A 144,179-nucleotide genomic window follows, 5' to 3' on the forward strand; every position below is an offset into this window, starting at 1 on the left:
CACCTCCCTCAAATCCATTTTAATATTATCTTCCCATCTACGTCTCGGCCTTCCTAAAGGTCTTTTTCCCTTCGGCCTCCTAACTAACACTCTATATGCATTTCTGGATTCGCACATACGTGCTCCATGCCCTGCCCATCTCAAACGTCCTAATTATTTCAGGTGAAGAATACAATGCGTGCAGTAATAATAATAACAATAATAATAATAATAATGTTAATAATAATAATGTTAATAATAATAATAATTCATTTATTTTATTGTTCGTTGATGTTAAATCCCCTATAGCGTCATTTATTTGTTTATATATTTTCACACCCAAATCTTGCTGTGTTTGCTTAGCGTTTCGTGCTGACCGCTAATACTGTAACTTCGATATAAGAGGAATGGGCCTAGAAATCTCTTTGAACATAGAATAAAATACTCTCAAATTAGGTTGTACGTTTTTCCCATATTCTTACGTTTTCCGGTTGCTTATGTGGTCTTACGTTTTTATTCAACCGTACAACACTTTCTTCCTTTATTTCGAATTTGGCGCTGGGTAATAGTAAAATACTGTAAAACAGTTTCTATTATTTTTTGTTATTTTATCGTTGTAATTTAGATTTTGAAAATATTTTAACGTTGGTACTATTTCAGAGATCACTCCATTGCTCAGGTGCAATCGATAGTAGCAGAGGTCACTCATTGCTACAATCGATATTGCTATCTATGTAGTACCGGTAGTTGATTACCGACTGTATTGCTAAAGATGGTGATGCTGTGTCTAAGTGGGTCAAATTCTTCACTTTGGTGCCTCAGCAGAAAGTGTCAAATATTTCCCGACTCATATGTTTCATACTGAGCATACCTGGATCGAATACGTTTGTGGAACGAGTGTTTTCAATGATTAAGAACAAATGGATTTATGTGCGGAATAGATGCTCATCAGAACTGATAAATTCAGAGCTTAAATTTGTTATACATTTTGACATGCCCTGTAAAGAGTTCTTAATGTATTTAAAAATGGCAGTAAGTTACTAAATGAAGCTAAATCAGTTTCAAAATATGGAAGTGTCGTTAAAATTAGATAATAAGACACAAAAATGTGAGTGTGTGTACAATGGTAGTATGTATAATCCTTCAATATGTAATTTTTAATAGAAATTAAGAAAGCGTGATGCACTAAAAAAAAAGTCAATAATTGTTTTTTTTAAGTTGGCAACCCTAGCTCAAATATTAGTTTTCAACACCATGATTTTGACTGTCAATTTAGTATATGGTCAGTTGAGCATTAAATAAGCTTCTTCATTGGCTAACGTTCAAGTGTAATTATCACAGTAGTGTGGTTGAAACGTATTAAAAGCATCAGATTATTATTATTAAATCATTGTCATATAATATCAAAATGAAATTCAAAATAGGAAGGAGGAATTCGAGATTGTAATAAATAAATGATTGTGTTCTCACTTATGCTGTTACACGTGTTTCGTATGATCAAAAACAAGATATTGACTGACAAAGCATTTACACTAGTTAGGAAAATAAAATTCTCGATAAAGAGCTAACGTAATTTTAATTTAAATACATGAAATATAAGTTTTCGATAATAAATATGAAAAAGGATTGTTCTTTGTTTTCAATTCACACGTGACCAGCATGAGTGACAACGTAATGTTAACTTGAAGATTTCTCAGCTTTTTCATATTATATTGTATTTTACTATACACATTTCGTGCTTGCTGTACACTTTAACATTACATACGTTACAATCACTTTACCAACCACATACACAATTGTTTAGCTACTGTCTAGTCTAACATACAAGTACTATAATCTCACTAATAATTATAAATTAAAAAAAGATTTTACACATTTTGTTTTAAAAAATACCAATAAATTATACATCGCAGAAGAAATCAAATTAACAATATGTTTTTATTTTCAGATAACATGAATATTTTACATATGTTATATAGTGCAATGTTGATATTGATCAGGAGTTATTTTGATCAAGTCTCTCGTCTTTTACACCCTCACTTCGAAATCAGGAACTGAGGGTTTTGAATTGAATTATTAATCCCAGTATCTCGCAGTGGGATAAAATGTTAACTGATTTAATTAACGATAAAACGCCATTATTCATAGCATACGTTCATTGTATGCAATTGTACGAGAGTTGCTTTCTGTTATGGTCTTGAAATTATGAATGTGGAAACAAATTTTGACTGTGATTTATATACATTTGAACCTCCATGTCTGTACCCCACAAGTTTTATTTTTCTATATCGGATAGTATAATTTCAGCAAATAAAGTGGTGGATCACATCGATGAGTGATAGAGTCCCTGAAAGATGACATAATTATTCTGTCCTTGAATTTTGTTCAGAGTTTAAGGGACACTAGAACTGAATTTTTGGCCAAAATGGTAAATATATATATATATATATATATACAGTATATTAATAAATAATTATCTTCTAGGCCCTAAATTTAACATTCTGACCTAAATTTATTTCCCGCTTACTACTTTCAAAGGTCTGGCGACCATATTTAAAATTAGGTTTTCTCAAAACTACGTTTTTGTCAAAAATAAAATTTCTAGCGGCTTCCATTTCCTCCGATTTACATTAAACTTTGCAAGAATACTCAGCATATTGCAATACACAAAGCTGTTCATGGAATAATTTCCTCATTGAGAACTTTTCATGATATGAATGTTTAACTTCTAAAAATTAAAGAAAATTATAAAGCAAAATTATGACTTGTAAGAAAATTTTTATCTCATGAACCATTTCTCAAATTTAAAAATCCATGCGCAGTTTTCTTTATGATGAAATGTACATAAGTCCTTCACAGAAGAGTTTTAAAAGCAGAAACAATGCTGAAGCCATCAGGGATGTTTTGAATTTACGCAGAATTTAATATCATTAAAATACGTGAATATTAATATCTAAGGAACTAATTAATGAAACTTGACTAAATTTGGTAGTACTGTTATTTAAACGTATATACACAACAAACCCGTCCAATTTGAAAGAAATTAATAAAAAACTTTAAAAAGTTTCAAAACTCAGTCCCAGTGTTCCTTAAAGAAATCTAATATGATAGGTAAAAAGAAACAGTATTTCAGAATGGTGGGCAAGCTGCAATATTATAGCCAGTGCCAGCATTTTTGGCGCGTGTCCTTGAGTAAAAAGCCAGTCGGTGAGCACTTGTTGCCAGTGCAGCTGACAACGGCTACGCCCAACACGTCACGTCAGCAATCTGTCCATTGCGTCAAAGGCAAGACGTATTTCGCGATTTTGGCGCGTGTCCTTGAGTAGGCTACACTGTCCAGTCAGTGACCTGTTGCCACTTCGGTTGAGAATGATACGACCTCCTAAATAGATGTGACGTCAGCAATCTGCCAATCACAGATATCAGCTTTCTCGCCCACATTTTGTGACAAAGAAAAGATACTCGCTCTCAACGTTCCCACTACTTATTTCACACGCCAGAAACGGTGGCACTGGCTGTAATACAGAAAGAGGTTTGACAGGACAAACTCGCGGCGCCTTAACATCGCGATGATCGATACAGGTAAAACCCTTATAAATCCACAGCTACATCCTGAAACAAGGTCCACTAATAAATGAAGCTCACTACATCCAGTCATTGTAGAAGATAGCCTCAAATTGCTCGGAATTCTACCATAGAGAAATTAATGTTTTTACTTCAGCATGATAAAGCAAAATCCCTCAAATCATCTTAATTGAATTGAATGCAAAAATTCGACGGACTATTCTGCCACACCGATCATACAGTTGCTGTCTTGTTCCATTAAACTTTTACTAGGTCCAATAAAATGTCGATTCTGAAGAAAGAGCTTTTCCGACATTGGTGTTGCTATTAAGAAATGTTGAGAGAACTCACTCAAACAGAAGGCGACTTTCACAGGACAGAAATACATAGATATGTTGATAACCGGATAAAGTGTATAGAACATGGAGGTGTACTTGTAAAAATTATGATAAATTAATAAAGGCGAACTTAAGCCTTCGTAAATTTGATTATCCTAACTCCTTTATTTTATGACAGAAATGGGGATTTTTTTTCCGGAGCGACTCTCTTACATCATTTGTTTGTCCTTTGAGATAATTGTTTTAATTTGTTGTAATATGTTTCTATTGATATACAAATGACTTTCTTTCATAATTCTTCTGTGGATGGCGTCGTCATAGTTACTGTACTTATCTACACAAATTAATTATTAGCTACATCTAATTTTCGTAATCATTCAGCTAGAATTAGTCTCTGTGGAAATTTATATAAATGTTTATATTATAGTATTTTATTAGATTCGCACTCTACAGTGGTTCCCGCGGTACCATTCACTTCTAAAATTGCAGGATTTGTTTTTATTCTTCACATTACGCAATGGAAGTCACATTGCTTATCTAAGAGACTTTTGATTTTCTGGTTTCGTCGGCGAAAATAAAAACTAGATTTATTAATTTGAGTATGAAACCAATGAAAGTAACTTAAACAGGTATATAAGAATATCAATTGTATCTTCAAATTGAAAATAATAATCAACACTTTTCGTTTATACTTTACAAAATTATTGCACCAATAACATCGATTGTATGTGTCGATGAAAATACATAGTGACCATTTAACTCCATACCCTGTCAAGTTCAGGTCGTTAGAATTTCTCTTTACTGCGATCTACTGCTTCCAATATAGTAACGACATGAACTTAAAGTGAATATAGAATTACATGCACAACTCCGCATTACAGGTACTACTATTTCAATAGAATTCAAATTTGCATCATACCTGACAAAAATTATACATTACAGACGTGGACAAATTATTAGACTAAAACGTTTTCTTGGAAAATATTATGTTTTTATTTAACGACGCTCGCAACTGCAGAGGTTATATCAGCGTCGCCGGATGTGCCGGAATTTTGTCCCGCAGGAGTTCTTTTACATGCCAGTAAATCTACTGACATGAACCTGTCGCATTTAAGCACACTTAAATGCCATCGACCTGGCCCGGGATCGAACCCGCAACCTTGGGCATAGAAGGCCAGCGCTATACCACCTCGCCAACCAGGTCGACGTTTTCTTGGAAACATAATATAATTCGTCATAACTACTATCAGTATAATTCACAGAATCTCATATTGTTGTAAATATGATTGTTTGCATCCTCTGGTATATTTTTCCAATGGTTGAGTATATTTTTTTGGCTATGTTGTTATTACTGGTGTTTTAATTATATACTGCAGAGGATATTCTCCCATGGCCTGCAAGAGGTCCGGACATGAACGAAATTGAAAATCTGTGAACTATACTGAAGAAGAAAGTGAACAAAGAGAGGCTTACAACAAAACTTGGACTTATTTAAGCACTGTCTCATATCTGGCTAAATGATGCTGATATTCTAAGAAAGTGTCAAACTTTGGTTTCCAGAATCCATGACAAAAGCAACGCGTTAATAAAGAATAAGAGAATGTTCACAAAATATTAGTAACCTCAAGACTCAATTTTCTGTTCATTATATCTGTGCAAAATACATTTTTGTTCATTGTTTCTACCGATAAATACAACTTCGTTGCACACATAATTAATTTAGTCTAATAATTTGTCCACGTCTATATTTTAAGTCGAGATCGAGACGAAGTTTTCCGAATTTCCATCACTGGAAACTATACACATGCATCCTAAAAAGATTTAAAAGTTATATAAAACTTGTCAAGTAAAAGAATCTTACCTTCGTCAAGGATTTCTTATTGTGTTTTTGATATCAAACAAGTAGGCCTACATTTTTATTTAGGCATACCTTTTGTCATCTCTGAAGTTCTAATTGTAGTGTATTCGATTACAGATCTAAAAAAAACAGGACTCGATTCCCGATAGTGTGAAGGAACAGTGTGTGTGTGTCCCGTGTCTAATCTTATTTTAAGCGGTGTTTTTGTGCCACGCTGGCCACATTATCATTGAGTCTCACCACTTTAAAATGTTTAGTACCGATTGAAAATTCTCACAAGAAGGAGAACAGAATAATTATCCCTGAAGTATATCGTCGTTGTTATTGCAATAACTCCTATGTGACATATTTATCGATTTTCATATTCTTGCTCTATTAAATAACTTAAATAGTGATACAGCAAATAATAAAATCTACTATATATAATTATATTTCTTTGTTTCGAAAATGTAAGAATTCACAGTCTCCTTTGTACGGCTGCTATAGGATGAATAAATGTTTTTTTCTTCCTACTGAAAAATTTTATATTTTGCACATAGGAATTATTGCAGGAACAACAACGATATGTCTTCATTTTGTAAGCGCAGTTTCTAAGGTCAATGTTGTGGTTCAAATCTCTGCAAGTAATACGCACAACGGATTTAATCAGAATACAGAAAGAAGTTTAACACTGTAGTAAATTGCAGGTAACAGCTAACACTTTTTAATATCTCAGTATGAGGAGTTAACTTTCAAAATGTGTTTTGTCACATTTTTTTTAATTTGAAATATTGGCACCAATGATTTCTCTGTCATCAGTTACATCTTGTTCAATATTATTTACTCAACAAAAAACATTTGTCCCATTTAAAAACAGTAAACAAAATCAGTGTTTCAAGCAAAAGCGGTTTTGTCCTCACCCTGTTTTTAGATCAAAGAGTGTTTTGTCCAACCGATCAATGAGAGAGTGCTGAGTATACGACCTAGTCAAGTGGCCTGATCAATGTTATCAGTATGTGATTGTTTGAGGTTACCTCCGCAATGGGAAGTGTTACTCAACAAGTTAATTAAATTTTAGTGATTAATAGTTAGTTGATCATTATGTTGTATTGTGATTTTGTGTCAAAATGGAGGAAACAAACGGTAGTGTGAATGTTAGTGAAAGTAGCAGTGGTAGTAGGAAAAGAAAAAGCCAAAGTTCTTTAAAGTCCAAAGCAAAAGTATTAAGATAGTCTCAGCCGAGGAAAGCTCTAGTTTTTATCCTATGCACATACAATACGAAAAGGTTTTCTTGTATTAAATTTAAACCCAAACATTTAAAACACTTCAGTGAACAGTATTATAAGAAACCTGATAAAACAAGACGAGATAACATTATCGGCAACTTGATGCACACTTATTCAGCAAAGAAACGTGGACCTAGGCCTCTTGGTTTGAGCAAAAGGAAAAAGCTAGGTGGTGAGCACTTTTTTAATCTTTCTTACTTTTTACCAGTGGAAAATAATCGTAAAGTTTCCCTTTGTAGTTTTTTCTTTCTCTCAGCAACTAACATCGGTAGATGAAAGATGTGAATTGCATATTTAAGTAAAGTTTATTTTGTAATATCTTTCTATGAAGACTGGTTTTCACTTAAAAACTTGGATATCCTTTCAAGTTTATAATTTTTCATGAAGATGCCATTCAAAATTTCAATATCAAACAATTTTGTGTTTGAGAAAAACATTTTACTCACAGCCTTTTTCATTCAAACTACGTTTTGTCCAAAACCTCTTCATTCAAATCGTTATTTGTCCATTCAGTTAATTCAAAACACGTTTTGTCCAAATTCTAAATCAAAATTTACAAGTTTTGTTTTGAAAAATATTTTTAAACTTGATGTTGAACATTTTATATGTGTTTTCATAATATGGTTTAGTAATATTTGTGAATATAGCTTGCAGAACAATGGAAATACACATTTTTTTGTCTACTCTTAAAAATAGCATTACTCTGACAAAACACGTTTCGAAAGTTACCTCCTCATATGTAATAGCAGTATTATTTAATTAACATAAGGCCTATGTACTGTAGTTTTATTTGGTTCTGAAGTTTTTAGCTTTCATCTTCTTCTTCTTCTTCTGTCAATTCTGTAACTTAAATATTCATTTACAACATTATTATTTAAATTAAGTGTTTTTTTAATAATATCACGACTCTCTGAGTGGCAGACGACGGTTGAAATGTTCCATTTTTAATTTCAGTTAATTTTTATACATCCCTTAATAATTACATTCATCCCTTAGGTCAGTGGTCAGAAAATATTACGACATATAAAATACAGCCCGCAGTACACAGCAAAGGAGAAGGTGGGAGGGGAGGATACTCAAACTATTTAACGTTGAATGAACAAGTGGTAGCTAAGGGATAGGAGATCATGCCTTATCCCTCCATCTTGCTTGTGTATTAAGGGGTTGATTCGCGAGTCAAGAAATGCCGTCCACTGCCTTTGGTTTTTTCCCTTGACTTAGCACTTAGCTCCTCATTCCGGAAGCTGTTGTTGAAAAATGTTATGTTTTGTATCAGTGTTCCTACTAAACATGAACCATACCATATAGCCTATAGATCTACAGAGTGACATAAATGTAGAAAAATTAAACCTAACATCCAAAGTAACAAAACTTGATGAACATATTGCAAGAAGAGTTTCTGTAGAACCAATATCTTTAGTGATATAACGTAGCAACAAATAAGAAGTTACAAGTTTCGAAAATCCAGCATAGAGTAACTTTAGTGGCATCATATTCTAAATGGTTGACATCAATTCACATTTGATTTGATGTTGATTCAGTTATTTTCTATTAAATTTGGTTTTTCTTATGTCATTTCTATTCAAATTTTTGTTGTTGTTTTAATAAAAATGACAATATTCTCCATTACGGGATTGATGTTTGGAGCAAGTGGAACGATACCTAACTTCTCTTCTCAATTCTGTAAGACCCTAAGACTGCACAAATCTTTTCTGAATGAACTGGCCCTCCTCATAATTAGTCAGTCAAAATTTTATGGAACCACCTATATGGACTCTAATTCAGTGTACTGAAAAAACTGACGCCCCGTTATAATTTTTCTTTCTTTTATTAGCTTTCATTGCTTCTTTACTTGTAACTTTTTTTTTTATTTTGTAAACTGCCATTGTTTGTTTGTTTGTGTACTTGTTTACTTTTTTCTTACTCTGTTATCTTTCATCATCTATATGTTCTTGTATTGTTTTGTATGCTTTGGCAGCCTCTAATTTGAGGAAGCTCAATAAAATAAAAATAATAACCCTTAAATTGGCAAAACTTCATTTCTCACACTTCACTTGAAGGAAGCTGAATAAAATTTAAAAATTCAGTAAACCTTGGCGGACTGTAAAGAAAACAACTATCGCAATGTCCATATTTTATATGTTGTTTAATATTTTAGTATTGTAAAATTTTAATTTTCCTACCAATTTTTTTTCTATTATATTAAAATTATAGCATATAGCCTATTAACCTGTTCTATCCTATTGGATACTTTGCCAATTTAAGGGTTAAGAGGTCTATAGAATTACACACGATTTGTAGTCAAATTTGCTTGAATTTTTATTTCCCTAGATTTTTTTTTTTTTACTTTCGACTCTTGATATATCCATACCAGTTACCTACATTACGTACACTATTTTTAGTCATTTTATTGACGTATAATCTATAGGCCTACTTTCTTCGTTCTGGTCACATTTTTATCCTATAATTGTTTATACTATCCTTTATTGATCATTTTAAGTAGTTTAAATATCGTTAATTTTCTTTTAGGCCTATAAAATCGAATTCTGTGTAGTTCTTTGATCTTAGAAAAGTCACTTCCAGAAATAAGATTTTATCGTGTGTAATGTTTCGCTTCCATGACAAGTAGAAGTACACACATTATTTTACAAAATGTCGTCCTCATTTCTGTATCGATTTTTTTAAAAGATAATTCAATTGCAATTTATTTCCAAATTTTACCAGTCTAAATGTTCCGTACCCTTCCGTAGATTTATTTCGCAATCTGGAAAAATAAAATTTATTATTTGTCCTAGAAGCTAATTTTCCAAATTCTGTTTCTGACTTTAATAGTGATTTTTCTAAGACTGCCATTATTTTAGTTTGTTTTGGCACTCTGAAATTATTGTGCATTTGGATAGACGATGCAAGAAATATTGTAAACCATGTGAATATTTTGATCATATTATAGCATATTCAGCGACAGTAAAAATTACTACTCTATCTTTTCATTAAATATTTATAGTTAATTTTTGTTTTCGGATAATGCTATTAATAAATATTTTTATAGGATTAATTTTTAATATTTCAACACAGATTTAAATCAACGAATGCCTAAAGTTCAATTAGCTATAAAGGTAAGGACATGTGAAAAAAATTCTTGCGATTATTAATAAAAGTATAGTCTAGTTCAGTTACAGCGCGTGTTTCAATCAAAGTCTAAGAATCTGTAATATTCAACATCAGAACACACTTTTGGTTTTTGTTATAAAGAAAGTTCTGCATTTGGTATCCTTGAGAAGACGCTATTGATTTTTATAGTTCTTTTCATATTTATTTTATTTTACATTCAGTTTTTATCTGTACCAATGTTCTAAACGATTCAATGAAGAACATGGATTCTGTACTTTTTGAAAACGTGTGTGAATTGCAATTTCATAATTTCAAACTTTTTGTAGCCTATAAATGAACTCGTAACTGTAGAACCTTGAAGTCCCAATGAAAAATGAGCAGAGGAACGCGTCCATCAATAACTAAACATGATTAAAAATTTTCTGTACTTAACGTTAATGTTGAAATAAATTTATAACACAGTACGTTTCTGATCAGCTGAGAGTGATTGATAAATACGGTTTGAGATCAAGCCTTTTTTTTAATTATTGTTTTTAATGTCTATAAATTCTTAATACATTATAATTCGATGATATGCTATAATAATGAACGGTTGATATTGTTTCATATACATTTCATAGTTAAATCGGGTATAATTTTCTTCCTTTGCCATTGTAATATACAGGGAGATCCGTTTTGGTATGGATAAAATAAAAACACTGTAAAACATTTACTACTGAACTTTATTTGTTGAAACTTTGTGCATACAACACTAAAAGATGGGAAATTCTTCAGAGCTCAACATGACCCCCATTGCGCACCCTGCACAACTCATAACGGTGATGCAATTCAGCCCATGTCCGTTGTAACATACGAGGGGTGATTTGTTGAAAAGCTTGAATAATTTTTACTCTCAGATCAACAATGTTATTGGGTTTCTGTGAATACACAATGTCTTTAAAAAAATCCCACACGAAGAAGTCAGGAGGGGTTAGATCTGAGGAGTTTGGGGGCAAAGCCAAGAGATAGCTGCTTCTCGTACTGGGTTTCACCTGCGACCTCCTGCTGTTTTTTTAAAACATAGAACCTGTTTCTAGAAATGTTCGTTACCACAACATTATGGAATGATATTTAGGTACATTACGCACACCATACTCACGTAGAAATTCCCTTTGAACTCTTTTAACACTCTCAAATTTAGCATACCAAAGAACACATTGTATCCGCTGTTGATTTGTAGTAGCCATTTTAATCATCTACGATTTTCATTTGTCCTTTCAGATTATGCATGGTTGATTATCATATATTGAAACTCCTATGTTTTAATCATAATACAACCAGAAGAAATTTTTCCTACTATTATAATAGCTTTATAATAATAAATTAATATTATCCATACCCAAACGGATCAGACTGTATTATACTACCTTCTTGTGTGATAACACGAGTATTTTAATAGTTTTATAGACAGAATATCATTCTGAATGGTTGACATTAATTGAAAGGAAAGTACTTTCAGTTACAATATCGATAAATTAGCTATTTTGAGCGAATGGTTACTAATTTTATTTCATCGTTGAACTTTAGTTAGAGTAGGATATTATTCTTCGTTTACTACATCTAGCTATAGAAATAGTTTTACGGCCTTGGCCTAGGTCAGGGATGTCAAAACGCCTGCACTGCGTGCTCTCAAGAACCCGCACAACATTTCCTTAAAAGTGATTATTGTACTTTATCTTGCTGATAAGTGAACCTTGTTGGATTTGTATTGCTTGTAGTATGAGCACGTAATTCAGGCGTTTTGATATACCTGGTCTAGATAATGGAATAGTCATAACAACACCGTACCTTACTCTCAGTAACTGTAATTATTTAAAAGTTTTCTTACTGTACTTCAGCTCCACATCTCAAGTTTTTTATTACATTTTTCTGTTTCTACAACTGTATAACCATTCTAGAACGTTCATGTTAATATTAAAGTAACCTTTTCAGTTCCGTATCCTATCAAACTATCATTATCGATAGACACGTATTATACAGTGTAATTCACTTGCTGCTCAATTTCAGAGTTTAAATTCCAATATACAATGTGAGATTTATATTGCAATAAAACGACTGCGAAAAGCCATTCTTCGAGCACTTCAGTTTCCCAGACATTTTAATCCCACAATTTCCCCACATTGCCATCTCAATGCCTTGTGGTTCTTGATGATGTAGTGATTACTCTGCTTGCCATCGGTTCTGAGGTTCGCAGGTTCCAATCCGACAGATATCAATGTATTCATAAGGATTACACAGAGTGTTTCAGAAATACTTTGACAAGTTCCTTATATCAAAACAATCAAAAGAGTTCATAAAAGTTTACGTTCAACGTGTTTCGAGGTACAATCCAACAACTTAAGTTTGTAACCAATAATAATATTCATTTTGTTAGATAATCAAATGATGTTATCGACACAAGTCTGCTGATGCTGATGTATACTAGATAGCTATATGTTTCCAAGGAGTGTATGCGTGTGTTGAAGCAAGAGGAGAACATTTTCTACGTTTGTTATGAGTTTCTGAATTGATTAAAGTTGCATCACTTGCTACTAAACTGACAATATCTAACAGATGTTTCATTATGTTCTTTCAGTAATAACTGAAAAACTAAGGATTTTCGGACATGTTTATATTAAATTTGTTTCTTATTTTTGTGTAAGGAACATGCCCCCAAGGTTTGTCTCAAAGAATTTCTGAAACACTCTGTATAATTTATTTGCATGCCTTCTTCGAAATGTCCACACCTGTGGCCGCGAAACCAGATGGCCCGGGTTCGAATCCCGGTCGGGACAAGTTACTTGGTTGAGGTTTTTTCCGGGGTTTTCCCTCAACCCAATACGAGCAAATGCTGGGTAACTTTCGGTGCAGGACCCCGGACTCATTTCACCGGAATTATCATCTTCATATCATTCAGACGCTAAATAGCCTAGATGTTGATACAGCGTCGTAAAATAACCCAAGAAAACAAATAAAAATGAAAATTCTTCGAAATGACTTAAAGCTGAAGATTTCATGTCGCGGAATTATGTCGAGTAAAAGAACCATGGTCATTTGTTTGCATTTATTTTCTGATTTCCGAATTAATATCTCTGCAGACTCTTTCAGACTGTAATTATCTTAACATTTGTTAACATTGTAGCGCAAGTTATGAGGGAATCTGTAAATTCAATGAAAAATTGTAGAAATTCGCGGATTAGCGGTTAACGGTGTTCAGTATCTGATGCTGCAGAGCAGTGGTTTCCAAAGTGGGGTCGTGTAAAGAACTGAGGGGATCGCGAGACGATTTACAAAATAAAACAAAAACGCCTTATTAACATGCATTTATTTTTCATTTAGAAACATAAACAACGTTGAACATAAAAAAATATATTTCAACAGTTATAAAGTAAAAAGTAATTGCTGCGATGAGTGTATCTGTTTTTCAGAACGTAGTCTCTCAAAGCTGGACTCCGCATTCGATACGCACACAGAAATATCATTTTCGAGTTCGAGATTTCTCGCTTTTATTTTGATGGTACGAGTAATCAAAGATGAGAAGTTTAATTTGCATCAATACGAGTTTGCAAATATTATTACCAAAAATGTAAGAGCTTGTTTTGCAACTGGTCAACGCTCTGCAAAAAAGCGTCTACTTTCAACATTTCATCATTAGGTACACATTTCAATGAGCTTTTCATTCATATTGTTTGGAATTTCAGCGGTTGAACGCAAGGGATTCAATTGTAATTGTAATTGTTTTAAGTTTTTTTTTCGGAAAATACTAAAAAAGCAGTCTTACGTAAAATCGTATTTTAGTAGTATGTCTATGCATTTAGTTTTGAATAAAATTATAGTTATTTACGATTTTACAGAGGTTTATATTTTTGGAATGAAGTCGAGAACCGGTACGGTAGTGTGGGAGGGTTGCAAAAGTAGGTCGCGCATTCAAAAAGTTTTGGAATCACTGCTATAGGGGTAGACACAATATGTTCATTCGAACTGAAGTGCTCAGTACTAACATAACCTGCCTGTAGTTACAATCTACAGAAATCTATCATCATGTCTCTGAAATTTTTTTTGTAGCTTTGTAAAGAGTGTTAGAGTTGTGCAGTGAGTAGATAACACTGCACTTATAGCTTAAATTACATTAGTGTTGTTTATTATTATTAATTTTTGGACTCTTCTCATACCACATGACTTTGTGACATGTTCGTTTTGTAATAATAAATTTTAGAAGTTTTATACTTCATTGAATGGCAGTCTAAATTGATTGGCATGCTACCGCAATAAGTATTCAAAGTACTTCATATTTATATACAAATTTCCACACACACATACACACAAATGTATTCGTTGTGCGGGCGTGTGACAGCAGGTAGTTGTCGCCTAGGTCTTCTTGGCGTTGGCCTCGGCAGCCGCCGCCTGCTCCTCCTCCTCGCGGGTCATCGGGATGGTGCTGTGGTTGTAGAGCCCCTGGGCCATGAGCTGCAGCGCCAACGGGTTCTTCTGGCCGCTGGCCTTCTTGATCTTGGCGCGCTTGTTCTGGAACCAGATCTTGATCTGCGCCTCGTTCAGTCCCAGCTCTCGCGCCAGCTCCGTGCGTCGCCGCTCTGTCAGGTAGCGGTTCTCCGTGAACTCGTGTTTCAGCCGCGCTAGCTGCTCCCCGCTGAACGCCGTTCTCGGTCTCTTCTCCTCCGGTTTCTTGTCTTTCCTCTTCATCCGTCGTGAGCGAGGGCCTGTAACGACAGAATGGAATCATGAGATTCGTTTCACTTATGCAAAGAAATTCCTTTTCAAATGATAGCTTTTTACCTCTTTCACAAAAGGGGAGATCTATAACTGAAACTAGATTAATATATTTCAGTATTATTTGTATTTATCCTGGTAATAATGAACAGTTTGACTCGTAGACATTTTGTTTTTTCAGCATTAACTTCCCATGATTGTACGAGAAGATTCGAAGAGAACGGCAATTGCGTAGACTTTCGGCTCCCCCCCTACTACCATTAATGCACAACACAATGTCAATACGGCGGTTGCTGTCGTCTGCGATGCAACAAACTTTTCTGTTGATTTTCGAGTTCATTTTTTCCGGTTATTATATGCTTATTTAAGTTGTGTTAACTCTCGCTAGTGGTTTTATATTACATTTTATCCGTCTTAGTATTTATTTTATTATTGTAAATATTTTTGTTTTATCACTATTATTATTATTATTATTATTATTATTAATGAATTATTTTGTATTACAATCTTCGTATCATTTATGTCACGAATATGCTATTATTATTATTATTATTATTATTATTATTATTATTATTACTACTACTATTACTTCTATCATCAGCATTATTATTTGATCCCTATAAAATTTATGTAGACTACTGGACTATACCCGAGCACGAGCATATGCTCATTTCGGGTATCCATACATATGTATTCATTTCAAATGTAAATTGTAAATAAATTTGAATTTGAAAAAAAAAACAACAACAAACAAACAAAACTAAACATTTAGGGGATTGGACTGAGATTCCGGGTAAATAATTTTTCTCCTCCATTGGGACTGGGCGCGTGTCACATTTAAAGACTGAGACAGCATAGGGAGAATATCGTCGTTCCTGCAATAACTCCTATGTGCAAAATATAATTTTTTTAGTAGGAAGAATAAACACATTTATTCATCCCATGGCAGCCGTACATAGGAGACTGTGAATTCTTACATTTTCGAAACAAAGAAATATAATTACATATAGGAGATTTTATTATTTTCTATATCACTATTTAAGTTATTTAATAGAGCAAAAATCTGAAAATCGATAAATATGTTACATAGGAGTTATTGCAGGAACAATGACGATATATTATATGCTGGTGGCAATGTTGAAAATAATGATAATAATATACTTAGTAATATCAGTATTTTTTGCAGTTGTGTGCTTATTAACCTATAAATTAACTATAGTCTATTCTATCTAACTAAAATAACAGAGAATATCCGCGAATGTCAAAATCAAGTATCAAAATGAAAGACGGTGATAAAGTACAAAACATGAGGCCAAGACCACATATTTAGATACGTTTCCCTCTTTCTGATAAAATACATTTTCATATTTCCTAATGACTTGCTGCTACCAAATTCTTCTATTGGAGCACTTGTTTCCAACCGCCTAGCTATGTTTTGCTTTTGTATCTTCACTGAACAGCAGACCTGAACTAAATAGCTTAAATGTCGCCGATCTATACTCCATACCTACACTGTTGCGGGTTGCTTGGAGACTTTAGGTAACCAAACGTAAGACTCTAGTTTATTTTATTTTAGTGGGTTATTTTACGACGCTTTATCAACAGCTTAGGTTATTTAGCGTCTGAATGAGATGAAGGTGATAATGCCGGTGAAATGAGTCCGGGGTCCAACACCGAAAGTTACCCAGCATTTGCTCATATTGGGTTGAGGGAAAACCGCGGAAATAACCTCAACTAGGTAACTTGCCCCGACCGGGAATCGAACCCGGGCCACCTGGTTTCGCGGCTAGACGCGCTAACCGTTACTCCACAAGACTCTAGTAATAACATATAAAATACGATAATGATCCAATATAACATTCAAATAATGTCGAAACCATTTTAGCTTGATTTTAATACGGGTTACCAGTCCTGATGTTGGATGAAGTGGAGAGACGAGTAAACTGTCCTTGATCAAGTTTAATTTACTATTCAGGTGAACGTTTGAGGACTTCAGACAAGTTCACATTATTGATCAGATGAACAGTTTTGAGGAATGAGAAAAGATTACTGTCTACATTAGAGAAAGACCCAAAATCGACGACTTGGAAAAAGCTGGTATTTAATTTTCCAAGAGACTGCTCCTATGCTTGTACGTCGGAGCAAAGTTAAGACGACTATGCATATTGTTGCACTATTGGAAATATTTTGAAAATATTGAGTAAAACACTCGGAAAAAATCACATTGGATTTTGTTAAATAATAAAAAAATGTATCTCCACAGGACTCGAACCCGAGTTCTTACACGAGCTGTGAGATATTGCATGGTATCGAATGTGGTAACCGGCTGGGCATGCGCGCTGTTTCAATCTTCGATTTAGAAATAGTATTCTACTCGTAGTTGGGCAGTCTTTTTGCTCACCACTGTAGGCCTACACTTCTGTTTGAGAAATTATTGGACTTACATGAAGAACTAAATAGCACCGGCGTAGCTCGGTCAGCTGAGGCGATTGCCTGCCTATCCGGAGATGCCCTCGGGCATGGATTCGGTTCCCACTTGGGCAGATTACCTGATTTGGGTTTTTCCGAGGTTTCTCCAACCGTAAGGCGAATGTCAGGTAATGTATGACGAATCCTCGGCCTCATCTCGCCAAATACCACCTCACTATCACCAATTTCATCGACGCTAAATAACCTAGTAGTTGATACATCATTGTTAAATAACGAACTAAAATAAAGAACTAAATATTTTAAATTAACAGACAATAGAACGAAATATAAAATTAAGTGGAAAGAACATATTTTCAAGAAAGACTAAAGTTCGTGCTCCAAAATTCTGTGTTTGGGTAAGGGGAGATAAGTCATAAAAATGAGTTTGGAGATAAATGAACCCTTATTGCAAATAATTTTCTACACAAATAAAACACATCAACTGCTAGTATTCTTTCGATTTGTGCACATTCACTTGTATAATTTAACTTGTGTGCTCAACTGAGGAACAAAATTCCATCTGCACAGAAAAAAAAATGACTTACCCTTTTTTACCCGAACACCACAGAATTAGCAATCAGTTTATTATGGGCCTGACAGAGAAATTAAATAAAATTAACTTAAATTTTGTTTTATTTAACGACGTTCATAACTGCCGAGATTATATCAGCTTCACCGATGGGCCGGAATTTTGTCCCGGAAGAGTTCTTTTACATGTCAGTAAATCTACTGACATGAGCCTGTCGCATTTAAGCACGCTTAAATGTCACCGATCTGTGCCGAGATCGAATCTTCTACCTGCTACTACAGAAGGCCAGCACTCTATCGCTTGCGGCATCCAGGCCGATCTGTCAGAGGAAGAAATATTGTCGCGCAAAGGAAGAGATGGATGGCTTGAACTTAACTACCAAAACACAATGAGATCGCAACACGCAGCAGGAATGAAAGTTCTAATCCTCTTGAACGGTGGTGAGGATTATAAAATGATAATGGCGATAACAAGATAATGGTGGCAAGAAAATTACATAGGAAAACAAAGTGAGAAAATGTACCCATAACCTTTATGTCCATCACGAATTTCGTATGATCTGTCTGGGGTCGAATTCTGTCTTGTTTGGTGAGAAACCTCAGCTTGTTTGAGCTACGGCTGGGTTGTTCAGTATAAAAGGAAACGATAGAATGCCTATACATGCTTCATTGCCAGAACTGCACAACATCATGACCGGGCGCTGAGATAAAGCCGTGTGTCTCTCTCAGTGCCAGGTATTAAACAGATTTCTGGGGTTGCTATGGATTTGTTTGGGCCATCCAGTCCCATCATTTCACGCTTCATGCTATAAACCCAAACACCGTCCCACTCTGCTTCCTCACCATTTCTCTTCGTTGCTGCTTTGATTTCAGCGAGGATTTTTCCACAATAACTGCGTTATGTTTGACTTATATTGTTGCCACCCACAAAGCCATAGGGACTCGAAAAATGTATATTATAATATATAAAGCATTGTGTCTCCACATTCAAGCGAACAGGAACCTTTCACTGCAGAAACGTTTCATTGCAGAACAGTCTGTCATTACTGTAGACAAGAATTAATTATAAATTACATCATTTTAGTGGGTCCCGCGCCGTGGCGTCGCGGTCTAAGGCATCCTGCCTAGGACTCGCGTTACGGAATGCGCGCTGGTTCGAGTCCTCATGGGGGAAGAAATTTTCTCATGAAATTTTGGCCAGTGTATGGGACCGGTGCTCACCCAGCATCGTGATGCACTTAGGGAGCTATGATAGGTAGCGAAATCTGGTTGCGAATACCAGCTATAACGGCTGAGGGGGGATCATCGTGTTAACCACACGATACCTCCATTCTGGTTGGATGATCGTCCGCCTCTGCTTCTGCATGTGGGCGTGAGGCCAGCAGCCGCCTGGTCGGTCTAGGCCCTTCACAGGCTGTAGCGCCACGGATTATTTATTCATTTTAGTGGAGAATCTTAGTTATCGATGTCAAACATTCCCTTATGGGGTTACTGAAGCTGTTAATAGGGTTTACTATGATACTATATTTTGGCTTTTTCGATCTGAAATAAGTCGGAAAAAAGTTGACTCTCGCTTGACTCGAGGTAAGTAGACATGGTCTCCATTTGACATCCAACTGACAACATATACATTTCATAACCGTGCTTTAGAAGGAATTGGAACTCATTTTCTATGACCTTCATGCAAAGTTAAATCCGCACATCTAGTCACTGCGTACACTGCGGCCAGCATAGCATGATAAGTATAAATGGGTACTTAAATCATTAAGAAATTATACACAAGTTATTTTACATTTTATATACTGTATAAAAATCAGCATCCAATATCTATAAATCTGATACTTGTCTATTAAGTTTATTTTAATTTACATAACGTTGAAAAAAGGCCCTCCCTTTCTGTGTTTCATTTCAATAACTTGAACGTAGAAATTTGGTGGAAATTTCTTATATACTGAGCAACATTTCTCAATAGTATTCCTTATTCTTGTGTTGGAATGTAGTTGAAAGCAAAAATTAGCCGTGGAAAGCCAGAATAACTTTGATTACCAATACTCTTGTAAGTCCAGAAACCTTAAACGCATTAAGATTCACTTTTTCAACTAACAGTGCACCTTACTTCATTTTCTTACCTCTAAGCTCCTCTACTACTCCTCTACCTCTAATCCTGAACCTGTGTTATAAGTTTCCCTTACATACTTCACACTGTGTACGCTGGTTAAAATCAAGGCCTGTGATAACAATAAAATTATGAAGGAGAAACATAAGACAATTGGACTTATACAATCCCTATGGAAGGGAGTTGAGTTCACTGCTGGATTGGCAGTCATCAGATTTCCTTTGTAGTGATCGTGTGTTTTGAATGGAAATTTCTCGGTTTACTATATAGCACAAGTTCTCATGTAGCCCTACTCTAACTCTAACCGAAAGGTGGAAGGAATACTTGCAAATAATTTTGTGCGAAATCGTGCGTATTTGCTTGCTTTCCGCACAAAACCAATACGCGGTAAGTGTGAAATACCACATTCAGTATTCCCAACGTAACACACATAACAATTTCTCTATTCTTACCGCTTAAGCGTCATATTCATTTTACTGCTTTAGGCTTTTAACATATTATTTTTAAAGACGTTCAATATAGTAATAATTATAAATTGGAAACTTACCACTGCAATTTCACCTAAATTGCACTGTTAATTATTGTTTTTAAATATTTGCAAAAATTAAGTAAACTCTACAACTCCACTAAAGTTACTGCATTCGTGATGCAAGTAACATTAAGGAAGCCGTGAAAAAATCAACAAGATTCCAGACTCATCATAGACTAGGGGAAAAAAAGACAGACGTATATCACGGCCTGCTGCAGTATAGCAAACACAGGAAATATTTTATAGGAACAATGTTGAAGATAGATATATTTGTTTTCCAAAATTGCCGTCATTTAGCAGAAACCAAGATGGAGATTTCATTGCAACTAATTAGAAATTCCTCTTTCAGGTATGTAATAAACGATCTTCGCACAAAATAATGTACGATACACGAGCGGTATGTTTGTTTTCATGTTCTCGGAAATTAAAAAAGCTCAAATACGTTTCGCTTTTTCAAACTTTTCCTCGAACATGAAAACGTCAACATACCGCTCTTGTAACGCATATTACTATTTCAGATGTCAAAGTTCGTATAGCTGACAATGTATAATCTTCTGGGAACAATTAAGAGAGATTGGAAGTGTACAAAACAAAAGAAGGAGGCGATATATTTCGACCTAGAAACGCCTGAATGATATGACACTTCATGCGGAATGTTTCATTTCAATGAAGATCAGTATTTAAATTTTATTTTAAATGTAACAATTAGCTCTGAAGATAAATTACTATCAAAAATATTCTTTTCAAATTATTTTGCGGACCGCATGACGGAAGCCGGTAGCGCAGCTGCGGACAATTAAATATGTAAAGAAAAAGGTATGTAAATACATAGTTTTACTGTATCTAAAATTAGTAGATATGCAAATCATGCTCAGAATACATGGAGTATTCGCCACTAAGTAGGCCTATATTGCTTTCGCTTATTTCCTTTTCTATCATGTTCTAATATTGTTGGGTTTATTCTGTTCTGTTCTTCGTATTCTGTTATGTTATATTCTAGTTTATTTATTATTATTGTGCGTCATTTTCATGTAATTTTGTTTTAGACTACTCTATTTTGATCTCTTCTTCTCTGGTATCACATTTGGGCCTATTCTATTCTTTTGGATTCTGTTTTAATCTATCCTACTTTACTTCCTTACTTACAAATGGCTTTTAAGGAACCCGGAGGTTCATTGGCGCCGACACAAGAGCCCGCCATCGGTCCCTATCTCAGCAAGATTAATCCAGTCTCTACCATCATATCCTACCTCATTCAAATTCATTTTTTTTATTATCCTCCCATCTAAGTCTCGGTCTTCTCAAAGGCCTTTTTTCCTCCGGCCTCCCAACTAACACTCTATATGCATTTCTGGATTCTCCCATACGTGCTACATGCCCTGCCCATCTCAAAAGTCTGGATTTAATATTCCTAATTATGTCAGGTGAAGAATACAATGCGTGCAGTTCTGCTTGTGTAATTTTCTCCATTCTCCTGTAACTTCATCCCTCTTAGTCCCAAATATTTTCCTAAGCACCTTATTCTCGAACACCCTTAGCCTCTCTTCCTCTCTCAAAGTGAGAGTCCAAGTTTCACAACCATGCAGAACAACCGGTAATATGACTGTTTTATAAATTCTAACTTCAGGTTTTTTTTGAGAGCAGACTAGATGACTAAAGCTTCTCAAACGAAAAATAACAGGCATTTCCCATATTTATTCTGCGTTTAATTTCCTCCCGAGAGTCATTTATATTTGTTACTGTTTCTCCAAGATATTTGAATTTCTTCACCTCTTCAAAGGATAAATTTGAAATGTTTATATTTCTATTTCGTATTATGTTCTAGTCACGAGGCATAATCATAAACTTTGTCGTTTCGGGATTTACTTTGAAACATATTTCTTTACTTGCTTCAAGTAAAACTCTCGTGTTTTCCCTAATAGTTTATCCTATTTTAGTTTATTTAAATAAATTATATATTTTATTAACAAAGCTGATGTTGACAAGGTATTTTCGAGGTACTTTAGTCTCCTTGCTGTTTCCATAACATTGGTGTAGAAAAGCACCGAATTTAGCCTACTCAAAAGACAAACTTTATGGAGACGATTATGTCCAAAGGAAAAGTGCTCTGTAAAAATATAGACTATAGAATTGGCGCCTACATCTGGAACAAGGCAAAACGCAAAACAAAGGCCAAAAATAAAAAGATGAATAATTATGAGAAGAATGAAAAATGAGAGGAATACAATATCTTGATAACTAGTAGAACTGAGTTGTCAGCCAATACTGACAATTTTATTACTATGTAGCAAAAGAAATCTTAATCATTACTGTCTTTTTCGACAAAAATGTAATCCTAATTTCAGCAAGATTCGATATAAATTCTTTGGAAGGGAAAACCTAGTCATTTCGTTAATTTGCGCCACGTAACAGTTCTCACTTCCTTTACTATAAAAAAAAGCATAATCTTTCTGCAGAAATGTATTCTCCACTATAACAGGCAAAATCCAGATTGGACCATTTAAACTTTTATGGCACTCCAAATATACATAAGAGTGCGCATCCACAAAGGGTTCTCGGGGAGCCCACAGAATAAGTGGACCGTGCAGGCATAAATATAAAGGGGATATTACGTGACGTAGTTAAGCTATGAAAAGAATGTGTTTCCGAAGTCTGTAAGGTATTATTTGACTGCAGCTTGATCACTGTATAATCTTGCGGTGAAGCTGATTACGTAATAATAAGAATAAAAACAACCAAACTTTCAGGCTTACTACCACTCTTTAAAACCAACAAATTACGAACGAAAATAAATAACTAGGAATTTGTCCGCTACTTAATAACAACTACATTGTATCGATCTAAACTGCGTTTCCACACTTACTTATTATGCCGGTAAATTTATGAGAATTACAGATTAATTCATGTTCTATCTTTTGTGTTGTGGCGAAAGTGACAGCAAAACCAGCTACAAATTCAGACAGCCCGGACTTTATTTTCGAAGGTGAAAAAAGATATTTATCTCCTTTAATTAAAAATGATGGGTAGGCCTAGATGTTGTCTTGTGCGGTTATCTTAACATGGTGAAGTATAATGGTAATTCAAGAGTGAGTAGAATTAATATTGTAACAAAACAATTTTAGAGACATAGTCTATGAACTATTCACATTGGCCATATTTTGTACAAGAATAATAACAAGAAGAGTTTTGGATACAAATAAAGATATCCAGGATGCGAATTAACGGGGGGGATGGGGTGATTTCCCCCCTGTTGGGAAATTATCCCCCTCTCATAAATTCATATTAACATCTCTACCATGGATAACTTCTATCCCCCCTCACAAAATATAATTGTTTTAATACAAGTATACTTTATAAAGTACAGTATAAAGTAAGCAAATAAAATAATATTAATGTGTTATCATCACCGGGAAGCTGACAACAACCAATGACTTAGGAATTACACATCTTATCTTAAGCCTGCTCATAGATATAATTATTATTACAATCAAGATGCAAGACAAGCAACTCAGTGCGACCAAGCGTTGAGCCGTATCGAATGAGGATAATAATAATTTTATGTATGGTATTCTCTATCTAGGATTCTATCCCCCCTCATCAGGAATCTCAATTCGCACCCTGAATAAGCCTAACATATAATATTAAACATATAATTATGTAAATAAATAATGAATATAAAATAAAACATACTTAAAATAAGTGGGAAAATTAATATTCATTTATTTAAAAGATCAAATATAATTTAATAAACACAAATAAGCAATATATAAATATGTGAATAAATTATGTAAACAAGTATTGAAATAAGATAACGGGTAGGCCTAAGTAGAGATAAGATAACAAAATAAATAAATTAATAAATATGAAGAGGTATTTAATTTTTTCATAAATACAAATAAATGAAGTGATAGGTATGTAAAATTAGTGAATAAACGCTGATTTAAGAGAGAGCAAGAGTAAGTAGACAGAAAAGGGAATGAACTGTATAAATATATTGAGAAGTTCATATAAATATTATGCATTATAAATAAGTTACATAGTGTATAAGATAATATAACCTAATTATGTATAAAAAAGTAAATAGTTAACATAAAGTAAATAGCCTAGTGCATATAGGGTCTAAATCCAAATACTAATCCAGTAAATAAATGAGATAAATTAATGAAAGAATGACTAAATAAATATAAAGTATGCACAAAATTAATAACAATATATATATATATCGTATTGGGAAATACGTACATAAGAACATAATTATATGGAGTAATCAAATAAATAGAAAAGATTGAATAAATAAATAGGCATATGGAAATGAATTAAGAAAGTATTATCTGTACGATTAAAAATGCATAGGCCTACAAATATAATACATATAAATAAATCACAACATAATAATGCAAAGTTTATGAAAATAATGTTTAAGTCTATGTAAAAAAAATTAAGAATTGTACATTTTATTTTGCCTTTTGAGATGACCAGGTCCTGTAGCACGTATGGGCGAATCCAGAAATTCTTATAAAGTGTTAGGTGGGAGAGAGGAGGGAAAAAGACTTTTGGAGAGACCGAGACGTTGATGGGAGGATAAAATAAAAATGAATTTGAGGGAGGTTGGATATGATGGTAGAGATTGGATAAATCTTGCTGGGGATAGGGACGGATGGCGAGCTTATGTGAGGGCGGCAATGAACCTCCGAGTTCCTTCGTCAAAAGCCATTTGTAAGTAAGTATATTTATTTTGATAAATAAAATAATGATATTCCATATTAGGCCTATAAATATTAATGAAGTTACGTAGTCTTTCTATAATAAATGTTTAGATATACAGAGAAATGTATTACAAAATGTACAATACACTGAATGATATATCCAAATTGCTAAAAAATGTATAGACACATCAACAAATAAATGCGTAATTGTAAGGATAAAAAGACATTAAAAAAACTTATGTATTTAAATAAATGAGAACCTGATTTAGGAAATGTGTACTAAGTACTGATTAAAAATAAATTATTTATATTAAAATGTAAATATATAATCAATAAATAAATAATTTAGGAAGTTATACCAGTACATTGAGAGCTAATAATACATAATAAAAGTAATAAATATAAATAAATCCTTTCCAAATATAAGTATTTCACCGCTGTTAATAGATTCATCGAAATATGAACATCACAGCTCTTCGATGGGAATGTAATTTGATTAACGGTTCGTCAGTAAAAACATTATTAAGAAATATTAACGATGTATGTAATACCTATAATACAGCCAGACGTTTTGTACCAGACGAGAGTTCCTAGAAGGAAGCTTACAGGAAACTTTATTTCTCTCCTTCCATACAGCACGATATCTAACTTACAGGGAAAGCGAGTATCCACAGAAGCAGGTATTGTGCTTAACAATAAATTACACTTCATTCCCGGTTACAAATTGTTGCCCGTATATGATATGTTATAATCTCTTATTAAACAAACACACACAATCCTGTATGTGAGCGGGCAAACGGTTTTCTTTCCATTCTCGAAAAGAATAAGACGATAATAAAAGAAAAGAAAAAGAGGAAATAATAATGGCCATGTGATTGTTGGACTGAACTGTCCTCCACCCCTTCTTTTGATGAACCTCTCCTCTTTACCCCCACCAACCCTCCTATAATTACATTGTCCAGGTGGTCTGGTTCCCAGCTCTATCATAACAAAAGAGGCTTCGGTGGTGGGATATGACGCGGTTCGCCATGTTGGAAGAGCATCATCATAATTCTCTTTCGTCCTCTTGGTGGTGTTGATGCTTTGCTTGATGACAATTGTCACCACTTTAGGGTAAAACCGGTCCAAGTCTCTCTGGTTCAGATTTCTTAATCCGTTAGGAAACAGTTCTATTTCTAGGATAAAGTTAAAAGCGTGATATTTAATCATATAAAACCATTTCTGAGTTTTGTTGTTTGTTGGTGTATCTACTTTTAAAATACCTAGATCTAAAACTTTCTAAACAAAAGTCCCCTAATAAAATCATAGCGAGTCCAAATAAAATTTGTGATGAGTAAACGTACATACACACGTACGTACAGTAGTGCCGAAAAAAACCGGACCGACCCTTGTAGCTGATTTCAGAGCCTTGTTCACTCCAGAGCACGATAGACTGATAACTAAAACTTTCGTGGTTCGAATCCTGCCTGGGAAGGAAACTTTTTCTTGTTCCTTATTCAAATTTATTCCCAATACTTTTCGATTGCAGCGATATTTAATAATTAATTAACTTATTATTCCCAGAACATGAATTTTACCAGTAATCGAAAAGTATTGGGAATAAATTTGAATAAGGAACAAAAAAAAAAAAAAAGTTTCCTTCCCAGGCAGGATTCGAACCACGAAAGTCTTAGTTACGGTACCAGTTTATCGTGCTCTGGAGTGAACAAGACTCTGAAATCAGCTACAAGGGTCGATTCGGTTTTTTTGCCACTATTGTACATACATACATACATACATACATACATACATACATACATACATACATACATACATACATACATACATACATACATACGTACATACAACTGGCAAACTAAGCTATTTCTAAAACGTTCTGTCCTAATAATTTATAGTAAAACTAAAATTAAAAGTTACGACTAAAATTCCATAGGTATAATGCGTAGTATGCTTGTTTTGATACAATATAATGTAAAAATTACAAAAAAAAATACAAAAACAAAACAGAATAGGGTAAAGTTGCCTAATTCCGTGATACCCTTAATCCCGTGATACCTTTTTTAAACTCAATGTCAGTCAAGCTTTGCCGTTCAATCATAGCGCCAGACATCTTTCAGCTACTTTTGAGACATCGGTGAACTTCCTAGAAAGATACCCAATCCTGTGACATTCAGTGAAAAAAACGTATCACGAAATTAGGGGTATCACGGCATTAGGCAATTTTACCCTAAATTGGTAAAACTTTGAAGTTCATGTAGCTAGAGTAAGCTGCTACTTAGTGTTAATTTTTCCACATAAGGAATAAAACAAAGTAGGTAATTAGTACACATTACAATAATTCTTTAATTATATGCAAAACCCGAACCACGTAAAAGTGAAGTGGGTAGGCATTGGATACATAGGCCTACATATAATTCTTCTAAGTTTGCAATCTTAAAAAAAATTACTAAAAGAGAGAAATTTTGCTACTAATTACACTTTCTACTGGAGCGCGCGGTCGGTGTTAACGCTGCAAGCCAGACGGTCGTGGGTTCGATTCCTGATTGGTCATGAATTTTCTCCGTTGATTTAATCTTTCCGGCCGCACTATAACCCTGAGATTTACTCAGCCTCTAACATAAATGCGTTCCAAGGATAAAGATGGTGGAAAAGTAGGACTGACATTCCTACTGCTATTAATTCCCATTATTTCTACAGGTGGGAAAAGTAACGTTAACTTGTGGGCCTCCATGGTCTTTACTAGGATAACTTTGCATTTACTTTACCATTTTGTGTTATTTTTTTTCCCCACGTAAAAGAAATGAGATATACTTCTGAATATAGGTCCACTGTATTTTCGCGAAATAAGAATGTTTGAAAGTGAAGATTTGCTAGAACTAGTAGCATGTCTTGATACTTTTTAAGTTCTTAAAAATATATTTTCCATTTATACTTTTCCTAAATCAACTGACAAATGTAAGCCACCGGCGTAGCTCAGTCTGCTAAAGAGCTTAAATGCCGATTCGGAGTTACACTCTGGCACGGGTTCGATTCCCGCTAGGTTGAATACCTGGTTGTGTTTTTCCTAGGTTTTCACCAACCGGGAGGCGAATGTCAGGTAATCTATGGCTAATCCTCAGTCCCCATCTCGCTATCTCCAATTCCATCGTCGCTAAATAATCTTGTGTATGTATTTATTCACACTGCAATGGGTATATACCCGGTGGCAGTGGTAACTAATTACACTCAATAATGACAATAATAAACTTATTAATTAAAAATACAATTAATAATAATACTAATACTAATACTAATAATAATAATAATAATAACAACAACAGGGCATATACTAAATTAAATGAAACGATCACTTAAAACAACATTTGAAATATTCTAATTTGTATCTTAAAGCTAAGATCGAACTAAAATCCACGAGTATATGTTCATATCTGCACAAGTACCTTTCAACATCACACTCATTTCGCTGTCAACTCACTCACTGCACTGGAACTACGACACATTTCACTGATTCTATCCTGATTTCACTAACACTTCAAAAACATTTCACTGTTCAAATTCTTTGCACTGCCACTATAAACTATAAAGCTTCACTGACAAGAACACGTTTCACTGACACAACACACTTCACTGACACGACATACTTCTTCACTGATACAACACACTTCACTGACACAACATAATTCTTCACTGATACAACACTTCAATAACAACATATCATTTACACCCTTTAAATACTGTGTATAATTATCGTCTATTAGTAAGGTCCTTAAGCCTATTTTTAAATGCATCTAGTAGTTGATACAGCGTTGTTAAACAATCGATTAAGAACGGGCAAATATGCAATACGAATCAAATTAGTCTATCGCATTAAAAGGATTTAAGTTGTATAGACGGACAGATTTGCCAACAATTGAGACGTTAGCCGGAAAATGGGCCCATAGGTCTATAGGCCCTTTTTCAAGAGAATGTTTAATTCGATTCTCCGTTTTAAAATCTACTTGTTTACGTAGTTTCATTTCATTATCTTTTAAACAGAGGGCAGGGTAGCTAATTGAATGAACCCATGCACCCTTACTTCGTTGAGGAATTCAGCAAACATCAGTGAAGATATCCTCAAAGTGAGTGTAAGTCCATCCAGGATGTGCACTAAAGTGTAAACTGCACTCTGAAGATAAACTTTGAAATGAGTGTGAATCCATTCTAGATTAATACTAAATAACTTGTAAGTCTGTACTCTGTACCAAACAGATATTCTTTATTTTCACGTATTCGGTACAATTTATGACGTAACTATGAGATATATATGTAAGAAATATAATTTTACTAAAATGATTTTGAACTTGTAAACCTCTGTAATGTGCGCTGTTCAATGCTGATGTTTAATGTCTGCTAAAATATAATCATATTGAAGGTATTTTGATAAAATAAACTTGTTCTCTGGAAAAAAGGCCTATATATATATATATATATATATATATATATATATATATATATATATATATAACACTATTAAAGTCGGGATGCATTATTTAACAAACACTTGTCTACAAATATTATTGTAACAGTATGCAAATTGTTTTCTTGATAAAAGTGCATTCAAATCGCAATTACATAATAATTAATCTTTCAATCATTGTTTTCTCGAAACATGACTTTTGTTTATGGGCCCTTTTTCCGGCTAACGTCTCAATTACTTCACATGTCGTAGTAAGAGAGCTTGAAGCGTTATTTTTGCTCGAAAATTTTGCATCACTCTTTTGCAGTCTCATAATATGCAGGCCTACATGACACAAATTCAAAATTTTCTGACAATAAGGCATCATTGACGAAGACTCGTTATTTCCTGCAAGGCATATCGCTTTACCGCGAGTAAGAAGAGCAGTATCAAATGCCGGTGACGTTCGTTGTAGTTGTTTTTGTCCAAATATAAGAGACAAGTTCGTCTCGGTCCATGACCCCGTACTCCAGTCGCTCTCTATAAATCACCCCCTGCTACATTCGTCCCATCCCTTCATTGTAATGATCTCCTAAGGGTCACAGAGGTCTCCCTCCTTCACTAATGGCAAGTAGCTAATATAGATCCTACTTAATTCTTGTATCTCGCAGCTGACGGAATTATCACAGCTCTCGACATACCTACGTGAACATACACGTCAGCCAGCTGAGATCGTGAGATCGAGCCCCGTCAGATGCTCTGAGATTTGCAATTAACAGCATAGCTGTAAAGCAGATTCCATTCTTTTAGATTCTTCTATCGTCCCGCGCCGTGGCATCGTGTCCTAAAGCATCCTGCCTAGGACTCGCGTTACGGAATGCGCGCTGGTTCGAGTCCTCATGGAGGAAGAAATTTTCTCATGAAATTTCGGCCAGTGTATGGGATCGGTGCCCACCCAGCATCGTGATGCACTTGGAGAGCTACTATAGGTAGCGAAATCCGATTGCGAAAGTCAGCTATAACGGCTGGGGGACCATCGTGCTAACCACATGATACCTCCATTCGGGTTAGATGATCGTCCACCTCTGGTTCGACATGTGGGGGTGAGGGCAACAGCCGTCTGGTCAGTCTTGACCCTTCCCTAGCTGTTGTAGCGCCACGGATTATTATTATTATTATTATTATTATTATTATTATTATTATTATTATTATTATTATTATTATTATTATTATTATTATTATATTCTTATATCATTTTCACTTCACTATTGCAACGTCTTTCCATTGGAAAAAATATCCTATATACTTTTGTTTCAAGACGTCCTCTACATTTTATTTTACTGCTTAATTATGCGAATTGTTTTGTTTTTCTTCGAATTTGTACATTTAGTTATTGACTTATGTTTTGTTGTGTAGCTATCTACATCAATCACTAAATATATCAGGCAACTAACATACTACAAATTTTGCAATTGTAGCTATTGTGATTCTGTCTCAGTAGACTACTTCTATTTACCACCACTTTTTTGCAATTATATTTTTTTGTATTTGTATTTAAACTTTTATTTCTTTTTCTTCTTTATTTCTCCTTTCTACTTGATGGCCTTAACATCTCCAGATCTCCATAGCAACAAAATTGAAGTGTTTTAACATAAAATGTTACCCGCACTTGCTAAAAATTGAGTCTGAATACAAAATTTCGAAAAAGAGTTTTGGTTCCATTCTACAAAGTAATTCCTGGAGAATTAAAAAAATAGGGAAATTAAAAAAAAAAAACTTTCTAAAGTTATAAATGTAGTGGCGTTGGTAAAATCAATTACTACGGTAGCTTGGTCATATTCTACGCAGGCACTATAAAGTTTTCTTTGAAGAGAGAAGGAGAATTTTATTGCCCAGAAGGTAGAAGGCCAGTTGATAGCCCACAACTCCGAGAGAAGAATCAAGACTATGATTCCTACATGTGAAAGGCCAACAAAATTCAGCTGAAAACATGAATCTCTGGAGAGCTTTAGTGAAAGACCTTTCTCTGGTTTGAGTAGTTATCATTGATAGATTTATTATTATTATTATTATTATTATTATTATTATTATTATTATTATTATTATTATTAATTTGACCTCATTTCAAGATAATTTTCGTCTTATAAATCGCCTATTTACTTAGTTAATGATATTATTTAGCAAAAGTATAACACTATGACACATATCAAAAATCTACTACTGAACACATTCACTATGGAAACCTAAGAAGTCATAGCAAATAATAGTAGTTGTTAAAAGCTTAAAGAAATGTTTAGAAAAATGATCTGAATTCAAACGAAAATATTTCGAAAACCATGAAAATTAAATGTATTGAAAATAAATAATAGAATTGTTCACAGTGTAGGGAATATATAAAATAGTTTGGAATGAGTTGTATTATAATGTTTCTTTAAGTTCTGAACCTTAGATGAAGAAAATATTCCGAAAAGATGTTATGATGATGATGATGCTGATAGTCATGCTGATAATGATAATAATAGTAATAATAATAATAATAATAATAATAATAATAATAAACCTAATCTTTATTCTTATCCATTACCGGCTACAATATCAGCAGACTATGGTTTGATTTTTTGGAAGGAAAGTAGAACGTATCCCGTAATGAATGGTGGCCTAGAGTTACGTGATTCTCAATTGTGCATATCAAGAACAAAATGATGGTATATTATACAGAGTGATTCACGAGGATTTACCGTCCTTTACGGAGCTTATTTCTGAAGACATGTTGAGCAAAAAAGTCATATAAACATAGTTTCTATTCATAATATTTTCAGAATTACACTGATTTAAAGTTGTTTGTAAAACACGTTTTTTCTTTAGTTTGAAGGTAAAAAAATGATGAAAATAGAGAATGAACAATTCAGAAGTATCATTTCTTTAATTGGCAAGTATTACGAAGCTAAAAATGTGCTGTGAACTCCTTAGTTGCTTCGTACAGACATCTTTTTCTATTTTTAACTAAAAAATTACATTATTCTTACGCACTTATCACAACAATTATTACAAATCATAACAATTCCACCGAATAAATTATTTACAGTTCAATTTTGCATCCTAATTTACAGTCTTGGAGAGTTTACAACACATTTTAAAAAATGTCACCGTCCGCTTGAGTACACTTGGCCGCACGCTTGTGAACGGCACTCGTCGTGCTACGTAACTGCATACGGCTATCTTTGATTTCTGTAGCGCTCTCGCTGGCTGCTGACTGCACGCTGACCAAGATCACGCGTTCACAGCAATGCCTTTCAATAACGAAACGTAACTCTGTAAATATTGAGAATAGGACCCATGTTTATATGACATTTTTTTCTCAGAATGTCTTCGGAAATAAACTCCGTAAAGGACGGTAAATCCTCGTGAATCACGCAGTAGAGATGTGATGATGATGAAATATTATTATTATTATTATTATTATTATTATTATTATTATTATTATTATTATTATTATTATTACTACGGCATATTGTGTTATGAAGTGATACAGTAAATTCGCCTCTACATTTTAAATAGATACAAACTTTCTCATCTCTTGATGGTAGGACAGTGAAAGCAGTATGGGTATACCATTGACAATAATACAGGCATCTGCTTGTCTTCATATTTCGTAGAGGAAGTTGTGTTACAATTCTGTAAGACAAAACAGTTTTAATACACGACAGTTAGAGTATTTTGAAAGGATTTTATCTTTCTGATCTAAGATGCGGGTCCGTAGCCTATGGGCGTGCTAAATTTTATTTCCTGATACAATTATTCTGAACGTATTGTAAAATTCAGTTCCACTTGCAACCTTTTGTGTATGATCCGCATTAAAAGTGTAGAACAATTCAATTCAAGTTTCTTATCTTTGCGTCTCATCTTTGCGTACAATTCACAAATGGGCGTTGAATAAACATCAAAAGTAATTGTACGTGTATTGTTCCAAGCAGTTAGGGCTTTCTGCATAAAGGTTAAATGGGTTATGGATACAAGAATTGGTTACGCCTCAGTGAACGAAATCACTTAGCAGAAAACCTTATTCAAATAAATTAGTTGGTTTAAATTGTCTTATGTTTCTTTGTTGCACGCGACCATGTCTCGTTGTCATTTGACTCACCTCTATGCCATCCCTCTTCCCGTGTATGTCATCAAGGACTTGGCAACAGTTGTCATATGGCTGGGACACAATGTCGGATTGCCAACGCGTACGACACTCGTCTGTGGTAACACGCCGACACGAAACCAGTTTGACCTATGACACACCACAGATTCGACGTGTATCCTATTTTTCATGGAAGAGTTATTCTATGTAGCGTGGTCATCTGTTCAAATTCCGCCTCTAGCATTGGTATTTGTTCATTTCCAATATGGTGTCCTTCTACGGCTCAATGTCGTGTCATCCCACGTCACAACGCACCATTAGCCGAATAGATAAGGTTTTGGTTTTCACGCTGGACGCCTGGGTTTATACAGAGTGTAATGGGTAGTGCCATCATTTTAACTGGTGATTATTCATGTCATAAGGAAGAAAAAATGTCCTTACAGTTTTTTATAATTGCAATATTTAACTAATTATTAAAGTTTACAATATTAGATGTTTTGCAACGTTGCTGGATAGGGAGGCGTGGGTTTATCAGTACACAGTACAGCTCAAGCGGGTACAGACATACCGGTACAGATGCTCTGTTCTAATGCAGGAGCGGATCATGATAATACTGTTGTTTACATAAAACGAGCAGCAAATGCAAACTTTCAATCTCATTAATAGAACATTATGGTAAATTTACATTTTATGTAACAATATTGCTCCAATTTTTATTGTATGTCTAAAAAATAAACCATAATGGTTTTCTGCACAAAATCACACGAACTTTTTTCTAATACACAATTTTAATCTCTCCCACTTCCGTAAAGCAGTATCATTTTTAAACACATTTCTTGTTGTGTGATTTTCTAAACGGGATAAGAGACTCCTAGTTTCTAAAAATCGTTGAGAGACTGCTACGAAAAGTTCGCCGATTAGGTAACCTTCTTCGAGGAAAACATTGACGGTACATCTTCTTGTCTCACTTGAATTACGACGACTTTCTCCATAAATTAATAACATATGATATTCCTAAACTGTGATTGACATTGTAAGTTGTTTATTGAATACTCTGTACTGAACTATCATCCGCTCGGCAGTATAGCTATGGACAGGGAGCTTGAACTCAGCTGACTCGTCTGACTTACGTCTGTGTAGAGTACTGCCTGCTGAACTCGTTGCCACGTCTCTCAAGCCAGAATATTAACAAATTTAAGCTTGCATTTTTATTTAATTTCACGAAAACGTAATAGAACACACAAATATTTATTTAAACTAATATTAACTCTTTGCCAGATATACCTACTGATGTAATTGTTTTCGTAATTTTACTAACGATATAAGCAGTATAATGCAAATAAAATAAGAAAATAATTTTTTTTCTGGGAAAACTATCAAGTTTTGACGTTATGTTGTATGGACATTTTTTAATCCTTAGACCGTTCCCGACGACTGTGAAAAGGACGGTAATTATACTTTTGTATAGTACGACCATCGGATCTATGCCCCCGTAAGATATGCGAACTGAACCTTAATTCCTTTTCAGCCTCGGCAATTCATTTCTCTCCCTGTATTCCTATTTCTCTCTTTTCTATCCCTCTCTCTTTCTCTCCCCACTACTCACAATTTTGAGCCTTCTTGCGGGACAGTTTATTTACACTTGCAGTCCAGTGTTGTCAACTCAACATGAATACTGTAGCACGGAGTGGTGAAAGAAATATTATTAAGCAAGTAATAGCATTTTGCATAAGTCAATCAGCGTCATTAGACGTACTTAAATTAAATTATGAATAAGTAATAATTAACCTTACATTATTATAAACAATATTCAAGAGACATGACACTGTTTGAAGGAAGTTTGGCAACATCCCTATTCGGCAAGGTTCGTGGTCTGCTGTTTGACGTAGTGGGAGAGAAACGGATGGAATGGGGTGAGTAGAGGCGTCAACTTTTCCAAGAACGACGACAGTGCTGAAGGTGCATAGATCCGATGGTCCGACAATATATTGCCGATTTCAAGAAAAAATTTTTGTGGACAAAGATTTTGTTTAGCACTGATCTTCATGGTTACCCCACTCTTGTCAGTGTTCCATCATTTCTCCATTAATTGACAGCATAGATGTCGTCATCATCATCATCATCATCATCTTTCTCTTCCTGGTGTATTATAAATTTACTTCCTATTATGACTGTAAAGTAATCTACGTAGCCTACTATTGGAAGGAGACGCTTGTGTCAGTAATGAAAATCAAAATAGGCCTACATGCCGTTGTGTGTCCATCTTGCGTTTACGCTAACCGTAAGTGGAAGCAAACACGATATTCTGAAAAACGAAAGCTTAAGTTCATATCGTTACACAGTGTGCCAGAATCTCAATCTAACTGAAAAAATTGTATTTAAAAAAATGTCAGTGAAATTAGTGTTTTTACTCTGTAAACACTAACCGATGTCAGCATTTCAGTTGTTGAGGTAATCTTTGGGTCTTTATCCGATGGACGTGGCCATACCATGCAAGTTGTTTTGATATTATCTATAATGATTGGATATTATCTGTAGGCCCTAATGTATTCTCCAATTTCATTTTTGTCTTATAGTCCTAATAATACATACATGATCTAATTTACTAATTCCTCCAGATCGACACCAAGAATCAATTTCTAGTGCAAGTACAGTATTGTTTTCATATTTTATTCTAATATCTGCTGTACTTCATAGCCATTTGCTTCGATTTGTACCATCCGACTTTCTCTTTTCTGAGTGGCGTTTAGCATGGTCTGTTTTTTTTATTTTTTTTTATTACCAAGGAGCTCTGGCCTGACGATCCAACCTCCAACCTGGAGGAACAGCAAATTTCTGATTAAAGTTTTTCTTCTTTAGCCATTATTACATCCAAATTTGAGTTTGAAAGAGCAATTTGTAATAGTTCAGTTAGAGATATTTCGTAAGTCACATGGACGTCATTTTTAATTAACTCTAATCTCTGTGTTTGTGTATATGAACAGTTCTTTGCCATGTGATACAGGTGCTATCATTTTCAAATACAAATTCCATTTCAAGCATAAAAATTGAAATCTATGTCCCTCCCACAGGAACAGTATGTTTGTAACCCATTTCCTTTGGTGAAAATCCTTCAACTGAGTTATAGTCGGGCTTCTCTACTTGTTGAAGTCGTAATTCATCATTTAGCACTATTGAAACACAAATAGAGTAAAAGGTCAGAGTGGTTCTGTTATTCTGCCCGACATAAATTACAATTTCAAAGATAAAAGTGAATCCTAATATTACAACCTGCCATCGAGAGTCTATATAAATCTCCGAGAAGGGAGAACACACAGAAGTATGAAGTTTATTATTAAGTCAAATTCCGGGTAATGTCAACATTATGATATAACTTTGAGAACTGGAAGAATTTTGACATATTATCTGCGAAGATCAAAGGAAACAGTAGCAATTAACTAGAAATTTTCGGCGTCAAACTGTTTCCCTCGAGTAGGACAAAATATTGCATTATAAATAATATGACAGACGTACAACAACAAAATATATTTCTGTGAGACGTAACTGAAGCATGTTTGTGTTTCCAAGAAGACTTCAATCGTTATGTTGCCATCAGAAATTCTCGATTTCAAAAGAATGTAACTTAAACCACGGTTGTGATTGTGTTCCCATTGGACAATGGTAAGTTTTGTCTGTTTAAAATGTCAAGTTTATTATACACAGCACGATATACCTAATAAAACCATTCAGCCAGTTACCCCTCACCTCTTTCCTTCCTTTTCCTTTCTTTTTCTGTTCCAATTTTTCCTTTGCATATTATAATTGAAGGATTCAGAGCCATAGTGGGCCAAGCGCCATTTATTAAAAACGGAGGAAGCAAGGGTTAAAGTTAAGTGTATGCCATAGTTTAATGAAGATTGACATATCATTTAGTTTTAATGTGTATACTTTATACAGGGACATCATTTTATTTTCACTTCAATTTTTATTGTACCTGAGTTTTTGAATGTAGGCCTACTTCACTCCCACCCCCTCTACTAGTAAACTTCCAACCGTTCTCCACACAGAATTAAGCGTATACAGTCAAAGTCGCCTTACAGTCATAGTAAATACGAACAGTACTAAGTTAGTGAGTATAGTACGTTCCAGAAATATGTTGCGTTTTCCATTGACGACAGAGCTTTCAATATTGAATCATATGTTCACACAGATACTGTCGTTCGTTTGCCTACGTCGCATCTCGGTTTCCCCCACCCGCTTCTACTCGCCCTTCTGTAAAGGCTAGTGGCTGGGCTGTCTTGGCTCGTTTCTGAAAACATTAATTTCTGTTAGCAATTGGACGTCTACGTAATATTATACAACTGTATAAAATAACTTAAATAAAAGGGCCTCGTTAAGAAATTAACTGTCACGTGATTTCCCCCCTTTCTACGATCCTGCGACATAACCACTTGAACGGACAGTAGATAGCAGTAATTTTATCTTTTCGGATCGCGCAGAAATGAATATTCAATTTACAGTACGTAAGGGACTCTTTTATAGAGTAGGTACAGAATTATTTCAACATGAGTTACTAGTACGAAAGAAGAAACTGGTAATTGGAATTAGGTACAATAGTCTATAGTGCGATAATATCCAAAGAGAACTGAAGCCTGTATCAAAATCAACGGTCACCATTTCCAAATTGTGTTTAAATATCCATATTATGATTATTTTTCAATTTAACTTCATTCTCTATATTGTTCGCTAATGTGCTATAGACAGTATAATGTACACTGCATAATGAATTCATCCGAATGGATAGCTCAGTTCGTGAGTAAAAACACTTATTGTTAATACAGTACTGTATTTTGATTAAACAAAAACCTAATGAAAATTATCAAACTCAAAATCGCTATATTTCCTAATTTACGTAAATGGATGAACTACTTTTCTACCCTCCTATACCTAGTAAAGTGATTTGTTTGTATTTTACGCCAGTATCATCGAACTCCAGTCGCGGAAAGGGTTAGCGAACGGTGTTTCCGGTTCTCAACCGTTAATCCAAAGGTATAGCCAGGTTAATATTAGAAATGTTAGTAAAAATAAATGATGTCCCTGTATTACTATATGTTTCCATTGAATTATGGTAATAACTTTATTTTAACCCTTGTTTTCTACGGTTTTAGTAAATGGTGCTCGGCCCACTATGGTTCTTGACCCTAAAATCGTTCTTACTTTCAGTGTCTCCTTCTTTTCTCAGTTTCTTAGTTTTTAACGTAATTTTAATTTATTTTAATTTCTTCATGTAAGTATGTTCTTTACATATGTAGACTACTGTTATCAATTTAAATGTGAGATGTCATTTTATTATTTTGTGCGAGATCGTGCGTATTTGCTTGGTTTCCGCACAAAACCAATCCGCGGAAAGTCTAACATTCCACATTCAGTATTCCCAACCTAACACACATAACAATTTCTCTCTTCTTACCGCTTAAGTGACATATTGATTTTACTGCTTTAGGCTTTTAACATATTATTTTTAGAGACGTTCAATATAGTAATAATTATAAATTGGAAACTTACCACTGCAATTTCACCTAAATTGCACTGTTAATTATTGTTTTTAAATATTTGCAAAAATTAAGTAAACTCTACAACTCCACTAAAGTTACTGCATTCGTGATGCAAGTAACATTAAGGAAGCCGTGAAAAAATCAACAAGATTCCGGACTCATCATAGACTGGGGGGGGGGGGAAGACAGACGTATATCACGGCCTTCTGGAGTATAGTAAACACAGAAAACATTTTAAAGCAACAGTGTTGAAGATAGATATTTTTGTTTTGCAAATTTGCCGTCATTGAATAGAAACCAAGATGGAGATTTCATTGCAAGTAATTAGAAATTCGTCTTTCAGGTATGTAATAAACGATCTTCGCACAAAATAATGTACGATACACGAGCGGTATGTTTTCTTTCAATTCTCGGAAATTAAAAAAGCTCAACTACGTTTCGCTTTTTCAAACTCTTCCTCGAACATGAAAACTTCAACATACCGCTCTTGTAACGCATATTACTATTTCGTGTTAACACTGGTTTCCAGCTCTCTCTCCCGTTAAAATTTGCGCATCATTCTATTTCGGAATAATTATATAACGCTCCAGTTTCTCTCTCAGTTGTTGTGCAACATGACTACACATATTTCTCTGTAAGCACTTTGTTTAAAAATGAGGAGTAATGAGTCAGAATTTCCCTACAATATTAAAGCACCTTTGATGTTAACTTCAACTGGCTGGGTTAAGGAACTTGTAAATGAGAGTCAGGTGGTCGTACTGCATATTGCAAGATCCAAGTAACGCAGTTATGATTGATAAATTGTTGTACGACGTCGTTATGCAACCATAATGCTAATGGATGGTCTCGAAAACCGTCCCAATGGATGACAACGAACTCTGTTTCATGTGAAATGTGGACCGCGTTATAATCATCAAGAGAAGGAAATGTATGTGAGTAAACTTTAGTAAACTCTATGTCGGGAAATTTAAAGTGACTCAGCCGTAAAAACAAATTTACCTCACTGTCTTTTTGGCCAGTTAGAGCACGTTGCGCAGTAGTTTAATGAAGAGACATAGAACTTCAGCTTACATGCTCGGAGATAACTAAACATTGGACCATATAGGAAGAATACTTGTTGCAACATCGCTCTTCTGCTTGTCACGTGTTTCTCGTAGACTCCCGTCTACGTGCAAAGAGTTAAAACGCCAGCTTGAAAGGCCCGGCACTACTGCAGATTCCTGTCCTCTATGGTCGAATGGTTATTTATTATGCTTGTAATTCCAAGATATAGGGATTTAATCCGGATAAGCGATGTATTTTTAAGCGACGATAACACTTCTTAACCTGATTTTTCACGAAAATAAAATAAAAATAGAGGTACCTTGTCGTAGATTAATTATTAATCCTAGCGAAATTAAAATTTTAGAATAGCTAATCTGTGTAATTTATTTATTTTATTACATATAACTCATGATCAATTATTTAAATCATTGTTATACTTATGACTGTTAATATTATTGGACTTACGTTTAGATTTCGTTGTAACATTTTGAATACCTGATGATGCCGTATAGGCGAAAACGTTCGTAAATTTTCTTCTGTAAGATGTATTAGCAAATAATAATGATATGATTGAAAACTTAAAAAAAAAAGAGTGCAAAATGTATTAAGTTATCCGTGTCATACAGCAGATTTAAAAACCCTAATGTGGGCAAAATAAAATTATCAGTGTCATAGTTTCACGAATTCTAACAAGCTGAATTGTCGGTTAGCTTATTCGTGTCATAAAAGGACTTAAGAATCCTAATGAGAATAAAATTATCAGCTAGTTGGTCTGTATCATAGATTTAAGAATCCTAATGAGAGCAAAATTGTCGCCTAGCTGCCCTGTGTTATAGATTTAAGAATCCTAATGAGAAAAAAATTATCAGTTAGTTGGTCTGTGTTATAGATTTAAGAATCCTAATAAGAACAAAATTATCAATTAGTTGGTCTGTGTTGTAGAAAGAATCCTAATGAGAACAAAATTATCAGTTAGTTGGTCTGTGTTATAGATTTAAGAATCCTAATGAGGACAAAATTGTCGCCTAGCTGGTCTGTGTTATAGATTTAAGAATCCTAATGAGAGCAAAATTGTCGCCTAGCTGGTCTGTGTTATACATAGATTTAAGAATCCTAATGAGAACAAAATTTTCGCCTAGCTGGTCTGTGTTATACATAGATTTAAGCATCCTAATGAGAACAAAATTATCAGTTAGTTGGTCTGTATCATAGATTTACGAATCCTAATGAGAGCAAAATTGTCGCCTAACTGGTCTGTGTTATACATAGATTTAAGAATCCTGAAGAGAACAAAATTATCAGTTAGTTGGTCTGTATCATAGATTTAAGAATCCTAATGAGAGCAAAATTGTCTCCTAGCTGGTCTGTGTTATACATAGATTTAAGAATCCTAATGAGAGAAAAATTGTCGTCTTGCTGGTCTGTGTTATACATAGATTTAAGAATACTAATGAGAGCAAAATTGTCGCCTAGCTGGTCTGTATTATACATAGATTTAAGAATCCTAATGAGAACAAAATTATCAATTAGTTGGTCTGTATCATAGATTTAAGAATCCTAATGAGAGCAAAATTGTCGTCTAGCTGGTCTGTGTTATACATAGATTTAAGAATCCTAATGAGAGCAAAATTATCAGTTAGTTGGTCTGTATCATAGATTTAAGAATCCTAATGAGAGCAAAATTGTCGCCTAGCTGGTCTGTGTTATACATAGATTTAAGAATCCTAATGAGAACAAAATTATCAGTTAGTTGGTCTGTATCATAGATTTACGAATCCTAATGAGAGCAAAATTGTCACCTAGCTGGTCTGTGTTATAGATTTAAGAATCCTAATGAGAACAAAATTATCAGTTAATTGGTCTATGTCATAGATTTAAGAATCCTAATGAGAGCAAAATTGTCGGCTAGCTGGTCTGTGTCGTAGATTTAAGAATCCTAATGAGAACAAAATTATCAATTAGTTGGCCTGTCTCATCCATTTAACAATCCTAATGAGAGCAAAATTATCGGTTAGCTGGTCGGTATCATAGATTTAAGAATTCTAATGACAGCAAAATTATCGGTTAGCTGGTCTGTGTCATAGATTTAACAATCCTAACGAGAGTAAAATTATCGGTTCGATTTTAGTTAATAATTAATTACAAATCTATCATAAGGGAAAAAATATTTAAACGCCAAGGAAAAGATGGCTTCTGCAATTTTAATTTTCATAACTTCATGAGACCGAAGATAGCCTACTAATGCTTGTGTGTTATTATTATTATTATTATTATTATTATTATTATTATTATATTATTTATTATTATATTATTTTGTTATTATTATAACTACTACTACCCTATTAATAAGAAAAATTTCCATTTACCTTCCAAGTTTCATTGATTTCTTATAACCTCATGAATGTCGAATTCCAAGCGGTTGGAAAGTGTCATTAAAGAAAGAGATAAAATGTACAACATTAATATCGAAGATTTATTTCTGCCACTCTCTTTCCTCAGAATTCTTGTCGGTGGGCACTACTACATCATTATGCATACAGCTTCCTATAGAATATTAATGAGAAAGAAAAGGTCTCGGTAGGTTAGCGTGCCTGGCTTTCGTGTTTTGACTGGCCAGTCCCTGTTCCGGGCTCCCTGGAAGGTGTTACAGCCATTACTCTTACACTCTAACTTCGGTTCAAATGAGATTACTGTCAATACATATTCTAGGTGGATATGGCAGAACACTATGAAAAATATATATATATATATTAGTGTTGTGGGATTTAATCGATTAATCGATCAATTTCTGTCGTAAGATTAATCGATAAAAATATTTAATCGAATAATCGAGTCGATTAAAATTAATCCATTGTGGTTGATATTAATTATTATTTTGTTAATACAAACTCATACTAAAAATTCCGACAATATTTCTCTTTCGGAAATTGATTACTTAAAAGCACAATAGTACTGTTAATTTCTAACTGTAAACCAGGTAGTGTAGGAAAAATCTTTGTACAAACATTTCAGAAAGAGATGGAGATATGAGGACAGTGACATAGTCTACCTCTTTTGAAAGTTGAAACACAATGTGAAACCCTTATTAAGTTTTATGGTTTTCCAAGAAAACTTCCACCTTGTCAGCTCATCTTCCTAGCATATGAAATACATACTTTTCTGGGATTCGTCTCCCTCATCCCATATAAAATAGCCATGTCTACACTGCGTGCAAGTGAGAGAGTAACTACTTTCTTCTCTTTCTAAAATCTGGTAATTCGATTACAATAGGGGCCAGTCTTCTGTTTTGACCGCTGTACTTTTGCAGTTTCTGTACTGAGTTTGTATATGTAGGTTGTGTGTTTAGTTTGATAAAGAAAAACAGTCAGTTTTCTGTGGTTTGTGGAAAGTGTAAACTCTATTATGTCATATGAGAATTTGAGAGGTAAACTCGGTGAAACGTTTAGATTTAAATTGAACGATCGTGGATAAGTACTTGACAGAAAAGAAAGTTTTTTTTCGTGTTTAATGATGCAGGAAACATTGTTACTAAACGTAGAGCGGCACTTAATTCGGAGCATGTGAATGCACTCACATGTTTAAAATCATGGATGAAGCAGTATTAACTAGGTGAGTCTTCATACTTTTTGTTATTTATGCTTGTCTCAAAAATTCCCAGAGAAATTGACACAATAAATTATAAGCCTCATAATAAATATGTTAGTAAGTAATTAAAATAGTTGTTTTGTAATACAACGATACAATATATACAGGTATATAACATTTAATACATATGCTCATCACCAAACACAAGTTAAATTTAACAATAATTGTGTATTACAGTATATTAAAACATTTCTTTTCAACTCGATCAAAACTCGATTAATCTAGCTTAAATTCAAATAGTTAATCGATTAAATATTTTGACCGATCAACAGCACTAATATATATATATATATATATATATATATATATATATATGTATATGTGTGTGTGTGTAATTATAAGGATGTACTGCTACTACTACTAATCGTACATAAAAATAATTCATAAAGTTTAGGTTTTCAGTCGCTCTTTTTATTTTGTAGCAGACTACCCTATATCGTCTCAAAGGTATTTCTTTGCTTAAATGTTCTAACCATTTCTCTTTTATTTATAGACAACATTTTAAAATGAAATGAAAATAAAGAGAAATATTGCAAGTCCATTGAAAATACAGAATTGCTAAAATCTGGAGAGGTCATCTCAAACCAACGCAGGAATGTAGGTGATAATTTTATCTATATCGCAGTAATACATTTAAAATATACAAGTCTACATTGTCCTCCATTGTGAATTAGATTCCAAACTTAAGTCAACAATTTCTGTATAATTATATTTAAAATATTTGTGCAACTATGTCCATAACTTTGCATTGGTAATGAGAATGACTAATGAATTTAACTACAATCATCTCGAGCTTAGAACTATGTTGTCCAACTGACGTTAGTGACAAAGAGCATCGGGACGTAATTATCGGTGAAATTTGTAGTCAGTATAACCGAGGAAAAACTTTCTCTGGTTATGTAGTAGTCCTTTGTCATTCTTATCCTAACGTTCTTCCATTGTCGTAAGTTGTGAATAGGCTTGTTGATTTGAAGAGTTGTTACATGAATGTAGCTTATCTGAAATGGAGATACTTCTCATATTATTGTCTTTTCACCATTGCTCCACTGCTACTAAATAACTATTTCATATCAATCGGTATAGCTCAGGCGGTAGGCACATTTGCCTACTGATGTGTAGCTACTTTCGGGTGTGGATTCGATGCCCACTTGAGCTCATTATTTGCTTTAGTTTTTCCGAGTTTTTTCCTCCAATACAATACAATACAGTGGCAAATCCTGGCCTCATCTCGCTGTAACCAATTCCATTGATGCTAAATAACTTAATCTCTGATACTGCGTCCTTTTGAGTCGCTTTAAGAAACTTCTTGCCTCAGCAACTAAAACTTACCCAAGTACAAACCCTAGTAATGCTGCACTTCGTTTATTATGACGTTCTGTTAAGTGACCTAAGTTCTGAACTGTCAGTCAGATTGCAGTGAGTTCAGAATATGTGCGTCAGATACGTGTGCAACATCCGATGATATGATCACATATCACCGCCCTTCGCAAGTCTTTCGTGGCTCCGACTCAAGGAACGTAGAACTTTACACTCTTAGTCCTTACTCTTTAGAATTCTGCACACCTCAACACCAAATTACCTTTCGTCTCGTTTCTCTTGCCTATACTCTAACCACGACGTAAATACCAGATCACTTATCTGTGGCACGCTAAGTATACCTCTTCATAGAACATCTTGTTATTCATCATCTTTTACAGTATCCACCTCGCGACAATGGAATTCCTTGCCACAAAGTATTAGGGGCTGCAAGACAATAAACATTTTAAAAAATAGTTTAAAAGATAACCTACTTAGAAATTCACTCTAATTATGCTGACTTAACGGTCACTGACTATATGGTAATTTCTTTCTTTAGACATGCATCCTGATAACGCTGTATTTTCAAAATTGTCTCTCAATGATCTCTTCCTATTATCTAACATTATTTGAAACATATTAACATTCTATGTATTTTAGTTTAATTCTGCTACATACTTTGTATTTCAGTGTTTAATTAATAGTTGGTAGTATTTTACTATTTAATTCATAAGTAACTCTTTTATACACGTAACCTTTATCTAAATCAAATTGTTGGTATTCTTTATAGCTTGTAAGTTCATACGACCTTAACTCTGACAGCTAAAATAAATATTTATTATTATTATTATTATTATTATTATTATTATTATTATTATTACTACTATTATTATTATTATTATTATTATTATTATTATTATTAAATAACAGACTGTAAAATAGGCAAGTTATCTATTTCATGGACTATGGATAAATTAAGTATGATACAGGTAATTTAGTATCTCGCTACTGGTTAGCCCAAAAGGTGTTTCTTTAAATTACGTTACCATAACACCGTTGCCCCATTATAAGTAAATGAACTCCTCATCAACTTTAAATACGTACAGTCATTAAAAATTTTGATTAAAGGAAACACTGGCTACCAACTTAGCTGAAACAGCGAGACTATACGCGTTTGCATGCAATGACCCCCACGTGCGCTCAATTCTTAACTACTGTATTCAGTTCTAATTGAACGCTCCTCGTGTCCGTCCCCCGGCTACGTCAGATTACAGAGCTCCGGGTGCCTAGCAAGCAACGCTACTCATACTTCACGCGCCCCTACATCCGGGTACACGACCTCCCCACAGGACACAATCCACGGATTAGCGCCGAAGTACCGGGTGTTCTCTGTAATTAGTTTCGCTAATTGATTGTAAAATCTAATTTGGATTTTCATAATGCATCTTTAATCAAGAATCAAACGACTATAGAGTCGAGTTTCAGCCATGTTAATCAGAGTTCAAACCCCAGCCACTTCAAATACAATTTTCAGTCGATAAGAACGGATACTTCCGTGTCCATAATTCCTTTAAAAATTCAGCGTTATCGTCCTCATCATTGGGTATAGACTAATAGCCATCACGTGAACCATAATCATCTAAGTAGCGCTAGGATTTTGATGAAATTGCATCTTTTTTCTTGTAAGCCAGAAACATAGCTGCTTTAGTATTTATATGTTATGTGATAACCTGAGTGTTCTAAAATATATTTGAAAGGGCATATTTTTGCATTTTTTGGCTGTTTCAATTCATAAGAGTATTTTTTGTTTTATTCGGTCATTTCTTAGGCATTTTCATTTAATTTTGGCCATAAATCCCCATTATTAATGTAAAATAATGTTTATTTCCTTTGATATTTTCTCCACATATTTTGTCCATTAATACCCATTATTTTGTATAATACTTTAATCGTTTTACTACACAGATATTGACATTTTGAAGTAGTACACCCCATGTAATGAATCAGTCCAACCACCCCTTCAATATAGACTCCTCTATACCTGCTAATTCCGGATAAGAGTGGCCTTGTAGTAGACTACATAGAAACTAAAAGTAAAGTAAATCCATGGCGCTACAGCCCATGAAGGGCCAAGACCGATCAGCTGACTGCTGATCTCACGTTCACATGCAGAGGTGAACGGTCATACATGGAAATTACGTCAGGTAAAATAATTAAAGTGCACTACTTAGAAAAAAAATTATGTAAAATTTAATTTAATTACTAGTCTAAATATTAAGTAGTACAAAACCTCTTTTCCTACTAAGCCAATTATGTAAGATCAATTTTTAGGGCATTTTTTTAGGTCATAAATGCATTGTTTTTAAGACATTTTTTCATGATTTATAGGCCATCAAAATCCTAGCCCTAATCATAAAGTTCATCATTTTCGTCGGCATTTTCATCATTATTGTCATTCCTATCGTTGTTATTGTCATCAACATCATTATCAGCAGCAACAACAGTGTTGTCGTTCTCATTAGCAATATAGTCGCTCTCATAAGCGTAGACATTCTCATCAGAATTATAGTACTCGTAGTTCTCATCAGCATTATAATCGTTCTCATAAACGTACAGTAATTCTTACCAGCGTTCTCGTCATCGCTCTATCTTTCTCGTCATCGCTACCGTCTTTCTAATCATCGTTACTGTTTTTCTTATCAGCATTATCGTCGTTCTCATTACCGTTATCGTCTTTCTCATCAGTAGAGCCCGGATGTTTAGGCATTTATAACAAAAAAGGCAATAAAACGTAAAAAAAGTTACAATAATCTTTGAAAATGGTATTATAAATTTTTAAAAGGCATGATATATTTTAGCAATAAATTTAAATTATATCAACATAACTTACATATTTACTTCTTATTTAACACATGTTCACTTACAAAATACTTTTTTTTTCGTGATTAACTGTCTTTTCACAAACCTTACATAACAAAACTGTTCCATCGGTTGAAAACACATGGGCACCAAATTCACTAACGTAAGCATGAAGTTGACGTCGTACAAAATTTTGTCCAATATTCTTTTGAGAAGATTAGCTCCGTACGTAGATGAAATTATTGGGGATCATCAGTGTGGTTTTAGGCGTAATAGATCGATTATTGATCAGATTTTTTGTATTCGACAGATAATGGAGAAAAAATGGGAGTATAAGGGTACAGTACATCAGTTATTCATAGATTTCAAAAAGGCATATGACTCGGTTAAGAGGGAAGTATTATATGATATTCTTATTGAATTTGGTATTCCCAAGAAACTAGTTCGATTAATTAAAATGTGTCTCAGTGAAACATACAGCAGAGTCCGTATAAGTCAGTTCCTATCTGATGCTTTTCCAATTCACTGCGGGCTAAAGCAGGGAGATGCACTATCACCTTTACTTTTTAACTTCGCTTTAGAATATGCCATTAGGAAAGTTCATGATAACAGGCAGGGTTTGGAATTGAACGGGTTACATCATCTTCTTGTCTTTGCGGATGACGTGAATATGTTAGGAGAAAATCCACAAACGATTAGGGAAAACACGGAAATTTTACTTGAAGCAAGTAAAGCGATCAGTTTGGAAGTAAATCCCGAAAAGACAAAGGATATGATTATGTCTCGTGACCAGAATATTGTACGAAATGGAAATATAAAAATTGGAGATTTATCCTTCGAAGGGGTGGAAAAATTCAGATATCTTGGAGCAACAGTAACAAATATAAATGACACTCGGGAGGAAATTAAACGCAGAATAAATATGGGAAATGCGTGTTATTATTCGGTTGAGAAGCTTCTATCATCTAGTCTGCTGTCAAAAAATCTGAAAGTTAGAATTTATAAAACAGTTATATTACCGGTTGTTCTGTATGGTTGTGAAACTTGGACTCTCACTTTGAGAGAGGAACATAGGTTAAGGGTGTTTGAGAATAAGGTGCTTAGGAAAATATTTGGGGCTAAGCAGGATGAAGTTACAGGAGAACGGAGAAAGTTACACAACGCAGAGCTGCACGCATTGTATCCTTCACCTGACATAATGAGGAACATTAAATCCAGACGTTTGAGATGGGCAGGGCATGTAGCACGTACGGGCGAAAATAGAAATGTATATAGAGTGTTAGTTGGGAGACCGGAGGGAAAAAGACCTTTGGGGAGGCCGAGACGTAGATGGGAGGATAATACTAAAATGGATTTGAGGGAGGTGGGATATGATGATAGAGACTGGATTAATTTTGCACAGGATAGGGACCGATGGCGGGCTTATGTGAGGGCGGCAATGAACCTTCGGGTTCCTTAAAAGCCTTTTGTAAGTAAGTAAGTAAGCATGAAGTTTATTTTTCAGTGGTTTACTGAATTTAGGCATTCCTAGCTAACCGATCTTATACCTTCTGTCACCGGACAATAACTGACTGTTCCTCACTCAAATTTCTTTCTCCTACAGTAATAAACACACGTAAAACAAAGTTGTACTGTAACGGTAAGATTTGAAAATATAAAGACAAATAATTGAAAATACTACGTGACAACTTCTATGAGAACGAGCTTAATATTTAAAATTATAAAGCTGATTGTTGGTATCGTGAAGACATGACAAAGTTAAATTTGTAACCGTAGATTGTCGATCATTATTCATATTACACCAATAGTATTAAAGCACGATAGATTAAGCACCGAAATAAATTACTTTTATTTACTAGCCTGTTGTTAGTAAAGTTGGTCATTCTTTCAAATATTTAAATTTCATACACATTACATTACAATTAATTAGAAAATTGCAATTAAACAAGAAATATTGCTTTAAAATGACAAAAAAGGCATTTATTAGTAAGAAACATCTTAAAAAGGCAAAATAGGAAAAATAAAAATTGGCCCTATCACTTTGATTTACTCCAATTCACATTTATATCTAGGCAAATAATGATTTACTTCCACCCCATTAAAAAAGGCATCTTGCCAAACATCCGGGCTCTACACATCAGCTTATAGTCGTTTCCATTACCGTTTATCGTCACCTCTAGCCGCCGTTGTCATCAACATTATCGACATACTTGATAGATGCTCAATAACTGTTGTTTCATACAAATGTAGTTTGCAGAATTAAATTTCTAATATCTAAATTACGGTACCGGTACTCTTAAAATGGTAGTACAGTGCTGGAAAGAACACAGGATGAACATGTAGAGCTTTCACAAATTATACTGAACGGATATAAAAAATAGTTCAAGGGTAAACATTTCGTTAATGGAAGTTATTTTAAATAGCAATGGGTACTATCCACCTGTAAAACTGTACGTAGGAATTTAAGAAAGTTGTTTGTTTTCGCACTAATTTGTCATTAGTGATAGACTGACTGACTGACTGACTGACTGACTGACTGACTGACTGACTGACTGACTGACTGACTGACTGATAATTTAATGTCATTCAGCACAAATACAGCCAGTACAAATGTACTGATTTTCTAAGAGCTATAATTATTATGCTCTCAGTATTGTTGTCTATAATGCTTCACTGTTGTAAATCTGTTACTAGGATACTGCTCCTGTTTAGCCAGCAATCGTTAACTTTCAGGTCGAATTGGAAAAATTATCGTTTCTTCTAGAGAAGGGACAGAACTTTTCTTAAATGAATTCTCCTGCTACAGAGCTCGGGTTTTTAAAGGTAAGACATACTGGCGTTGTCGGTTGACAAAAAATGAGTATATAGCTAGACTTGAGCAATGATAAATCAGGTTAATAGGCAGATCACTGTGTTGAAAGGAGACAAAAACTCTTCTGATACGCACCCACTCTAATCACGATGAAGATGAGGCTGAAATTGAAATGAAGAGCAGAATTTAAACAATTATGCGCAGAGAAAGAATCCTACATGATCCTATTTAGTACAGATCTCTAGTTTTCGACCACACTTATTACTGTCTATCCGAATGGACATGTCACAGGACCATCGAAACCAGGAGAAATCACGTGAAAGTTGCTTAACAGGGTCCTTTTCTTTAAGTTATTTTATGCTCGACCATGCCGAAATGTATAATTATACACCTGGTAGCAGTCCTTTAATGCATGTCATTAAAGTACACCTACTCATTAAAGTACAGGTGTTCAGCCAATGACAACTCAGCTTACAGGTGTTCAGCCAATGACAAGTCAGCTTTGTACCGTTATAAAACCGCAAGTATCGATTATTCTCGGATATGCAATCGAAAGAGAATTAGCGAAAAGTCACGGAGGCTGGAAATCCAATACTGTCGCAGAAGGTTATGTTCTGTTACTATAATAATTAGCGTTAATTGTAAATAATATTCAAATAAATTCAATTTGTCATCTCGTTTTTCAATGTCGAATTCAATAATCAAGGTTATATCAAGTTTAATGGGATTACATGAAGGTCAGTGACATTATTGTTCCTCGGAAAAAATCAATACTTTCGCGTCTGCGCACATCTCACAATTTACGACCTAGAACAAGGTCACTTCCGATCTTGTCAGATACAAATAAAATGTATACATCTGAATACCGGTAATTTCAAGTTAGAAATATGGTCGAGCATAAAAAGTCGTAGACCTCTCTATGAAACTCACCTATAATGGTAATTAAGAAGCTCGTATGAAAATTATGAAACTCGCTTGCGCTCGTTTCATAAACATCCAGTCCACACCTGTGGAGTAACGGTTAGCACGTCTAGCCGCGAAACCAGGTGGCCCGGGTTCGATTCCCGGTCAAGGCAAATTACCTGGTTGAGGTTTTTTCCGGGGTTTTCCCTCAATCCAATATGAGCAAATGCTGGGTAACTTTCGGTGTTGGACCCCGGAATCATTTCACCGGCATTATCACCTTCATCTCATTCAGACGCTAAATAACCTAAGCTGTTGATAAAGCGTCGTAAAATAACCTACTAAAATAAAAAATAAATAAAATAAACATCCATACTCGCTTCTTAATTACCATCATTATAGGCTCGTTGCATAATGTACTATTAAACAGTTGTAAAATATTGCGTAGACGTCCAATTCCGAACAGCAAATGTTTATATGAAATAGTTTAAAAAAAACCAGACGTAAGTGCAAGTTTGAACCAATAAATTACTGAGATTTGCGATATTAATTAGTTTAGGAAATTATATATTTATTATGTATAACCACTTTTTTATATACATAATTTTTTTTTAATTATTAAGTTTGTAATTTTGTGAACTAATATCAATAAATCTATCTAGGCCTATCTATATGAAATATGAGTAGTTAAGACAGTCCAGCCACAAACCTTTAAAAATGGGCCAGTAGGAAAAGTTAGGGGAAGGAGAGTTGCGAAATAATCACTCGGATAGAAAGTAGAATGTCCAACACGAATCTTATTGTTTGGAATTGTCGTATAAAAGTAAGAATTTTCTCGAAGGCAAATTTATATCCTTAAAGATCCTCAATAACTCTTTAGTAAGTTCGTCACACTTTCAAACATGTAAAAATGTTTCACAATCTACGCTATTTTTTTTTTCCTATAATGAATGGCGTCGCTTTGACAACTTGTGCCGTGAAATCAAAGGGCCCCTTCAGACGAGGCCACTTAGCAGCGCCACTAGTGGCTCGTTAGTGGCGCTGCGAACGGGCGTTTGAAGCACTGCTTAGTACACTAACTTTTTGTACAGAATATTTCAGTCTTCCGGTGAACACCCACATTGAGGGAGATAATAGGCCTATACTTCTGGCAACTTTGCTCATATGGAGAAATAATTTTTTACCCAAGGGCAGGTCTTTCACTGCAAACCCAGCTTTCTTCAGTCTGCCCTATTTTCTGCCTTCCTCTTAGTCTCCGTATATGATCAATATATTTTAATATCGTCTATCATCTGATATCTTCTTCTGCCACGAGCTCTTCTCCCGTTCATCATTCCTTCCAGTGCATCCTTCAGAAGGCAGTTTCTTCTCAAACAATAACCCAGCCAATTCCTTTTTCTCTTCCTGATCACTTTCACCCACTCTTTCCAACACAGCTTTTCTTATTCTGTTCGTCCATTTTACACGCTCCATTCTTCTCCATACCCACATTTCAAATGCTTCTAGTCGTTTCTCTTCACTTCGTCGTAATGTCCATGTTTATGCCACATACAATGCCACACTCCACACAAGCACTTCACTAGTCTCTTCCTTAGCTATTTTTCCAGAGGCCCGAACAATAAAATTTATGTAGTGGGAAATGGACAGCGCATTTTAATAAAAGTAATCGGAAAAAGTCTATTGAAACAGAATTTTCATAGAAATAAAAAAAATAAATCAATGTATACCCAGACAAAAAGATGATATGATGCAGAAAGGGATGGAAAACTTGAACCGTGAATTGAAAAAAAAAAAAAAGCATGACCTTCATCGTACTTCATAGGACTATCACTGATGCTATTACAATCATCTAGGCCTACAGTAAACTTATATGTTAAAGTAATTCTAAAGGGGTGATAGGTGAAATTTCTATTTTCTACATTTTTCAAGCTTCGTCCTTAATTTTTATACGCAAGGATCATAGATAATGATGTGGCGAAGTTTCAGTTCTGTGAGCTAATTAGTTTATGAATTAACAAAAATATTCTAAAACATTAGCATATTTCAAAATAAAAATGTGTTGCTCAGTTTTTTAGTAAAACGTTTGAAACTTTTTTTTTGCAAGACCAGTGGCATATTTAGAAAAAACATCACGCATCAGTGTTCCTATATTTTTACTACAAAATTAGGAAACAATATTAATAACCTCAGCATACGGTACCTGAATTGACGATATGTGTCAGAGGAAAAACAATTGTTTGTATGCATCTGAAGTCTGATTAGTGTAATATGTAGCTAATCGGCGATGTCTTGGGACAGTTGACTAAACAACAACGGTATCTAAAAATAGAAATTTTCTATTGCCACTGTAAATGTTTCATTTTTTATTTTAAAAAAATATTCATTTAATGATAAAACCCATATGCTATTTTGTCAACCACAGTATATAATTATAACATGCAGTAAAAATTTCATGTTCCTAGCTTCAAAATTGTAAGCGCCTTTACGCTTCGAACCTGACGAAATGTGCTGAAAAAAAGTGCGAGAAAACAGTTTGTAAAATTAGAATGGAATTGAAGTTCAAGGGTGCAGCCATTTATATATTGCATCATTTTTATGCTTTCGAGCGCCGAAGAGCATTGAAACTTACTCAGCATGTAAATAATAGATTGCCGATTTATTTTTTACAAGAAAACGAAAATGCAATTTTTTACTGAAAATGACCAAAAATTTCACCCGTCACCGCCCTTAAAACTGTCTTTCTCTGTGGCATACTTATAGCTTTTAAGGAACCCGGAGGTTCATTGCCGCCCTCATATAAGCCCGCCATCGATCTCTATCTTGTGCAAGATTAATCCAGTCCCTACCATCATATCCCACCTCCCTCAAATCCATTTTAATATTATCCTCGCATCTACGTCTCGGCCTCCCCAAAGGTCTTATTCAAGCGATAAAAAAATTTAGTGGAACAGGGCGAATGCCCTACATCTTGCATCAATAATATATTGTTTATGAGAATGCCTTGCGCTACGCTGACTACGCTGATACTACCAAACGTCTCACCACTTTCGATTTGCTAATATTCGCCTGCAACATTCACCATAGTGTCGACGGAAGGGAATAAAGGAGCCAGTCCTTGAAAATAGATGATGAAGATGGTTGTGTTGGTGGTGATGATTTTGTCTGTTGTTGGCGTGATGTAGTTCCTAATTCCACCAGCTTCCTTACTGATATATTCTGAGTGAAATGATCTCCTCCCGCCCTTGCTCTCTGTCTTAGGAGTCTAGTCAAAAAAGAGAGCACGTGCTCTTCCCTTCGCATACCTCTCATCCCCTGACCTGTAACATTTGAGGGGACATGCTGAAACCAGAACTAAGCCTCTATGTGGTATCAGGTGTCCCAGAAACTGGATGCGATTTCGTTGCGTGTAATCGAAACTTCCTTGTACCGACTGTGCCGGAAATTTATTCCGGCTTTACTAAATATACAGTAGAACCTCTATTATCCGTGGTAATGAAGGGGATGAACTGGACGGTTAATCGAAAAAATCGGATAATCCGTACCTTAAAATACTTTCGTAAATTAAGTGAATAAGAGCTGAAGTTTCGTAATTTCCTCCGTTATCTTATGTTTACGATGCTAGGTATTGGGTCAGAAGTTCACTAATTTAAGTTCGCTTGTCAACGACGTGCTTTTAAGGGCCAAGGAAACTCCTTGTAATGGCTATCAGCGGAAGTAGTAGGCCTAGAGGTCTAATGTTGTAGATTTACATACTCTATACACTTTATCCTTGATTTTTATTAAATCGCTTACAGTTGTAACATCACTCTCGTATTCAGATGGGAAATGAGCCACAGTTTCTCATTCCTCAAACCACTGGATTATTTGCATTTTTTCGATACTTATCATAAAAAGTTTTCTTCTGACAGTCGTGGAATACATTTTATATAGAAGTTGTACAGTACGGCAACTTGAACAGTAGACCAAGCTGGATAAGTGTTAAGGCTTGTAATAACACTCCCTAGAAAAAATACGTACTAATACAACATACAGTAGTACTTCATATGTTTCTGCCGCAAAAAAAAAAAATAGTGAGAGAAAGATAGTTGGATAATCCGTCAATCGGTTAATTGGGTGTCGGATAATCGGGATTCTTCTGTACTCCACTCTTAATACGATGAAAGAGTAATGGAACGGAGAAAAATTCTCTCCGGCGCCGGGATTTGAACCCTGGTTTTCAGCTCTACGTGCTGATGCTTTATCCACTAAGCCACACCGGATACAACCCCGGCGTCGGATAGAATCGTCTCAGATTAAGCTCAAACTCTTGGGTTCCCTCTAGTGGCCGCCCTCTGCACTACGTCATAGATGTCTATGAACGTAGGACCGAAGTCCACACATGTGCTGAGGTGCACTCTTTATGAGTGACTAGTTGGCCGGGATCCGACGGAATAAGCGCCGTCTTAAATCACGAAGTGATTTACGCATATCATATTTATTATTTTAATGTACCGAAGTACGTATGATATTTCCGTGCAATATTCTGCGTCATCGTACGATGAAAGAGTAATGGAACGGAGAAAAATTCTCTCCGGCGCCGGGATTTGAACCCGGGTTTTCAGCTCTACGTGCTGATGCTTTATCCACTAAGCCACTTTTAAGTTAAATCATGATTTCTTTTAACTCGGCTGTTATTTCCCCCTGTTGCCCTCTTACAATTAGCAATTTATTATTATTGTTATTTATTATTATATCTTTATTAATATTGAAGTTGAAATTCTTTAGTCAAGGTACGAGTCAAACACCGTGAAACAAAATTTTAGTGACGGACGTCTTAAGAGGGCTTTGCGTGATATAGCTACGGCATTATGTAGGTGCTGTGTTATCGCGTAAATAAATTTGATGATGTTTGCGGTTTTCTACCAATTTACTTAAATTAATGCATAAATGATTGGTACTCAATCAGCGACAAGATCTGGGACAACTACTGAAGTAGTTTCTTATGTAATTTAGAATGACTGCATAGTAGAATACTTATATCTTATTTTAGCTATCATGAATCGTTTCATTTATAAAGTCTGAAGGTTATTGAATATAAATATTACATTTAATTCTACTTTATCGTTTTTGATTGTACGAATAGGCCTATTCGAAGAGATTATTACACATATAGGCCTACAGCTTAAGGAGTTTCAAGTCTGCCACTCGAGGCTACATACTCGTTTTATTAATTTTATTTAATTTCAAATTATCAAGAGGAGTATTTCACATCATCTATTTAGAGTATAACCACAGTCTAGTATATACAGTCCCGAAGCTCAATACGTAGTAAATATGCATCCATAGATAGTTGCTAACCACTAGGATCGCTACTATCGCCTCATCACAGACGGTGCGAAATAGTACCGGCACAGTCTATTGTTCCTAGTATCCTCACAACTCAAGCTTCTTGACTGTATATACTAGACTGTGATATAACTAGCTCAACAGGTTCCTAGGCATCTTGAAGTCCCAATAATAAAATCACATTTCCTTAATTGTGCTCCGTTTCCATAGAAACCTCTCGTTTTTAATTCTGTAGTGCTGTGTTTCGTGTGAACATCATTAGACTAGTGAGTAAAAATGCATATTATACAAATTGAGAGGTAAGTCTATAATTAAAGCAGTAAATATACATATTATGAATAATTAATAGGCTACGTAAATAAGTATAGATAATAATTCAATAAAGCAACGAATAAATAATTCCACAACAATTATTACGAAAAACACGGAAATTTTACTTGAAGCAAGTAAAGCGACAGGTATGGAAGTAAATCTCGAAAAGACAAAGTATATGATTATGTCTCGTGACCAGAATATTGTACGAAATGGAAATATAAAAATTGGAAATTTATCCTTCCAAGAGGTGGGAAAATTCAAATATGTTGGAGCAACAGTAACACATATAAATGACACTCGTGAGGAAATTAAACGCGGAATCAATATGGGAAATGCCTGTTATTATTCGGTTGAGAAGCTTTTGTCATCTAGTCTGTTGTCAAAAAATCAGAAAGTTAGAATTTATAAAACAGCTATATTACCGGTTGTTCTGTATGGTTGTGAAACTTTGGACTCTCACTTTGAGAGAAGAACAGAGATTATGGGTGTCTGAGAATAAGGTTTATAGGAAAATATTTGGAGCTAATAGGGACGAAGTTACAGGAGAATGCAGAAAGTTACACAACGCAGAACTGTACGCATTGTATTCTTCACCTGACATAATTAGGAACATTAAATCCAGACGTTTGAGATGGACAGGGCATGTAGCACGGATGGGCGAATCTAGAAATGCATATAGAGTGCTAGTTCGGAGGCCGGAGGGGAAAAGACCTTTGGGGAAGCTGAGACGTAGAAGTGAGGATAATATTAAAATGGATTTGAGGGAGGTGGGATATGATGATAGAGGCTGGATTAATCTTGCACAGGATAGGGATCGATGGCGGGCTTATGTGAGGGCGGTAATGAACCTCCGGGTTCCTTAAAAGCCATTTGTAAGTAAGTAATAAATTATAACTAAGCTCTATGAATTTTTCCAAATAATTGTAATGTTTAGAGAACTAAATCAATAAACTAAGTAGACGAAGGAACACATTACTATATTATCTAATTAATAAGTGAGGAAAAGGCGGCCGGGTAGAGCTGCTGACTACGGACTGGAAGGTCCGGGGTTCGATCCCCGGTGATGACAGGATTTTTTCTCGTTGCCAAACTTTCAGAACGGCCCCGAGGTTCACTCAGCCTCGTATAAAATTGAGTACCGGGTCTTTCCCGGGGGTAAAAGGCGGTTAGAGCGTGGTGCCGACCACACCACCTCATTCTAGTACCGAGGTCATGGAAAGCATGGGGCTCTACCTTCATGCTCCCCAAGTGCCTTCATGGCATGTTACGGGGATACCTTTACCTTTACCTTTACCTTTTACCTTTTATAAGTGAGGAAAAAATACGCGAGTAAATAAATATTTAATACAAAAATATGTGCATGAAGAAAGGAACAGACTAAGTATGTGACTAAACAAATGTATAGATCCGATTATTTATGAAGTTAGTGAAGAAGCTGAGGAATAGCTAAGTCAGTGAACAAACAGGCCTATGTAAATACATAAATATAAATGAATAAAAATAAAAATATAAAAATAAATAATAAATAAAGAGTATTACATAAATGTCGCCGAAAAAATAAATGCTCATATAAGTTCATCAGTTTCCGTGGCAGACACGCTGCTTGGCCAGGCGGTCAAGGTTCGATTCTGAGAATGGTTATATTGTGATTGTATAGTGGTGTCTCAGTCGTGGTTCTGGATCGTGTTGACTTCGCGTTCAGGAAGCCAGCATCTTGTATGCCCTAATATTGGTTCAGAATGACATAAGTGTCACTATATTGTCTGTGTCTGTATGTGAAAGGCATGAAAAAAAAGAAATGTTAATGGAAAAAGTAATAAATAAGTGAAACGAGTTTGTCAATAACCAACTGAATAATATAGAAATCAATAAGTATATAGGCCTAAATACATAACCAATAAATAAATTTATAAATATATAACGAGTAAGTGAATACAGGAGTGAATAAATAAATACATTACAAATAAATAAATGAATACATAATGAGTAAGTAATTGAGCAATAAATGAATAAATAAATATTAGTAAATGAATGATAAATGAGTGAGTAAACCAATATACGTCTAATAAATTAAATATATTAAGCAAATATATAAGTAAGGAATCAATAACGATGTAATTATCATTAAAACATTTATCTAGTATATAATAAATGAAATATATTAAGCAAGTATATAAGTAAGTAAATCAATAATGATGTAATTTTCATTAAAGAATTTATCTAGTATATAATAAATGAAATATATTAAGCAAGGTTATAAGCATGGAGCGTCCTCAGGTTGCGGATCGAGGAGACGGCCTCCAGATATGGAGGGTAGCTGTGAATATATTGAATAAGCAGTCGCGGACAGCCGATGAGGGGTGGTCCTCCAGCTTGGGGGTTGGGCGAAGGGCTAACAACCCATCACCGTAAAAACAGCTTGTTACGAATCCTTCAAATAAGCCTCGGAATGGGACTGATTCTCTGGCACGACCACAGCAAAGGAATAAGGTTTTATAGAGTGTTAGTTGGGAGGCCGGAGGGAAAAAGACCTTTAGGGAGGCCGAGACGTAGATGGGAAGATAATATTAAAATTGATTTGAGGGAGGTGGGATATGATGATAGGGAATGGATTAATCTTGCTCAGGATAGGGACCAATGGCGGGCTTATGTGAGGGCGGCAATGTTCCTTAAAAGCCAGTAAGTAAGTAAGTATATAAGCAAGCGAATCAATAACGATGTAATTATCATTAAAGAATTTATCTAGTATAGGCTATAATAAATGCAATATATGAGCATGTATATAAGTAAGCGAATCAATAACGATGCAATTATCATTAAAGAATTTATAGTACATAATAATATAATACGGGTAATCTATAATGATTTATAGTATATAATAAGTAAAATATATTAAGCAAGTATATAAGAAAGCGAATCAATAAAGATGCAATTAACATTAAAGAATTTATAGTACATAATAATATAATACGGGTAATCTATAATGATTTATAATATATAATAAGTAAAATATATTAAGCAAGTATATAAGAAAGCGAATCAATAAAGATGCAATTATCATTAAAGAATTTATCTAGTATATAATAAATGAAATATATTAAGCAAGTATATAAGTAAGCGAATCAATAACGATGTAATTATCATTAAAGAATTTATCTAGTATATAATAAATGAAATATATTAAGCAATTATCTAGTATTAAATATATAAATGGTGCAGTAAGTAAAATTATGGAAGATTATATAAATACATTAAGCAAATATTAAGTCGGCAAAAGAGTGAATGAGGGAATGAACAATTAAGTCAAATTGATAAGTGAATCGTTAAAAAAATGTACAAGTAGCACACCAAACAAATCAATCAATTTATGAATAAGTAAACAGTAGAATGAATAAGGGGCACAAGGGGGAAAGAAGGAAGAATTTGTCTTTCAAATTAACATCCGCAATTTTAGACATGGCTACACTGCAGAAATATAATGGAGAGTGTATACCAAACGTGAAAACGCACTGTACTTCTCTTCTCCAGGCGGTACATGTCCCTGCTCATCAAGAAGGATCATGCGAAGTGTATTAAATGATACAAAACACAGTTGGACCAACTGGGAATAATCGCATGTCGTAGAGTGCACGCGGGTTGCGTAATTCAATAACAAAAAAGGCCGAGTTTGTTTAGCGGAAGTGTGAAGCGGACCATGTGTCGGGTTCAGTGGAGCTGGGCAGCCGTCCGTCAATCCGGGCGGGCGGCAGCGCGCGAGAGTCTTGTCTGAGGTCGGATCATATCTCGGGCGACGCGGGTGGTCTGCCTCTTTGCTACATTCAGCGCAGGGCGCTGCCTTTCCGCTGCAGAAACTCACAACGCAGACATTTCCAGTTGACTATTAAAGGTACCACAAACTTCTGAACTTAATATTTTTGTCAAATTATTCGTTTTGAAGTTTTATTTGCTCATTCCTTATACGATTTAGTTCTCACATTTTATGGAGTATAAAGAGAAAATAGCCTATTGGATTCTCAATAATAATAATAATAATAATAATAATAATAATAATAGTAATGATAATAATAATAATCTATTATTATTATTATTATTATTATTATTATTATTATTCTCCGAAAAGACAAAGTATGTGATTATGTCTCGTGACGAGAATATTGTACGAAATGGAAATATAAAAATTAGAAATTTATCCTTTGAAGAGGTGGAAAAATTCAAATACCTGGGAGCAACAGTAACAAATATAAATGATACTCGGAAACCCGGAGGTTCATTGCCGCCCTCACATAAGCCCGCCATTGATCCCTATCCTTAGCAAGATTAATCCAGTCTCTACAATCATATCCCACCTCCCTCTAATCCATTTTAATATTATCTTCCCATCTACGTCTCGGCCTCCCCAAAGGTCTTTTTCCCGCCGGCCTCCCAACTAACACTCTATATGCATTTCTGGATTCGCCCATACGTGCTACATGCCTTGCCCATCTCAAACGTCTGGATTTAATGTTCCTAATTATGTCAGGTGAAGAATACAATGCGTGCAGCTCCGCGTTGTGTAACTTTCTCCATTCTCCTGTAACTTCATCCCTCTTAGCCCCAAATATTTTCCTAAGAACCTTATTCTCAAACACCCTTAATCTCTGTTCCTCTCTCAAAGTGAGAGTCCAAGTTTCACAACCATACAGAACAACCGGTAATATAACTGTTTTATAAATTCTAACTTTCAGATTTTTTTTGGAGATTTATCCTTCGAAGAGGTGGAAAAATTCAAATACTTTGGAGCAACAGTAACAAATATAAATGACACTCGGGAGGAAATTAAATTCATAATATATATGAGAAATGCCTGTTATTATTCGGTTGAGAAGCTTTTGTCATCTAGTCTGCTGTCAAAAAAAAATAATATTAATAATAATAATCATCATCATCATCTTCATCTGCCTGTCAAATAATAGTCCTAATGGCCTGTGTTACGATCTAAAACTATCTTCGGAATGGCCGACTCACATATCTTCCTCTGGGGATGTACCGTAGCATCCTGGAAAGTTGCATTCTATTCACGTGCTGTAACCAATTTTGTCTATAATCACGGATTTGTTATTAACGGAGAAAAATTCGCTCCGGCACCGAGTATCGAACCCGGGTCTCCCAGTTCTACGCAATGAGAGCTCTAACCACTGAGCTACGCCGAAGCTTAACTCACCGCACCGGATCGAATCTTTCTCCTTTGGTTCTTTTCCCTTAGTGGCGGTGCGTAGAACTGGGAGACCCGGGTTCGATCCTCTGCGCCGGAACGAACTTTTCTGCGTTAATAACAAATGGTAACCATCACAGATAATTCTGTAGGACCAAAAAGTTAATCTTTACATATAATGACGGAGATATTTAGCTAAAGGGATAATAATAATAATAATAATAATAATAATAATAATAATAATAATAATAATAATAACAATAATAATAACAATAATAATAATAATAATAATAATAATAATAATAATAATAATAATGCATTTTAAGATTTCTATGGAAATAGGCTCTTCACGTTTTCATCGTCCATGGTAACAAAAGCCAGAAGGATTATTGCTGTTGTACCGTTATATCCTATACAACTATTGATAAAGTACTACCAAAATTTTCTTTCCCGTACGTCTTGTTTGAAAATTATAACGTCTTATAAACGGTTTGGATGTCATTTTCTGTTACAGTTTGCAACATTCGTGATACAGTCAATGATTCTGGGCAGAATTTCTCTAAGAACTTGCGACCTACAATAAACTTAGAACCTACAATAATTGTACAAATCTTTCATTTTTAAATTACTTTTCTTTCTTCTTTCTAATTGTATTTTTCCCGCTTCATTACTGTGATTAATTTTATAAACTCTATTTCTAATTACTTATTTATTTTTTCTGTATTTTTTACTTACAGTTAATCTAAAAATTGCATATCAGTAACTGGTAACTTAATCTAGACTTTATTTCATAATCTTCACTTCCTTACACACACACATTACGGTATTTATGTAGGTATACATGTGTGTATAATGCGTGTAAATATTAACTTTTACCTCTATTCTTTCCTAGTTTATAGCTTTCCTTTGTTTGTTGTTTGTTTTCTTTCTTTGTTTTCTTTTCCTTATTTTTTTCTTTTTCTCTGATATCTAATGATTTTTTTCATTCCTTCTATTTTTCATTAACTTCTTTTCTTTTACTTTTGATTATTTTATTTAATATGATTAAAAGTAATACACATGATCATTGCAATCTCAGAGCATAATTTGCAAACAGGGATACTGTACTCCAACCACGAGGAAGTCTCTGCGGAATGAGACGAAGCGGGGTAATGCTGTGAATGAATGTTGATGTCATAAGATATCATAAGGTCACACACGTGGATACTCGTAACTCTATTGGCTAGCTCTCACAGCACAAACAATAACATTGATACACACATATTTATACTACCCTAGTTACAAAATTAGATCACGGTTAATCTCCTGGTCTTTTAATCCCTCCATACAGGAAATAACATATGCAGGATAGGTCATGGTTTTTAAACTGACGTTATAACGGTAATATTATCTATCTATTTTGCTCCAATAGATGACGCAATAGTAAGCACATTCCTTTCACGGTTGATCTCCTGGTTGGAGAACAGTAGTGATTAGTATACTAAAAACAAAACACACTCTGACCTGTGTTATCGCGCTGTGTCCCATGAATGTTTACGAAGGTGAGTCATTCGTGACAAAATATAGCGAGTGCATATAGCTTCAGTATCAAAGATATGTTGTCCTTCAAGTTACTCTTCTGAGCAGTGTTGCCAACTGGACGGAAATTCTATCAAAATTGACGGAATTTCAACGTAGCAAACGGGGAAAAAAATGGCTTTGACGGGTGACGGATTTTCTGGCGGAAATCACGATTTACATCGTCTTTTGGCATTTTTAGCTGCTATCATTTTTAATTGTTTAATTTTTTGGAGATTTTACTTTTTATTTGAACAGCCCTGTCTGTTCCGTCCTATGTTTAAGAATCCCCTATTTCAGATTTCCTCGTAATCAAGTCAGATGTTGACGAATGATTATTTTAATCAGAATTATTAAGTAAGTTGTGTTAAAATGTACATATATAGGCTATATAGCCTACTGTATATTGGGTCTTATTATTATTTTTTTAATTTTGACGGATTTTGACGGATTTCCAGGTGTTATACTGACGGCGATACAATTTATGAGTTGGCAACTCTGCTTCTGACTTTCAGTTGTCTGGTCTCTGGAGCTGTCATATATATAGGCCTATTGTACATCAGTCGCCATTGCTATGAATCACGTATCGGCTGGAGATAGCGACTTCTCAGAGCTGTGATTTTGTAACTTTAGTCACATTTGGTGCCAGTGACAAAGTCTTAAAATTATATCCCATCACTATCCCGATGTACTCTGAGAAAGTTTATCTAAAAACGCCTAGTTCATTAAATCTCGCTGGATATTTGGGAGTCTAAACTCCGAGCCTTCCTATTAGAAGCCATCAACTAACTGATCTACAGCTAGATAAATTCTTTGCTTCTAACCATCATGAACATTAAAAATATTACAGGAATTAGCGTGAATTCAATTAAATATCATCTGATAGAGACACGGTTTAGACACAGTTCGGGGCGATTCCGTCGCATGCTTCAAAACAAATGAATATGCGTGTTTTTGGCCAAGAGCTTTTTAATTGAAATATGTGTGGTCCTATATTTCCAGTTAGTCTGGTAAAGCCTCTTTTACTGGAGGGGGTTTACTATATTACTGACGTTGAGGCGTGTGGCGATCACAACTTTACAAATCCGGATTGAAGACGCACACAATGCTACTATAAGGAACTTTTACGTGTAACTATATATCACCACGCAGTGGGATGGATCCCTTCCTTCCACGTCCCTTTCTCTTTTCATCGCATTATCCTATCTTCTCATCTGCCACGATTAGCTGACCACACAACCACGCCTCCGCCCAACAATCCTACAACTTTTGTTCCAGCTACAGTGGGGCCAGTCAAAATTGATCCCTGACGGAAGAAGTCATCGTTGCCATATCTTGCAGGCAGAATACTAGATAATCTCTGTATGAAGCGAATTGAAATTTTCTTCAACAACGTTACAGTTTTCTGTAAATTTGTATGACGTGTATACAGGAACTTATAATAATAATAATAATAATAATAATAATAATAATAATAATAATAATAATAATAATATATGGGAAATGCCTGTTATTATTTGGTTGAGAAGCTTTTATTATCCAGTCTGCTGTCAAAAAATCTGAAAGTTAGAATTTATAAAACAGTTATATTACCGGTTGTTCTTTATGATTATGAAACTTGGACTCTCACTTTGAGAGAGGAACATGGTTAAGGGTGTTTGAGAATAAGGTGCTTAGGAAAATATTTGGGGCTAAGAGGGATGAAGTTACAGGAGAATGGAGAAAGTTACGCAACGCAGAACTGCACGCATTTTATTCTTCACCTGACATAAATAGAAACATTAAATCCAGACGTTTGAGTTGGGCTGGGTATTTAACGCGTATGGGCGAATCCAGAAATGCATATAGAGTGTTAGTTGGGAGGCCGGAAGGAAAAAGACCTTTGGGGAGGCCGAGACATAGATAGGAAGATAATATTAAAATGGATTTGAGGGAGGTGGGATATGATGGTAGAGACTGGATTACCTCAGGATAGGGACCAATGGCGGGCATATGTGAGTTCGGCAATGAACCTCCGGGTTCCTTAGAAGCCAGTAAGTAATAATAATAATAATAATAATAATAATAATGTAAATTTAACATGAGTTCATATAAAACGATCGGCATATAAAATACAGAGATTTCGCTTACATAGCCTAATGTAGGTCGACATGGAGGCGCGCGACCGGTACGAAAGTCATGCAACAGGCGGCAAACCGTCTACCGCACACTCTGCAGTCCAGTTCAGTCTCTTTGTAGAAGTGGTTATGTTGACGTCAGATTCCGTGTTATTCTTCTAATTGTGTTACTGAAGAGTTTAGACTTCGATTTATGAGTGGTCTTTTTCTGCTGTTGCTATGTGGCACGGTAACATTAGGATCTTTTCTTGAAAATAAAATTTTTATCTCTCCGCAATCACTCTTTTTCAAATAAACCTCTACCACAAAAATCCTTTGCTCTAATTTAAATATCTGTGGTTCCATGTGAGCAAGCTAATCTAAACACTTCAGTAACACAATCAGATGGATAACATGCAGTTTAACGTCAACACAAGCATTTATAAATCTAAACGCTTCACTAACATAATCAGAGGAATAACACGCAATCTAACGCCAACAAAACCACTCCAAAAATCTAAACAATTCACTAACACAAGCCGAAGAATAACACGCAATCTAACGACAGCACAATCACTCCTAAATCTAAACACTTTATTAAACTATCAGAAAAATAACTTGCAATCTGACGTCAACACAATCACTTCTAAATCTAAACATTTCAATAACACAATCAGAAGAATAACATGAAATCTAACGTCAACTTCTAAATATAAACATTTCAATAACGGAATCAAAAATATAACACGCAATTTAACGTCAACACAACCACTTCTAAATATAAACAATTCAATAACACAATCAGAAGAATAACATAAAATCTAATGTCAACACAGCCACTTCTAAATATAAAGATTTCAATAACACAATCAGAAATATAACACGCAATTTAAGGTCAACACAACCACTCCTAAATCTAAAGACTTTATTAACATAATCAGAGAAATAGGACCCAATCGTCCACACCTGTGGAGTAACGGTCAGCGTCTGGCCGCGAAACCAGGTGGCCCGGGTTCGAATCCCGGTCGAAGCAAGTTACCTGGTCGAGGTTTTTTCCGGGGTTTTCCCTCAACCCAATACGAGCAAATGCTGGGTAACTTTCGGTGCTGGACCCCGGACTCATTTCACTGGCATTATCACCTTCATTTCATTCAGACGCTAAATAACCTAGATGTTGATACAGCGTCGTAAAATAACCCAATAAAATAAAAGCACCCAATCTAACTTTAACACAACCACTCGTAAATATAAACACTTTATTAACACAATCAGAAGAATAACACGCAATTTAACCACTTCTAAATCTAAACACTTTATTAGATAATCAGAAAAATAGCACCCAATCTAACTTCAACAGAACCACTCGTAAATCTTAACACTTTATTAATACAATCAGAAGAACAACACGCAATTTAACGTCAGCACAACCACTTCTAAATCTAAACGCTTTATTAACATAATCAGAAAAATAACACCCAATCTAACTTCAACACAACCACTCGTAAATCTAAACACTTTATTAACACAATTAGAAGAATAACACGCAATTTAACGCCAACAGAACCACTTCTAAATCTAAACGCTTTATTAACACAATCAGAAGAATAACACGCAATTTAACGTCAACACAACCACTTCTAAATCTAAACGCTTTATTAACATAATCAGAAGAATAGCACCCAATCTAACTTCAACATAGCCACTCGTAAATCTAAACACTTTATTAACACAATCAGAAGAATAACACGCAATTTAACGTCAACACAACCACTTCTAAATCTAAACACTTTATTAACGCAATCAGAAGAATAACACGCAATTTAACGTCAACACAACCACTTCTAAATCTAAACACTTTATTAACATAATCAGAAGAATAACACGCAATTTAACGTCAACACAACCACTTCTAAATATAAACGCTTTATTAACATAATCAGAAGAATAACACGCAATTTAACGTCAACACAACCACTTCTGAATCTAAACACTTTATTAACATAATCAGAAGAATAGCACCCAATCTAACTTCAACACAATCACTTCTAAATCTAAACACTTTATTAACATAATCAGAAGAATAACACGCAATTTAACGTCAACACAACCACTTCTAAATCTAAACACTTTATTAACATAATCAGAAGAATAACACGCAATTTAACGTCAACACAACCACTTCTAAATCTAAACACTATATTAACATAATCAGAAGAATAACACGCAATTTAACGTCAACACAACCACTTCTAAATCTAAACACTTTATTAACATAATCAGAAGAATAACACGCAATTTAACGTCAACACAACCACTTCTAAATATAAACGCTTTATTAACATAATCAGAAGAATAACACGCAATTTAACGTCAACACAACCACTTCTAAATCTAAACACTATATTAACATAATCAGAAAAATAGCACCAAATCTAACGTCAACACAACCATTCCTAAGTCTAAGTATTTTATTAACATAATCAGAAGAACAACACGCAATTATGTTAGGACAACCACTCCCAAATTTAAACACTATATTAACATAATCAGAAAAATTGCACCCAATCTAACGTCAACACAACCATTTCTAAGTCTAAATAATTTATTAACGCAATCAGAAGAGTAACACGAAATCTAACATTAAGATATTTGGTTCGTATACCGAGACTAGGAAGAAGGCAGGGAATAGGGAAGATTGGAGAATGCTGGATTGGCATTGAAAGACCTGCACTTGAGCAAAAAAATAAGAATGAATGGATGAATGAATTATTAACATAATTTCATTACTAGAGCTATTATTGAATCTCTGAGTCGAACCCTACCTTAAAGCAGCATGTTATGGATGTAGATAATAAGATACAGTAGGTCTACTCTTACTCTGCATTACTATAACAGATCAAAGAAACTACAATGTAGGATAAGGTACAAAAATCATACACTGAAATAAATCCACAATTAAATAGCAAATAAAATAATTTGAGATAATTTCTAAGCATGAGAATGTTACGAGACACTTTTAAACACATGAGGCAGCATTTCTTTTCAACGAAGAAGGAAACTGAAGGTGCATTATAGTCTATACTTCAACCGTGTAACTATTATTTACCTTCGCCTCTCAGATAATAACACTGAACAACAAGAAATTTGCTCCGACTTAAAACAATGCGTCCCTTAAGGTCCGATGTGCGCTGAATCCGAAAATGCATCTCTTTTCTTCGTATCACGTAAGGTTTTTAAGATATACCTACTATGATTTCACTTTTCGATAAGTTCTCCCCCAGAAAACATCTGGCGCGGATTGGGGGTATAAACCAGAACAAAAGCTAACGTATTTGATGGGTTTATGACTTATTTACGGTTTCTTATAGTTGTTGGCACGTTCCTTTGTACTTCTAATAAATAAACAGATATTGGTCCCTTCTATTAAGTAAATTTCATAACAGTTCAAAGTGAGGTCTATGCAATGAATAAACAAGGGTGTGGTTTTCAGTATTTAAAGGAAAAGTTTACCAGTTTGATTGAAGGGAAATTAAAAGAGGGCATTTTCGTCGATCCACAAATTCACAAAGTTACGGCTGACCCTTTGTTTGAGGAAAAACTTTCCATTACAGAAAGAATGGCATGGCGCGCTTTCAAAGATGTTTACTCCAATTTCTTTGGAAATTCTAGGGCAGAGAACTACATAGAACTTGTTGCGGAAACGATGTTAAGTGCATATGACAAAATGGAGAGTAATATGTCTCTCAAAATATACTTTTTACATTCTCATTTGGATTGCTTTCCTCCTAACTTTGGAGCGGTAAGCGACGAGCATGGAGAAAGATTCCATCAAGAAATATCTGCAATGGAAAGACGATATAAAGGAAAATCATTATCCAGCATGCTTGCAGACTATTGTTGGTTCCTTGTAAAATACAGTCCCGCGTCTAGTTATAATCAGAAGTCATCCAGAAAATTATTTTAAATGTAAGTTCAAATTTCGAGATTTTTCTCATTCCTGCGCATGAAATATTGTTATTGTTGTGTTTTAAACTATGTAACATCATTTTTGTACACATTTTTCAAGTATTATGAGGAATTTTGAATCCCTAATGTGTTGTAATTTCATCAGTAGCAGTGAAAAATTAAAAACAAATAAGTTTTGTCATAAAAATTCAATTCATTTTTCCCGGAAAATGGTACGTGTTGGGGCAATTTGGATTTTAAATTCAGATTTAGGGTACACATGTTAGTAATATTCACCTATTTTTATTTCGAAGCAAGACAAAAAGTAAAAATTTATTGTTCAGTGTAATTGGTATACAGCGGAAAAAAGGTCAAATAAAAGTCATGTTTATGGTTTACAAGTACTGTACGCATAGACTGTGGCATGAGGTGTGCACGCTTCCCAAGTAGGTAGCTACAACACGGTACCGTCCGCAGAGAGCACCACGCGAACACCGAAAACAACTACCACTCTGCGTTCTCAGTCAGTCCTCGTCCTTACGTGAACAGAGGACATTGAGATACGTAAACATATTATTCATTTGTGTTCGGTGAAATTATCATAATGCCGAAGACATGTTAAAAAACATAGGGTGTATTCTTTAATATAAGAATATGGTGTCGACATTTTCAGCAGTGATACTGGTGAAACAATTAGATGTGGGTTATGTATGTGTGCATTAAAAAGATAACAAAACAATCTATAGAACATCAATGTAATTTACAGAAACACATAAAAATGTTGCTCTATGTTAGAAGAAAATAAGGGTTCAAGTTCAAATGCCGCCTCAAGTATGAAATATGACTTTTGCCAGGATTTGTGTCGAATGATAAGTTGCAAAATTCCATTCAAAACATTGGACAATCCTCACTTTAAAGGGTTTATAGAAAAGTACACAAAATATCAGGCACATTCTGAATCATCGATTCGAAAACAGTTCTTACCTGCACGAGCCTCTAGTATACCTACTGTTTTTACGTAAACAACAACCCTCTGACGAGACAAACTACTCGCGTTGTAGTTACCTTCACATCCGAATGACTTTTTTTCCGCTGTCTAGTAATAATGGTATTGAAAAATTAAATGATCTATTATTTTATTACTCGTATACTAACGACCTTATAAATGAGTAATTAATCAAGTTACATGATCTAATGGAGAACAATTAAAGAAAATACAATAGGCTAGAGGCTGACGGCGATGTTGATTGTTACGATAATTATGAATAAAAACAACAAAATCTAATTTTTTTATAGTTACTTAACATGATTCCAGAAATTAAATTATTCTTGATACTGATCTCTCTTCGTTTATATAATTTCGTTGAGCAGTTCGAAGAAATTCCTGGACAGAACGAGGTAATAGATGAGACACTGATGATCAGATATTTGTGCTACTAGGATCCGGTTATGGTTAACTCGAGACTTTTTAAGTATGCCAGTCACAAAGACAGGTTGTGTATCCTTGATTGATTGGACAGTTGAGATATTTTGAGTGGTTCTGATTAATTCATTATTACACCACAGAAATGTGATCATGCTACCTCCTGCAAAACAATGAACTTCTGTCGGCAACTTTCTTCTTCTTTGTTGTATGAGGAAGCCATGTTTCATTTGTATCGGTGTTTCTTATCTTACAAATGAATTTTAAATACCTGCAATGCAGACCTATGAATCATATTTCAAATGCATATCCACTAATCATAGGCCTACAAGACAAGAGAACCTTCCAGGTTTTTACGCATAACACACAAAAATAATTACCTGTATTATCATTTACTTTCTTAATATTCAGGATGTATCCACTGTAGAGTCACGTACAGTACTTTCTAATTTGTAAAAACCTACTTTTCTCCTTCTTTCTGCTTTTGATTTCTTTTTCATTGTTTTCCTTTGTGTTCCCATTCATCACTATTATTGTCGGACATGTCATGGTACTAGTATTTCTGTTTCGTGAAGATAATTTACTACAAAAGCAACATAGAACAAAATATTATTGTGACGTACCGAAGTACATATGATACTTCCGTGCAGGAATTCTGCGTTTATCATATGATGAAAGATGAGTGGAGCGGAGAAAAATTCTCTCCGACACCGGGACTCGAACTCGGTTTTCAGCTCTACGTGCTGACGCTTTATCCACTAAGCCACACCGGATTCCAGTTCCGATGCCAGATTGAATCCTCTCAGTTTAAGTTTCACCTCTTGGTTTCCCTTTAGTGGCCAACCCTCATGCATTGTGTCACAGATATGTGACAGTGGCACAATGTCCAATACACTATGTGCAGAGGTGCACTCATTACGAGTGGCTAAGTGGCCGGGATCCGACGGAAAGAGCGCCGTCTTAAATCACTAAGTGAAGACACATGCATGAGAGTTGGCCACTAAAGGGAAACTAAGAGGTAGAACTTAAACTGAGAGAATTCAATCCGGCATCGGAACTGGAATCCGGTGTGGTTTAGTGGATAAAGCGTCAGCACGTAAAGCTGAAAACCCGGGTTCGAGTCCCGGTGCCGGGGAGAATTTTTATCCGCGCCACCCATCCTTCATCATATAGAACAAAATGTTTTTAACCTGAACTTCAAGAATTTAGAAGATTTACTAATCGCCATATAGGAATACGCAAAGTTTAGAAACAACTATTTCTTTTTAGAGTTATGAACATGGATTTTACTACTGGAGTAAGAAATGGTAAATCTTTCATTGTTGCTTAAATAGAAGAGCTACTCATTTCATGTTTCGTGAGACACCGTGAATTCGTCAGGTTGGAAGATTCTAAATACAGGTTTAGCCCTATAAGTAATTCAACTAAAGATATGAGAACTCTTAATAGATCTAAGTAAAACTGAAGTTAAAATATTATGGTTATATATTTTTTTTGAGATAGGCAGTCCATCTTCCCTTCAGAATTATCACCCATTTTACGCAAAATAAAAAATTACTTGTAGAGTAAACCCAGCTAATTTCGTGATAATTTTATTTAAATTTATCACGAAATTATACCAGCCACAAATGTAATTCTGATGGTATAGTATAAGTAGTAGAAGATGTGTTATAACATAGAGCTTGTTCACTGCGTTCTTGCAATGACGTGAGCAGATTTTTTGGAAACTATTTGAAGAACTGTGTGATCTGTAGCTTTAATTTGTGTGTGATTACGAAATATTTGGAAAAAACCTAAGTTCCCTGTTTCGACCATTACACAATTCCAAAAACCTTCTGGAAATCGAACTCCGGTCTCTTTGAAAACAAACTACGACTCAACCAAGACGTTAATAAAATAAAATTAAACAGATAAGAAACGAAAGTAGATATACTAGTTGGACCTTTTAATAAATCGAACATTTAAAGCTTCCTGCATAAATTACGGAAAATTTGCAACATTTCATTATCGACTTAATTTAATTCTCATTTTTCACACTGCCTTCCTACTCTACTGCCCATCTTCTATCCAGCTCCCCCGTCTGTCTGTCTGTCTGTCTGTTCATTCATTGATCTATTCATTTTTGTTTTTTTCTTTACTTGTTTTTTTTTTTTTTTTACTTTTTTGTTTTGATTTCATTCTTTTATTTCTTTTTAAATGTCTTCTGAAATAAAGAAGTGACGCTAAAGAAATATTTTCCAACTATCATCGAAGATTTTTAGAATATTTGGTAAGATATATTGTAAAATTGAGAGTAACATGCCAGTTTTCTTATAAGTCGAAAGCTTTCCCAATAATATTACGTCTCGCATAAACCTACATTCAACTGAGAGAAATCACTATGTAGAAATGTATGCATTCCTTCAACTTGTTTTTTTCTATCATCATGTAATGTCTTGAGCAAATTGTTTCATGGAATCGGAATACAAGCTATAAGTTTAAAAATCGCTGCTTGTAAGAATTTGTAACTTTCTCCAATGTGAAATGTAGCTTTCAGCGTATCACTATTTCACTGCGATCTCTTCCTTCATGTAAATCTGAGTGAGAGGTGTAATAAAACCTCTGTTGCCATGGCAATCTTGTTAAATGCAAGCACTAAAAGTCTTTACAACGTAATCTCTTATCCTTGTTTCTCCAAATCAGGCGTTACGTAGTTCTCTTTCTCCATTGGCTACTTTCCAGAGGGGAAGTTATTGTATTCCTTCATTAAAGTGAATGAAGATCTGAACAAATTTGTACGGTGTACAACATAATGCATGATTATGTATGTAGTTATAATGTAAAGTGAGTATTCAATCTTCCAATTTTTTTTTTAAATTTTTATCGATTTAGAAAAGGTGTTTGATAAAATATTACGGAGTAAGCTGTGGATCATAATGGCAAATAAAGGATTTCCAAATCATATAATTGAAGTTGTACACAGTTTATTATGTAAATTCATCCATAAGTATAGAAACTGGAAAAATGGAAACGAAATATAGGTAACTTAAATCAGGGAGTGAAACAAGGTTGCCCTTTATCCCCGACACTTTTTAACATTTATATTGACGCAGTCATTCGTGAATGACAAAGTATACCTTTTAAGAATTTCATTATTAATAATCGCATTTTTAATACTATTTTGTTTGCTGATCTGGTCATTTTTAATGATTCGAAAGACTGTTTGCAATTGGGAATAAATATACTTACAAATATAATAAAGGAATATAATTTAAATATATCATCAGCCAAAAAGAAAACGGAAAGCTATTGAAATTCAACTACAGGAAAAACAACGCTGATCATTGAGCAAATATATTCGTTCAGATGTTACTGACACTAGCTTCTTTACCCATAGAGATCTCCAGTTTCAAAAAGTTAACAATGTTTTAACATAGACTAATGAAGATTTTGGCATTCAGAGACAACAATCAGCCACAGCTACTAAATTGTGGAGAGCCAAGGTATTTTTTGTATAACCTAAACCAAAAATTTATGACAAATGAACATTGCTTTCAAACTCTTGAATTACTACATTAGAGGAAACTCGGGATAGTATCGGTACTACAACCAATGCAATCAGCTCTGACCTGTCTTAAGGCCACATATAATCACTGATACCTTATGGGACCATTTTATTTTTAATCCTTCTCCTCAAAATATAGAATTAATAAAAACTTCTATGAAATAAATACTTGGTGAAAGAAGATAGGCGACAGAATTTAAATAAATAAAATAAGATAGGCCTAGTTATCATATATGAAAAACAAGAGGCCTCATAAAGAAAATTAAGCTCCGGGCCTCTGAAATTGTAAATTAGGTCCTGGTCCTATTCTCTGTGAATGCTGGTCGTTGTTGAGTGGTTGATATTTATTCCCGAAGTCATTGTCTTTTCTCAACTGAATTGCTGCTTCTTTTTATTAATGGACCATGGATAAATATAGGCCTATAATAGGATGCGAAACTGCGGTCAGCACCATCTGGCGGCAGGGGGCTCAAATAAGGTGATCAGCGCCCGACGTCGTAGGCGGTGAACATTAGAACTACGTGTTGGGTACATTACCCACAGTTCTCTATTTATCCGTTCGTTCGAGACGTTACTCGAGAAGACAAGATGGCAGCAAAAAACTTGCTAATAAGTGAACATGAAGTGATACTACGTGTGTATAAGCAGTATATGTTAGAGAGTGATGTTTATGGACGTTGTAAAAATGTGTTGTTGAATGTATTGTAAAGTTATAGTAATATAATAAATTGAACTATCTAACTAGTTTTCGCAGACTTTTCCATTGCGCTGTACACTAAATACCCAAAGAAGACAATCCCAATTATGTAACCTTTTGTTTTATTTTCTGTCTCTGTCTGGTTATATTTTAATTAGGTAGTGTAAAATAGATAGTCTCTTTTATCTTCCTGTTGGCTCCGATAAGAATTTTCAGTGGAAGATGCTGTGAGGAATAAAAATGTAAATGATCATTTTAAATTGGGTTACTTTTGAATATCGGTGAGGGTGGGAGGGAACACTTTCTGCATAGTTTAACATTTTCGTCACCAGGTGCGCATGCTAAATGCATGGAGTAATTAGTTTTTATTTTCGCTACTTGGTGCGCTGCTAGATGTAATAAGTTCTCCTCCGCCCAACAGATGGCAGAAAGATCAATTTCTACATTAACACCTCTAGCATCTGTTAGGGGAAACTCAGTAAGTTTCGCATCCTGTTATATATTTATCCATGAATGGACTTTGTACTACTACATCGACACTTAAAAATATTGAGGGTTTTCCATCAGAGGTCTTAAAAACTGTTATCATGATGACATCTGTTACCTAAAATTGCATTAAGGTTATTATTCTCTATTCGCGGTATAGAAACGCTTAAAATCGCATACTTTGCATACTAGTATTTTCATTCTATAATGAAATAGGAATTAATGTTTTGGATAACTTATTTAAAGCTAACATATTAGGGCTACTTTGTTTTACAAAAGAAAGCTCTTTAGGAGGTGGCAAATTTTAAGTAACAATATTTTTGTTGAATAATTTCAAGGGAAAAATTGTTCCGGGGCCGAGTATCGAACCCGGGACCTTTGGCTGAGCGCTCCAACGCTCTACTGACGAACTACCTAGGAACTCTACCAGACCCATGTCTCAATTTTTCCCTTTTCCCAATGTTTCTCTTAATTGATTAATTTTTATTTGTTTATTTTCTTATTTTTATTTTTGTTCCCATCTTTAGTTTCTCCCCCCCCTTTTTTTCTTTTTAATAGATATATCACGCTTAAGCCTGCGTCTGGATTGATTCCCAAAGCTGCTTGAATGACGTGTTGATTCCCGTTGTGTTTCCTACATATATTTACATCAGGTTCGAGTTGATTCCTCTGCTTCCTCATCCGGATATGTTTCATATCATTGAAATCATAAACGCAATTCAATGTAACACGTAAAGCTTCGAAGCAACGAAAATACCAACAATAGAAAAAAGAGAAAGTGTAGTAGCTATATTGAACTACAAATAAGAAATTACCGTAGCGAAGCAATCAGCTGTTTTCCGTGAGTTGAAAATTCCTCCCCCAACAATAAGTGAAGATTTTTAATAATAATTACTGCTAAGTTCTATATTTTATTGACAAATTCAACATGCAGTAAATTCTCTGTGATCCGTTGCTATGTCGTCCGTCCGCTTCGTCGTCCGGCATTCACGTGATTTCATAGGCCACACCTTACTGCAAGACGGTACGGAAATTAGTTAACTGTCCCTCCATCGTTTGCATAATTGATATGAGTAAATGTGATAAGAAAATATTTGTGAACATTTGAATAATACAGTAATTAAATCACCGATTACAATAGTTACAATCAGTATATTTTTAAATTTTATTCCAATTAACATCAAGGGAAGCTTATTTGCCCCTGATGCATTATAATAAGCTAAGACAGTCACACGTTCTTTTTGGATTTTGAAACCAGGCGCAGTTTTGTATGATGTAGATTCTAAATTTCTTTTCGGTAAACATTTGATATTTAAACCGGTTTCGTCACAATTGTATATCTGCTGGAGAGATAATTATAGTTTACTCGCCAAATCTCGGAATGTAGTTTTATATTGTTCAGCTGCAACGGTATCAGCTGACATCCTCTCTCCACAAATTGCAAGTGGACGAACACCATACTTTTCCCTCCACATTGACAACCACCCATCACTAGCAGAGAAATTATCGCCTCCATGTTTCTTAAGCATATCAAGCGCTTTCTCTTTCAGAATCAGACCAGATATTGGAGTACCTTTCCTTCTTTGTTCTCGAAACCATAGAAACAGTTCCTTATCGTATTTGAAAACACTAGGCTGCTTCTATGTACGGCGCTTGTCATTAGAGCTCGTGGATGCACAATATTCTTCCAATGCAGCCCGATTACGCTTCCAGTCATAAATTGTATCTTGGGATACCAGAAATACCAGAAATACTTCCCCTTCATCCAGCCGCTTCAAAATATCCAGTTTGTCTTTTAAAAATAACTAAACTTCGAGCGTTTATCAGTAAATGTCTTAGAAAGCATAGTGAACTTCTTCCACACACAACCTGTGATTTACTGAAAGCACGACGAGGTTGCAAATTTGGGGAGGAAAAAAGTACATGGCGGGGAGGAAGAAGGCACGTATTGTACTGTGAGTAGCCAATAATAATTACCTACCCTACTGTCCGGTTGAGAGAGAAGTTACTGTATTTTTAAACACATACTGTATGTTGGAAGTTTTTCAATTTTAGATCATGATTTTATTGACAAATTTCACACATTTTTAATCATATCTATTTACAAGAAAATGCGTGAAGTAGTTGCTAACTTGCAAGTAGACAGTCTTAAGCCTAAAAAAATGGGAAAAAAAATTCCGGAATCAACTCGGATATAAACTGACGTGAATCTATTCAATGACTCGAATATCATCCACCCAAGACCCCTTCGATAAATGGGAATCAATACGGACGTTTGGGAATCAAATTGGCTGCAATGTACAGCCTGTACCTTAACTGTCACATAAACCAAGGCTGACGAATTACGATATGAAGTAGAAAAACGACGATTAGATATTGTTGACACGATTGCCAATTGAGACGTACCACAGGTTACAAAATTTCATGCCACGTCACATAATTATTTCCGAGCAAACAAATCGCGATGACTCTGAAGCGCACCGATTAATTATAAACATAATTATCGTAATTGAGATTATACCTGTGAGTACCAAGAGTGTGCACGATTCTCTTGAAGTCTGCCGCCATGCCAATTACGCACAGAAGACAAGTATTTGCACGTCCTGCCGCCAGGCTGCGCCACTCGCTCGTTATCATTATTTATGCGCCTTGTTGACAGCGCGGCAGCGACTGTGGAGCGTCACTTGATTTCGCGGGAGATTCCGACATCCCGTTACTTTTGGAAAAGCGCATTTTTCTCCCACCTCGTTTTGCACTGAAGAATAATAACTGAAGGAGAATAGGCCTATCATATCATTAAGAAATCTAGCATTCCTACACTTCGATCCTACATTTCAATCTTCATTTAAATTCATATGTCTTTCTTTACATAACTAGGGTATTTATTCTCGTGTCTTTCTCATATTTCACATTTTCTCTCCTTTTACTTTCTGTATGCTTTCAGTCATTTTTTCATCTTTTGTCTGTTTCTTTCTTTTTCATTATATTCTTCGGTTTACCCTATTCCTACAGTCTAGTATATAAAGTCACGAGTTGTGAGGGTGCTAGGAACGATAGACTGTGCAGGTACTATTTCGCATTGTCTGTAATGAGGCGATATTAGCGATCCTAGTGGTTAGCAACTATCTATGGATGCATATTTACTACGTATTGAGCTTCGTGACTGTATATACCAGACTGTGCTATTACCCTGATTAATTATATTTTATTAATGTCTTGGCCGAGTCGTAGTTTGTTTTCAAAGAGACCGGAGTTCGATTTCCAGAAGGTTTTTGGAATTGTGTAACGGTCGAAACAGGGGACTTAGGTTTTCTTCAAGTATTTCGTAAGCACACCATTTTACCTCAAATCCAGGGCCGGGAGTTTATGGAGATCGCGAAAATCACGACAATGGATATACAATAGATTTTTACTAATCTTTACGAATTAAGACAAGTGATTCTGATTAATAATAGCCTATGTGGATAAAAAAATCGCGACAAATCGCGAAATGAGTTCTAATAACGAAATATGAAGACATTCGCGAATTATTACTATTGCGTCGTTCTTTAGCGAATTTCATATTCTGAGTTTTTTTTTTTTTTTTTGGATTTTTTTTCTTCACTTGAATTTGTTATAAGCCTATATCTAAGTAGACTACCTTACATGGTACTCCAGGTGTTCTGATTACATTAGTGAACTCAAAAGACAGAGAATTCAACATTTCACTAATAATTTGAAAGTGTTAATTTGAGAGCTGCAAGTTTTTTTTAATAATGTGTGTTAAATACAGTCTCAATCCAACAAATATTGTCTGTTGGCCATACCGCACCTTTACCAGAATCCAACGAACCCTTAATGTTAATTATCTGGAAAGTAATATTCATACTGAATTAATACTCAAATTCCAAAATAATTGTATCTTCCAAAATTTCCATTAATCTCCGCCAAGAGTACAAATCAATCTCCAACAATCTCCGCCGACACCAGTATTAAAAAACACAAATGATAAAATTAATCTCCATAAATACCTGCCCCTGCTCATATCTGATTGAGCCCTATCGATTAAACAAGGTTCATTCATTCATTCATCCATTCATTGTTCTAACCAAGGGCAGGTCTTTCACTGCAAACCCAGCTTTCTACAATCTTTCCTATTTTCTGCCTTCCTCTTTGTCTCCTCATATGATCTACATATCTTAATGCCGTTTATCATCTGATATCTTTTTCTGCCCAAAAATCTTCTTCCGTTCACCATTCCTTCCAGTGGATCCTTCAGTAGGCAGTTTCTTCTCAACTAGTGACCCAGCCAATTCCTTTTTCTCTTCCTGATCAGTTTCAGCATCATTTTTTCTTCACCCACTCTTTCCAACACAACTTCATTTCTTATTCTGTGTGTCCACTTCACGCGTTCCATTCTTTCCCATATTCATATTTCAAATGCTTCTATTCGCTTCTCTTCACTTCGTCGTAATGTTCATGTTTCTGCCCCATACAATGCCACACTCCATACAAAGCACTTCACTAGTCTCTTCCTTCTTTTTTCCAGAGGTCCGCAGCAGAAGATGCTCCTTTTTCTAGCCTATTAAAAGCTTTCTTGCCCATAATAAATGAAAATAAGTTGTTGTTGTTTAGTCAACTGTCCGAAGATAGTTTGAACCTCATAAGTAACACCATGAGGCAACTAGACCGGGAGATAATGGAGTAGGGTGGCCACTTCCTTTCCCCCTCCAATGCATACATCGCCGATTAGACGCATCAGATGCATACAATTATTCTTTCTCTTACACATATCGTCATTTGAGATGTACTGCGCGATAACAGATATAGGCCTACACATCAGCCAGAACCTCAATCAGAGGTGGAAAATAACTTACTATCTCTTTATTTTCCTCTCAATTTCCTATTTCAGTCATTTGAATTTTATTCATTTTCACTTTTCTTGCCCTTTATCTTCATAGAATCAAGAGAGCAGCAGTACAAGTGGAGATACATTTATTCCCTAAATAATTTGATGTAGACCTATCTCTTAAGGCTGGTTCACAATAAACCGAGAATGAGAACCAGAACGAGAACGGGAAGCGAAGAATGTGAACGTGAAGATTTTTTATTCACAATAAACCAAGAACGGAAACGGATATGCATATCGATATGTATTTCAACGCCGATATGTAAAGTCGATATTACGCATTCTGATGTTATTTGTGTATTCTTGACCACTGGCGTTCTCTGATGAGTACAAGCCAGCCAACATAAACACAGATTAACCAGTTTCAAAATTTATGGCACGGATTATTTAAGAATTCAATAATTCACCTAGTAACTTGGTCACATATACATGTAGTACATATTGAAAGTGATTCTACGTTATTTCTGGGTTAGCTACAAGCAATGATGAACTTATGTCACGGCTTCCTTGTTACAAAATATACTACGACCAAATAGCCTTTTGATGATAACAGAATGAATCTAGTAGGCTGTGATCGGAAACTAAAACGGCAACATTAAAACTTGGCCAAATTTCACGTTCTAGTTCCCAGCTCCGGTAAGCTTCTCGTTTATTGTGAATGCTCACATTTAAATACATTTTACTTTTTTCGTTCTCGTTTCCGTTCCCGGTTTATTGTGGACCAGCCTTTATGCTTTTGCTGTTGTAACCTGTTGAGAATTATACCAACCACATGAGGAAACGATCCTTCATTTTCTAATATCAAGTGTTGGCTAATAACTAGAATATGCCTGTTTAAATTCTGTTCATTGCACTTTTAATCCGATGTCGACAAAACAAGTCCTCACCCGCAAGCGAAGGCCGTGATTGAAGCAATAACTCGGGATACCGGTAGGACTATTACTGTCATATCCATGTGTCAAGGTACGAGTACTGCATCATTAATATTGTCTACAAGCGAAATAAAACTATGATCACTGCAAGACTAAGATTATTATACAGCAGGCTAACTAATAATTCTAAATTAATGAAGTTAGTATTACTTTACGTCAGAGACGAGCACAATTCGGCTCAATGAGCAGGGTTCTTGCTCATTCAGGAGAAGGAGCAGAGTATGCGCTCGGACGGAAGACACTGCAGGTAGCTGCTTGCACGTCTCGCGGTTACAACTAGGGAAGAGACGCGTATCGAAATATTTAACAGTTTTATTGTACCTAATACCCTAGATAATATATGTAACAGATAGATCATCCCTATGTTAAAATCGGCAGCACTTTGAAGAGAACAACCGCCAGGATCGCCATCCGTCCGCCGTAAACAAACACGAGATGGCAGTACAGTCGCTAATGCAATTCAAATGGGAATTATGACGTGACTCCTTATGTAACAACTAGATGGTAGCATAGTAAACCTGACAAAAGTTGTTACCGTCAAAGCCTATATGGCCAAGCTATCTGGGTATACAGTATATGATCTAGGCTAATATCTAGTTCTGTTCAGTTCATCATTTATGATTTGGAAACACAAACGACATGTGCTAAGTAATATGTCTAGTTAGCCTATTTTTATTTCATTAGGTTATGATTAGGAAAGAAAATAAATTATTTTCAGATGTGGTAATAACTAAATACTCATTTGACTAATTAATACTTGTAGTCATAGAAATACAGTAGGAGAAACTGTTATACCAAGGGACAAGTTGTACAAGGTTATGTGGTGGAATTTTTGTTTTCGCAGTTGACCACTCTAATTTCTTCATTCAGCTGCTCTGTGAATGATTTACTTTTTGTTGAAGCAATCTGGAAAGATTTTATTTAAAAAAATCAGTTTTTTAAACCTAAAACTTACGTAATTTGCAAATTAAAGAAATATTTTTAATTAATTCTTTACATATACGATTAAAAACTTAAATCTATATTTTTAAACCCTGTTATTCTAGCTACGAATCCATGTAGTTGGATTTTTTTCAGTACTTCAGTCTTGAAAACTTGCTGAGATTTATTTTACTGAGTCCTTATGTACCTAGGGACGATGTAGCTGGGGACAACATACTGTCTTCAGGTGAACCTTGTTATATTTTAAATAATTTTGTTAATAATTTACACTTATGAGTAAACAAAAACAGTATTAATAATGACTTTCATGGGGTTTCAGCGTCAGTGAAAATGCCACGCAGTAAATTAAAAATCATGAGGCAAACCCTGACAAAGCTAAATAATGCTCCTTCCAAGAAAAGAATAACTCGTAATCCTAAAAAAGGAAAGGCACGCTTTAACAGATACACCAGAGAAAACTGAGATAGAAGAAAGGAAAAGAAAGTTGAGTGAGAAGAGAAAATCGATCTTGCACTTGGAATTCGAAGAATTGCAGTCAGATGTTCATCAGTAGCTCTTCTTGGAGATTTATTTATCTTCATTAGAGAGAACAGTTTCTCACATAGACATGTTGAGCCGAACATTGGTAACAGTTTTGTAGCTATTTTCTGCATATGTGGGAAATCTGTTTGCGAAGAATCTTCATAAAACTGTGATAGGCTTGTTCGTGATTCATATATTAGCCTTCAACTCATTATCACAACGAATTGTGAGCAACTCGCACTGAAGATCAGAAGGAACAGCATCAATTATTATAGTAGTTGAATAGGGCTCAGCAAAGACTTTAAAATCCATTGATAAATCGTGTAGATCTCGAAATCTGATAGTAAATTCTTGAACTAGACTCTCAAGAATAACTGCAAATGCCTGTATTTGATCTTGTGTCAAACTAGATGTTCTCGTTGACAATTTGGGAAAATGGGCTAACTCTCCTTTCTAAATCTGACGCTGCCAAAGCTACCAAACCACAGTCTATTATATACAGTCACGAAGCTCAATACGTAGTAAATATGCATCCATAGATAGTTGCTAACCACTAGGATCGCTACTATCACCTCATTACAGAGAATTCGAAATAGTACCTGCACAGTCTATTGTTCCTAGCACCCTCAAAACTCAAGCATCGTGACTGTATATAGCCTACTAGACTGTGACCAAACTCAGACTGCTGCGTGGTACAAAGTAATGTGGTGCCATCTAGTCTTACAGCACAAACTATTAGAAGTCAACAGCTCTTGTCTCTTTCAGGCGCTCATCCCGTTAGCTCAAAGAGCGAGCTCTCTCATTGCCCATCTTTGCTTTACATTAACAGTCGCTGTCTGATAATGGAATGATGATCTTTGTAAATTTGTATTAGTTTCATTCTCCACTGTTCTTCTGCTATATGAAAAAAAAAAATTACGATAAAAAATTATTTATATATATTTTTTCAAAATTCAGTTCACTGTGCAGTGATGAAGCGTTTCCCACATAACTAAAGAACTATCCAACATTCTGTGATGAAATTTTTTGTGTATATTTATGCATGTCATATCTGCAATATGATACAAGATCACTTCTCTACCTTTGATGGATTGTCTGATAAAAAATAAATTCATTAAGAAAGGTCAAATATCAATATTTTCTTCTAACTCAAAATAAAAACAAATGTTATTTATTAAGGAATGTAGTTGAAAGAGCATGATATTGTAAACATGAGTTTAAGCAATAAAATAAAAAGGAGAGAATATGAAAAAGTTAACAAGTTTATGAGTTATGAGGGAAATGCTTCATTACTGCACAGTGAACTACCACCATTATGACTTTAAAAAAAAAATATATATATATATATATATATATATATAAATAATTTTTTTAAATCGTAAAGATGTATTTTTCATATAGCAGAAGGACAGTGTTTTACACATACCAATTTTCATTATTGTGCAAGATAGGTAATGCAGGAAAAAAAAGTTGAATATTTCCAAACATTTTATTGTTGTAAGCTGTACCCAATTCCTTAAACTGAAAGAACATAGGAGTAAGCTGTAAGGGATAGCAAACTGCTGGTTTGAAAATATTAGAACACGATAAGAAACGTGAGCAGTGGTGATTAATCAGGATTTCGAAACAATAATAGATGCCTATATTCAGAAGTAGTGAGATTTCTAAGTCATATCACTGACAAAGAAATTTCACAATATAATGCCATACAAAACAAACATAAACACATGCACCAGGTCCTGAAGAAAATAATTCTCAATTTTCCTGACACGACTCTAACTTTAAGTCGCTAGAAATCAACAAAATGAATAATAATAATAATAATAATAATAATAATAATGATAATAATAGTAATGATAATAATAATAATATAATAATAATAAATCAAAAACAATTTCGTTTTCTCAATGTTTGGTTTATTTAATTACTAAGTGAAGTAACATTAATAGCAGACAGTTTCTTCTCTCGCATCACGACTAACATTACCGTATTCCCATTTGTACGTGTGTTCCAGGTTGTTTTTAGTTGAAAGAAACCTTCAGATCTTATCCTTGTTATTCTCGTTGCTTTAGCAAAACCACATCTGATCTAAATCAGTGGCGAGACAGAATTACAGACAATCGTTTGCTCCACTGCACAATTTCCAGGAAAGTAAATTCCTTTTTTTATTTTAAATCTAGTTTAAGCTTATTTAAAATAAATATAACCGTGTAAGAGTATTTATTATCACCGTGTAAGAGTCACTTCTAAATTCATGTGCCGGTACTCTTTATTAAACTATGTTTTAACACACAACTTATATTGACGGAGAAAATCTAATTGGAGTCCTGAGGTGTTTCTTTGAAGAATTACTGTCAAAAATGGAATATTTTATTTAAAAGAAAATCGATTAATCTCCACAATGTTTGTTCTGATATGTATTTTCATGGTTTCCACATTTTATTGCCGTGCTATTACTTTACACTCTCTGATGGCGGCTAGTCTTTCTGAACATTACGCAGTTACAAAAATCTTCAGGAATTCGAACTCCGGTCTCTTTGAAAACAAACTACGACTCTGCCGAGAAAATAATAAAACATAATAATTAAATAGATGAGAAACGAAAGTGGAAAGAAATAGGGTAAATCGAAGAAGGAATATAATAAAAAGTAAGGACGCGGACAAAAGAGAAAAAAAAACTGAAAGCGTACAGAAAGTAAAAGGAAAGAAAATGTGAAATACGATGACAAAGACATGGAAATAAACGCTTAAAAAAAGACATAATTGTGAATTTAAAGGAAGATCGAAATGTAGGCGTAAGTGTAGAAATGCTAGATTTATTAATGAGATTATAGGCCTATTCCCCTTCAGTTATTCTTCAGTACAAGACGAGGTGGGAGAAAAATGCGCTTTTCCAAAAGTAACGGGATGTCTGAATCTTCTGCGAAATCAAGTGACGCCCCACAGTCGATGCCGCGCTGTCAACAAGGCATAAGATACAGACGAACCAGGGAGCAGTGAGGTGCACAAATAAAATAAAATTTGAACTGAAGTAGAAAAAGAAAACCCGTAAAAAGTTTGACACTATATTCCGTCAAATAAGGGACATAAAATATGCGGGCCCCCCAAAGATGGTTTTCTTATGAGCTGCTTCTTATATCGACAGACGTTCACGCTTGGAGAACTATAGACGACAATCGATTTAATTATTCCCGATTGACTGGTTTTCCAAGTGTCTGCGGTATATTTGAAAGTCGTGGGTTCGAATTCCACAAGTCAGCATTCCTGTTTTAAAGATTTCAGTCTCGTATTCCAATTACTAGAGCCGATTGGTGGGACAGAGCGTAGAAAATGTTACAGCAGACTGGCGAATTGTTGATGAGGATACGAAGCTTGGAACCCAATGCCATCGGTTGATTAATATTAATCACTGTGTCATACCTCACACAGAAAAATCTAACTGCTTCCTCTATTAAAATAGCCTACTAAAGAAACAATCCAGATTTGGGCTCAAAACCTAATCTTCGAAAAATTAAAATGATGTGTTTGCCATTTTTATATACGATGTAGAAGGACTGAGTATTGTAAAATTATTGCAACAATTTCACGGAAATAAATACTTTTCGTGCCTATTATACCGAGAATATGGATTTTACATATAATCTATTAGTTTGTTCGTGTATAACAATTTCTTCCAAATTATTGAAGCTATTTCGATTATAGCCTATTCAGAATCTATAAATGAGACTGACAGTAATTATTAGGGGGCGGATATTGATGACCTAAAAATCTACTTAAATTATCATTAAAATGTCCTTAAACTAATGGAAAAATGTCATAAAATTAAAAGAAAATGACATTTAAATATTATTCACCGTACTCGTACCATAACTTCTTAAAAATTAGTCACCTTGTTTCAATCACTGCCCTGCAAATCTCGGAGAAAGGAGGCAATTTCCTGGAATTTGGTAAAATAAAGGGAAAGAACATGCAACAAAATGAAGGTTTTAAGGGAAAACTATAGATTTTAATGAAGGTTTATAATGTGGTTCAATCAGGGGTGGTCCATGTCAGTGCCTTCATTCCCTCTCCTCCTCCTTCCGCGCTTCACTTTTGTTACTAGATCTTCCAGATGAGGGAGTGCGAATGACAAAACAAATTGTGGGCGCAGCGTGAATTCTTGCAATCTTTGTGTTAAAAATACTGTCTGCTACAATATACATCCCTTCCGAACCATGTTGAGGACACAACGTCCTGTCCAGGACATGGTGAAAGTTTCCTCCCTTCCAAACATAAATTCTAAAGACACCCTCGTGGCGACAAAAGAACAGTAGCGGTCGAAGCTCTCACTTAAACTAAGCTGTTGTCAGGCAGTTTTTATTACTTCCCTTGTGTGAAGTGAAGTCTTCAGTGGAATGAGGGATGGACTTTAGAGTCTGTTCCAAACTATAAAACTCAAAATTCACTGTTATTCACTTATTCAGTATACTGACCAATTTTGTTAGAAAATGATTTAACAGACCTATCCGTAAAGAAGAAAGTAAAATTCATTCCAAATTATCTAAAAGTTCTTCAAAGTATTAAAAATGACAAAAAATGCCGAAAAAATATAAAAAAGACCTCTTAGTTCAAAAACGTCAAAAAATGCAATAGCCTATAAGAAATTACTTTTTACGTTGATATTAACATAAAAAGGATTATATTAGTAGACATCGTCTTAATGTGAAAAATAAGAAGATGACTTTTCATCAACATCCGCCCCCTAGTATGCCTAATTATTATTTTCTACGATTTTTCTTACATATGCTAAAATGACAAATTAAATTAATTAGACCGCATTTTCAACAGATACATTAGTTACACAATGAAACAAAAGAGAGTCGTTCTACTTTCCGAGTAACATTAGGTGACTGCTATGGAAATAAACACGATGACAAAAAAAATGACAATGAAAATCGAGGTTGAACTCAGTTTAAGAAATATATTTAAGAAATTTAATACTTATAAAAATGGACCTGCATGTAATACAATATTTTACAGTATTACATTATACATCTAACATTATCATTACACCAATTAGAATTATGTTAACTAAACACAATATTTAAAATTACATGATATTATCGCTGCGCCTCCAAAATCCGCTATGTGTTTTTATAAAGATTTTGCAGGACAAAGAAAAAAGCATTGCCGCTTTCAATTCCATTGATTTTCAAACCTACTCTCGGTGTAATTTCAATAATTACAAGAAAAATGAATATATATATATATATATATATATATATATATATATATGAAGAGTCCACTGCAAGAATGATGGATGTCATTTGGAATACATTTTGCAGGAGAAGCAATTGAAAGTTTGAAATGCTTAGCGCTCAAAGCTTAACTGTGATTTTCCGATCATTACTGGACAATGACTATCAGTGTTAATGCCATATAACTCTGTATGTACATTCTATATGTCTTAAGCTATGCATTGACAGTCTTGGTTCATTTTCGACCAGAAAGTGACATCCATCATTCTTGCAGTGGACTCTTCATATATATATATATATATATATATATATATATATATAAATAAAGAAAAATGTATATAATAGTATAGTATAATATAATAGTATTATATACAATATATAGCCTATTGTAGAACATAATAGTAAACATGATACACATTAACTGTAAATACTCTATATATACATTGTCTATATACATTCAATTAATTCATTTAACGAAATCAACTCCGTTACGGTGAACAAAAACATAAATATTGTGAGATTATGAAATGCATATCTTTTACTATAACTGGCAGTAAAAATTTGTTTAAGCTAAGAAAATGTTCTTCCTACGTCACATGACGTTACAGAGACAAAATAATAATAACAAAATCAGTATAAAAATTATCAATATTTATATTTTACGCAATAGGCTATATACAAATAATTCGTTTATCCAAAGCCCAAACCCAATCCCGTTGCAGTGAACGAAAACATATATTCTGAGGTAATGAAATGCATATCTTTTACGAACATCACATAAAATTTATTGAAACCAAGAGAATGTTCTTTCTACGTTATATAACGTCACAGGAGTATATTTATAATACAGTACATCATTATGATCACACAAACAAAAGTTTGGGATCGCCGGTTAGTCTCTACCAAGGCGGCTATTCTTAAAATACAAAGGTGTGACCTCGTTGTTCCAAGCAATGATCAATTCATGGAGTAATTATATCCCCTAAATCTGTTTGTACGTGGTGAAATCCCTAATTAGTGTAATGATCTTCGAAATTGTGAACTAAAATTGTAATTTGAGTCATTTTGAAAAGAAAATTGACTATAAATCCAAAAGTAATTGATTGAAATATTAATAATGAATTGAAAGTGATTTTCTCAACTCTGTAATTTACTTACTCTTTGCTTCTCTTTCGCGTGACAAGAGACTAACACCCACCGTCAAGATTCTGAAGGCAATTCTACAACATTTCGAATAATCACAAAGGTTTAAAACTCTCTAAATACTAATTTGTACTGGAAAATAATTGGTAGTCTTTTCTCGTATAGCCTATAATCTGTTTTAATTCTTAGGATTACACTGAACAAATTTAGTTGGAAGTATAGCGATCTTGCTATTCTTTCAGTGTGGTGTCCATGTTCTCTAAAGACAGAAGATAATGTCAATTCTATACATAAGAAAGAGGAATATTAAAGAATGTGGAAATATTTTGCTCCGTTAAACGGTAAAAATTGTTGTATACAGGGTGAACCGTAAGTAATGTCATTAATTTCAGGGGGTTTATTCTATTTCAAACAAAAAGTGAATTTTTTATAAAACTCGTATTTCAGAATAAGTTTCCTATTTTTTTTCCAAACGCTATATTCATAACAAGGGGGCGGATGTTGATGACCTAAAAATCTACTTAAAATGATCATTAAAATGCCCTTAAACTAATGGAAAAATGACATAAAATTAGAAGAAAATGAATTTAAATATTATTCGCACCACAACTCCTTAAAAATTAGTCACCTTGTTTCAATGAGCGCCCTGCAAATCTCAGAGAGAGGAGACAACTTCCTGGAATTTGGCTAAGATAAAGGAAAAGGGCATGCAACAAAATGAAGCTTTTAAGGGAAAACTATAGATTTTAATGAGGGTTTACAATCTATTTCAATCGGGAGTGGTCCATGTCAGTGCCTTCGTTCTCCGTCTCCTCCTCTTTCCGCTCTTCACTTTTTTACCAGATCTTCCAGATGAGGGAGTGTGAATGACATAACAAATTGTGGGCGCAACGTGCATTCTTGCAATTTTTGTCTTAGAAATACTGTCTACTACAGTAGAAATCCCTTCCGAAACATGTTGGGGACACAACGTCCTTTCCAGGACACGATGAAAGTTTCCCCCCTTCGAAACATAAATTCTAAAGACACTCTCGTACCGACAAAGAACAGTAGCGATCAGAGCCTTCACTTAAACTAAGTTGTTGTCAAGCATTTTATATTACTTCCGTTGTGTGAAGTGAAGCCTTCAGTGGAATGAGGGATGGATTTTAAAGTCTGTTCCAAACTGTAAAACTCAAACTTCACTGTTATTCACTTATTCAGTGGGTAATTACTACTAACCTATTTGCTTAGAAAAAGATTTAACATACCTATCGGTAAATAAGAAAGTGAAATGCATTCCAAATGATCTAAAAGTTCTTCAAAGTATTAAGAATGACCAAAAAATGCCGAAAAAATATAAAAATGACCTATTTAGTTAAAAAACATAAAAATGCAATATAAGAAATTATGTTTTTACGTTGATATTAGCATATAAAGGATTTACGAGCAAATGCTGGGTAACTTTCGGTGCTGGACCCCGGACTCATTTCACCGGCATTATCACCTTCATATCATTCAGACGCTAAATAACTTAGATGTTGATACAGCGTCGTAAAATAACCCAATTTAAAAAAAATATATAAAGGATTTCTATATTAACAGGCGTCATCCTAATCTGAAAAATAAAATGATTACTTTTCATCAATATCCGCCCCCTATTCATAACACACATAGGCCCTATTAATTGGAGTCTCATTTTTCTATTAACATTTTAATCCTAATCTAATTTTAAATGTATCTTAATAGCTATACTTCCTTATATGATATTTTTATGTAAGATTACACATAGCCAAGTATGGTACCAGCATTTTACTCGTATTTACATTTACAAACAATCCATAGATTTATTACTGCATCTAATCACTAATGCATTTGTTGCTAGGTATTCAAAGGTTATGATTTATGAAAAAAAAATAGTAATTTTACTGTAGCATCTCAGACTGAATCACAAATTACTGCGTTATTACGAATAGGATCAAAACTACAGTGACATCAAAAACTTTTTCCTTACATTTTTATTGTACAGTAATGGCAAAAAAACCAGATCGACCCTTGTAGTTGATACAAAAGAATCCTGTGCTATGTATTGTGCCAAACTGTGGTAATTTCAACATAGATAGTGAAGCCAGAGCTATGTACTGCTATTTAATGTAAAAATACGCAGTTATCTTTGCCGAATAGAGGTATAAATGTAATATTGATGCCAGATGAAAATAAAACTTTCAAAGTTTTTTCGTCTGTAAGTTTGAGGCACTGAAGGAAACAAAAGATGGTAAGAATCGAACAATTAATGCAATAAATTTCATTGTTACAATTAATTATACAAGATGGATGTGTTTTGTGACTAGCAAAATTTGAATCTGAGACTCTGAAATCAGCTACAAGGGTCAGTCCGGTTTTTTTTTGCCACTACTGTACCTTGTTTTTTTTTTTTACAATAGCCTACCATGCAGGCTTTGCTTTATCATAAGTTTTAGTTGTCATGGTGATATTTTACACTGCACAGGTACAATCAGGACATAGTTAAAAATGCAAGGAAAAAGTTTTCGATGTCATTTTACTTTTGAATTATATGAATATACGTATATTATAAGGCACGGGAATATAACTAAAAGCGAGATATAATGGGAATGCAGACACAAAAATATTGCTTGCAAATTTTACATTGGCTAAGTTGGAGCGAAATGAGTGAAATTGCAGAAAGGCTTATGAGAGTGGCACCACAGTACGAGAACTACAAAGATGAAAACAGACTGATTCCCGCTTAGGGTGATTACGTGATTGGGTTTTTCCGAGGTTTTCCCCAACCGTAAAGCGAATGTCAGGTAATCTATGACGAATCCTCGGCCTCATCTCGCCAAACCATCTCGCTATCACCAATCGCATCGACGTTAAATTAACCTAGTAGTTGATACAGCGTTAAATAACCAACTAAAAAAAATGAAGTTACTGAAATAGAATTAAAGCAGTCCTCCTCTACAAACACTTTCATACGTTTAATTAGAACTAACGTACAAGGCCGTCTCTGTTTTAGAGAAATTAATTAGCATGAATTTGTTCCGAACATCGATATTCACAGAAGTCATGGACAGACATCCAAAACATCTAAAAATTAACTCTGAGTTCAGGTAACTAGAGTCGTTTCCTTAATTTATGAACACGCACCTGTGGTAGCAGACGTAGAACAACTAATAACTTAATTAATAAGTAGCAGAGTTGTAATTTACTTGTAATTAAGCGAAGGAAGTGTAGACTGGGACTACGTAACGAGGATACGGCACAATTATCAACGCTTGACAAACAGAACGTCAAAAAACGCGTCGGTTAACCTCACAACTCACCACTTCAAAGGAACAAGCGCCGGCCTAAATCAATTTTCTTACTTTTGAATCCGAAAACTGAACAATATGGTTTATACATTTCGGTCCTAATGTAAACACTGACCACGTGCCAGTGACCGCAAAACATTCTACTCACAGGGAAGTAGTGCACGGTCTAATCCAAGCTCAAATGAAAAACAAACTTATTGGTCTGGTGTGTACAGATCTGATTTAATACTTATTAATTGAGTTTGCGCGGGCTTGTGCTTGCGTGTGCAGTCCGACCAACGATCAGTTACTGTTTCATACGTTTTTGTTTTAGTTTTTGATTTCTGTTTTTCCAAGATGAGTCCAAATAATGGTGCATCGCAAAGAAAATACAGTCTCTGTGATGAAGGTTTTGCGGGCTGAGATGCCCTGGTCTTCTGTTAGACTGGTTGATGACGGTATCTCAGCCCGCAAAAAACCTTCATCACAGACACCGGCCGTGAAAGCATAGCCTACATTCTAAAATAGTATCTCTAGAGAAAAAGTATTGAAGGAGATAATCGGTGCTATAAAGCTTAAAACAACAGAGTTGGATGGAAATTTAAAAAGTACCATTGTAAAAATTTTTATATTTGTGTTCGACAGCAGTGGAAAATAATTTAATTTTGTATGTTGCCCAGCAGACGTCTGCATCGGACGTTTTCGCTCGAGCGCCAATTAGTTCATAGCATAATCCGATAGGTAGCGTACATACATGATGGGTAAAATTGTCGCGAGCGATAAATCCTCGAACGATATAAGCCGAGCGTTAGACATTCGTTCTTGTTACAGTGATGAACTGTGTAGTAACATCATAGATGTTTATCATTTCAAAACTTTGCAGTGTTTAATTAACCTCTCCATAGTACAACTACAAAACTTGCTTTAAAATGAAATATAAATGTTGTAGGTAAATGTTCCCCCCCCCCCCCACACAGGAGTGATTTTGTTTTTGTCACATCTGATAGATGTTATTGGATGTAAATGTAATTAATATAAACGGAGAACACAATCACGATAATCCAACAACCGTATCAAGTTTTCTAGTAATAATAATAATTATCTCTAATAATTAGTGTATCAATATTTCCGTCTGTAGCAGTTGTGTCGCATGATTATTAGTTTTATTGTATTTTCTCTGACGTTATCTCTGTACTAATATTGTTATTAATCTACTGCTATATCAATAATATTTTGTAAAACGTTTCTACATTGTCGCAGTATATAGGCGGAACACTACGTATGGACCTATCATATTGTATATGTGGTAAATCAAATATTGAATAATTATTAATTAGCAATAATAACTGTATATCGAAGTTTTTCTTACTATTTTATTTATAACTTCATGTTACTGTTTTGGTATGTTCCATTAAACGTTTGTCATAAACGCAGAAAATAAAGCCTTATTTTTACCGTGTGAGTAAAATATAAGTATATCTTATCTGTCGCCTTCCATACAAGAGAGCACATCGGTGAGATGACCTTGTACTGTGCTTCTATTTATTATGGGCGTATCACGACCGATCTTATCTCACTCGAGGGTGCGACATTCGACCGAGTTCAAGCGAGCGATTTAATTCCAATGCAGCATTCTGTTGTCCAGTATGCGAGGAACTGTATGCTTATGCCACACGCCAAGCGAAAGCTCAATCAATGTGCGCAAGTAGAAAAGCAGTAGAATGCAACCAACTGGTGACTTGATGTCAGTGCAGTGCTGTGGGTTACGGTGGTCTTCGAAGCCCAGTGCGATGGACTAGGAAGCGGCCGCGTCAAACAATGTTGATCTTGGGTGGGCAGGGCTGCTGACCCGCGTGGACTGGCTGTACTGAGCGATATTCACAAAATGTCAATAAAATTACGAAAATATATCTTAATTCAGTCAGTTTAGTAACGCTACAAGTTACCAAGAATGACAGAAGTATGAATAATTTCAAGGAAAAATTGTTCCGGGGCCGGGTATCGATCCCGGAACCCTTCGCTTAGCACGCGAACGCTGTACCGACTGAGCTAACCCAGGAACTATACACGATACCGTTACAATTTTTCCTTTTTATATCCACACAACTCACATGAGCTGACAAGACGCCAGAACTCAACTGTGAGTTGTGTGGATATAAAAAGGAAAAATTGTAACGGTGTCGTGTATAGTTCCTGGGATAGCTCAGTCGGTAGAGCGTTCGCGCGCTAAGCGAAGGGTCCCGGGATCGATACCCGGCCCCGGAACAATTTTTCCTTGAAATTATTCAAACCTGCTTTACAGGGAGGTACTACCAGAAAGCCAGATTTTTATAATGACAGAAGTACTCACGACATATTGCGTCATCAATAAAATAAACTCAACATCACAACGAAAAAAAAAATGTTTCTGTATCGAGTAATAAACGTCACAACGAAATCCCTCAGAACTCTGCCTTTTATTATTTCATTCACGAATAGTTCGAAATCTGATTCTTGAACCATTCCCTTGTTGTCATATGTAGCTAACACTGAAAGTAACTGACCATAAAATGTGTATAGTTTTATCCACGCTTGTATTTGAATCGAATGCATGGTAACCATCTTGCTTACGTAATAAATTGTTGATGGTTTCTGTCATAAAATTTCTCAGTTGTGTTGACTTGTTGCCAAGTAACTTAAGAAAACATTAACTTGCATGGTACACGAATTTATATCCTGTTGTTAAAAATGTAATCCTGTTTGTATTATTCAAAGACGGCATTTCTTACTGAAGAGATTGTGAGGTACATGATGTGAAAACAACCTGAAATGTAACGTAGAACATCGAAAACATAAAACCTATAGGTAAGGGCACTTTTATGTTTGTGTTGTTTAAGAAGAAATGATTCAAAGTATATTTGATTGAGATGCGCATATTAACATGCAAGATGCACTACAGTCATCAAGTAAATGCATACATGTTGAGATACAAACTAACGATTATGAGACTACAGTTATTACGATTATTAATTTAAATGATTTAAAATTAAAATTATGATTATTTCTGGTTATTTTTCGTGATGAAATAAATTTAAAGTGTAGGCATATGATTAGGTTTGGAATAGAATAAATTTTCCACGGTACTGAGAGGTAACTCCTACCAAATAAAATCTATTCAACGAAATAGCAAGAAGTATTAATTAAAATATTTGTTATAAAACTTCAGTAATTTTAATTCAGTGCATCTTTCCACTTCTACTATTTGTAACTGATATCAGCATTTCCTGAAGACAAAAGTCTTCACCGTATCCACGTATGGATATTAATAATTAATATTGAATAAAATAATGTCACATTGGTCCGCCTTACAATATTATTCTAGTAATAGGCCTACTAGGATCTTGATTTGTGAAATATATAGGGTATACATCTCTTCAGACTACCTTTACCGTTTACTTTACTCACGTCTTCCAACACCGAAGTCATCCAGGAATAACTTTCCACAGTCATCTCGTCCTTGTTTTGTTATCACGCGTATCGTGCAGGTCTTGGGTGCCGGTGAAGTTCTCTCCCAAATTCATTTCAATTTTTTCTTCTTTGTCCATTTTACCTTGTTCTCCTAAATCCCTTTCTCCTTCCCTTTGTTCTCTTGTTTCTATTTCTGGTCTTAGATATATTCGTATCTTTATTTTCTTCTTATCCTTATAGTTTTTTCTTTCTTCTCAAGTTTCCATTTCTACTTTATCTTTTCATCCTTCTTGTCTTTTTTAGTTCTCTCTTCTTTCCTCTTCCTTGTATTTTGCTTGTTCCCCTCCTTTTATATTTCTTGTCTCATTTATATTCTTCTCTTCCTTCTTCATTTTTTCGCACTCATTCGCTTCTTACTTTTATCATTTATCTCATCATGTTTTCTCTTCTCTTTTATTTTTTTCCTACTTTTTCTGAATCTTCCATTTTTTGTCTTATCTTCTGTCTCTTCCTTAGCATGAATCTTCCGTCGCCTACATATTTTCTTCTACTAATTTTTCTTGTTAATTTTCTACTTTTCTCCTTTCTTTGCTCTTCCATTTTCTCTTACTCCCATTCTTACTATTCCTTCTCCTCTTCATGTTTCCTTCATTCTAGTGTCATGTCAAGATTCATGAATCTGGTAATTATGTCGTGATTTCCTTTGTTCGTGAATATTTTTTTTCATGGAACACATGAAGGGTTCAGAGCCATAGTGGACCAAGCGCCATATATTAGGGTAGACCAGGGTAATTGTAAACAAATCCTGTAAGAAATACAAAACTGTCAATATAAAAATTTTAATTCGGGGATATTTAAATTAACATGTTGGCTAACCTACAAAGCAGTTTGTCGCGAAATAGGAGTAACAGCTTAGTTGTGAACGAATGTTTTGTAAGAGTCTACAAAATAGTTGAGAAAGAATTTTGCTTCACCTTCATTTTTGGCATTGTAAGTAAACGTACAGTGCTATTTTTTTTAAGAATATCTTGTTTTTATGAGTAATATATAGTTAACAATTATTACAATCGTTTTGAGATCTCCCATAACCTCAGCTCATTAAATTATGACGTGTTCACATTTGCCCCATAGTTTTAATTGCTTGGGGTAATTGTAAACATGTTTTACTATGGTTACATTTCGTACTTTTCAGTAATCAAAGAGACCCCCACCCAACTACACTGTAGAGGATTTAGAGAGGGCTGTCACAGATGTGAAAAATAGTAAGTACAGTTATCGTGAAGCTTAGGAGAGTTACTGAGTTCCTATGTCGTCATATATCATAGGTTAAAGGGACGAAATGTACCAGTGACCAAAATTCGAGTTGGAAGGAGTACAGCTCTTTCTTCTGAAACAGAACAAAAAATGTTCAGTGTCTGATAGCCCGTGCGAAAATTGATGTTTACAATTACCCCTCTCAAAGGTGGGGTAAATGTAAACTAACAATTAAAAGATGGAAAAAGTCAACATTATTTTAAACCCGTTTTCAGGGAAAAGAAAGATCTAAAAATAAAAGATTGTTTCTTTGTCATGCTTACCGTTACTGAGGGTTGTGTAATGTTGAAATATATTTGAAATCAGTGAAAAGTGTTTACAATTACCCTGGTCTGCCCTAAAAACGGAGAAAACAATGGTTGAAATGAAGTGATTACCATAATTTAATGAAACATATAGCAAGTACTATAAAGTATGCACATAAAAACTAAATGACATGTCAATCTTCATTAAACTATGGTATTCTATTAACTTTAAACCTTGCTTTCTCCGTTTTAAATAAATGGCGTTTGGCCCACTATGGCTCTGAACCTTCATATTGTCCCAAAATGTCAGTGATATGTCTTAGTCATGATATTACGTAGTGGTCATAATTGTTTTCATATTTCGAGATACTTCTCCAACATGTATTCCAGCAGTATCAGTACTGTGTGCCGACAACCCTCACTTAGAATGTGTTTTATTTACCGGTCAGCCTCTGTCGTGTTGTTACGTCATAATTAGAATTACCCACAGTCTTGTCATTAGAACTACAGAGCTCCATGGAATGTGCAGCCAGTCACATTTCACAGATTTTTCCTCTTTCATTTACTCATTTTCTTAATAACAATAATCTCGCTGGGAGGGAAAAAAGAATGATACATTTCTTCAAGTTTCTTTGTTAACGTAATTACATTTTTTATCTCCACATATGCTAGTTCATAATATTTTCTCTAGTGAACAGAACTTTAAAATGAACAGAAATACAGTAACAGTCAAGACAGAAGGGGTTTCGTGTTGTCTTTCCATTATTTATTTATTTCTTGTAATTCATAAAATGAGACTAATGATTCTTATTCACATTCCACAGTGTCGAACTATAAAGACATTTATGCTCGACATTGCCGAAATGTAGTAATTATACACCTGGTAGCAGTCCTTTAATGCATGTCATTAAAGTACACCTATTCATTAAAGTTCAGGTTTTCGATTATTCTCGGATATGCAATTGAAAGACAACTAGGGAAACGTCACGGAGGCTGGAAATCCAATACTGTCGCAGAAGGTTATGTTCTGTTACTATAATAATTAGCAGGGAAAGGATTTATATGTAAATACATATTTACTTATAAAGCTAATATAATTTATATTTTGCATTATCTTTATGTTTCACAATGTGTAGGGTTGAAAAATCCTACTTTTATTTTCCATATTTTTCCATATTTTAGAGTTTAGTACATATTTTCGTTAATTTCCATATATTTTCCATATTTCATATAAAACAGTCCATATTATATTAGGTTTAACAATAAAACAAAACAAAATTCCATTAACTTTTAAAAATACATTTCAACAATAGAGATTTAAACACATGTTCAGTAATCCCTTTAACATCAGAGTTATTTGAAAATTAGCAGTCCTATCAACAATGGGAAAGTAAGTTACAAAACTGTATTAATTTAATTTAAAATTTTTAACAGACTTCAGTTGTGCAGCTCAACAGTTAAATGCCAGTCAGAGTACACATAGGTTCAGTTTTGTAAATCATACTATAAAGACGGTAAATATGCCAAAAGTACGTCATTCAGTCAATTTAAAATCAAAACTAACAAGTTACATTTCAGAATTTAAAGAAGATGGTTTATCAACTGACAATAAAATATTATTTTGTAATTTGTGTCAGTGTGCAGTATCATCTACACAAAAGTTCCTGGTGCAACAACACATTACAACTAGTAAACATCAGGCCAACAAACAACTAAATTCCAAGCAGAGACAATTGTTTTTGACACAACCAACAACATCGAATGTAAGATCTGAGTTTAACATCGACCTGTGCCGTTCTCTCATCTCTGCTGATATTCCTCTCTACAAACTAAAGAATAAGGTCTTCAGGGAATTCCTTGAAAAATATACTCAACATACAATCCCGGATGAGTCAACACTTAGGAAGACGTATGCTCCATCCATCTACGATGAGACAATACAGAAGATAAGAGATGAAATTAAAGATAGTTCAATTTGGGTTTCCATTGATGAGACTCCCGACAAAGAAGGTAGACTTGTTGGTAATGTAGTTATCGGTTTGTTAAGTGAACAATATTCTGAACGAATTCTTTTACATTGTGATGTTCTAGAAAAGTGCAATAACAAAACTATAGTTAAACTGTTCAACGAAGCTATGGGTATCCTGTGGCCAAAGGGTATTATGTACGATAATGTGTTATTCTTTATTAGCGATGCTGCCCCTTATATGGTCAAAGCTGGACAAGCATTATCTGTTGTATATCCTAAATTGACTCATTTTACTTGTGTGGCGCATGCATTTCATCGTGTGGCAGAAGTGGTCAGAGACAATTTCCCTAAAGTAGATTTGTTGATTTCATCAGTGAAAAAAGTATTTCTCAAAGCTCCCAGTAGAGTTAACGTGTTGAAAGAAATGTACCCTGAAATTCCATTGCCACCAAAGCCAATTTTAACTAGATGGGGTACATGGCTAGAAGCAGTTGAATATTATGCCGAACATATAGACTCTATTAACAATGTTCTCCTTGCATTGGACTCTGAAGATGCAGTCTCAATTGATACTGCGAAAACAGTTACCTGTGACATAAGTGTGAAGAATGACTTAGCTCACATTCAGCATACATTTTCATGCATCATAAAAACGCTCAAAAGTCTCCAAAATAGGCACCTTTCACTATCTGAAAGTTTTGAAATTATAAATAGTACTGTGGAACAACTGAATCGTGGTAGAGGTAAAGTTGCAGATGCAGTAAGAGCTAAGGTGGACACTGTACTTTCAAAAAACCCTGGATATGAAGAACTACAAAAGGTTGTTGCTGTGATGAGTGGTGAATCAACAGTGAAGATTAACTTGGACTTATCCCCAGCAGACATTGTGAAATTGAATTATGTACCAGTTACTTCTTGTGACGTCGAACGCTCTTTTAGTCAGTATAAATCTATCCTCAGAGACAATAGAAGAAGATTCACTTTTCAGCACTTGAAAGAAATGTTTGTAACCTATTGTTATGGTAACAGACAATAAAAATTGTGTTTTGTTGAAACTACATTGGAAGATAAGGTACGTCCATTATATTTTTTGTTTAGTTTGATTAAAATGTACCAATATTTAACGTACATAGTCATTTTTTTATAATTTTAAGTCCATATTTAATTCCATATTTTGGTAAAAATCCATATTTAATTCCATATTTTGGTAAAAATAACTACATATATATTTACATATTTCATATATTTTTAGTCCATATAAATCCGTTCCCTGATAATTAGCGTTAATTGTAAATAATATTCAAATAAATTCAATTTGTCATCTCGTTTTTCAATTCTAAATCAATTTCCAGGTTATATCAAAATTAATGTTCATGTTATTCTTTAGATCATATCAAGGTCAATGACACATTCGTTCCTCAGAAAAAATCAATACTTTCGCGTCTGCGCACATCTCACAATTTAGGTCAGTTCCGCTCCTCACTTACATAATCATAACATGAATACTTATGAATAATTTCAAGTTAGAAGTATGGTCGAGCATAAAAAGTCGTATGAAACTTGCCTATAATGGTAATTAAGACGCTTGTATGAAAATTATGAAACTCGCTTGCGCTCGTTTCATAAACAAACATACTCGCGTCTTAATTACTACCATTATAGGCTCGTTGCATAATGTACTATTTCGTTACAGTGCAATGATTCGAGTATTAATAACAAAATTTTTCTCTGAAAACGCTTGACACTAAGCAAGGTGATTCACATTTTAACACTCTTTATGGACCTTTTCGTAAGATACATATTCAGGCGTTCGAATTCTCCCCCCCCCCCCAAAAAAACTCTTAATTTTTATTTGTACTATAATATAGATACTGTCTCATAAGTAAGGCTAGGATTATTAGGTAAATAAATATTTTATTTGCAGTGTAATAGAAACTCGTAATTGTGTTTTAAGTTTCGAACAAGTCACCTGAGCCTAAATATTTTAAATTTTATTGCACATAAAAATACATATTTCGAATTTTTTATGTCTAGTCTATACATATAGTCAACTCCGGATATAGTGAACCTCTGCGGACTTACATATTTCGTTCACTATATCCGAAGTGTCTCTCCCCTAACCTTAAATGACAAAAATGAATGAAATTGTAAACAAGAAAATAAAATATTTCATTTTTGTGTAATCGATTACACTGTATACTGTTACTCACCGTTCATTTACTTAAACTATGCTGTCGACCCACGTCCGCTTGCAAAAGACCACGTTCAATGTCACTTATGATCGCCTTATCTTTCAAAGGAAACACTTCACACTTCGACATTTTATACAGTGCATTGACTGTTGGAACACTAGAAACAGACAAACGCAGTTATGGTGTGACTGCGTACTCAGCCTTGGAATTTCCCGGGTCACTTAATGGGAACTGGGAGAGGGTTGATGGAGTTTAAAGACCATCGAAATCTTACCTTCAGTTATGCTTTGAACATGATATCCGTTCCCATTTAATAAAAGAAGACAATTTCATTTTCCGTTGTTTCGATGCTACCCGTCATAATGGAAATGTTTCTGAGAACAAAAGGCAACCCTTTCACGGTGAAGGATTAGAAATAACAGTAGAGTAGTGTGCCTGAGAACAGAATGGCAACCCTTCGACGGTGGAGTGAGGCAAGATCATCACGCGTTGCCAGGATTTACAGTACAGTTCGCTGTCTAGGAATCACTAATCCTACTTTGTCCTTTGACTAAAGGAGTAAGAAACTTAGAATGTTGTTCTCAACATATTCTTTCAGTTTTATACAAGAAGGTCTGACTTCAAATAAGAATTTGTCAGGATAAAAGTTAACCATAAACGGAAATATTAGGCTAATGTACTTTTTTAATGTACGCTGGTCAGGACCAACGATTTAGGTTCACTATAGCCGAATGTTCACTATAACCGAGTTCGCTATATCCAGAGTTGACTGTATTTTCAAATATTCGCATAAAACACATACAAATTAAGTTTTCATCAAATAATTTTCGACAAAAGCCCATTTCAGATTAATCTTCACCCGAATGTTCAGACAACTGTTTCTCGGAATTGTCTATCTATGGACCTGTGGAATTAGTCTGCTTTCTCACCACAAGCGAAAGAGCTGTTACCACTAAAACTGTACTGTAACTACACATAAACATTGATGTGTCATTTAGGAATGCATTGTAAGTTATCATAAAGCTGATTCAGGAAGCAAATTATTAGAATTTCATAAACATCAGCTGCCTCTGTTTTCGTTTCCAATTATAAACATGTCTCTAGGGAGTGCTCTTTTCTTCAGTACAAGGCAGTGTTCCGCAATATTAGTCATTTTTGATGGATAACTTGAGGATGAAACTCATTGTATACTGTAATTCTTCAGCATTTGGCGAGACAATATAATTTTATACTAGTGAATACTGCATATTATTTATATTCACATAGAATAATTGAAACATAACTAAATATTTTTCCTTTTTTGTAACATATATCCCCGATTTTTAACAGATAAAAAATAAATATTTTCCCGATTTTTAGCACCTAAAAATCCGAGCCCTACTCATAAGTAATGTCGGTTTCAGACCATAGTTTTAGCTGGAGTGTGTGTGACAAGAAATATTAATGTGATCATCAAAGTAAAGGCCATTACATTTTATTGTCTTGAGCCACTCTTCAGCGGGGTTTGTTATCCCGCGACTGTACCAATTTCTGGTTTTTGATACGAAGAATTCGGTGATACCCTTTTTAACAGCTTCCAAGTTTTGGAAATTTCTACCACGCAGGAAGTGGACCATGGATCGAAACGGATGCTTGTCTACGACAAGTTAGAGACTTCTCTGCAAAGAAACGAAGTTCAGTAAAAGTTAAAAAAAAAGATCAAAGACGTTTTTTTTAATCTGTCTAGTGTTATTTGTAGTAGGCCTACAGTATGTAAGCCTATTGGAATCTTTAAAGTTAATACAGTATGTAGTTAAAATTACTTTTATGCCGTTTTTGCTGTATGTTCGAAAATCCAAACGAATCGATACTCCGAATAGGGCTGAAAATCAATTAGTTCGGATTATCGACGCTCTACTGTACGTATAGCCTAACATTGTATTACACTTAACACACCGGTGTTACATAATATATTTATATGTTACGATGTACCGAAGTACACATGATATGCGAAAAATAATCACATCGTGATTTAAGACTGCGCTTATTCCGTCGGATCCCGGCCACTTAGTCACTCATAATGAGTGCAACTCTGCACATGTGTGGACATTGTGCCACTGTCATATATCTATGACGCAGTGCATGAGGGTAGGCTACTAGAGGGAACCCAAGAGGTGGAACTTAAATCCTAGATCATATATACCCAGATTGGTCGGTCTTATAGGCTTTGAGGTTAACAACTTTTATCAGGTTTACTACGCTGCCATCTAGTTGTTACATAAGGAGTCACGTCATAATTCCCATTTGAATTGCATTAGCGACTGTACTGCCATCTCGTGTTCGTTTATGGCGGACGGGTGGCGATCCTGGCCGTTGTTCTCTTCAAAGTGCTGCCGATTTTAACATAGCGATGAGTTATCTGTTACATATATGATCTAGGCTTAAATTGAGAGGATTCGATCCGACATCGGGACGGGAATCCGGTGTGGCTTAGTGGATAAAGCGTCAGCACGTAGAGCTGAAAACTCGGGTTCAAATCCCGGTGCCGGAGAGAATTTTTCTCTGTTCCACTTTTCCATCATATAATATATTTGTGTTCATTCACAAGAAGAGAGTCCACACCTGTGGAGTAACGGCTAGCACGTCTGGCCGCGAAACCAGGTGGCCCGGGTTCGATTCCCGGTCGGGGCAAGTTATCTGATTGAGGTTTTTTCCGGGGGTTTCCCTCAACCCAATATGAGCAAATGCTGGGTAACTTTCGGTGCTGGACCCTGGACTCATTTCACCGGCATTATCACCATCTCATTCAGACGCTAAATAACCTAAGCTGTTGATAAAGCGTCGTAAAATTTTTAGTATTTATTTATTTAACCTTCAGGCCTTCTCTGCCCCTCTACCAGGGGATTAAAACTATAACATGAACAATAAAATTACAATTAATATTAAATTTACAATTACAATAAAAATTAAAGTACGACAAGAATACCTGATTAATGCAAGCTAGACATTTTATCATAGAAGTTAAGAATAAAGAATATTTTTGTATTTACTGAATTACAAATTAAACCTACAATAACAAAATTCTATAGTGATGAAATTGCCGGATATTGAAATATTTTGTGATAGATTAAGAGAACTATTTACAAGAAACCATGTCTGAACGAGTCTCAATTACTGACCAAGTGCCTAGTAAGTTTGCGTTTGAATTGAATTTTATTTCGATAGTCCCTGATACTAGCAGGTAACGAATTCCAGAGTCTTGGCGGGCTATTGTGAAAGAGGATGAGTATGAGGAGGTGCGATGGGATGGTATTGTTAGTATTGTTTCATGGCGAGAGCGTGTGTTCAGATTGTGGTGGGAAGAAAGGTAAGTGAAGCGAGACGACAGGTACGAAGGAATAGAAGAGTTCAAGATTTCGAAAGAAGGAGAAGTGAATGTAAATTTCTTTTCTTATCTAGTTTAAGCCAACCTATTGCTTCCAGGGATGGGGTAATGTGATCATATTTACGAACATTGCTTACACAACGTACACACAAATTATGAGCACGTTGAAGTTTCGTTTTGTTGTCGCTGGAAAGGTCAGTCAGTAAAATGTCAGCATAGTCAAAATAGAGAAATAGAAGTGTCTGCACAAGGGACTTTTTTAAGCAAGAGGGAAGATGAACATTTACCCTTTTTAGCACATGGATAATAGAATATACTTTTCTGCAGGTTTCTGTGGTTTGCATGTCCCAGTTGAGATTATTATCCATGTGAATGCCAACCTACTAAAAAAAAAAAAAATTCACAAGAAGATCACATTATATAAGATCACACCATATGTCATTGTCTCTGAATAAACTATGTTATAAGGAACTTTAAATAAGGAATCGCATTGTTTTCTGTCAGAAACGCGTACACTCGACATTCTTCCCTTTGTCGTATAATGGACTCGGTGTAGCTACGTACTCAGAGGACCAAGGAATTTAGAATAGGCCATACACTAGCGTAGAAGAACTTGGTTAGTGGAATATTAGCCTTTAGCCAACTCCACAGTTACTTTGCTGGTGGTGATGTGTTACGAAGTGAAATAATTTGGAATGAGCATTCTCTTAATGGTTTCAAATGGGAGAAACGGAGATGGAAAGAGAGTGAGAGAGTGCTTTCTCCTAAAACCTCTTAAGTGGAAGAGATAATTAAGCGAGAGGAAGCTCAAGAAGGTGATAAATGATGCAGCGCTTCTTACCCCCACACTCTCCGACCTTTGTGCCCCGCCACCACCGGCGTCGTTGCCGTTCGGCGCCCTCTTCGGTTCCTTCTTGAGCTCTGGCCTGACCCCCGGCTGCCTCTTCCCGCCCGCTGCTACCCGTTGTTTGTTCTGAAGTCATTAATTTGAAGTGTTCTCTAAGCAGATTCTACGATTGTTTCGCCTAAGAAAACCTCTTGTTTTGTACTCTAATAAAATAAGGAACACTCTTGTATTTCAATTAATAACCCAAGGATTTCATTCTTCGCGATAGTTCGAATTTTAGTACATTCTCTACAAGACCAATCAATACACTTTCGATTCCCGGTCCATAACGAGGTAGTCTATCTGCCTTACTTACTTACAAATGGCTTTTAAGGAACCCGCAGGTTCATTGCCGCCCTCACATGAGCCCGCCATCGGTCCCTATCCTGTGCAAGATTAATCCAGTCTCCATCATCATATCCCACCTCCCTCAAATCCATTTTAATATTATCCTCCTATATACATCTCGGCCTCCACAAAGGTATTCTTCCCTCCGGCTTCTCAGCTGTATTTTACAACTGTCTATGATCGTAATAAATGCAAAGTAATAACGCCAAATTTCGTACTGACACAGTTTTTGACTGGGCATGGAAAATTCGGGGAATACTTAAATAGATTCCATATTAAAGACGATGCAACTTGCATTTGTGGGGAGGAATCTCAAGATGTCAAACATGTATTATATGATTGTCCAGTCTTTTGCCGTGAAAGATATGAGCTTGAGTTGTTACTGAACACTTTAAGTTATACATTTACCAAACCGTTAATCAATATACTTACTAACTCCAAATCATATAAGTATTTCATGTCCTTCTTGAATAGAATATTCATGAAAGTGTAAAATGTTAAATTATTCCGGGGGAAAAAAATCGTATTAGTTCTAATCAACTATAATGAAACTGTAAGTCTTCAATTTCGCATACTATAATATTGTACTATTGGTTTTAATTTTTATTTTAATTGGGCATTTGATTTCTAATTTTGAGCCATTTCTTGTAATACCTGATTATTGCCAATTGTTGTTACTAAATAATGTATTTAATTCGTAAATTTTAAGCCATCTCTTAGTATATCTATTTATTGCTGCTAAAATAACATGTTTAATAGCTATTATATATATATATATATATATATATATATATATATATATATATATATATATTTCTTCCTATAACCATTAGATATAAATATAGACACATGCCTTGAGGCTTTATGAAACGATTCATTCTTTCATTAAGGTGCATTCTTGTACATAATTCATGTGAATTGTAACCTTGACCACAATTTTGTATTATAATTTTATTATTGTTTATTGCTTATAAAATATGTATTCTGATACCAACTATAACCCTAATATACCTCAGGGTGAAATAGGGTTTATTAAATTTGATAATAAAAAAAAACTAACACTCTATATCATACCTGCACAAACAGCGCTCAACGAGCGCGCGCGCTCCTTCGGAGCGGGAGAGCCGTGTTTACCGCTAGCCGAAACGGAGAGGAAGATACATCAGAATGACATAGACTTGCTATAGGTAGAGGAGAGGGAAACGACCACTCAGCTATCTAGTGGAGTGCAGTGTGTAGGCCTATTTTCAGTAACTGTTTCACTTTCCTTACCTACTGCTACAGTACAGTAGGCCTATGGAGGAATCTAAAAGACGGAACATAATATTTAATATTTAACGATTTACAGCTCGAACTTATTGATCTTCAATGTGACCTAAGGGCTAAAGATCGTTTGAATAATACTACTAGCCTGGTTGAGTTTTACAAGACTAAACATTAGCAATAATATCCACGACTGCACAGGCTGGCTGTGAAAATGATGCTATGTTTGGCTCAACATTTATATTTGAGAGCAACTGTTTTCTATAATCAACTTTAATAAAGGCAGACATCGAACATCTGTAACTGATGTTTCATTACGATCAGTAGGCTACTGTTCCTTTCAGCTGCCAATAGCATAAAACCTCGTTTTGATGTACTGATAAATAAAAATATAAGAAAATGATATTGTACATTTAAGTAACTATAGAATTTATGTTATTTCTGTAAAATAAATATTTATTTATTAATTAATAATAGTCCAAGATAGTTTTGCAAACACTGAACGGGAATTCATTTCATAAACACTCGTAATGGTACTTCCTTTTGTGTATATTTTGTACGAGATCACCCCTTCTTCTAGTCCACCCTTATACAGAGCGCAGCTAATATCTGCATTCCTCTCATGAGCTGTGAGCCGGCTCGGAGAGCGCAAACCTTGTGCAGGCCTGCTCTATATGCATTTCTGGATTCGTCCATACATGCCACATGTCCTGCCCATCTCAAAGTCTGGATTTAGTGTTCCTAATTATGTCAGGTGAAGAATACAATGCGTGCATTTCTGCGTTGTGTAACTTTCTCCATTCTCCTGTAACTTAATCCCTTTTAGCTCCACATATTTTCCTAAGAACCTTGTTCTCATGCACCCTTAACCTCTGTTCCTCTCTCAAAGTAAGGGTCCAAGTTTCACAACCATACAGAGCAACCAGTAATATAACTGTTTTATAAATTCTAACTTTCAATTTTTTTTTTTTTTTTTGAAGCAGACTGAATGACAAAAGCTTCTCAACCGAATAATATTTGTCATCATCATCATCAACATCACGGGTTGAGCCGGTAGGCCCGTTCCGTCCCCATTAGAATTGTTCTCTCCAACGAAACCTAGGACGACCAACATTTCTCCTTCCTCTTGGAGCATACTGGAAAGCTTTCTTGGGGATTCGGTGATCCTCCATCCTTTCTAGATGTTCCATCCACCTATTTCTGTGATTTGTTAACTTTTGTGTTATTCCCTCTATCCCTAATTCTTTTCTGATATCTTCATTCCTCTTGTGCTGTAATAAAGAATATCCCGCCACTGATCTTAGGAATTTCATTTCTGAGGCTTCTAGTCGTCTTTTGTCTCTTTCTGTTAAGGTCCAAGTCTCTGCTCCGTAAAGTAGTACTGGTAGGGCTACTGTTTTGTAGAGTTTTAACTGTGTTTCTTTCGTTGTTCTTTTTCCTAAGCTCCGTCTAATTGTTCCACATATACCTTGAAATCTATGCATCTTTTCTTCCATATCTCTTTTTTCCATATAAGAAATGTTGCATCCTAAATATTTAAAATTACTAACTTGCTCAATAATTTTGTCCTGCGTTTAATTTCCTCCCGAGTATCATTTATATTTGTTATTGTTGCTCCAAGATATTTGAATTCTTCCACCTCTTCGAAAAATAAATCTCCAATTTTTATATTTAAATTTCGTAGAATATTCTGGTCACGAGACATAATCATATACTTCGTCTTTTCGGGGTTTACTTCCAAACCTATCACCTTACTTGTTTCAAATAAAATTTCCGTGTTTTCCCTAATCGTTTGTGGGTTTTCTCCTAACATATTCACGTCATCTGTATAGACAAGAAGCTGAAGTCTATCTGCCTGTGGATATTTATTGTAGTTCATAAACTCCAAAAGAGTAAGAAAGGAACCACTTAGAAATGAACGCGTATAAACAAATACCTACTTTATTCAAGCAGGAGGTGCATTTTTATTTCTGACAGATAGGCTATATGTAATATGATATATCGGATGAGCCGTAAGTAATGTCATTAAATTTGGTCATACCGATGACTTAACGATTTTACCGAAGCACATGTATCATAGAAAAGTTATTGTGTCATTTGTGTCATTCTTACATATGCGTACATTTTATAGTAATTTAAGTTATGTTTTTCTTTCAGGTTAAGGAGCTTTCTGCAAGCATGATAAGGGGTTGGTGAGTACAGTAATAACATCTTTATCAGCCTATATTTGCACGATTCATGAAAGATAAATAGTGTAATATATATATTAATCTGAGAAAAGGATTATCCAAGAAAGTTCTTTTATAACTACTTCTTTTAAAACCATTTATGAGATGAACGCTTGAAGCATATGCGTCTTAAGCCATAAATAAGAATGCTTTACAGTTAGGATCTACCATACACTGAAAGGTACTGTAAATAGAAATAAATTTTTTATTTCAATACTAAATATCAAATAACACATGACAACGAAACTATTTGAAACGTTATATTCTTGTTATTCAAACGCTTTTTTGAAGAAAATGCAGATCTACTTCGCAAATATCTATGGAGTCCTTTTATTTTTTTTACATTAGCACCTAGCTGCAATATTAGCAATTATAATATACTACTCATCCTATATATACAGGGTGATTCACGAGGAGTTACCGGTACTTACGGAGCATATTTCCAAATACACTTTGAGCAAAAAATATGATATAGACATGGGTCCTACTGCTCTCGCTGGTCGCCTGAAATCCATCACTGATGCATAGTCTTATTGCATGTTTGTTTAAGCCTATAAGCAGGTGTAAGCAAAAAGGACATGGGCGGGGGTTTCTCCGTACCTTTCACTTTCTCTCTTATGCCTAGGGCTGCACTATATGAAGTAAGTTATAAACAGAAAGTATCGTGAGGTTCCGAGATTTTTTCCCGCAATGAGCCTCTTTAAAATCATGGACAGCGAAGGTGGTTTGGTTCTGGCATCTGGGGCCAAAGCCCCCCCCCCCTCCCGAAGGCAAGTGTTTGTTACTGTATGTTTTCAATTAACAAAAATTTTTAACATTCATTATAGTACAACCAGTGATAACGATCGCGATGTACTGTAGTTTAAGTTTAAAGTATTTGACATAATATGAAATGTTTGAAAATAATTATTGAAGAGTTCATTGTTGTTTATATACAGTAATAAAATTTCTGATCATAATGGAGATCCAATGAAGATATAAAATGTTATCGGAAAATTGAAATAAGTACAGGTCTATATTACAGGCATATAATCATGGTACAAGACGAAATAATGCTGTAATTTAACATTAGTAGTAGACTCTACCTCAAAGTTTCACATTAGCTGTTTTTTTTTTCCTTTTACAAATTGTCAGGGTGCGAATTAAGATTTGTGATGAGAGGGCGGGAATAGAATTCTAGATAGAGAATACCATACAAAATTATTATTATTATTATTATTATTATTATTATTATTATTATTATTATTATTATTATTACGGCTCAACGCTTGGTCGCCCTGAGTTGATTGTCTTGCATTTTGATCACAATAATACTCGTAATTATATCCATGAGCAGACTTAAGATAAGTTACGTAATTCGTAAGTTATTGATTGTTGTCAGCTTGACGGTGATGAAAACATCAATATTATTTTCTTTGCTTACTTTATACTTTATAAAGTTGCTTGTATTAAAACAATTATATTTTGTGAGGGGGATAGAACTTATCCCTGGCAGGGATGTTAATATGAATTTATGAGGGGGGGGGGTAACTTTCCAACAGGCCCCTATCCCCTCCGATAATTCGTACTCTGCAAATTGCTAAAGTTAGTTGACGAATACATTTATTTAACTTCTTTCTTATTTCTTAATATTACATTGTATGTGATTTCATTATAGCTCTTCTTTTAGTTTCTAGTTTTTTTCTATATTAATTCTGTAATAAATAACACAACTACATCATTGTTAGCAATGGCGATTCTTCCATGAAGCATATGAGGATGATCCTACAGTTTAATTTCGTGTCTCTGAGAACAGAAAATATATGTTAACTCCTGCGAAAACATTTTAATTACAGATTTTGATTTTCAATGCGTCCCGACATATTAATTTTCTTCAAGCTTCCACTTTCTGTCGTGAGTTGTCGCCACTGCACAGCTCAGAAATAATTTCCGAGGAACCATCCAAATATCTTACAGCAAACGGTATTTCTAACAGTGAAGTTAGTTGACAGGGGAGGGTGCGGAGGGTGGGGTATGGCTTGAGTTTAACCGCGTTTGAGGATATGACCGCGTATCCTAATACTACGATCCTTCCTTCTGGGTGATGGAGATCCTGTCAGAGACTACAATAAGAATTTTCAAGTACCCTTATAGCCTCCTTAAATGCAGTCCATTGATCATTTTAAAAGAATATAATAAACGAAATAATAAATAATTTAAAATGATATAGCCTACTATAAAAAATAAAATTAATAAAAAACAAAATTACATAAAATAAATAAAATAAGCAAAAATAAATACAAGAATTACGGGACTTTCAGATGACAGGACAGGCGACAGAATATCTGAAGTTGTATTTTATCATTTAGAAGAATTTAACTGTAGCAAGAAATTAATTACGCAAACCTATGACGGAGCATCGGTAAATATCGGGCAGTACAATGGCTTAGGAGCCATCTTCGCAACTAAAAAGGGGAGGAAAATCGAACTTCACTACTAATAAATTGCCAGTTACAGAATGGTGAGTCAAAGACTAACATAAGCCTACTTGTATTGATTTTGCATTCTCTTATTATTATTATTATTATTATTATTATTATTATTATTATTATTATTATTATTATTACTGCTATTACTACTAATATTATATTATTAGGCCTAATATTAGTTTCTGTCTTGGTCATCAGTCGTCAATCAGTCGTATGTATCCTACATACAAAAAATATCACGAATCGCCACTGATTGTTAGGCCTACATAAATTGCAAGAGATGCACTACAAATCCTCGATAGATTTACTTTTGTTTGTAGTAGGCCTATATATTTTCAGTTATAGTTATTTCTTTTATTGGTGTTTTAAGCTGGATACAATATATAACGATATATAAATCTGTGAAGAAATAATTTTATAGTCTTAAGCTGTGTCTTAATAAATGAAGTCAAATGTCTGAATTTTGAGGTTATGGAGAATGCTTTTCGTGTATAATCTAGAAAACAAAAGTTACTCTGTTTATTTTGGTACCTGCAATTAATTTATTCCCTTTCGGTAAGCTATATGCTTTGAATAACAACTCAGGAAAATAAACTGCGAATAGTAATGTAATACGTAATGTGTTGAAGATATTGAATTGCTACTTAATGCGTAGAGCGCATAGTGAGAAATTAGGACCTGGTATATGTCACCTTCGTCACAATCATTTTCTATACTGAGGGCTGTCTTTTCATGTGTGTTGTTATGTGGCTGTTAATTGAGGCGTTAGCCGGAAATTTGGCCCATAGGTCTAAAGGCCCTTTTTCGAGAGAATTTTTAATTCGATTCTTCGTTTTAAAATCTACTTGCTTACGTACTTTTCTTTTCAATATATTGTAAACAGAGGGCAGGGTAGCTAATTGAATGAATTCATGCGCTCTTGCGTAATTGTGGAACTCAGCAAACATCAGAGAAGACGATCCTCGAAGTGAATGTGAGACGAGTCCATCCAGGATGTGCACTAATGTGTAAACTGCACTCTGAAGATAAACTTTGAAGTGGGTGTGAATCCATTCTAGATTAATAATAAATAACCTGCAATCTGTATTCTGTACCCAACAGATATTCTTGATTTTTACGTTTTCGGTACAATTTATGACGTAACTAGGAGATATATGTAAGAAATATAATTTTACTAAAATGATTTTGAACTTGTAAACCTCTGTAATGTGCGTTGCTTAATGCTGATGTTTAATTTCTGCTAAAATATAATCAAGTTTAAAGTATTTTGATAAAATAAATTTGCTCTCTGGAAAAAGGCCTATATTTATAACACTATTAAAAGTTGGAATGTATTATTTAACAAAAACTTGTAGACAAATATTATCGTAACATTATGGAAATTGTTAATTTGATAAAAGTCCATTCAACTCGCTATTACATAAAAATAAATCTTTCAATCTTTGTTTTCTCGAAACATGACTTTTGCTTATATACCCTTTTTTCCGGCTACCGCCTTAATTGTTAAACTTTTGGCTGCTGTTTATATTATCAGCCTATTTATTCTACTACTGTAACTACTTTCATCATTTAATTCTTTAATGATTTACTTTTTTATCTTCAACGATCTTTCCAGCAACATAATTATCTTAAAGATTTCATTTAATATAGGACTTGCAATACTCGTTTAGTTTGTTTATTGTTGAAGCGTATTTATACAAAATGTGTCATTAATGTTCTTACATAGGTTTCACATTGTATTCCAGTTTTCTGTCATTACGCAAAATTACTCGTACACTTGTACGACATTCTGAAATTATCATAGGTTTAGATATTCGGCTAAACACTTATTAACTGGAAATTTTTACGTCTAAGTATTTGTTCAATTGCTAAAACTAACAAGTTTCAATATTCTTGGTTAATTAATAAAACAAGCTATTCTGTTATAAACTTTTAGTATGTAATTATTTTAACATACAGGGTGATTCACGAGAATTTACCGTCCCTTACGGAGCTTATTTCCGAAGACATTCTGAGCAAAAATCTCATATAAACATTTGTCCTAATCTCAATATTTTCAGAGTTACATTAATTTGAAGTTGTTAGTAAAATACCATTTTTCTTTAGTTTTAAGAGTAAAAAATACTACAAATAGAGATTGAGCTATTCAGAAGTTTCATTTTTTTAATTGGCTAGTGTTCTGAAGCTAAAATTGTTTTGCACAGATTTTATTTTTCAATTTGTAACTAAAAATGACATTCTTACGTAGGCTACTTATCAAAAAAATTGTTACAAATCATACGACTTTTAGGAACTTGATTATTTACAGTTTAATTGTGCATCCTAATGTACAGTCTTGAAGAATTTACAAGAGTGGCGTGATTTTTTAACAATTTTTGTGACAAGTGCGTAAGAAAATGTAATTTTGTAGTTAAAATCGAAAAAAAAAAAAAAAGAATTCTGCACGAAGCAGCTATGGAATTCACAACACATTTTTAGTTTCAGAATATTTGCTAATTAAAGAAATGATACTCCTGAATAGTTCATTCTTTATCTTTAATATTCTTTTATCCTTAAAACTCAAGAATAATGGTATTTTACAAACAACTTAAAATTAGTGTAATTCTGAAAATATTGAGATGAGGACAAATGTTAATACGACATATTTTGCTTAGAATGTCTTCGGAAATAAGCTCCGTAAGGGGCGGTAAATCCTTGTGAATCACCCTGTAAGTTTTTCTTTTGTTCTGACATTCAATGCTTTCAAGTTATTTATTAATTAAATTCAAATTACAATATCTTTACTTTAAGATAATGTAGGTTAACTACATTTAAAAGCTCAAATCTATAGAAAGCAAGATATGAACAATATATTAGCACATATCACTCAAACACAACATCTTAACGAATTAAATGAACACATTTTCTGTTGTGTTCATGTGATGAGAAATAGAATAGAGTCAGCTCTCAATATCCATTCAGACTCTCTGTTCACATCTCTGGAGTTAGAGTGACGGTAGCGTCCACAATCCCCACAATCCGGTCATGGAGATCTTGAAAGTCCTGCATTTTAGTAGAGTAAATTCTGTCCTTCACTTAATCCCACTAAAATAAATTTCACAGAGTTGTTTCAGAAGAACGTTTAAACTAATCAATCGGTCTATCTCATAGTGGTGGTTAGATAGTTTGGGGTTCTTATCGATGCCGTTAAGCAAATTATCAGGACAAGTTTCCTTTATTAAAATGCTATATCTTTAGGACTGACATATGCAGATAATGTTATAGTACCCTTATTGGTTACTTTCTGAAAAAAAAAACTATACAATTTGTGTATTTCATTTTATACAATGATGTATCTATATTGCTCTAATTGAAAATCTAAGTACGAGCAAGTTTCACTTGCGTTCGCTCGTAATATAGGATAAATTAGGATCTGTTGGACAGTCGGGCATTTTGGACACTGTACATTAACGTGTTACACTGCCACTTGTGGGCACCGCATTCTGCTAGAAGTCAATGACAGAAGTAGCCCCACTCGTGACTGCTACCTTCATTGACTTCTAGCAGAATGTGGTGCCCAAAAGTGGCGGGGTAACACGTTAAAGTACAAAGTGTCCAACATGCCCGACTGTCCAACAGACCCTAATTTACCCTATCACTTCACATATTTATTTCAATAAAAATATTGACTGTTTCATACTTCATAATTTCTTAAAATTAATTGTAGAATGATTTCGAAAATATGGACTTATAGTGAAATTATTACAATTGTAACTACGGGTATAATTATTAGAAAAGTCGCAAAAGAATTTCCTTCATACATTCTAATTGTAATGTAGGTAAAATTTTGAATTAGTGAATAAAATTTATAGGCTACATGTACAGCGTATGTGGATTATAAAACCACTGTACTTATCTGTAAAATCAGTTAAATTAGTAAATAACTATTTAAATTATTCTGATTACTAATGTTACTATAGACAGTAGTTATCATTTCACTTTCACCTTTCAGATATTGGAGATAGCTGCAAAGAAACATTAAGAATGACACTTCAATATTTTGACGATGTAGCAACAAATTAATTACAATTCATATGATATGCACATCAGATATTAGCTTATGTTGCATCATTTTCATAATAAAAAAGCAGATGCAAAAAATATAGCCAAAATTTAATGTACAAAAATCTACAATGAATATAGAAATAAATAAATATTCCTCTTAATTTTGAGATATTACATGCATTATATTATATTGGTAATGAAATGCAAACATAAATTTTGAGGAATAATAACTAAAAAGTTGCGCTTCTTGTAACAACAAATAATCATTAAAACATTGATTGAAACTCTATAAATGATCGTTCATCCCAGACTGTTATTAATTTTGTATTTTTTGTCTCACTGTTTCTGTTGAGTGGATCACAATTATAGTTGCTTGGCGAGGCGGCAGATGGCAGTTACTTACTTCTTCCTACGATAAAAGAGAAAAACAAAACTTCATTAATGGAGCAACTGAAAAAAATTAAATAAACAAAGCAATATAAAAGGAAAATGGAAAGAAAGCTTTATACGTCTAAAGACATAAGCTTTTTATCTACGAGATGAAGATAATTCACATATCAGTTAAATAGATTTAAGACTGTAGAAGTTAATTGACCAATTAAGTATGTTAAATGAAAGGACTTGTACTTGAAGCTCTTTCTTATATGGTGTGTGTTGATGTTAACTCAGCTGTAAGCAAAAGAGCTGAAAGACTTTAATAAAGAAGCATTGTTGTGGACACGAAACCTTAAAGCATAATAATAGCTCTAAGCATGTCCTACGAATTGATAACTAGGAACTTCGTCTCTTGATTCACAGCGTAAGATGCCTTACTAAATAAGTTACGATTATATAGATTCTAGGAACACTAATAGCCTATGTGATTGTCATCTTCGTTTTTACTATGATTTTTACCTCTTATAGAGTACAGATGTCAGTTCTTCTGCACTGAGACCTTATGATTTATTGTACCTACCGGTACTGATTCTCTTGGAAGGGAAGGAAGAATATTTGAGTGGTATCGGAGATATCACAAAGATAGATAAAATAGATCCGTAGTATTTATAAGGTTGAACGACTAATACCGACTGAGGGATCCCGCCTTAGATGTTCCTGACGTTGTCCATCGGTCCATAGTTCCAAGCATTTGAGAGAGAAAGTTTTATCTGACTAGCTATCCCCATTTGATTATTACAGTGGCTTTTACATTACACGTAGAGTGGATCGGGGGAAGATGCTTGACTTTTTCTTTGATTGAAAATTTAAGATAGGCCTACTGTTCATTTAGTTTTGAATTTCATAGTGAAATATCAAACTCTTGAAGGTATTTTGAAACTATGTTTTTAGTACAAAACAGAAAACATTAATTGCCTTTTTTATAGATTCAGGTTTTCTTCTTACCTGCAATGTAGGCATCTTTCCCCGATAATCGTTTATCACTACTTAGGAACATAGTCATTGCATATATTTTATTGCCGAGTGCAAAGACTCGTGAAATCACTTCTTGCACACAATGAATTCAATCCAGTATATTTTTTGTCATCATTCTTTTTTAGGAGGCGTTTAAGGGTACGGTAAGGAATCCCGATCCTCTAAAACAGTTCATTCCCTCTGTTATAACATGTTACATAGCACGTTGAAGACTGTCCTCAATCCACTGACCTCTATCAGAGGACCTTACGTAATGTTTACACATTCCCTACAATAAAACAAAGAATAAAACTCTTGCAACAAGTTGCCATCTTATCCTGGAAAAAAAGTGATCATCTTTCCCAAGTATCGGGGTAAGATGCCTAGTGCTGTGACGCAACCTAAGATGGCGGAACAAGGCCGTTGGTTATTAACAATACAAACTTTAGAACCTTTACTACAATATCCATTACGAAAGTTTGACAGTTATTACGAATTCAGGGGTGTATTAACATTTTAACATAACTTTGCAATTATTTTATAGCAGAAAAATGAGCTGTTTTCTTGCTTTTCTTCTTCTCACAATAAGAACACGTGGTAAAATGAGTTCGCTTCCATTCTACAGACATTCAACTGTCTCAGTGATCATGAAGACATGCGCGTGGTGTTGTCTCTTGGAAGAATGTAAAACTACAAAGAAATAAGCATCTCCCCCCGATTCACTCTAATGTATTATATTTTTATGAAATAATACATGAAGTGAGAGGAAAACATGAGTGAAATAATGAATATTAAATTTGGAAAAGAAATTGAGGACACTGAGGGAAACGGAAGAGCAAAGAAAAACCCTTATATTCTAATGTTATCCATACCAATAATTATTACTTTACTAACAATATGAATTGAATTCGATTCGCGGAAAAATAAGCCAGTGCTCTAGTATAGAGCTGCCGAAGGAGTACAGATTGACAATGATTGCCACAGGATCCGAGACTATTGGGGTAAAGCTCGACGGAATGCGATGGACTTCTACAGACAACATTGATCTAAGTCAGGGCTAGGCAGCAAGAGCGGATTCTACTCTCTCACGGGGAGCCATATGATTTCTCTTCATCCCCTTTCTTCCCCGCCGAACACCGCGCAGCGATGATTCAGTAACGGATGAATATTAAGCGTCCCCGTTTAGAGTCTAGTTCTGCTCCCGATGATCTAAGTACACTCATTCTAGAGTAATTAATTTTTTTTCCTACAAAAATGTAATTTTTCGATAAGTTTTCATAACGGAAAAATTATTATATAACCCACAGTTTGAAGGATAGAGAGATTGGATTTAAAGTAAAAACTTCATTTTTCACAGGCGTTTGTTCCGTGTATAAATATCAGGGGGTTTTACATAAGTATAAAGTCAGACGTGAAATATCATTTTTGAAGGAGTGTTCTTAAACTTTTGGTAGAAGCTGTAAATGAGAGAGTTTGTCACCTCCATGAGACTGCTTTTTTATTTTTCATAAGTAAATATCTATATTCTTACTTATCAACGTTGTGAGAAAGTTGACATTATTATTATTATTATGTGGGGTGAGTTTCATTCACTAGGTACCTACTTAGATTTCTCAACATTACTCATATTGTCGTCATATGATCACTTCATCGTCACTGAATGGTATCTCTGTACTTTACAAGAAACAATAAGAATCTAATGTTTCTTTTGAATGATGAAGTCTGAAAACTTAATGCGACACCAACTGTCCGTCAGAGTTTTCATTTTTGGCAAGGTTTATTTTAATTTTAGGAATACTTAGTAATATTCGTACATCTGCATAACATTGCTAATTTATTTCTTTGTATATTGAAGATACCAAGCGAGCAGGCTATTTTATATCGACCCTATTTCTGTTAATTTCTCAGTATAAGAAGATTAAAGCCATATATTGTGGGTCCCTATCACCACGGTATGGCGCGTTCTCAGGTTGCGGATAGAGGAGACGGCCTCCAGATGAGGGTAGCTGCGAATATATTGAATAAGCAGTCGTGGACAGCCGATAAGGGGTGATCCTCCAGCTTGGGGGTTGGGCGAAGGGCTAACAACAGCTTGTTACGAATCCCTACAATAAGCCTCGGAATGGAACTGATTCTGTATGGTTGTGAAACTTGGACTCTCACTTTGAGTGAGGAACAGAGGTTAAGGGTGTTTGAGAATAAGGTTCTTAGGAAAATATTTGGGGCTAAGAGGGATGAAGTTACAGGAGAATGGAGAAAGTTACACAACGCAGAAATGCACGCATTGTATTCTTCACCTGACATAATTAGGAACATTAAATCCAGACGTTTGAGATGGGCAGGGCATATAGCATGTATGGACGAATCCAGAAATGCATATAGGATGTTAGTTGAGATACCGGAGGGAAATAGACCTTTTGGGAGGCCGAGACGTAGATGGGAGGATAATATTAAAATGGATTTGAGGGAGGTGGGATATGATGATAGAGACTGGATTAATCTAGCACAGGATAGGGAACTATGGCGGGCTTATGTGAGGGCGGCAATGAACCTTCGGGTTCCTTAAAAGCCATTTGTAAGTAAGTAAGTATAAGAAGATTAAATACAAAGTTGCAGAAACAAACTTTTAGATTCCCATAAAAATATACCCTTTTTCTATCCATAACACCAAATAATTGATTTAGAAATGCCTTCTGTTTGTCTGAGAGTATCTGTACAGCAGTACATGCTTCAATTAATTTGGAATTAGGATTCCATTCTAACTTAATTATTAGAATTCTGCTTATTATTTCTACGTCCCGCGCCGTGGCATCGTAGTATCCTGCCTAGCACTCGCTTTACGGAATGCACACTGGTTCGGATCCTCATGGGAAAATAAATTTTCTCACGAAATTTCGGCCAGTGTATGGGACCGGTGCCCACCCAGCATCGTGATGCATTTGGGGAGCTACGACATATATATAGCGAAATCCTGTTACGAAAGCCGTGCTAACCACACGATACTTCCATTGTGATGATTGCTTCGGCATTTGGACGTGAGGCCAGCAACCGGCTAGTCGGTCTGGGCCCTTAAAAAGGGCTGTAGCGCCACAGATTATTATTATTATTATTATTATTATTATTATTATTATTATTATTATTATTCCTACCATAGAGTTTAATATATATTCCTAATTTAAATTACCATTTAGGCAAGGCATATTACAGAAAAAGATTAATATTACACCTAAATCGATGCGAAGCGTTATTTGTCAAACTATATGCCATCGAGGCGCACAGAAACCAGAAAGGTAGAGCTCCCTCTCTTCCCTGATTCGGCATTAGAAGAAGGTGTTTTAATTAGCACCACGTCTGGCCGCATTTCACCGACATATTTTCAGAGTAACGAGCTTGATTCGAGATCTGGTCTTGCGCTCGGGCTTGGGTTCGAATCCGCAAATTCAGGTAACTCATGGCGAATCCTTGGATTCATCCCGATAAACACCATTTCGCTATCACCAATCCTACATACGCTAAACGATTTCGTAATTGATACAGCGTCGTTAAATAATCGATTAAAATAATCCGCGAAGTATCCGGTACTGTATTTTATCGCAGACTAACTGAATCGGGGAAATGTAAATTCGTCCGAAACTGACAAACATGTCGCATTTCGAAAGTGTAACATTTTAATCGAACATGTAAACTCGTCCGCCTAGCGTTTATTTCTTTACATAGGTAACATCTAAACTCGTCCGCCATGCGTTTATTTATTAACGTTGGCAACATAGGAGCCATTTCAGAAGATACAGTCATTTAGATGAAAATGAAACAATAGTTCTTATTTAATTTTCTAACGCAAGTGAATCTTTTCATGCAAGAATTTTAATACTGTCCATGCAAACGTTTACGATTTTATCAACGTTTTAAAAGAATTTCAGACAGAAACGTACATCAAGCTACAAAGTATAAATACACACAGAATAATTAAACGAGCTACCAGGAATAAGCAACTGCGTGTATATAACGTCCTAGAAAATTATAAAGCAGGGAATGTGTCCATGGTAGATTTTATTAAAATTACTTCTTATCATTTTAATCCAAGATAAGTTTGCCAGTCGGCCTGGGTGGCGAAGATGGTTAAGACATCTGGCCTCTGTGCCCGAGGTTTATTTAATATTTGTCCATGGTAGATTTTATTAAAAGTACTTCTTTTTATAAGAAACATTTTAACCAAGCCTCTTGGTAGTCCTAAGTCTGGATAAAATGGGAAGGAAAAAGGTTTCTTTAGCATTCGGACGAGTTTACATTTCTATGATGCTGACATTAAGTAGGTATGCGAACGAGTTTACACTTCCATGATCCGATATTTAGTAGGACTGCGGACGAGTCTACATGTCAGATTATAGGTAATTATTTTGAACGGACGAATTTACAGTTTAACACAATCTCGGAGTCATTCTGAAACTTAAGAAAATACCCGCTTTCATGGATTCGACTCGCATTATTCCAATCCATTGTCGGTTCTGTTTCAATGTAATGGTTTGAATAAATGTATATCATCCAAAATAGTGAGAATAAATTTTGTGCGAGATCGTGCGTATTTGCTTGTTTTCCGCACAGAACCAATACGCGGTAAGTGTGAAATACCACATTCAGTATTCCCAACGTAACACACATAACAATTTCCCTCTTCTTACCGCTTAAGCGCGACATTCATTTTACTGCTTTAGGCTTTTAACATATTATTTTTAGAGACGTTTAACATAGTAATAATTATAAATTGGAAACTTACCACTGCAATTTCACCTAAATTGCAATGTTAATTATTGTTTTTAAATATTTGCAAAAATTAAGTAAAGTCTACTACTCCACGCAACTTATTGCATTCCTGATACAAGTAACATTAAGGAAGCCGTGAAAAAAATCAACGAGATTCCAGATGCCGATGTTATTACTGCAATATGTTATATAAATAATATTGTTAAAACATTAAAATGAAAAATAAATCATTACATAACCTTACCGTTTGTTTTAAGTTCGCATTTATAGACTGGGGGAAAAAAAAGACAGACGTATATCACGGCCTGCTGGAGTATAGTAAACACAGAAAACATTTCACAGCAACAATGTTGAAGAAAGATATTTTGGTGTTCCGAAGTTGCCGTCATTAAACAGAAACCAACATGGAGATTTCATTGCAACTAATTAGAAATTCGTCTTTCAGGTATGTAATAAACGATCTTCGCACAAAATAATGTACGATACACGAGCGGTATGTTTGTTTTCATGTTCTCGGAAATTAAAAAAGCTCAACTAGTTTCGCTTTTTCAATCTTTTCCTCGACCATGAAAACGTCAACATACCGCTCTTGAAACGTATATTACTATAACGTTTCCGAAAAAAGACCAAGACGGAAAAAATGAAGACACGCGTTACGGTGTTTGCTTCTGTAAAGGGCAAAATTCTTCAGTTCCTCTCGATTGCATTGCGGTTTTGAGCTATTTCCCATTGATTTTCCAAGTTATCATCTGTGTATTCAATACTAAATTAGAAATGTGTTGTTATGTCAAGAAGACTTAGAAACTGTTCGTATAATATACAAAATTACAGTCATTCATTATAGGCTATGTGTATTAATTGGCTTACATGCATCAGGAACCGAAGTACTCAATTTGAAAATGCTCAAGATTATTGTTATTCACTGCTGCCATATGCTGTTTATTCCCCTTGGGCTGTCAGCACATGTTCTCTGTAAATGATTTTGGTGGAACTATACTTTCGTTTCCAATATGTGATCAATTGCGGGCAGCAACGTAACCGCCATACACTTAAACTCTATTATTGACAATATAAGTATAGTCTTCGCATTAAACGATGGGGTTCTTATTTCCAGAGAGCTGGCATACACAATAACATGGACGTTTTTAATCTTGCAGGTTTTGAACAAATGTTTTCTTGAGTAAGTACAGGTGTAACGATTTTTCTTCCTATGTAGTGTCAATGCTAGTTGTTTCCGGCTACAAATAGGCTATACTGGAGGCTAGTGTGAATCCCGGCAGGGGAATGACAATGCAGGCCTATCTCTCCCCTCAGGGACAGGAATGTGTCATTTGTGTTGTGCTTGTCCTGTGTTGGCCACCTGCATAAGGAGTCCCGTTGCTTATAATTTATAATGCTGTTTAACAGGAGTGAGGACGAAAATACTCGTAAGTCCCTCATCGTGAAAGAAGGAAGGTAAATAATAAGGATGCTGAATGAGCTGGAACAGGAGGAGGAGGAAGAAGAGAATAACTGGAGATGAAAATATACAGGATGTTTCCGGGCTGGTGTTACAAACTTTCAGCGATGAAGGGGGAAGGGCACATGTATCAATTTGCGATAAGGAACCATGGTCCGGAAATGACTGAGTCGAAAGTTATAAGCAAAAATATTTGTGTGGAAATGGAATTGCGATTTCGCACCACGTGCCTTCCTTCCCTTAACCTTTGGAACAGTCGGGGAAAGATGGTATGGGCCGGATGTCTCCTACGTGGGTACTTGTCCCGATACAATCTGTCTACTGTTCCCATTGGCTCATCCGTATTCGAAAATCAGGTCTGCATATTCCGCTCTCGTGTACTCCTTCATTTCACTAGGACTGATCGACTGGACACTGCAACTTGTACACATACACTGCTGTCTACAGACGTGCATATCAGGACCGACCATGTCCGTTACACATTACGCCATCTGCATTGCTTTAGTGTAGTTTCCTGTCCCCACCCGTCAGACAGCGCACTGAATGGAATACTGTAAGTAGACAACGTAAACAACGTCAGATGAATACAGTATGTGTAAGATGTACCTACAGATAACTACACATAAATAAGGTGTACAGAGGAATAAAATTATTTCATTCCCACACAACTAATTTTGCTTGTAACTTTCGACTCAGTCATTTCCGGACCAGGGTTCCTTATCTCAAATTGATAAGTGTGCCCTTCCCCACCATCCCTCAAAGTTTGTAACACTAGCCCGGAAACACCCTGTATATGAAAACATGATGGAAATAGAGAAACAAAATTCAATAATAATAATAATAATAATAATAATAATAATAATAATAATAATAATAATAAATGGGATGGAGAAAAAAAATGACTATGATCATGAAGAAGAAATATTATGAAAAGATTTCATGATGATGATAATAATGTTGACAACGGAGAAAAATATTCTGACAGGGAAGAAAATAATAAGAAGGTAACAATGACAGTGGAGAAGATACATTTTCTTATTATAATATAGATTTATCTCATCTTGAGAGAACTACGTGGTGGTGGTGGTGGTGGTGGTGGTGGTGGTGGTGGTGGTGGTGGTGGTGGTGGTGGTGGTGGTGGTGTAATAATAAATTCGTATCATTATATCCCTCCACTTAAAAATTAGATTTATTTATTTATTTATTTATTTATTTATTTATTTATAACTTATGCATTGTCCATTATGTTCTATTAATACTGTTGTGAGAATCATGAACCAAACTTAATAATTCGCAAACAATAAGACATCTTGGTCATATTATGTTCACTACAAAAAAAAAATCACTCATTTCGTGAGAAAGAATTTCACTTTCCATTTACCTGCCTTGACTCTAACTGTTTCAATTGAGTAAGTAGACTAAATGAATCGCAGTTCAGAATATGGGCGATTATGATACTTCGCAAGTGCCCTCCTGGTCTTGCACTTGTCGGAGTGGAGATCTGGGCGGGCGCGGCGCATTCCTGGTCGGATGCTGCAGCGGGTCCCGTGCGTTACAAACGTCGCTGGTGGGCCAGTAATGAATAAACCCCTCTCCCCGCTGCCCCAGCCCTTCATCATCACTTTGATCTCCGTCTGCTCTTACATCGTGCCAACATCCTCTAAAATCTAAAGCCAAGTGGGTGGAAGGACGTTCGAGTTTTATTACCATTTCTGTTTTCGCTTTTAATTAATGGCGACTAAGAATGAGACATGACTCGTGTTCAGAGTTTCGAGTATCGATTTATTTGTTCCACACGCTCTGGCCTGCACGACATTCCCTCCACAAATAAATCTTTAATTGCACGGAAGCAATTACTAGTAGGTGAACTCCAACTTTAGATGCCTAATACGTTAAACAGAATAGTCACGTATGTTAATTTATTTTATTTTATTTGCAGACAAATTCATGGTTATTTACTTCGATTATGTATTTGCTTATGTAATCCTCAGGATACATATTGAATTCAGGCTCAGTCCGTAGTGTTCTAGGCGTATTCACTTTTGTTAATCAATTTTTGGGCTCATTGCTTAAAATTTATTTATTTATTTACTTATTTATTTATTTATTTATTCATTCATTCATTCACTAGAATGGAGCATGTGAAGTGAACAGATAGAATAAGAAATGAAGCTGTGTTGGAAAGAGTGGATGAAGAAAGAACGTTGCTGAAATTGATCAGGAAGAGAAAAAGGAATTGGTTGGGTCACTGGCAGAGAGAAAACTGCTAGGATGCACTGGCAGGAATGGTCAAAGGGAAAATAGTCCGGGGCAGAAGAAATCAGATGATAGACGACATTACGATACAGTAGGGCGTCTCGTTTAGGCACAGTGAAAACGTAAACAAGGCACAAATAATGTGTGGAGGTAGGACGAGCCGTACGATAAACACGAGGGATGCACAAGATTTTAGTTACATTTATGGCGGAGCATTAATGGAAATTATATTTTCAAAAAACACACAAAACAAAAGAACACAAATTACATAACGTCATCATCATAATCTCTAAAGTACTGTCGACACCATCTCTATGCAGACGACCTTCAAATATACATAAAATTCCACACTGACGAAATAAATGATGCAATAACTAAAATTAATGACGATCTGGACTCAATGTGGACATGGACACGGAAATTCCGATTTAAACTAAATCCAGAAAAATCACAGTCAATCATTGTGGGCCATTCACGTTTGTTAAGCACTATTACCATACCAAATTTGTCCCCGATTAAAATACACGGCACCGAAATTCCGTTCAGTGAATCAGTAAAGAATCTAGGTATTTATGTGGATAAAAGTTTAAATTGGAACATTCAAGTTGCAGAAACCTGCAAAAAAGTATTCTCATTAATCCACTCGTTTAGACGATTGAAGAATTTTCTACCCTTTTCCATGAAAATAAAATGTTATTGCAAACATTCGTGATGCCCCACTACGATTACTGTGATATTCTGCTTACTGACCTAAGCGTTACTTCGGCGCAGAGACTGCAACGTGTTCATAATATGTGCGTCCGTTTCGTCTGCAATATTCGCCGGGCTGATCACGTAACACCATCCCTCGAAATGTTGTCCTGGCTCCGTCTAGAAGATCGTAGGAAAATCCACTGTCTTTCCCTTCTCTTTCACATATTGCATTTCTCCACTCCTGTCTATCTTGCGTCTCGTTTTCAAAATTTATCCACCCATCATAACCTAGACACACGATCACAATACTCCTCAATATTATCCATTCCCTCCCACCGAACATCCTCATATTCATCTTCTTTCACTGTGGCTGTTCCTCGACTTTGGAATTCCCTACCGAGTAATGTCAGGGACTGTCGGACATCAAACCAATTTAAGAATAGGCTAACGAAATATTTTTCTAACAATTCTTGTTAACAATAATAGCTGTTTCAGGTTTCTCAATGTTTAATGGTTATATATATATCACAGATAAATATCTAAATTATCTCTTTATTATTAGCTAGCAGCTAGCTCACTATGTTCAGTAGTTAATAGTGTCATATCCCAGGCAGTTCCTGTCACTCGAGTCAAAAGGTCTAGTTATCCACAATGGTTTTCTAACACCTTACGTAAACTTATTAGAAAGAAAGACCATGCACATAAAAAATATAAAAAATTCAAAACTGAATTTTATTATCAAACATTTTCCTACTATAGAAAACTTGTGAAATCTAAAATTAAATCGGATAAATTATCATGGCTTCAAAATATTAATGAAAATCTTAAAACGGAACCAAAAAAGTTTTGGAAATATGTTGAATCATTTCGGAAGACAGATAATTATCCCTCTGAATTAATTCTTAACGATAAACACATCAGAGATCAGTTAGACATTGTCAATGCTTTTGCTGATCACTTCAAATCTGTTCAGACTAAACACAGCCATACATATGAAAACATTATGACGAATATAACAGACTCATTACCTATACCTAAAGTAACACATGATGACGTTCGTAAAGCAATTAAAAAACTTAAACCAACAAAAACAACTGGCACTGAAGGTATTCCAAATTTTATAATTAAAGGATGCTCTAATATATTTATTCCTCTTTTAGCCCACATATTTAATATTAGTTTGAAAAATGGTGAATTTCCCTCACTATGGAAACAAGCTGCAATTGTTCCTATATTTAAAAACGGAAAAAGAAATGATGTCAGAAACTGCAGACCTATCTCGATCCTAAATAACTTTTCAAACATTTTTGAAACCATTATTCACAGACATATATCGTTTTATGTGAAAAACAAGCTCAATTCTTCACAACATGGATTTACTAAAACTAAATCCACTGTCACTAACCTGGTCACATATCTAAATCAAATTGTACCAATAATTGAAACGCAGGGACAAACTGATTCAATATATTTTGATTTCAGCAAAGCTTTTGATGTAGTTCCGCACTATATCCTTCTTGATAAGTTAGGAAATATTGGCCTTTCTGTAAGCTACGTAAAGCGGTTCGAAAATTATTTAAGTAATAGAGTTTCATGTGTAAGACTGTTTAATATACACTCTTATTCTTATAATATAAATTGCGGAGTCCCGCAGGGATCTACTTTAGGACCTCTCCTATTTATTATATTTATAGATGATATATGTAAAAGAATAAGTTCTGACTGTTTATTATTTGCAGACGATTTAAAAATTTTTCGTACAATCAAAAGTAGTACTGACTGTCAATCACTTCAATGTGACATTAATTCAGTCGCTAAATGGTCGGAAGACAATGGTATGAAAATTAACGTATCCAAAACTAATGTAATAACCTTTTCTAGAAAAACTTCTTCACTGAAATTTAATTATTATCTAAATAATGTACTAATTAACAGAACGGATTGCGTAAAAGATTTGGGAATATTCTTTGACAGTAAATTGTATTTTCGTAGTCACGTTAATTACATTTACAATCACGCAATCAGAATGCTAGGAATAATACGGTCAATAACTTATTCTTTTTCCACGCCCGATTCTCTTTTAATGCTATACTATACATTGGTGCGATCGAAACTCGAATATGCATCTGTAGTTTGGAACTCGATTACAACTACGGACTCGGCTAAATTAGAAAATATACAAAGAAAATTTATATCCTTATGTTCATTCAGATTTCTGCCCATTAATTCCGGGTATAGTTATGAGAGAAAATGTGAATATTTTAATTGTCAAAATCTATATGCTAGACGCCATGAGCTAGATTATCTGTTCTTTTGTAAAGTCCTCAAAGGTGATATATCCTGTGACTCTTTCTTAAACAATATTACCTTACGTATTCCAACAAAAGATATGAGAGCCCACAAACTTTTCTATATTAGAAATTCGAAATTTCTTTCACCAGTCTCCAGATGCATTAAAAATGCCAACATGCATGGCTGCGAATTCGATCCCTTCAATGTATAGACTTTGTTTGCTCTTGGCAACGATTTATCATTTATGTATTATTTTAGGCATTATACTCAATTAACATTGTCTCACAGTATTCTTAGTTATCCATTCATCGTCATTATTGTAATTAATTATGTGTAATAATTATTTTTGTTTTATGTTTTTTGTTATATTTGTGCTGAACTGTAATTGGCCACTGGCTGTTGTACAACACATTAAATAAATAAATAAATAAATAAAATAAATAAATAAATAAAATTATTATTACTATTATTATTATTACTATTGTTATTATTATTATTATTATTATTATTATTATTATTATTATTATTATTATTATAACTATTTCTTACCAATGTTTATTATTGTCACACTAACATTAGTTATCCAATTTTCATTATTTACTTTCATGTTGTTTTATGATCTAGATATTAATGTAATAACTATGTAAGCAATTGTATTCAATTAGAATTAGAGTCTGGCTGGGCGGAAGAGAAGGCCTACTGGCCTTAGCTCTGCCAGATTAAATAAATAAATTATTATTATTATTATTATTATTATTATTATTATATACACTTTAACAAACAAGCAATTGTAATATTGAAATAATTTAATATAACAAATTAAGTTTTGCTACTTATATGTTGCTTTCAAGCAGCATTTTTTACGGACATGAATTTCATTCTCTGTATGACTAACATATCACCGTCTTCTGTGGCCGAATTAACAAAACTACAGTATATTGGTCTGAAAAGACAACACTATTTCCTAAACATAATTAGGCCTATCCCTTCTCAAAGGCCAATTTATTCAGGTACAGTACGGTTCTCAAAGTTCAATTTATTTAGGTACAGTACCTGAATAAATTGAACTTTGAGAAGGGATAATTATTATGTATAGGAAATAATGTTGTCACTTCAGACCAATATACTGTAGATTCGTTAATTCGTCCACAGAAGACTGTGATATTATGTTAGTCATACAGAGAATGAAATTCATGACGGTAAAAATGCTGCTTGAAACCAACATCATATAAGCTGAAAAATTTGATTTGTTATATTGAATTAGGCTATTTCAAAGTTATAATTGCTTGTTTGTTAAAATGTGTGTATGATAACGTTATCCAATTTATGTTCTTTTGTTTTGTGTGTTTTTGGAAAATATAATTTCAATTAATGCTCCGCCATAAATGTTGTAACTAAAACCTTGTGCATCCCTCGTGTTTATCGTACTGCTCGTCCTCCCCCCACACGTTACCTGCACTTTGTTTACGTTTTCACTGTGCCTAAACTAGAAGCTCTACTATATATGGATCATAAGTGCGGGGACTAAGATGAAGGCAGAAAATAGGAAAGATTGGAGAATGCTGGTTCTGCAGTGAAATACCTGCCCTTGGACAGAAAACAATGCATGAATGAAACGTTTAAGGAAAAAATGAATTATTAAAGTGAAAATTAAGAAAAGAGAAACACTTTTAGACAGTTCTGTTAGATTTCCCGAAGACAACTTCGTTAGTCTGGTTGATAAGTGTAACGTATGTCGTACTGAAATCCCCTTCGACGAATTAATCATTATTAATTGTTGGTCTGAAGAAATAAGAGGTCTCGAGGGTGGCCGTATAAGGCAGGGCTGAGCGACAATGACATGACACATTCTGTTAGAAGCGTGTGACGAGATAATGTACTGCTGCACACGGTAGGGCTGATTCACAGCTGCTTTGGCTAAGGGATGAGAGGGAGAAACGACTTTGCTCAGTCGAAAGACAACCATATTGAAACGTAACGCAAAAATTAATTGGAATTAAATGGACATTAGTCCCAAGACTACTTCGTATCGATGACCACTTTTAACACACTTACAATTGAATTCTTAATGAGGTAATATCGAAACCGCCCCTCAAACTCTTCACACAGTTACATCTCCAAAGCACGTAGACGAATATAAAAATATAGTTGTTGAGATGTTGAGTACGTTACAACATCTAAACGAGCACAGACTACTACAACTCGTTCATCAATATACAGTGAAGCTGCCCAATAGCGGACACCGCCGGGGAAAAATTAAATGTCCGTTATTGAGAAGTGTCCGCTATTTAGAAAATCGTTAGTATATATACAGTACATTAAAATTTCTCATAGATATTCAACACTATATTTTACAGTAAGGTAGACAGAGAGATTGTGAGATTGTTTACAGTATTCATCCAGAGAGAAATCGTACCAGTAAATGTTTTGTAAATCAAATAAACATCAGTCACTGTACTACTTCACCTTACACAAAGAAATCTAGAATTACATTCTCAGTGTATGATTTTAAAATAACATTCTTGTTTTTCAAAATTTCACTAACCTGAGTTTTTCCCGCATTAAACTTTGTGGCCAGCTCACGAACACTTAATTTCTCCTTCTCACTATGCTTTACAATATCCACTTTCTCTTTTAGTGACAAACGTTTACGTTTTTGTGACATTTTTAATGTGGCTGTATTTCCAAACACTCAACTTGACAAACTAAGAAAGTACGGACTGCTCACGTACAGCATCACAACTAACAACTGTGCTGCTTACTTCAATAAAGTACAAGAACGTTCAAATGCACGATAATGATTGTTGCAAAGAATTCCGTTATTATTCTGTTTAATTTACAACCGTCTTTTTCTTTTTTTCTTTCACGCTGTCCGTTATTTGGAAGTTTTAATTGTTGTTGGGAGATACATTTCAGTGTCCGCGTCCGTTATTGAGAATGTCCGCTATTTGGAAGAATTTTATCATAAGGGCCAATGTTATTTTGCAGGGGAATTTTAAAATGTCCGCTATTAAGAGGAGTCCGCTATTGGGAAGTGTCCGTTAAGGGAAGTTTCACTGTACACACATTAATATGAAACTACATTGAGAATTCTTCTTCAAAAACTGAATTTATAGTAACAACGTCAACTTAATAATGGAAACGTATACATACATTCAAGAATGACAATAGCAAACCAGTTTCATCAAGCACAAAACAAGCTTAAAAACAACAAACCGAAGAAGCAAATTTCATTTTATATTACGTAGAATCATTACACATCTCGACAGACACCACGACATTAACGTAATATTACGAATTATTTTATGAATTATGACAAATATAAAATGAAGATATAAATTACATCAACAAAGCTTTACATAAATATTGAGCTATATATTACAAACATAATATCATAATATATTTAAGCACCGCCATCTTTAAGGCTTAACCCCAGGTTACATATACGAGTAGATTGCTCTTTCCTATGTTAAAATCAGTTGCACTTTGAAGAGAACAACCGCCAGGATCGCCACCTGTTCGCCGTGAGCGAACACGAAATGGCAGTACAATCGCTAATACAATTCATTTTTTTTTAAGATGTTTTTATTAAAAGTACCAGTACCTTGCCTTTTACAAAAATATGATTTTACAAATTGAAATTTAATAGGTTATGTTAAAGAAAATTGATTACTAAGACCGTCAAAGACGGAAGTATTTGTTTGAATTTATGTTATGTCTCTTAGTAAAGGGTTGGCATGATGAATTAGCTTATTCCTGTATGTAGTCTATAGATCTTGAATATGAGCAACCAGGAAGGATATATGAAGTTCATTGTAGAGTTTGACATTGTTCGTGAGGTAGTGTGCACCAGTGATTGTTCTGCAGACAGCTCTTTGAATTCCTTCCAGACTCTTCAGGTGGCGAGAATGAGCTTGGCCACATATCTCACAGCAGTAGTGGATGTATGATCTGATGATTGGTGTATACAGCAGGACTTTTGCTTTCCTTGAAGTCAGACTTTTGAAAAGTGGATAGAGTGCCATGTATCTTTGACATGCTAATGCAATCCAAATGGGAGTTATGACGTGACTGCTTATTTAACAAGCTACATGTGTATTTTAAAACGTTTTCGAATTTAAAATTATGACAATTTAAAATACACATGTAGCTTAAACCATTGTAACATGAGTTTTATGTATTTCAATATTAAATATAGTAATATACGTTACAAGAGCGGTATGTTGACGTTTTCATGAAAAGATTGAAAAAGCGAAACGTAGTTGAGCTTTTCTAATTTCCGATAACATGAAAACAAACATACCGCTCGTGTATCGTACATTATTTTGTGCGAAGATCGTTTATTACATACCTGAAAGACGAATTTCTAATTAGTTGCAATGAAATCTTCATGTTGGTTTCTGTTTAATGACGGCAACTTCGGAAAACCAAAATATCTTCCTTCAACATTGTTGCTATAAAATGTTTTCTGTGTCTCCTATACTCCAGCAGGCCGTGATATACGTCTGTTTTTTTTTTCCCCCAGTCTATAAATGCGAACTTAAAACAAACGGTAAGGTTATGTAATGATTTATTTTTCATTTTAATATTTTAACAATATCATTTATATAACATATTGCAGTAATAACATCCGCATCTGGAATCTTGTTGATTTTTTTCACGGCTTCCTTAATGTTACTTGTATCAGGAATGCAATAAGTTTCGTGGAGTAGTAGACTTTACTTAATTTTTGCAAATATTTAAAAACAATAATTAACATTGCAATTTAGGTGAAATTGCAGTGGTAAGTTTCCAATTTATAATTATTACTATGTTAAACATCTCTAAAAATAATATGTTAAAAGCCTAAAGCAGTAAAATGAATGTCGCGCTTAAGCGGTAAGAAGAGGGAAATTGTTATGTGTGTTAGGTTGGGAATACTGAATGTGGTATTTCACACTTACCGCGTATTGGGTCTGTGCGGAAAACAAGCAAATACGCACGATCTCGCACAAAATTAGTTATACAATGTAGATTTATTTATAACCTAATTTTTTTTTCCAACAATAAAATTCATAAAACTCGTGAGTCGTTATTACAGTACATATTATTACATATTATTATAACGCCAATTTGATGGTTTACTACAAGAGAAAACAAAATTCCGCTGTGTAATTTAGATATCGTAGAAGCAAGTTGTATCTGATGATGCCGTAAAGGCTAAAACATTTATATATTATTTACATTTAACATGTATTAGCAAATATTATTAAATTGATGTCATAAGATTGAACATTTTAACATTATTTATTGCATTTCAATTAATGTAAAAAATTAAAATATTGAAACTGATGATTAAAATAAGTATCGCAAGTGAGGAAATAAGGTCACGGGTTCTCTAAGGACAAGCTCCTTCTAGCAAGAGTATTGATCTGTCTTAATACAATCACGTCACGCTGACACTGGGATAATTTAGCCTATTTAATATGCACGTATCGGAGCAACGACAAAGCCCCTTCAGACTCTACTCGTCACAGCAGTACGTTCATTTATCATCCATTCACAACGTCAAGGATGGAGGATACGCATGGATTTACAGCGCCAGGGCGGGCTGTTGGCGTGATCTTCTGTTCTACCATATCGGCAGCCGCCATGCAAACATGCAGCTAGGCCAGCGTTCTTAGTGCTGAGCTCGCACTGACTTTGTATCCAGTTTCACTTAGACTTGTTGGGATTTGATACCGGGTCTTTGGCGTGGAAAGCTAAATCAGTAACATTTTGACTGAAAGATTATGTAATAATAATAATAATAATAATAATAATAATAATAATAATAATAATAATAATAATAATAATAATAATTTCTTCCTCATTGACCAAAGTGATCGTTTTTTTAGGCAAAGATCCAGTGAACACGGCAGGAAAGCGGGTATTTATTTCTTTCGAATAGGGACTACGTAGTAGGGTAAAGGTTGGTAATATTGTGATACGAGTATTGTTGTGATAGTTCTTTTTGAGAACTTATTACAATTTTACTGAGCGAGAGAAGGACCGGTTTTGTGCAGAAACTTGTCCAAGGCAGGAAAGCGGGTATTTATTTCTCTCGAATAGGGACTACGTAGTAGGGTAAAGGTTGATAATAATAATAATAATAATAATAATAATAATAATAATAATAATAATAATAATAATTTCTTCCTCTTTGATCAGAGTGATCGTTTTTCTAGCCATAGATCCAGTGGACACGGTAGGAAAGCGGATATTTATTTGAAGAGTCCACTGCAAGAATGATGGATGTCATTTGGAATACATTTTGCAGGAGAAGCGATTGAAAGTTTGAAATGCTTAGCGCTCAAAGCTTAACTGTGATTTTCCGATCATTACTGGACAATGACTATCAGTGGTAATGCCATGTAACTCTCTATGTACATTCTATAACTTATGTCTTAAGCTATGCACTGACAGCCTGGTTCATTTTCGACAAAAAAGTGACATCAATCATTCTTGCAGTGGACTCTTCATTTCTCTCGAATAGGGACTACGTAGTAGGGTAAAGGTTGGCAATATTGTGATACGAGTAATATTGTGATAATTCTTTTTGAGAACTTATTACAATTTTACTGAGCGAGAGAAGGAACGGTTTTGTGCAGAAACTTGTCCACGGCAGGAAAGCGGGTATTTATTTATTTCGAATAGGGACTACGTAGTAGGGTATAGGTTGGTAACATTGTGATACGAGTACTATTGTGATAGCTCTTTTTGAGAACGTATTACAATTTTTCTGAGCGAGAGAAGGAACGGTTTTGTGCAGAAACTTGTCCACGAACATTCCCTTAATACGTTGACGCAAAAAACCGATTTTCTTCTCGCTCAGTAAAATTATAATAAATTCTCAAAAAGAACTATAACAATATTACTCATATCACAATATTACCAACCTTTACCCTATGTGCCCTTTATTTTTTTTTCTTTTGTGGTTCTAAGCTGTATCATCGCGTCATGTTGGTCACATGACCAGAACGTCCCGTTGCTTATTAATATCTCGTCATGGGTAATGAAATAGAATTTACGGGAAGGGGGCACTATGGCCCGGCAAAGCGACCTGTTACGATCCATTGCGCTAACCATCAAGCTAGGCGCATTCACAAACCCACACTAGCTGACTATACTGAGGTTCGCTGCGTACCTAGTTTTCGAACAGACAACCCAACTCGTCCCTAGGCTAGCTCTCTCCGTGCTTCGCCATCTGGCGATCGGGGAATGCTATGACGGAATGATAGCCTATAGATGCCTAATATGGGAAAAAACGGGAGAATCGTGAGAAAAACTCCAACTGCGACAAGTGTCACAATGGATTTTTTCAACAGTAATCTCACTAGAGGTTTTGATTTATCTAGAGAAAATCAAAACTCGAGTGGGATTTAATTGACTATTACACAATTAGAAGAAAGTATAAAAAGATTAGAAGTAACGAAGTACTCCAATACAATAAAATATCAATTGACTTATGAAAATGCAACTGTCTTCAAATATATTATTGTACCATCTCAATATTACAAATATTACGCCAGTTGGCAATAGAGTGTTATGCTTAGCCGTTTTCTTGTTATCAATTGTGCCAACTATGGAATCTTTATTGAACTCTGTGGACGGTTACTAGTCAAGAAGGCTTTGTTGATTCAGTTTAATTTTTATTAAAACAGTTGTATTCCATTTTAATTATCCGGATCCCAGTAACCAACGTCACTTGACACATGATTTTCAATAAATATTAGTATTAAACAATCTCTGATACGTGACTATCCATAATATCATATAGCAGAAGCTATAACATAACCTAAATAATAATAATAAACAAGTGTTAGAAAAGTTTTAATTAGGGATGATGAAATAAACCAGAAAAGTTTTAATTAAGGATGATGAAATAAAAAATAAACATGAATAATTTTAAAAGGAACTATTATTGAAAGTACAGTCTTCAAATTTGAATGTTTTAGTGATTGGTAAGTTCAGTTGATGTTATATTGGACGTGTGCGTAAAAGAAGTGGAACTCGTTTAAGTACATGGTGTATTTCTCAACTTATTCAGGATTTTCGAATGGTGCTCTTCATTTATTTGTAAATAGGGTTTCAGGGAAGATGCATAGCTATGACCAGTGATCTTTATTAACTCTTGTTCTTGAATGCCAATGCGAGTCATATTTGAAACTGCTGTGCATCGACTGGAGTGGTTTGTAATTTTCTGTTTTTTTTTTTTTTTGACGTCCAGACCAGTGCAGTTTGAAATGTTGGCAAACAAAGAAACAAATGCTAGGGTAGTGATAAAAACAAACAAATGCTAGGGAAGCGATAAAATTAAGCACATGCTAGGGACGCGATAAAATTGTGCGATAAGCAGCCATGATTGGTTGAAAGACGTCGTTTCGTACCGTTTTATTGGTCAAAAGTAGTGTGACATAGTAAAAGTGTAATAGTCAATGAAAAATCTCCTCATGCGACGGTAATTATTATTCCAGACACTACATGTTATTATTTACAGGAATTATTATTATTATTATTATTATTATTATTAATTAATTAATTAATTTATTTATTTATTTTATTGCTGGTAAGTTTGAAATGCCTACAAGTTAATAAATACAATGAAAGATAAACTAGCCCACTCCTGAATGAGTAAGACTCGTGCTCAGGAGGAAATTCCAATCAGACAAAAATAAAATTAAAATTGAGAGTGAATACAGATTAAATTGTGTTTAATATGTTTAAACCCAAACTATAAATCCAATACTATTTTTTTTATTTTATTAATTTGGAGAGGATTCGTGGTTAAAATAATATTGGAATAAAATTTGTTTAATAATCTGGGACCTTGACTCAATGATAAAAAGCTGCATTGGTTTTACATTTTGGTTCACACAAACGCAGAGAATTCATATTTTTAGTTCCGTATTTATGTACATACCTTTCAAAGTTATTAAAATTTCTATGAAAATATTTTAATAAAATAAAATAATACATTTGTTTAATATTGAAAACTTTGAAATGTTTAAACAACAATTCAGTTGGGTAATCTTTCTGCTTTTTTAAACAAATTTTTAATACATTTTTCTGTAGTAAAATTAACGGATAAAGGTTGGATTTATAAGTTCCACCCCAACCTATAATATCATACAAAAATATAAATTGAAATAATGCTAAATAAATTAGTATACGTAAACAGTTAATTGACACAATATTTCTTAGAACAACAAAGTAACATAATGTTTTACGCAATTTATTACAAATATAATGAATATGATTATTCCATTTTAAATGATTATCAATAATTATACCTAAGTATGTAACCTCATTAACTTCATTAATAACTGAACAATTGCAATTTATATCGGAACAATCAGAATTATGCATTTTAATTTGTGCGAGATCGTGCGTATTTGCTTGTTTTCCGCACAGAACCAATATGCGGTAAGTGTGAAATACCACACTCAGTATTCCCAACGTAACACACATAACAATTTCCCTCTTCTTACCGCTTAAGCGCGACATTCATTTTACTGCTTTAGGCTTTTAACACATTATTTTTAGAGATGTTTAACATAGTAATAATTATAAATTGGAAACTTACCACTGCAGTTTGACCTAAATTGCAATGTTAATTATTGTTTTTAAATATTTTGAAAAAAATTAAGTAAAGTCTACTACTCTACGAAACTTATTGCATTCCTGATACAAGTAACAATAAGGAATCCGTGAAAAAATCAACAAGATTCCAGATGCCGATGTTATTACTGCAATATGTTATATAAATAATATTCTTAAAATATTAAAATGGAAAATAAATCATTACATAACCTTACCGTTTGTTTTAAGTTCGCATTTATAGACTGGGAGAAAAAAAAGACAGACGTATATCACGGCCTGCTGGAGTATAGTAAACACAGAAAACATTTTATAGCAACAATGTTGAAGAAAGATATTTTGGTTTTCCGAAGTTGCCGTCATTAAACAGAAACCAACATGGAGATTTCATTGCAACTAATTAGAAATTCGTCTTTCAGGTATGTAATAAACGATCTTCGCACAAAATAATGTATGATACACGAGCGGTATGTTTGTTTTCATGTTCTCGGAAATTAAAAAAAGCTCAACTACGCTTCGCTTTTTCAATCTTTTCTTCGAACATGAAAACGTCAACATACCGCTCTTGTAACGTATATTACTATTGTAGTATAGATGAAATTGGTTTATTACTTTTATTATTTAAAGAAAATGGGATAGCTATTGTTTTATTATTATTATTACTATTATTATTATTGTGCTATAATTTTAATTAATATTTTACGTCTGGACAAGCTTAATATGCAAAGACCACATAGATTAGATGGAAGTTCTCACATGTCTCATCCAATCACGTGGCTTATTTAAGGACACTTGTTTACATAATACACGACCTTATGTGAGAAGTCGTTTATCAGACTCGGCAAGGATACGCGATCTCGCTTGTAGCAGCAGAGCGTGGAGCAAGCTCTTCGGCACATTAATTCATCACTCGGTTCCATGCGCGTGCGCACGAGCGACTCTGGAAAATCTCTCGGCTAAATGATTCACAACTGTGCGGTGATGACAGGTCGAAAGTCGGATCTACTAAATATTCTGTGTGCAGTCTGAATGTCATTTCACGAGCGTATCACTTCATTGTGTGTCCGCTGAATTCAATTCAGACCGAGTGACTCCGGGGCTTTGATCTGGTAGCCTATAGAAAATTATTATGCCACGTTTTGAAACTACTTAGTCTTAAATGTTTCAATATTCACGACATTTAGTACTCCATCGTGTTTACACAAAAATATGCACACTAGACTTGTCTTCCTGCGTAACTACTGTACTGTACTGGAATAATCATGTTAAATAATCTCCATTAAAATTAGTTCAAAGTAGAGATGTGCTTATCGATATATCACAATAATATCGATATGTTATCGACTTCGATGAATCGGTAAGGAGACATATGAGGCGTTCAGAGTTAAAGTGGATCAAGTCACAAATTTTCATAAATAGAGTTTAATTCATTTTCTGATTATCTGAAATTGGACCTTTTCCGAGCAGTAATGGATCAAGTCTTAATTCCAAGCATTCGCCGGTAGGTGACACCAGTCACTTTTGGCTCAGATTATTTGTTCACGATATTCTGGGCCATAGTGGATCAAGTCACCAAAGCGTTGCATCAATTAAAATCAAAATTGTTTATATTTTATAAATCTAGAATTTGAGAATGGAGCAATAAAATTATTGCTAGTGAAATTAGATAATCCACTAGACCACGTTAACTTTAAGTCCTATTATCTCAAAACTACGTCTCATGGATTTGATCCACTTTAGCTCTGAACGCCTCATATATGGGTACATATCGATCCCAATAAGAGACATTTAGGGCACGGCAATAAGTGTCTATGACTTTTTTAAAGAACACGTTGAGAAAATTTGCTAAAATGCTAGCAAACTGAACATTTTATTAAAAAATGTTTACATCAATTGCATAATATCAGTAGGCCTACTACTTACTAAATGTCTCTGTTCGGGTCTAGGGCATTTCGTAACCTGAAATTTCGTCACCGTTACAGTTTGTCTCTATTTTTCGTCATTAGTTTTTTGGTCATCAAATACATTTTGTCATCATGTTTTTTGTCACTGAGGAGATTTTGTCACCAAAGATATTTCGTCATCATATACACTTTGCCATCATTTTTTATACTGAGAGGATTTCGTCACCAAAATAATGTTTGTACTGTATATCGTTGTAAAATAGATGACATAGCTTCCGCTGAAGTTCTAGCTTCAATTTTCATTGCTTCGACACATTCCGCAGCTCCAATTCTAGCCCAGTTTGCTGAATGGTTGGAATGCTGTGTAGGTTCTTTTATAATGGTTTTCTTATCTGAGGAAACAGTCATCCGTGAATTATAAATGTCGTGGTGATCACACCTCCATACAATCCCGGTCTTTGTAACTTTGTGCTTTATATACATATGTCAATTATAGATTAACTTATCTCTTACTTTATTACGTTTTACGAATCGAAATAATTCCGCCATACCGTAACTTAAAGATTTTGAAATCAATGAATCCTGTAACTTGAAGATTTCGAATCCAAAAATGAATGTATCCTTGGAAACTAAATGAACAATATGAACATAATAAGTAGGAGGTTTTATATTACGTTTCATTTTATATAGGTATCATCAAGGGAAGCGACATGAAGGGGGGAAAATTGTGGTAGTTAATAGTGATGAGGAAATTAAGTTGGTAACAAAATATGGTGGTGACAAAAGTGATTTGGTGACAAAATATGGTGGTGACAAAAGTGAATCGGTGACAAAATGTTGCAGTGGCAAAATATAATATGTGACGAAAAGGGTGTGAAGAAAATTTCGGATCCCTCTCTGTTATTGTTTACTCGCATGAGAGTAGGCCCCTATTGATATGCTTCAGTTTTTGCTAGGAACGACGTGCAGACAAAAGTGGTTTTGCATTTTATTGCGCTTCTTTCTTGCTCTAAGTTTAGAAAATACTACTATGTACAAATCATCTAAAATACAACCACACTATACTACGAACTACTGCTGACAAACAAGGTAGTAGGTAGATGTAACGAATAACCACTGAACGACGTTTTGTCAACAGTTGCAGATTATAAGTGGATAGTCATGCCTGGACAAACAAAATGTAACATCGCATATCGATATGATAGTGACGTATTGATATGTCGATATTTTATTCATTATGAAAATAACGATAAATATCGGTAAAAAGCGGTTTTATATCGATAAGCACGCCTCTAGTAATGTAATTTAGGCCTAATGTACAGAACGTATGTATTGTAGGCCTATGTAATGTATTGCATCCACATTAGGGTGGGGTAAAGAATGACATTTTGAGTTCGATTAAGTAATATCTGCCAAGAGTTGTGACTTATATGGTATTATTATTATTCTGTAAAATTTCAATCATTTTAAATATCTTGAGGGCTCTTCCAAGCTTTGAATTTGAAGTATGTAAAAATCGTTAACATAAAAAAAAGCAGTTTCCTATCTTTATATGAGTTTTAGTAGAAAATAAACTTACCAAATTTACGAAAATTGTCCACACCTGTGGAGTAACGGCTAGCGCGTCTGGCCGCGAAACTAGGTGGCCCGGGTTCGATTCCCGTTCGGGGCAAGTTACCTTGTTGAGGTTTTTTCCGGGGTTTTTCCCTCAACCCAATATGAGCAAATGCTGGGTAACTTTTGGTGCTAGACCCCGGACTCATTTCACCGGCATTCAGACGCTAAATAACCTAAGCTGTTGATAAAGCGTCGTAAAATAACCTACTAAAAAAATTACGACAACTTTATAAAATATAGGCTAAGGCTATGTAGAGCCCTCAAGATGTTACTCAATCAGAAAATCAAAGCTGTTAACTTATAGGCCTATTAAATATCTCTGTAAGATACAACTCTTTCGCACTACAGTTTCCTAATCAAAAGTTAAATTATATACGTTTTCGCTCCTACCTAATGTACACTGACTCTAATCGATTATAATCGGCAATTTGTTGGTGTAAGTGTGGTTTCTTCAGTTATTACTTCTATGAATAGATGGAGAAGTTAATAGTCAGTGTTGCCAATCGTACATAAATATACCCGCATTATAGAATTCAATTTTTCATCCGACTCTACTGATTGTAAAACCACAATGGACTTAGTTGGAAACCGATTATATTGCCATATGAGAATAATTTTATGCTTAATCTACATACTCATTTTTTTTGACATTTTTAATCGCCCCAATAATGGTGCCACCTATTGAGAACTAGCGAAACTCTTTCCAAGTTACGTTACGTTACGTTATGTATGTAATGTAGCCTATGTAATGTATGTACAGTATGTGTGTATAATGTGTGCATTGTATACGTTTGCTTGGTTGTATTTAATTAATTTATTCATTACGTTATCAGACCTCTTAAAATAAATGCGTGATACAAACTCTTCCAAAAATTTGGACAATGGATTTTGTATGAATTTCGTAAATCCTTTTACGTAGAAATTAGCGTACCTGACAGCTTTCTTTAAGAATATGGCAGATTTCCATTACAACGCTACCGTTGCTATTAGAACTATTATTTCTTGCGTGGTCTTAAGTAATTAAGA

At 34.6% G+C, this 144,179-nt stretch overlaps 1 protein-coding gene across 1 annotated transcript; it reads right to left on the reverse strand.

Annotated features, from left to right (window-relative positions):
• Positions 1 to 5,209: 5,209 nt before the first annotated feature.
• Positions 5,210 to 69,259, reverse strand: LOC138703827 (homeobox protein E60-like). Its single transcript, XM_069832041.1, has 2 exons — positions 69,170 to 69,259; positions 5,210 to 14,851 (listed from the first exon to the last, which is right to left on the reverse strand). Exon 2 carries the CDS (start codon positions 14,832 to 14,834, stop codon positions 14,502 to 14,504), a length of 333 nt encoding a protein of 110 aa, XP_069688142.1. The 5' UTR covers positions 14,835 to 14,851; positions 69,170 to 69,259; the 3' UTR covers positions 5,210 to 14,501.
• Between the last annotated feature and the right edge of the window lie 74,920 nt (positions 69,260 to 144,179).

This window comes from Periplaneta americana, chromosome 1, assembly GCF_040183065.1.
Source record: "Periplaneta americana isolate PAMFEO1 chromosome 1, P.americana_PAMFEO1_priV1, whole genome shotgun sequence".
In the NCBI taxonomy this organism is placed as follows: Eukaryota; Metazoa; Arthropoda; class Insecta; order Blattodea; family Blattidae; genus Periplaneta; species Periplaneta americana.

Coding starts and splice junctions, on each gene's coding strand:
- LOC138703827 (XM_069832041.1), bottom strand. CDS start 14,834: ATGAAGAGGAAAGACAAGAAACCGGAGGAGAAGAGACCGAGAACGGCG.